A 133,929-nucleotide genomic window follows, 5' to 3' on the forward strand; every position below is an offset into this window, starting at 1 on the left:
TTTTTCCACAATACCTGACGACCATTTAATTTTTGGGCTTCCGTGGCGCAATGGTTAGCGTGTTCAGCTGCTATTCAAAATACTGGTGTTTTGAACCCTCCCGGGAGCGGTGTTGTGACGTCTCAGATGTAACGTAAAATGTCAGAGTTTTTCCACAATACCTGACGACCATTTAATTTTTGGGCTTCCGTGGCGCAATGGTTAGCGCGTTCAGCTGCTATTCAAAAGACTGGTGTTTTGAACCCTCCCGGGAGCGGTGTTGTGACGTCTCAGATGTAACGTAAAAAGTCAAGGTTTTTCCACAATACCTGACGACCATTTAATTTTTGGGCTTCCGTGGTGCAATGGTTAGCGCGTTCAGCTGCTATTCAAAAGACTGGTGGTTTGAGCCCTCCCGGGAGCGGTGTTGTGACGTCTCAGATATAACGTAAAATGTCAGAGTTTTTCCACAATACCTGACGAACATTTAATTTTTGGGCTTCCGTGGCGCAATTGTTAGAACGTTCAGCTGTTAATCGAAAGGTTGGTGGTTCGAGCCCACCCGGGAAGGGTGTTGTGGGGTCTCAGATATAGCGTAAAAAGTCGTAACTTTTCCACAATACCTGACAACCATTTAATTTCTGAGCCTCCGTGGATCAATGGTTAGCGCGTTCGGCTGTTAACGAATAGGTTGGTGGTTCGAGCCCATCCGGGAGCGGTGTTGTGACGTCTCAGATGTGAAGTAAAAAGTCAAGGTTTTTCCACAATACCTGACGACCATTTAATTTTTGGGCTTCCGTGGCGCAATGGTTAGCGCGTTCTGCTGCTACTCAAAAGTTTGGTGTTTTGAGCCCTCCGGGGAGCGGTGTTGTGACGTCTCAGATGTGAAGTAAAAAGTCAAGGGTTTTCCACAATACCTAACGACCATTTAATTTTTGGGCTTCCGTGGCGCAATGGTTAGCGCGTTCAGCTGCTTTTCAAAAGACTGGTGGTTTGAGCCCACCCGGGAGCGGTGTTGTGACGTCTCAGATATAACGTAAAATGTCAGAGTTTTTCCACAATACCTGACGAACATTTAATTTTTGGGCTTCCGTGGCGCAATGGTTAGCACGTTCAGCTGTTAATCGAAAGGTTGGTGGTTCTAACCCTACCGGGAGAGGTGTTGTGGGGTCTCAGATGTAGCGTAAAAAGTCATAACTTTTCCACAATACCTGACAACCATTTACTTTCTGAGCTTCCGTGGCTCCATGGTTAGCGCGTTCGGCTGTTAACGAATAGGTTGGTGGTTCGAGCCCATCCGGGAGCGGTGTTGTGACGTCTCAGATGTGAAGTAAAAATTCAAGGTTTTTCCACAATACCTGACGACCATTTAATTTTTGGGCTTCCGTGGCGCAATGGTTAGCGCGTTCAGCTGCTATTCAAAAGACTGGTGTTTTGAGCCCTCCCGGGAGCGGTGTTGTGACGTCTCAGGTGTAACGTAAAATGTCAGAGTTTTTCCACAATACCTGACGAACATTTAATTTTTGGGCTTCCTTGGCGCAATGGTTAGCACGTTCAGCTATTAATCGAAAGGTTGGTGGTTCAAGCACACCCGGGAGAGGTGTTGTGGGGTCTCAGATGTAGCGTAAAAAGTCATAACTTTTCCACAATACCTGACAACCATTTACTTTCTGAGCTTCCGTGGCTCCATGGTTAGCGCGTTCGGCTGTTAACGAATAGGTTGGTGGTTCGAGCCCATCCGGGAGCGGTGTTGTGACGTCTCAGATGTGAAGTAAAAAGTCAAGGTTTTTCCACAATACCTGACGACCATTTAATTTTTGGGCTTCCGTGGCGCAATGGTTAGCGCGTTCAGCTGCTATTCAAAAGACTGGTGTTTTGAGCCCTCCCGGGAGCGGTGTTGTGACGTCTCAGATGTAACGTAAAATGTCAGAGTTTTTCCACAATAAATGACGAACATTTAATTTTTGGGTTTCCCTGGCGCAATGGTTAGCACGTTCAGCTGTTAATCGAAAGGTTGGTGGTTCGAGCCCACCCGGGAGAGGTGTTGTGGGGTCTCAGATGTAGCGTAAAAAGTCATAACTTTTCCACAATACCTGACAACCATTTAATTTCTGAGCTTCCGTGACTCAATGGTTAGCACGTTCGGCTGTTAACGAATAGGTTGGTGGTTCGAGCCCATCCGGGAGCGGTGTTGTGACGTCTCAGATGTGAAGTAAAAAGTCAAGGTTTTTCCACAATACCTGACGACCATTTAATTTTTGGGCCTCCGTGGCGCAATGGTTAGCGCGTTCAGCTGCTATTCAAAATACTGGTGTTTTGAACCCTCCCGGGAGCGGTGTTGTGACGTCTCAGATGTAACGTAAAATGTCAGAGTTTTTCCACAATACCTGACGACCATTTAATTTTTGGGCTTCCGTGGCGCAATGGTTAGCGCGTTCAGCTGCTATTCAAAAGACTGGTGTTTTGAGCCCTCCCTGGAGCGGTGTTGTGACGTCTCAGATGTGAAGTAAAAAGTCAAGGTTTTTCACAATACCTGACGACCATTTAATTTTTGGGCTTCCGTGGTGCAATGGTTAGCGCGTTCAGCTGCTATTCAAAAGACTGGTGTTTTGAGCCCTCCCGGGAGCGGTGTTGTGACGTCTCAGATGTAACGTAAAATGTCAGAGTTTTTCCACAATAAATGACGAACATTTAATTTTTGGGCTTCCCTGGCGCAATGGTTAGCACGTTCAGCTGTTAATCGAAAGGTTGGTGGTTCGAGCCCACCCGGGAGAGGTGTTGTGGGGTCTCAGATGTAGCGTAAAAAGTCATAACTTTTCCACAATACCTGACAACCATTTAATTTCTGAGCTTCCGTGGCTCAATGGTTAGCACGTTCGGCTGTTAACGAATAGGTTGGTGGTTCGAGCCCATCCGGGAGCGGTGTTGTGACGTCTCAGATGTGAAGTAAAAAGTCAAGGTTTTTCCACAATACCTGACGACCATTTAATTTTTGGGCTTCCGTGGCGCAATGGTTAGCGTGTTCAGCTGCTATTCAAAATACTGGTGTTTTGAACCCTCCCGGGAGCGGTGTTGTGACGTCTCAGATGTAACGTAAAATGTCAGAGTTTTTCCACAATACCTGACGACCATTTAATTTTTGGGCTTCCGTGGCGCAATGGTTAGCGCGTTCAGCTGCTATTCAAAAGACTGGTGTTTTGAACCCTCCCGGGAGCGGTGTTGTGACGTCTCAGATGTAACGTAAAAAGTCAAGGTTTTTCCACAATACCTGACGACCATTTAATTTTTGGGCTTCCGTGGTGCAATGGTTAGCGCGTTCAGCTGCTATTCAAAAGACTGGTGGTTTGAGCCCTCCCGGGAGCGGTGTTGTGACGTCTCAGATATAACGTAAAATGTCAGAGTTTTTCCACAATACCTGACGAACATTTAATTTTTGGGCTTCCGTGGCGCAATTGTTAGAACGTTCAGCTGTTAATCGAAAGGTTGGTGGTTCGAGCCCACCCGGGAAGGGTGTTGTGGGGTCTCAGATATAGCGTAAAAAGTCGTAACTTTTCCACAATACCTGACAACCATTTAATTTCTGAGCCTCCGTGGATCAATGGTTAGCGCGTTCGGCTGTTAACGAATAGGTTGGTGGTTCGAGCCCATCCGGGAGCGGTGTTGTGACGTCTCAGATGTGAAGTAAAAAGTCAAGGTTTTTCCACAATACCTGACGACCATTTAATTTTTGGGCTTCCGTGGCGCAATGGTTAGCGCGTTCTGCTGCTACTCAAAAGTTTGGTGTTTTGAGCCCTCCGGGGAGCGGTGTTGTGACGTCTCAGATGTGAAGTAAAAAGTCAAGGGTTTTCCACAATACCTAACGACCATTTAATTTTTGGGCTTCCGTGGCGCAATGGTTAGCGCGTTCAGCTGCTTTTCAAAAGACTGGTGGTTTGAGCCCACCCGGGAGCGGTGTTGTGACGTCTCAGATATAACGTAAAATGTCAGAGTTTTTCCACAATACCTGACGAACATTTAATTTTTGGGCTTCCGTGGCGCAATGGTTAGCACGTTCAGCTGTTAATCGAAAGGTTGGTGGTTCTAACCCTACCGGGAGAGGTGTTGTGGGGTCTCAGATGTAGCGTAAAAAGTCATAACTTTTCCACAATACCTGACAACCATTTACTTTCTGAGCTTCCGTGGCTCCATGGTTAGCGCGTTCGGCTGTTAACGAATAGGTTGGTGGTTCGAGCCCATCCGGGAGCGGTGTTGTGACGTCTCAGATGTGAAGTAAAAATTCAAGGTTTTTCCACAATACCTGACGACCATTTAATTTTTGGGCTTCCGTGGCGCAATGGTTAGCGCGTTCAGCTGCTATTCAAAAGACTGGTGTTTTGAGCCCTCCCGGGAGCGGTGTTGTGACGTCTCAGGTGTAACGTAAAATGTCAGAGTTTTTCCACAATACCTGACGAACATTTAATTTTTGGGCTTCCTTGGCGCAATGATTAGCACGTTCAGCTATTAATCGAAAGGTTGGTGGTTCAAGCACACCCGGGAGAGGTGTTGTGGGGTCTCAGATGTAGCGTAAAAAGTCATAACTTTTCCACAATACCTGACAACCATTTACTTTCTGAGCTTCCGTGGCTCCATGGTTAGCGCGTTCGGCTGTTAACGAATAGGTTGGTGGTTCGAGCCCATCCGGGAGCGGTGTTGTGACGTCTCAGATGTGAAGTAAAAAGTCAAGGTTTTTCCACAATACCTGACGACCATTTAATTTTTGGGCTTCCGTGGCGCAATGGTTAGCGCGTTCAGCTGCTATTCAAAAGACTGGTGTTTTGAGCCCTCCCGGGAGCGGTGTTGTGACGTCTCAGATGTAACGTAAAATGTCAGAGTTTTTCCACAATAAATGACGAACATTTAATTTTTGGGTTTCCCTGGCGCAATGGTTAGCACGTTCAGCTGTTAATCGAAAGGTTGGTGGTTCGAGCCCACCCGGGAGAGGTGTTGTGGGGTCTCAGATGTAGCGTAAAAAGTCATAACTTTTCCACAATACCTGACAACCATTTAATTTCTGAGCTTCCGTGACTCAATGGTTAGCACGTTCGGCTGTTAACGAATAGGTTGGTGGTTCGAGCCCATCCGGGAGCGGTGTTGTGACGTCTCAGATGTGAAGTAAAAAGTCAAGGTTTTTCCACAATACCTGACGACCATTTAATTTTTGGGCTTCCGTGGCGCAATGGTTAGCGCGTTCAGCTGCTATTCAAAATACTGGTGTTTTGAACCCTCCCGGGAGCGGTGTTGTGACGTCTCAGATGTAACGTAAAATGTCAGAGTTTTTCCACAATACCTGACGACCATTTAATTTTTGGGCTTCCGTGGCGCAATGGTTAGCGCGTTCAGCTGCTATTCAAAAGACTGGTGTTTTGAGCCCTCCCTGGAGCGGTGTTGTGACGTCTCAGATGTGAAGTAAAAAGTCAAGGTTTTTCACAATACCTGACGACCATTTAATTTTTGGGCTTCCGTGGTGCAATGGTTAGCGCGTTCAGCTGCTATTCAAAAGACTGGTGTTTTGAGCCCTCCCGGGAGCGGTGTTGTGACGTCTCAGATGTAACGTAAAATGTCAGAGTTTTTCCACAATAAATGACGAACATTTAATTTTTGGGTTTCCCTGGCGCAATGGTTAGCACGTTCAGCTGTTAATCGAAAGGTTGGTGGTTCGAGCCCACCCGGGAGAGGTGTTGTGGGGTCTCAGATGTAGCGTAAAAAGTCATAACTTTTCCACAATACCTGACAACCATTTAATTTCTGAGCTTCCGTGACTCAATGGTTAGCACGTTCGGCTGTTAACGAATAGGTTGGTGGTTCGAGCCCATCCGGGAGCGGTGTTGTGACGTCTCAGATGTGAAGTAAAAAGTCAAGGTTTTTCCACAATACGTGACAACCATTTAATTTCTGAACTTCCGTGGCTCAATGGTTAGCGCGTTCGGCTGTTAACCGAAAGGTTGGTGGTTCGAGCCCACCCGGGAGAGGTTTGGTGGGGTCTCAGATGTAGCGTAAAAGTCAAAGCTTTTCCACAATACGTGACAACCATTTAATTTCTGAGCTTCCGTGGCTCAATGGTTAACGCGTTCGGCTGTCAACCAATAGGTTGGTGGTTCGAGCCCATCCGCGAGCGGTGTTGTGACGTCTCAGATGTGAAGTAAAAAGTCAAGGTTTTTCCACAATACCAGACGACCATTTAATTTTTGGGCTTCTGTGGCGCAATGGTTAGCGCGTTCAGCTGTTAATCGAAAGGTTGTTGGTTCGAGCCCAGCCGGAAGAGGTGTTGTGGGGTCTCAGATGTAGCGTACAAAGTCAAAACGTTTCCTCAATTCGTGACAACCATTTAATTTCTGAGCCTCCGTGGCTCAATGGTTAGCGCTTTCGGCTGTTAACCAAAAGGTTGGTGGTTCGAGCCCACCCGGGAGAGGTGTTGTGGGGTCTCAAATGTAATGTAGAAAGCCAAAGTTTTCCCACAATACCTGACGACCATTTAATTTTTAGGCTTCCGTGGCGCAATGGTTAGCGCGTTCGGCTGTTAACCGAAAGGTTGGTTGTTCGAGCCCACCCTGGAGAGGTGTTGTAGGGTCTCAGATGTAACGTAAAAAGTCATAACTTTTCAAAAATACCTGACAACCATTTAATTTCTGAGCTTCCGTGGCTCAATGGTTAGCGCGTTCGGCTGTTAACCAATAGGTTGGTGGTTCGAGCCCATCCGGGAGCGGTGTTGTGGGGTCTCAGATGTAGCGTAAAAAGTCAAAACTTATCCACAATACGTGACAACCATTTAATTTCTGAGCTTCCGTGGCTCAATGGTTAGCGCGTTCGGCTGTTAACCAATAGGTTCGTGGTTCGAGCCCATCCGGGAGCGGTGTTGTGACGTCTCAGATGTGAAGTAAAAAGTCAAGGTTTTTCCACAATACCTGACGACCATTTAATTTTTGGGCTTCCGTGGCGCAATGGTTAGCGCGTTCAGCTGCTATTCAAAAGACTGGTGTTTTGAGCCCTCCCGGGAGCGGTGTTGTGACGTCTCAGATGTGAAGTAAAAAGTCAAGGTTTTTCCACAATACCTGACGACCATTTAATTTTTGGGCTTCCGTGGCGCAATGGTTAGCGCGTTCAGCTGCTTTTCAAAAGACTGGTGTTTTGAACCCTCCCGGGAGCGGTGTTGTGACGTCTCAGATGTAACGTAAAATGTCAGAGTTTTTCCACAATAAATGACGAACATTTAATTTTTGGGTTTCCCTGGCGCAATGGTTAGCACGTTCAGCTGTTAATCGAAAGGTTGGTGGTTCGAGCCCACCCGGGAGAGGTGTTGTGGGGTCTCAGATGTAGCGTAAAAAGTCATAACTTTTCCACAATACCTGACAACCATTTAATTTCTGAGCTTCCGTGACTCAATGGTTAGCACGTTCGGCTGTTAACGAATAGGTTGGTGGTTCGAGCCCATCCGGGAGCGGTGTTGTGACGTCTCAGATGTGAAGTAAAAAGTCAAGGTTTTTCCACAATACCTGACGACCATTTAATTTTTGGGCTTCCGTGGCGCAATGGTTAGCGCGTTCAGCTGCTATTCAAAATACTGGTGTTTTGAACCCTCCCGGGAGCGGTGTTGTGACGTCTCAGATGTAACGTAAAATGTCAGAGTTTTTCCACAATACCTGACGACCATTTAATTTTTGGGCTTCCGTGGCGCAATGGTTAGCGCGTTCAGCTGCTATTCAAAAGACTGGTGTTTTGAGCCCTCCCTGGAGCGGTGTTGTGACGTCTCAGATGTGAAGTAAAAAGTCAAGGTTTTTCACAATACCTGACGACCATTTAATTTTTGGGCTTCCGTGGTGCAATGGTTAGCGCGTTCAGCTGCTATTCAAAAGACTGGTGTTTTGAGCCCTCCCGGGAGCGGTGTTGTGACGTCTCAGATGTAACGTAAAATGTCAGAGTTTTTCCACAATAAATGACGAACATTTAATTTTTGGGTTTCCCTGGCGCAATGGTTAGCACGTTCAGCTGTTAATCGAAAGGTTGGTGGTTCGAGCCCACCCGGGAGAGGTGTTGTGGGGTCTCAGATGTAGCGTAAAAAGTCATAACTTTTCCACAATACCTGACAACCATTTAATTTCTGAGCTTCCGTGACTCAATGGTTAGCACGTTCGGCTGTTAACGAATAGGTTGGTGGTTCGAGCCCATCCGGGAGCGGTGTTGTGACGTCTCAGATGTGAAGTAAAAAGTCAAGGTTTTTCCACAATACGTGACAACCATTTAATTTCTGAACTTCCGTGGCTCAATGGTTAGCGCGTTCGGCTGTTAACCGAAAGGTTGGTGGTTCGAGCCCACCCGGGAGAGGTTTGGTGGGGTCTCAGATGTAGCGTAAAAGTCAAAGCTTTTCCACAATACGTGACAACCATTTAATTTCTGAGCTTCCGTGGCTCAATGGTTAACGCGTTCGGCTGTCAACCAATAGGTTGGTGGTTCGAGCCCATCCGCGAGCGGTGTTGTGACGTCTCAGATGTGAAGTAAAAAGTCAAGGTTTTTCCACAATACCAGACGACCATTTAATTTTTGGGCTTCTGTGGCGCAATGGTTAGCGCGTTCAGCTGTTAATCGAAAGGTTGTTGGTTCGAGCCCAGCCGGAAGAGGTGTTGTGGGGTCTCAGATGTAGCGTACAAAGTCAAAACGTTTCCTCAATTCGTGACAACCATTTAATTTCTGAGCCTCCGTGGCTCAATGGTTAGCGCTTTCGGCTGTTAACCAAAAGGTTGGTGGTTCGAGCCCACCCGGGAGAGGTGTTGTGGGGTCTCAAATGTAATGTAGAAAGCCAAAGTTTTTCCACAATACCTGACGACCATTTAATTTTTAGGCTTCCGTGGCGCAATGGTTAGCGCGTTCGGCTGTTAACCGAAAGGTTGGTTGTTCGAGCCCACCCTGGAGAGGTGTTGTAGGGTCTCAGATGTAACGTAAAAAGTCATAACTTTTCAAAAATACCTGACAACCATTTAATTTCTGAGCTTCCGTGGCTCAATGGTTAGCGCGTTCGGCTGTTAACCAATAGGTTGGTGGTTCGAGCCCATCCGGGAGCGGTGTTGTGGGGTCTCAGATGTAGCGTAAAAAGTCAAAACTTATCCACAATACGTGACAACCATTTAATTTCTGAGCTTCCGTGGCTCAATGGTTAGCGCGTTCGGCTGTTAACCAATAGGTTCGTGGTTCGAGCCCATCCGGGAGCGGTGTTGTGACGTCTCAGATGTGAAGTAAAAAGTCAAGGTTTTTCCACAATACCTGACGACCATTTAATTTTTGGGCTTCCGTGGCGCAATGGTTAGCGCGTTCAGCTGCTATTCAAAAGACTGGTGTTTTGAGCCCTCCCGGGAGCGGTGTTGTGACGTCTCAGATGTGAAGTAAAAAGTCAAGGTTTTTCCACAATACCTGACGACCATTTAATTTTTGGGCTTCCGTGGCGCAATGGTTAGCGCGTTCAGCTGCTTTTCAAAAGACTGGTGTTTTGAACCCTCCCGGGAGCGGTGTTGTGACGTCTAAGATGTAACGTAAAATGTCAGAGTTTTTCCACAATACCTGACGAACATTTAATTTTTGGGCTTCAGTGGCGCAATGGTTAGCACGTTCAGCTGTTAATCGAAAGGTTGGTGGTTCGAACCCACCCGGGAGAGGTGTTGTGGGGTCTCCGATGTAGCGTAAAAAGTCATAACCTTTCCACAATACCTGACAACCATTTAATTTCTGAGCTTCCGTGGCTCAATGGTTAGCGCGTTCGGCTGTTAACGAATAGGTTGGTGGTTCGAGCCCATCCGGGAGCGGTGTTGTGACGTCTCAGATGTGAAGTAAAAAGTCAAGGTTTTTCCACAATACCAGACGACCATTTAATTTTTGGGCTTCCGTGGCGCAATGGTTAGCGCGTTCAGCTGCTATTCAAAAGACTGGTGGTTTGAGACCTCCCGGGAGCGGTGTTGTGACGTCTCAGATGTAACGTAAAATGTGAGAGTTTTTTCACAATACCTGACGAACATTTAATTTTTGGGCTTAAGTGGCGGTATGTTTAGCGCGTTCGGCTGTTAACCGAAAGGTTGGTGGTTCGAGCCTACCCAGGAGAGGTGTTGTAGGGTCTCAGATGTAACGTAAAAAGTCATAACTTTTCAAAAATACCTGACAACCATTTAATTTCTGAGCTTCCGTGGCTCAATGGTTAGCGCGTTCGGCTGTTAACCAATAGGTTGGTGGTTCGAGCCCATCCGGGAGCGGTGTTGTGGGGTCTCAGATGTAGCGTAAAAAGTCAAAACTTATCCACAATACGTGACAACCATTTAATTTCTGAGCTTCCGTGGCTCAATGGTTAGCGCGTTCGGCTGTTAACCAATAGGTTGGTGGTTCGAGCCCATCCGGGAGCGGTGTTGTGACGTCTCAGATGTGAAGTAAAAAGTCAAGGTTTTTCCACAATACCTGACGACCATTTAATTTTTGGCCTTCCGTGGTGCAATGGTTAGCGCGTTCAGCTGCTATTCAAAAGACTGGTGTTTTGAGCCCTCCCGGGAGCGGTGTTGTGACGTCTCAGATGTGAAGTAAAAAGTCAAGGTTTTTCCACAATACCTGACGATCATTTAATTTTTGGGCTTCCGTGGCGCAATGGTTAGCGCGTTCAGCTGCTTTTCAAAAGACTGGTTTTTTGAACCCTCCCGGGAGCGGTGTTGTGACGTCTCAGATGTAACGTAAAATGTCAGAGTTTTTCCACAATACCTGACGAACATTTAATTTTTGGGCTTCAGTGGCGCAATGGTTAGCACGTTCAGCTGTTAATCGAAAGGTTGGTGGTTCGAACCCAACCGGGAGAGGTGTCGTGGGGTCTCCGATGTAGCGTAAAAAGTCATAACTTTTCCACAATACCTGACAACCATTTAATTTCTGAGCTTCCGTGGCTCAATGGTTAGCGCGTTCGGCTGTTAACGAATAGGTTGGTGGTTCGAGCCCATCCGGGAGCGGTGTTGTTACGTCTCAGATGTGAAGTAAAAAGTCAAGGTTTTTCCACAATACCTGACGACCATTTAATTTCTGAGCTTCCGTGGCTCAATGGTTAGCGCGTTCGGCTGTTAACCAAAAGGTTGGTGGTTCGAGCCCTCCCGGGAGCGGTGTTGTGACGTCTCAGATGTAACGTAAAATGTCAGAGTTTTCCACAATACCTTACGAAAATTTAATTTTTGGGCTTCTGTGGCGCAATGGTTAGCGCGTTCAGCTGTTAATCGAAAGGTTGTTGGTTCGAGCGCAGCCGGGAGAGGTGTTGTGGGGTCTCAGATGTAGCGTAAAAAGTCAAAACGTTTCCACAATTCGTGACAACCATTTAATTTCTGAGCCTCCGTGGCTCAATGGTTAGCGCTTTCGGCTGTTAACCAAAAGGTTGGTGGTTCGAGCCCACCCGGGAGAGGTGTTGTGGGGTCTCAAATGTAATGTAGAAAGCCAAAGTTTTTCCACAATACCTGACGACCATTTAACTTTTAGGCTTCCGTGGCGCAATGGTTAGCGCGTTCGGCTGTTAACCGAAAGGTTGGTTGTTCGACCCCACCCTGGAGAGGTGTTGTAGGGTCTCAGATGTAACGTAAAAAGTCAAAACTTTTCCACAATACGTGACAACCATTTAATTTCTGAACTTCCGTGGCTCAATGGTTAGCGCGTTCGGCTGTTAACCGAAAGGTTGGTGGTTTGAGCCCACCAGGGAGAGGTGTGGTGGGGTCTCAGATGTAGCGTAAAAGTCAAAGCTTTTCCACAATACGTGACAACCATTTAATTTCTGAGCTTCCGTGGCTCAATGGTTAACGCGTTCGGCTGTCAACCAATAGGTTGGTGGTTCGAGCCCATCCGCGAGCGGTGTTGTGACGTCTCAGATGTGAAGTAAAAAGTCAAGGTTTTTCCACAATACCAGACGACCATTTAATTTTTGGGCATCCGTGGCGCAATGGGTAGCGCGTTCAGCTGCTTTTCAAAAGACTGGTGGTTTGAACCCTCCCGGGAGCGGTGTTGTGACGTCTCAGATGTAACGTAAAATGTGAGAGTTTTTCCACAATGCCTTACGAACATTTAATTTTTGGGCTTCCTTGGCGCAATGGTTAGCACGTTCAGCTGTTAATCGAAAGGTTGGTGGTTCGAGCTCACCCGGGAGAGGTGTTGTCGGGTCTCAGATGTAGCGTAAAAAGTCAAAACTTTTCCACAATACGTGACAACCATTTAATTTCTGAACTTCCGTGGCTCAATGGTTAGCGCGTTCGGCTGTTAACCGAAAGGTTGGTGGTTCGAGCCCACCCGGGAGAGGTTTGGTGGGGTCTCAGATGTAGCGTAAAAGTCAAAGCTTTTCCACAATACGTGACAACCATTTAATTTCTGAGCTTCCGTGGCTCAATGGCTAACGCGTTCGGCTGTCAACCAATAGGTTGGTGGTTCGAGCCCATCCGCGAGCGGTGTTGTGACGTCTCAGATGTGAAGTAAAAAGTCAAGGTTTTTCCACAATACCAGACGACCATTTAATTTTTGGGCATCCGTGGCGCAATGGGTAGCGCGTTCAGCTGCTTTTCAAAAGACTGGTGGTTTGAACCCTCCCGGGAGCGGTGTCGTGACGTCTCAGATGTAACGTAAAATGTGAGAGTTTTTCCACAATGCCTGACGAACATTTAATTTTTGGGCTTCCGTGGCGCAATGGTTAGCACGTTCAGCTGTTAATCGAAAGGTTGGTGGTTCGAGCTCACCCGGGAGAGGTGTTGTCGGGTCTCAGATGTAGCGTAAAAAGTCAAAACTTTTCCACAATACGTGACAACCATTTATTTTCTGAACTTCCGTGGCTCAATGGTTAGCGCGTTCGGCTGTTAACCGAAAGGTTGGTGGTTCGAGCCCACCCGGGAGAGGTTTGGTGGGGTCTCAGATGTAGCGTAAAAGTCAAAGCTTTTCCACAATACGTGACAACCATTTAATTTCTGAGCTTCCGTGGCTCAATGGTTAACGCGTTCGGCTGTCAACCAATAGGTTGGTGGTTCGAGCCCATCCGCGAGCGGTGTTGTGACGTCTCAGATGTGAAGTAAAAAGTCAAGGTTTTTCCACAATACCAGACGACCATTTAATTTTTGGGCATCCGTGGCGCAATGGGTAGCGCGTTCAGCTGCTTTTCAAAAGACTGGTGGTTTGAACCCTCCCGGGAGCGGTGTCGTGACGTCTCAGATGTAACGTAAAATGTGAGAGTTTTTCCACAATGCCTGACGAACATTTAATTTTTGGGCTTCCGTGGCGCAATGGTTAGCACGTTCAGCTGTTAACCGAAAGGTTGGTGGTTCGAGCCCACCCGGGAGAGGTGTGGTGGGGTCTCAGATGTAACGTAAAATGTGAGAGTTTTTCCACAATTCGTGACAACCATTTATTTTCTGAACTTCCGTGGCTCAATGGTTAGCGCGTTCGGCTGTTAACCGAAAGGTTGGTGGTTCGAGCCCACCCGGGAGAGGTTTGGTGGGGTCTCAGATGTAGCGTAAAAGTCAAAGCTTTTCCACAATACGTGACAACCATTTAATTTCTGAGCTTCCGTGGCTCAATGGTTAACGCGTTCGGCTGTCAACCAATAGGTTGGTGGTTCGAGCCCATCCGCGAGCGGTGTTGTGACGTCTCAGATGTGAAGTAAAAAGTCAAGGTTTTTCCACAATACCAGACGACCATTTAATTTTTGGGCATCCGTGGCGCAATGGGTAGCGCGTTCAGCTGCTTTTCAAAAGACTGGTGGTTTGAACCCTCCCGGGAGCGGTGTCGTGACGTCTCAGATGTAACGTAAAATGTGAGAGTTTTTCCACAATGCCTGACGAACATTTAATTTTTGGGCTTCCGTGGCGCAATGGTTAGCACGTTCAGCTGTTAACCGAAAGGTTGGTGGTTCGAGCCCACCCGGGAGAGGTGTGGTGGGGTCTCAGATGTAACGTAAAATGTGAGAGTTTTTCCACAATGCCTTACGAACATTTAATTTTTGGGCTTCCTTGGCGCAATGGTTAGCACGTTCAGCTGTTAATCGAAAGGTTGGTGGTTCGAGCTCACCCGGGAGAGGTGTTGTCGGGTCTCAGATGTAGCGTAAAAAGTCAAAACTTTTCCACAATACGTGACAACCATTTAATTTCTGAACTTCCGTGGCTCAATGGTTAGCGCGTTCGGCTGTTAACCGAAAGGTTGGTGGTTCGAGCCCACCCGGGAGAGGTTTGGTGGGGTCTCAGATGTAGCCTAAAAGTCAAAGCTTTTCCACAATACGTGACAACCATTTAATTTCTGAGCTTCCGTGGCTCAATGGTTAACGCGTTCGGCTGTCAACCAATAGGTTGGTGGTTCGAGCCCATCCGCGAGCGAGGTTGTGACGTCTCAGATGTGAAGTAAAAAGTCAAGGTTTTTCCACAATACCAGACGACCATTTAATTTTTGGGCATCCGTGGCGCAATGGGTAGCGCGTTCAGCTGCTTTTCAAAAGACTGGTGGTTTGAACCCTCCCGGGAGCGGTGTCGTGACGTCTCAGATGTAACGTAAAATGTGAGAGTTTTTCCACAATGCCTGACGAACATTTAATTTTTGGGCTTCCGTGGCGCAATGGTTAGCACGTTCAGCTGTTAACCGAAAGGTTGGTGGTTCGAGCCCACCCGGGAGAGGTGTGGTGGGGTCTCAGATGTAGCGTAAAAGTCAAAGCTTTTCCACAATACGTGGCAACATTTAACTTCTGAGCTTCCTTGGCTCTATGAGTAGCTCGTTCGGCTGTTAACCAAAAGGTTGGTGGTTCGAGCCTACCCAGGAGAGGTGTTGTATGGTCTCAGATGTAACGTAAAAAGTCATAACTTTTCAAAAATACCTGACAACCATTTAATTTCTGAGCTTCCGTGGCTCAATGGTTAGCGCGTTCGGCTGTTAACCAATAGGTTGGTGGTTCGCGCCCATCCGGGAGCGGTGTTGTGGGGTCTCAGATGTAGCGTAAAAAGTCAAAACTTATCCACAATACGTGACAACCATTTAATTTCTGAGCTTCCGTGGCTCAATGGTTAGCGCGTTCGGCTGTTAACCAATAGGTTCGTGGTTCGAGCCCATCCGGGAGCGGTGTTGTGACGTCTCAGATGTGAAGTAAAAAGTCAAGGTTTTTCCACAATACCTGACGACCATTTAATTTTTGGGCTTCCGTGGCGCAATGGTTAGCGCGTTAAGCTGCTATTCAAAAGACTGGTGTTTTGAGCCCTCCCGGGAGCGGTGTTGTGACGTCTCAGATGTGAAGTAAAAAGTCAAGGTTTTTCCACAATACCTGACGACCATTTAATTTTTGGGCTTCCGTGGCGCAATGGTTAGCGCGTTCAGCTGCTTTTCAAAAGACTGGTGTTTTGAACCCTCCCGGGAGCGGTGTTGTGACGTCTCAGATGTAACGTAAAATGTCAGAGTTTTTCCACAATACCTGACGAACATTTAATTTTTGGGCTTCAGTGGCGCAATGGTTAGCACGTTCAGCATTTAATCGAAAGGTTGGTGGTTCGAACCCACCCGGGAGAGGTGTTGTGGGGTCTCCGATGTAGCGTAAAAAGTCATAACCTTTCCACAATACCTGACAACCATTTAATTTCTGAGCTTCCGTGGCTCAATGGTTAGCGCGTTCGGCTGTTAACGAATAGGTTGGTGGTTCGAGCCCATCCGGGAGCGGTGTTGTGACGTCTCAGATGTGAAGTAAAAAGCCAAGGTTTTTCCACAATACCAGACGACCATTTAATTTTTGGGCTTCCGTGGCGCAATGGTTAGCGCGTTCAGCTGCTATTCAAAAGACTGGTGGTTTGAGACCTCCCGGGAGCGGTGTTGTGACGTCTCAGATGTAACGTAAAATGTGAGAGTTTTTTCACAATACCTGACGAACATTTAATTTTTGGGCTTAAGTGGCGGTATGTTTAGCGCGTTCGGCTGTTAACCGAAAGGTTGGTGGTTCGAGCCTACCCAGGAGAGGTGTGTAGGGTCTCAGATGTAACGTAAAAAGTCATAACTTTTCAAAAATACCTGACAACCATTTAATTTCTGAGCTTCCGTGGCTCAATGGTTAGCGCGTTCGGCTGTTAACCAATAGGTTGGTGGTTCGAGCCCATCCGGGAGCGGTGTTGTGGGGTCTCAGATGTAGCGTAAAAAGTCAAAACTTATCCACAATACGTGACAACCATTTAATTTCTGAGCTTCCGTGGCTCAATGGTTAGCGCGTTCGGCTGTTAACCAATAGGTTGGTGGTTCGAGCCCATCCGGGAGCGGTGTTGTGACGTCTCAGATGTGAAGTAAAAAGTCAAGGTTTTTCCACAATACCTGACGACCATTTAATTTTTGGCCTTCCGTGGCGCAATGGTTAGCGCGTTCAGCTGCTATTCAAAAGACTGGTGTTTTGAGCCCTCCCGGGAGCGGTGTTGTGACGTCTCAGATGTGAAGTAAAAAGTCAAGGTTTTTCCACAATACCTGACGATCATTTAATTTTTGGGCTTCCGTGGCGCAATGGTTAGCGCGTTCAGCTGCTTTTCAAAAGACTGGTGTTTTGAACCCTCCCGGGAGCGGTGTTGTGACGTCTCAGATGTAACGTAAAATGTCAGAGTTTTTCCACAATACCTGACGAACATTTAATTTTTGGGCTTCAGTGGCGCAATGGTTAGCACGTTCAGCTGTCAATCGAAAGGTTGGTGGTTCGAACCCACCCGGGAGAGGTGTTGTGGGGTCTCCGATGTAGCGTAAAAAGTCATAACTTTTCCACAATACCTGACAACCATTTAATTTCTGAGCTTCCGTGGCTCAATGGTTAGCGCGTTCGGCTGTTAACGAATAGGTTGGTGGTTCGAGCCCATCCGGGAGCGGTGTTGTTACGTCTCAGATGTGAAGTAAAAAGTCAAGGTTTTTCCACAATACCTGACGACCATTTAATTTTTGGGCTTCCGTGGCGCAATGGTTAGCGCGTTCAGCTGCTATTCAAAAGACTGGTGTTTTGAGCCCTCCCGGGAGCGGTGTTGTGACGTCTCAGATGTTAAGTAAAAAGTCAAGGTTTTTCCACAATACCTGACGACCATTTAATTTTTGGGCTTCCGTGGCGCAATGGTTAGCGCGTTCAGCTGCTTTTCAAAAGACTGGTGTTTTGAACCCTCCCGGGAGCGGTGTTGTGACGTCTCAGATGTAACGTAAAATGTCAGAGTTTTTCCACAATACCTGACGACCATTTAATTTTTGGGCTTCCGTGGCGCAATGGTTAGCGCGTTCAGCTGCTATTCAAAAGACTGGTGTTTTGAGCCCTCCCGGGAGCGGTGTTGTGACGTCTCAGATGTGAAGTAAAAAGTCAAGGTTTTTCCACAATACCTGACGACCATTTAATTTTTGGGCTTCCGTGGCGCAATGGTTAGCGCGTTCAGCTGCTATTCAAAAGACTGGTGTTTTGAGCCCTCCCGGGAGCGGTGTTGTGACGTCTCAGATGTGAAGTAAAAAGTCAAGGTTTTTCCACAATACCTGACGACCATTTAATTTTTGGGCTTCCGTGGCGCAATGGTTAGCGCGTTCAGCTGCTTTTCAAAAGACTGGTGTTTTGAACCCTCCCGGGAGCGGTGTTGTGACGTCTTAGATGTAACGTAAAATGCCAGAGTTTTTCCACAATACCTGACGACCATTTAATTTTTGGGCTTCCGTGGCGCAATGTCTAGCGCGTTCAGCTGCTATTCAAAAGACTGGTGTTTTGAGCCCTCCCGGGAGCGTTGTTGTGACGTCTCAGATGTGAAGTAAAAAGTCAAGGTTTTTCCACAATACCTGACGACCATTTAATTTTTGGGCTTCCGTGGCGCAATGGTTAACGCGTTCAGCTGGTTTTCAAAAGACTGGTGTTTTGAACCCTCCCGGGAGCGGTGTTGTGACGTCTCAGATGTAACGTAAAATGTCAGAGTTTTTCCACAATACCTGACGAACATTTAATTTTTGGGCTTCAGTGGCGCAATGGTTAGCACGTTCAGCTGTTAACGAATAGGTTGGTGGTTCGAGCGCACCCTGGAGAGGTGTTTTAGGGTCTCAGATGTGAAGTAAAAAGTCAAGGTTTTTCCACAATACCTGACGACCATTTAATTTTTGGGCTTCCGTGGAGCAATGGTTAGCGCGTTCAGCTGCTATTCAAAAGACTGGTGGTTTGAGCCCTCCCGGGAGCGGTGTTGTGACGTCTCAGATGTAACGTAAAATGTCTGAGTTTTTCCAATATACCTGACGAACATTTAATTTTTGGGCTTCCGTGGCGCAATGGTTAGCACGTTCAGCTGTTAATCGAAAGGTTGGTGGTTCGAGCCCACCCGAGCGAGGTGTTGTGGGGTCTCAGATGTAGCGTAAAAAGTCATAACTTTTCCACAATACCTGACAACCATTTAATTTCTGAGCTTCCGTGGCTCAATGGTTAGCACGTTCGGCTGTTAACGAATAGGTTGGTGGTTCGAGCCCATCCGGGAGCGGTGTTGTGACGTCTCAGATGTGAAGTAAAAAGTCAAGGTTTTTCCACAATACCTGACGACCATTTAATTTTTGGGCTTCCGTGGCGCAATGGTTAGCACGTTCAGCTGCTATTCAAAATTCTGGTGTTTTGAGCCCTCCCGGGAGCGGTGTTGTGACGTCTCAGATGTGAAGTAAAAAGTCAAGGTTTTTCCACAATACCTGACGACCATTTAATTTTTGGGCTTCCGTGGCGCAATGGTTAGCGCGTTCAGCTGCTTTTCAAAAGACTGGTGTTTTGAACCCTCCCGGGAGCGGTGTTGTGACGTCTCAGATGTAACGTAAAATGTCAGAGTTTTTCCACAATACCTGACGAACATTTAATTTTTGGGCTTCCGTGGCGCAATGATTAGCACGTTCAGCTTTTAATCGAAAGGTTGGTGGTTCGAGCACACCCGGGAGAGGTGTTGTGGGGTCTCAGATGTAGCGTAAAAAGTCATAACGTTTCCACAATAACTGACAACCATTTAATTTCTGAGCTTCCGTGGCTCAATGGTTAGCGCGTTCGGCTGTTAACGAATAGGTTGGTGGTTCGAGCCCATCCGGGAGCGGTGTTGTGACGTCTCAGATGTGAAGTAAATAGTCAAGGTTTTTCCACAATACCTGACGAACATTTAATTTTTGGGCTTCCGTGGCGCAATGGTTAGCGCGTTCAGCTGCTATTCAGAAGACTGGTGGTTTGAGCCCTCCCGGGAGCGGTGTCGTGACGTCTCAGATGTAACGTAAAATGTCAGAGTTTTTCCACAATACCTGACGAACATTTAATTTTTGGGCTTCCGTGGCGCAATGGTTAGCGCTTTCAGCTGTTAACCGAAAGGTTGGTGGTTCGAGCCCACCTGGGAGAGGTGTTGTGGGGTCTCAGATGTAGCGTAAAAAGTCATAACTTTTCCACAATACCTGACAACCATTTAATTTCTGAGCTTCCGTGGCTCAATGGTTAGCGCGTTCGGCTGTTAACGAATAGGTTGGTGGTTCGAGCCCATCCGGGAGGGGTGTTGTGACGTCTCAGATGTGAAGTAAATAGTCAAGGTTTATCCACAATACCTGACGAACATTTAATTTTTGGGCTTCCGTGGCGCAATGGTTAGCGCGTTCAGCTGCTATTCAGAAGACTGGTGGTTTGAGCCCTCCCGGGAGCGGTGTCGTGACGTCTCAGATGTAACGTAAAATGTCAGAGTTTTTCCACAATACCTGACGAACATTTAATTTTTGGCCTTCCGTGGCGCAATGGTTAGCGCTTTCAGCTGTTAACGAATAGGTTGGTGGTTCGAGCAAATCCGGGAGCGGTGTTGTGACGTCTCAGATGTGAAAAGTCAAGGTTTTTCCATAATACCTGACGACCATTTAATTTTTGGGCTTCCGTGGCGCAATGGTTAGCGCGTTCAGCTGCTATTCAAAAGACTGGTGTTTTGAACCCTCCCGGGAGCGGTGTTGTGACGTCTCAGATGTAACGTAAAATGTCAGAGTTTTTCCACAATACCTGACGAACATTTAATTTTTGGGCTTCCGTAGCGCAATGGTTAGCACGTTCAGCTGTTAATGGAAAGGTTGGTGGTTCGAGCCCACCCGGGTGAGGTGTTGTGGGGTCTCAGATATTGCGTAAAAAGTCATAACATTTCCACAATACCTGACAACCATTTAATTTCTGAGCTTCCGTGGCTCAATGGTTAGCACGTTCGGCTGTTAACGAATAGGTTGGTGGTTCGAGCCCATCCGGGAGCGGTGTTGTGACGTCTCAGATGTGAAGTAAAAAGTCAAGGTTTTTCTACAATACCTGACGACCATTTAATTTTTGGGCATCCGTGGCGCAATGGTTAGCGCGTTCAGCTGCTATTCAAAAGACTGGTGTTTTGAGCCCTCCCGGGAGCGGTGTTGTGACGTCTCAGATGTAACGTAAAATGTTAGAGTATTCCCACAATACCTGACTACCATTTAATTTTTGGGCTTCCGTGGCGCAATGGTTAGCGCGTTCAGCTGCTATTCAAAAGACGGGTGTTTTGAACCCTCCCGGGAGCGGTGTTGTGACGTCTCAGATGTAACGTAAAATGTCAGAGTTTTTCCACAATACCTGACGAACATTTAATTTTTGGGCTTCCGTGGCGCAATGGTTAGAACGTTCAGCTGTTAATCGAAAGGTTGGTATTTCGAGCCCACCCAGGGGAGGTGTTGTGGGGTCTCAGATGTAGCGTAAAAAGTCATAACTTTTCCACAATACCTGACAACCATTTAATTTCTGAGCTTCCGTGGCTCAATGGTTAGCGCGTTCGGCTGTTAACGAATAGGTTGGTGGTTCGAGCCCATCCGGGAGGGGTGTTGTGACGTCTCAGATGTGAAGTAAATAGTCAAGGTTTTTCCACAATACCTGACGACCATTTAATTTTTGGGCTTCCGTGGCGCAATGGTTAGCGCGTTCAGCTGCTATTCAGAAGACTGGTGGTTTTGAGCCCTCCCGGGAGCGGTGTTGTGACGTCTCAGATGTAACGTAAAATGTTAGAGTATTCCCACAATACCTGACTACCATTTAATTTTTGGGCTTCCGTGGCGCAATGGTTAGCGCGTTCAGCTGCTATTCAAAAGACGGGTGTTTTGAACCCTCCCGGGAGCGGTGTTGTGACGTCTCAGATGTAACGTAAAATGTCAGAGTTTTTCCACAATACCTGACGAACATTTAATTTTTGGGCTTCCGTGGCGCAATGGTTAGCGCTTTCAGCTGTTAACCGAAAGGTTGGTGGTTCGAGCCCACCCGGGAGAGGTGTTGTGGGGTCTCAGATGTAGCGTAAAAAGTCGTAACTTTTAAACAATACCTGACAACCATTTAATTTCTGAGCTTCCGTGGCTCAATGGTTAGCGCGTTCGGCTGTTAACGAATAGGTTGGTGGTTCGAGACCATCCGGGAGCGGTGTTGTGACGTCTCAGATGTGAAGTAAAAAGTCAAGGTTTTTCCACAATACCTGATGACCATTTAATTTTTGGGCTTCCGTGGCGCAATGGTTAGCGCGTTCTGCTGCTATTCAAAAGACTGGTGTTTTGAGCCCTCCCGGGAGTGGTGTTGTAACGTCCCAGATGTAACGTAAAATGTCAGAGTTTTTCCACAATACCTGACGAAAATTTAATTTTTGGGCTTCCGTGGCGCAATGGTTAGCACGTTCAGCTGTTAATCGAAAGGTTGGTGGTTCGAGCCCACCCGTGAGAGGTGTTGTGGGGTCTCAGATGTAGCGTAAAAAGTCATAACTTTTCCACAATACCTGACAACCATTTAATTTCTGAGCTTCCGTGGCGCAATGGTTAGCGCGTTCTGCTGCTATTCAAAAGACTGGTGTTTTAAGCCCTCCCGGGAGCGGTGTTGTGACGTCCCAGATCTAACGTAAAATGTCAGAGTTTTTCCACAATACCTGACGAAAATTTAATTTTTGGGCTTCCGTGGCGCAATGGTTAGCACGTTCAGCTGTTAATCGAAAGGTTGGTGGCTCGAGCCCACCCGGGAGAGGTGTTGTGGGTCTCAGTTGTAGCGTAAAAAGTCATAACTTTTCCACAATACCTGACAACCATTTAATTTCTGAGCTTCCGTGGCTCAATGGTTAGCGCGTTCGGCTGTTAACGAATAGGTTGGTGGTTCGAGCCCACCCTGGAGAGGTGTTGTAGGGTCTCAGATGTAACGTAAAAAGTCATAATTTTTCCACAATACCTGACGACCATTTAATCTTTGGGCTTCCGTGGCTCAATGGTTAGAGCGTTCGGCTGTTAACGAATAGGTTGCTGGTTCGAGCCCAACCGGGTGCGGTTTTGTGACGTCTCAGATGTGAAGTAAAAATTCAAGGTTTTTCCACAATACCTGACGACCATTTAATTTTTGGGCTTCCGTGGCGCAATGGTTAGCACGTTCATCTGCTATTCAAAAGACTGGTGGTTTGAGCCCTCCCAGGAGCGGTGTTGTGACGTCTCAGATGTGAAGTAAAAAGTCAAGGTTTTTCCACAATTCCTGAAGACCATTTAATTTTTGGGCTTCCGTGGCGCAATGGTTAGCGCGTTCAGCTGCTATTCAAAAGACTGGTGGTTTGAGCCCTCCCAGGAGCGGTGTTGTGACGTCTCAGATGTAACGTAAAATGTCAGAGTTTTTCCACAATACCTGACGACCATTTAAATTTTGGGCTTCCGTGGCGCAATGGTTAGCGCGTTCAGCTGCTATTCAAAAGACTGGTGTTTTGAACCCTCCCGGGAGCGGTGTTGTGACGTCTCAGATGTAACGTAAAATGTTAGAGTATTCCCACAATACCTGACTACCATTTAATTTTTGGGCTTCCGTGGCGCAATGGTTAGAACGTTCAGCTGTTAATCGAAAGGTTGGTATTTCGAGCCCACCCAGGGGAGGTGTTGTGGGGTCTCAGATGTAGCGTAAAAAGTCATAACTTTTCCACAATACCTGACAACCATTTAATTTCTGAGCTTCCGTGGCTCAATGGTTAGCGCGTTCGGCTGTTAACGAATAGGTTGGTGGTTCGAGCCCATCCGGGAGGGGTGTTGTGACGTCTCAGATGTGAAGTAAATAGTCAAGGTTTTTCCACAATACCTGACGAACATTTAATTTTTGGGCTTCCGTGGCGCAATGGTTAGCGCGTTCAGCTGCTATTCAGAAGACTGGTGGTTTGAGCCCTCCCGGGAGCGGTGTCGTGACGTCTCAGATGTAACGTAAAATGTCAGAGTTTTTCCACAATACCTGACGAACATTTAATTTTTGGGCTTCCGTGGCGCAATGGTTAGCGCTTTCAGCTGTTAACGAATAGGTTGGTGGTTCGAGCAAATCCGGGAGCGGTGTTGTGACGTCTCAGATGTGAAAAGTCAAGGTTTTTCCATAATACCTGACGACCATTTAATTTTTGGGCTTCCGTGGCGCAATGGTTAGCGCGTTCAGCTGCTATTCAAAAGACTGGTGTTTTGAACCCTCCCGGGAGCGGTGTTGTGACGTCTCAGATGTAACGTAAAATGTCAGAGTTTTTCCACAATACCTGACGAACATTTAATTTTTGGGCTTCCGTAGCGCAATGGTTAGCACGTTCAGCTGTTAATGGAAAGGTTGGTGGTTCGAGCCAACCCGGGTGAGGTGTTGTGGGGTCTCAGATATTGCGTAAAAAGTCATAACATTTCCACAATACCTGACAACCATTTAATTTCTGAGCTTCCGTGGCTCAATGGTTAGCACGTTCGGCTGTTAACGAATAGGTTGGTGGTTCGAGCCCATCCGGGAGCGGTGTTGTGACGTCTCAGATGTGAAGTAAAAAGTCAAGGTTTTTCTACAATACCTGACGACCATTTAATTTTTGGGCATCCGTGGCGCAATGGTTAGCGCGTTCAGCTGCTATTCAAAAGACTGGTGTTTTGAGCCCTCCCGGGAGCGGTGTTGTGACGTCTCAGATGTAACGTAAAATGTTAGAGTATTCCCACAATACCTGACTACCATTTAATTTTTGGGCTTCCGTGGCGCAATGGTTAGCGCGTTCAGCTGCTATTCAAAAGACGGGTGTTTTGAACCCTCCCGGGAGCGGTGTTGTGACGTCTCAGATGTAACGTAAAATGTCAGAGTTTTTCCACAATACCTGACGAACATTTAATTTTTGGGCTTCCGTGGCGCAATGGTTAGAACGTTCAGCTGTTAATCGAAAGGTTGGTATTTCGAGCCCACCCAGGGGAGGTGTTGTGGGGTCTCAGATGTAGCGTAAAAAGTCATAACTTTTCCACAATACCTGACAACCATTTAATTTCTGAGCTTCCGTGGCTCAATGGTTAGCGCGTTCGGCTGTTAACGAATAGGTTGGTGGTTCGAGCCCATCCGGGAGGGGTGTTGTGTCGTCTCAGATGTGAAGTAAATAGTCAAGGTTTTTCCACAATACCTGACGACCATTTAATTTTTGGGCTTCCGTGGCGCAATGGTTAGCGCGTTCAGCTGCTATTCAGAAGACTGGTGGTTTGAGCCCTCCCGGGAGCGGTGTTGTGACGTCTCAGATGTAACGTAAAATGTTAGAGTATTCCCACAATACCTGACTACCATTTAATTTTTGGGCTTCCGTGGCGCAATGGTTAGCGCGTTCAGCTGCTATTCAAAAGACGGGTGTTTTGAACCCTCCCGGGAGCGGTGTTGTGACGTCTCAGATGTAACGTAAAATGTCAGAGTTTTTCCACAATACCTGACGAACATTTAATTTTTGGGCTTCCGTGGTGCAATGGTTAGCGCTTTCAGCTGTTAACCGAAAGGTTGGTGGTTCGAGCCCACCCGGGAGAGGTGTTGTGGGGTCTCAGATGTAGCGTAAAAAGTCGTAACTTTTAAACAATACCTGACAACCATTTAATTTCTGAGCTTCCGTGGCTCAATGGTTAGCGCGTTCGGCTGTTAACGAATAGGTTGGTGGTTCGAGACCATCTGGGAGCGGTGTTGTGACGTCTCAGATGTGAAGTAAAAAGTCAAGGTTTTTCCACAATACCTGATGACCATTTAATTTTTGGGCTTCCGTGGCGCAATGGTTAGCGCGTTCTGCTGCTATTCAAAAGACTGGTGTTTTGAGCCCTCCCGGGAGTGGTGTTGTGACGTCCCAGATGTAACGTAAAATGTCAGAGTTTTTCCACAATACCTGACGAAAATTTAATTTTTGGGCTTCCGTGGCGCAATGGTTAGCACGTTCAGCTGTTAATCGAAAGGTTGGTGGTTCGAGCCCACCCGTGAGAGGTGTTGTGGGGTCTCAGATGTAGCGTAAAAAGTCATAACTTTTCCACAATACCTGACAACCATTTAATTTCTGAGCTTCCGTGGCGCAATGGTTAGCGCGTTCTGCTGCTATTCAAAAGACTGGTGTTTTAAGCCCTCCCGGGAGCGGTGTTGTGACGTCCCAGATGTAACGTAAAATGTCAGAGTTTTTCCACAATACCTGACGAAAATTTAATTTTTGGGCTTCCGTGGCGCAATGGTTAGCACGTTCAGCTGTTAATCGAAAGGTTGGTGGCTCGAGCCCACCCGGGAGAGGTGTTGTGGGTCTCAGTTGTAGCGTAAAAAGTCATAACTTTTCCACAATACCTGACAACCATTTAATTTCTGAGCTTCCGTGGCTCAATGGTTAGCGCGTTCGGCTGTTAACGAATAGGTTGGTGGTTCGAGCCCACCCTGGAGAGGTGTTGTAGGGTCTCAGATGTAACGTAAAAAGTCATAATTTTTCCACAATACCTGACGACCATTTAATCTTTGGGCTTCCGTGGCTCAATGGTTAGAGCGTTCGGCTGTTAACGAATAGGTTGCTGGTTCGAGCCCAACCGGGTGCGGTTTTGTGACGTCTCAGATGTGAAGTAAAAATTCAAGGTTTTTCCACAATACCTGACGACCATTTAATTTTTGGGCTTCCGTGGCGCAATGGTTAGCACGTTCATCTGCTATTCAAAAGACTGGTGGTTTGAGCCCTCCCAGGAGCGGTGTTGTGACGTCTCAGATGTGAAGTAAAAAGTCAAGGTTTTTCCACAATTCCTGAAGACCATTTAATTTTTGGGCTTCCGTGGCGCAATGGTTAGCGCGTTCAGCTGCTATTCAAAAGACTGGTGGTTTGAGCCCTCCCGGGAGCGGTGTTGTGACGTCTCAGATGTAACGTAAAATGTCAGAGTTTTTCCACAATACCTGACGACCATTTAAATTTTGGGCTTCCGTGGCGCAATGGTTAGCGCGTTCAGCTGCTATTCAAAAGACTGGTGTTTTGAACCCTCCCGGGAGCGGTGTTGTGACGTCTCAGATGTAACGTAAAATGTCAGAGTTTTTCCACAATACCTGACGAACATTTAATTTTTGGGCTTCCGTAGCGCAATGGTTAGCACGTTCAGCTGTTAATGGAAAGGTTGGTGGTTCGAGCCCACCCGGGTGAGGTGTTGTGGGGTCTCAGATATTGCGTAAAAAGTCATAACATTTCCACAATACCTGACAACCATTTAATTTCTGAGCTTCCGTGGCTCAATGGTTAGCACGTTCGGCTGTTAACGAATAGTTTGGTGGTTCGAGCCCATCCGGGAGCGGTGTTGTGACGTCTCAGATGTGAAGTAAAAAGTCAAGGTTTTTCTACAATACCTGACGACCATTTAATTTTTGGGCATCCGTGGCGCAATGGTTAGCGCGTTCAGCTGCTATTCAAAAGACTGGTGTTTTGAGCCCTCCCGGGAGCGGTGTTGTGACGTCTCAGATGTAACGTAAAATGTTAGAGTATTCCCACAATACCTGACTACCATTTAATTTTTGGGCTTCCGTGGCGCAATGGTTAGCGCGTTCAGCTGCTATTCAAAAGACTGATGTTTTGAACCCTACCGGGAGCGGTGTTGTGACGTCTCAGATGTAACGTAAAATGTCAGAGTTTTTCCACAATACCTGACGAACATTTAATTTTTGGGCTTCCGTGGCGCAATGGTTAGCACGTTCAGCTGTTAATCGAAAGGTTGGTGGTTCGAGCCCACCCGGGAGAGGTGTTGTGGGGTCTCAGATGTAGCGTAAAAAGTCGTAACTTTTCCACAATACATGAAAACCATTTAATTTCTGAGCTTCCGTGGCTCAATGGTTAGCGCGTTCGGCTGTTAACGAATAGGTTGGTGGTTCGAGCCCATCCGGGAGCGGTGTTGTGACGTCTCAGATGTGAAGTAAATAGTCAAGGTTTTTCCACAATACCTGACGACCATTTAATTTTTGGGCTTCCGTGGCGCAATGGTTAGCGCGTTCAGCTGCTATTCAAAAGACTGGTGTTTTGAACCCTCCCGGGAGCGGTGTTGTGACGTCTCAGATGTAACGTAAAATGTAAGAGTTTTTCCACAATAAATGACGAACATTTAATTTTTGGGCTTCCGTGGCGCAATGGTTAGCACGTTCAGCTATTAATCGAAAGATTGGTGGTTCGAGCCCACCCGGGAGAGGTGTTGTGGGGTCTCAGATGTAGCGTAAAAAGTCATAACTTTTCCACAATACCTGACAACCATTTAATTTCTGAGATTCCGTGGCTCAATGGTTAGCGCGTTCGGCTGTTAACGAATAGGTTGGTGGTTTGAGCCCATCCGGGAGCGGTGTTGTGACGTCTCAGATGTGAAGTAAATAGTCAAAGCGAAATTCAAAAGTTTAGGGTACCACAATGATGAATATATGGCAAAAATATTAAACTGCACTAAACATTGCAATTAGGGTAAAAAATTCAAATAAATTTTAAGCTTAATCCACTCTCACGAACCACGCTCAAATTAAGATTAAAACCTCACAAGTTTTTCGTACAGCCACAGTAGTTTCCTATTTCACTTTCAAATTAATTTAAATGATCATTAAAATATATCAAAAGCGCATACTACTTGTATTATAAACTAAATCCACACTAGATTAACAAGATAAGCCGTTAAATTAAACTCGATCAATTATAATTAATGTGAAATTAACCCAAAATACGAATGTTTTGGGTAAATTCATGGATACCTTATAATTAAACTAACAAATTATAATTAAAACTACACTTATCTTTCACCCAGCCTCCACTTTCCTGTTTAATTCTTACGATTAATTAAATTGTCATTTAAAAGCATTTTTCCCCATTTTGAAAAGAGAGCCATTGAAAAGGAGCGATATTTAAAAGTTTTGGGGCAAAATAGTGATTGTTCCGCAAGAGTCAAACAGTCACGCCTCTAAAGTTTGCAGCTAGGGAGAATTTCTTGTTCAAACTCGTTTAATAAACAGAAATAAGACTAGTAAAAGAAGATCAGCCGTTAATTTCAACTTAATAACCATATTTAACGTGAAATTAATCGAAAACAATACGTTTTTTGGGTAACTTTAGATAAATCTTAACTGAAATAATAAAATAAGATCAAACTACGCGAGTTGTTCTTTCAGCCTAAATGTTTTCCTATTTAACACTAAAATTAATTACATTATCACTATAATACATTAATGGGCTCCAAATACAAAATTTTAGGGTAAGGAATTTGTCAAAATGAAACTTTTCCATTTAAATTTTAATTAGGCCTGTGCGAGTCCAGTTTTTTAGGGTTCGAGTCGAGTCTCGAGTCCTTAAAAAAGCTCTCATAGAATCTCGAGTCGAGTCTTTTAATTGGTATCGAGTCCTCGAGTCCTTAAGTCAGCTTAAGAACTAGGTTTCAAGTCCAGTGTCGAGTCCTGATAATTTATGGCAAGTATAATAATATAATATAATTTATGGCAAGTATAATTTAGTATGACATCTCCCGTTGGCAGTATTGGGGGTTTTACATATAGGAAGCTGTTGGTCTGATCTCGACAACACTGTCCATATTTCAAATACCGTCGTTTTTAAACTTCTTTAATAAATAAAGTACAACATTATTTGCTTATCGAAATCAATGTTTTTGAATATAAGTTAAATGTAATTAACGATACTTAAGTACTTCTTTAAGCAATTAGAAATAGATCAACCCCAAATGTATGACGGTGAAGCAAAAATAAAATTATTCAAATTTTAATTACAAAAAGACTGAAGTGACAGATATTATAAAAAAACGTCTTGGTTTGGACCAAGGCCGAAAAAACAAACGATATGTGTGAGGTTTATCATTTGACTGAAGTTCAGATATTGCAATTGTTTTAGTTATTTTTATCCATTTAATCCTTAATCAATATTAAATTCAATCAAATGATTTTACTGTTAATCGATCTAGTCCCTCTAAATTAATTGAAAAAATTACATATCTACGCTTTTTCAAGAACAATTACATTTTCCGAAAACATTTTATCATGAAATTAATTATTTTGAAGGGATTTCGTGTCGTTGCTCACTAACTTGTAAGCACCTTGACGGGCATAGTTTTAATTGTTGCTGGCTTAACAAATTTTCAAGTTTGCACCAAAAAAGTTTAAATCTGTAGTAAGTTTCTGAGAAGACTGATTTTAGAGAAAATATGATAAAGAACGTTTTTTCTCAAACTAATGTCGTCTTCTTGAGACAAAGCAACAATGCTTATCCTGTGTGGTTTCGTTTAGTAGGTGGCTCTCTGTAGCACAGGAAAAATATGATATCGGCAATATCGGTATAAATATAACCAGCAGTAAGATAAGGGACTAGAATTAAAGTGCCCTAGCATTGGTAATAGAGCCTAGCACTAGTGAACAAATTTGACGATTTTATGCCGCTTCCATCACCAAGTGAAGAGTTTGGTTACCTCGTTACTTCTAGTCCCTTATCTTACTTCTGATATAACCGAAGGTAAGGGTAAAGATTACATAAAAAGAAATACTTCTCAGTACCAATGACTTGTTATATTCATTTCATGCGGAAATAATATGGGTATACACATTATTCATTAACAGTTATGCGAAGGTCACACTTTACTCCGACCCCCCTTCCTCTATTTTCCCAATATAAAAATTTTTAAAAGCACCAGTGGTTCAAGTGTATGGGTCATCTGAGCCGTCGCAACACACTCAGCCAATAATACCATATAGTTCGAAACCTTTTCACATTAGTGACTCTCCGGACTTGCCCGCCATCCTTAATAACCTAAAACTATAAAACATTCCTGTACATGAATGATTATGGTTGTGGCTTGTCACTCACTAGCGCCTGAAGGACCGATCACTCAGTGTAATTTGTGTACATTTGTAAGTGAGTAGACCATTTTAGAAATTACATACAGAGAAACTAAAACACAAGGGTGATGCCGCCATTGGGGTCTTCTCTCTCTCTCGCCTAGAAGCACCGCTATAGGCAGAGCGAATTGACTCCGTCTGGCGGTGACCCTTGGTGCGAGGGATAATACCCCAATGGTGGCCTCGCCCCTGTGTGTTTTCCGAAATGGTCTTTAAGCGTGCTAAAATGATTACGCGTAATACGTAACCGGTGTACAAGTAGCGCCAACAATGTAGAAAGGGGTGGTGACGTTTCAAATGAAGACTGAGTTATGACCAAGAAATTCTAAAGCACGGAGAGGAAAATTGCAGTGCAATGTTTTCTTCATAGAGGCGACAATAGAAATGTAGCATTTCGATTAAATTTTTACATTTTCCTTTCGAATTATGTCAAAGTTCGCTTGCTCTTTTTAGAAAGTCAATAGAATATTTCAAATATTCTATGTTGATAGCTCAACACGTACTCCCTTCAAAATAATTAATTTCATGATAAAATGTTTTCGGAAAATGTAATTGTTCTTGAAAAAGCGTAGATATGTAATTTTTTCAATTAATTTAGAGGGACTAGATCGATTAACAGTAAAATCATTTGATTGAATTTAATATTGATTAAGGATTAAATGGATAAAAATAACTAAAACAATTGCAATATCTGAAACTTCAGTCAAATGATAAACCTCACACATATCGTTTGTTTTTTCGGCCTTGGTCCAAACCAAGACGTTTTTTTATAATCCAAAGGAGATCCCAGTATCTCTTGTAGAACAAGAGTTATGAGCCCTCAAAGTTTTGTGCAAAAATCATAAGTAACATAATAAAATAAGTGAGACGATACCAAAGTTGACGAACACTTTGCTTAATATCTCGGCCCCTGTTTGTCGTAGCTCAATGTTTTTAGAATGGTTAGATGGGGGACAATTTGGACTAAAACATATCCTAAGGACATACAGAAAAATTGGACTAAAACATACTCAAAGGACATCCCCGTATCTCCAGTAGAAACAGAGTTACGAGCCTGCAAATTATAGTCTAATGCATTTCCTATGGAGGGGTTGTTTTTTTACGTTTAACTTAATTACTCGGCCCCTGTTTGTCGTAGCCCAAAGTTTTTAGTATGGTTAGATGAAGGACAATTTGGACTATAACATATCCGAAGGACATCCTCGTATCTCCAGTAGAAACAGAGTAACGAGCCTGCAAATTATAGTCTAACTCATTTCTTATGGAGGGGGCTTGTTTCTTTACGTTTTGCTTAAGTACTCGGCTCCTGTTTGTCGTAACCCAAAGTTTTTAGTATGGTTAGATGGGGGACAAGTTGGACAATACCATACTCAAAGGACATATCCGTATCTCCAGTAGAAACAGAGTTACGAGCCTGCAAAAAATAGTCTAATGCATTTCCTATGGAGGGGTTGTTTGTTTACGTTTAGCTTAATTACTCGGCCCCTGTTTGTCGTAGCTCAATGTTTTTAGTACGGTTTGATGGGGGACAAATTGGACTATAACATACTCAAAGGACATCCCCGTATCTCCAGTAGAAACAGAGTTACGAGCCTGCAAAGTATAGTCTAATGCATTTTCTATGGAGGGGTTTGTTTGTTCACGTATTGCTTAATTACTTGACCCTGTTCTTTCGATTAAAAATAATAACATATCTTTAGTGTAGCGGTTATCGCATCCGCCTCACTCCCGGAAGGCCACAGGTTCGAAACCGCGAAGTTTTTTTTTATAATTATCCGAACATTTGTGTCAAGGTCACATTATTTACATCCCCGTATCTCTGGTAGAACCAGAGTTACGAGCCTCCAGAATTTAGTCTAATGGATTTCCTATGGAGGGGTTTGTTTGTTTACGATTAGCTTAATTACTCGACTACTGTTTGTCGTAGCTCAATGTTTTTAGTATGGTTAGATGGGGGACAAATTGGACTATAACATACTCAAAGGACATCCCCGTATCTACAGTAGAAACAGAGTTACGAGCCTGCAAAGTATAGTCTAATGCATTTTCTATGGAGGGGGTTTGTTTGTTCACGTATTGCTTAATTACTTGACCCTGTTCTTTCGATTAAAAATAATAGCATATCTTTAGTGTAGCGGTTATCGCATCCGCTTCACTCCCGGAAGGCCACAGGTTCGAAACCGCGAAGTTTTTTTTTTATAATTATCCGAACATGTGTGTCAAGGTCACATTATTTACATCCCCGTATCTCTGGTAGAACCAGAGTTACCAGCCTCCAGAATTTAGACTAATGTATTTCCTATGGAGGGGTTTGTTTGTTTACGATTTGCTTAATTACTCGACTACTGTTTGTCGTAGCCCTAATTCTTAGTATGGCTAGATGGGGGACAAATTGGTCTATAATATACTCAAAGGACATCCCCGTATCTCCAGTAGAAACAGAGTTACGAGCCTGCAAAGTTTATTTTCAAAAATCAAAAGTAACCTTCTAACAATAAGTGAGACAAAAAATAAGTTGACGACGATATTGAGGTAGCCTAAAGTTTAAAGTATCCTTGTATGGGGAGCAAAGAGTACTATAACATATCCAAAGGAGATCCCAGTATCTCTTGTAGAACAAGAGTTATGAGCCTCCAAAGTTTAGTGCAAAAATCATAAGTAACATAATAAAAATAAGTGAGACGATACCAAAGTTGACGAACATTTTGCTTAATATCTCGGCCCTTGTTTGTCGTAGCTCAATGTTTTTAGTATGGTTAGATGGGGGACAATTTGGACTATAACATATCCTAAGGACATACAGAAAAATTGGACTAAAACATACTCAAAGGACATCCCCGTATCTCCAGTAGAAACAGAGTTACGAGCCTGCAAATTATAGTCTAATGCATTTCCTATGGAGGGGTTGTTTTTTTACGTTTAACTTAATTACTCGGCCCCTGTTTGTCGTAGCCCAAAGTTTTTAGTATGGTTAGATGAAGGACAATTTGGACTATAACATATCCGAAGGACATCCTCGTATCTCCAGTAGAAACAGAGTAACGAGCCTGCAAATTATAGTCTAACTCATTTCTTATGGAGGGGGCTTGTTTCTTTACGTTTTGCTTAAGTACTCGGCTCCTGTTTGTCGTAACCCAAATATTTTAATATGGTTAGATGGGGGACAAGTTGGACAATACTATACTCAAAGGACATATCCGTATCTCCAGTAGAAACAGAGTTACGAGCCTGCAAAAAATAGTCTAATGCATTTCCTATGGAGGGGTTGTTTGTTTACGTTTAGCTTAATTACTCGGCCCCTGTTTGTCGTAGCTCAATGTTTTTAGTATGGTTTGATGGGGGACAAATTGGACTATAACATATCCGAAGGACATCCTCGTATCTCCAGTAGAAACAGAGTAACGAGCCTGCAAATTATAGTCTAACTCATTTCCTATGGAGGGGGCTTGTTTCTTTACGTTTTGCTTTAGTACTCGGCTCCTGTTTGTCGTAACCCAAATATTTTAATATGGTTAGATGGGGGACAAGTTGGACAATACCATACTCAAAGGACATCCCCGTATCTCGAGTAGAAACAGAGTTACGAGCCTGCAAAAAATAGTCTAATGCATTTCCTATGGAGGGGTTGTTTGTTTACGTTTAGCTTAATTACTCGGCCCCTGTTTGTCGTAGCTCAATGTTTTTAGTATGGTTTGATGGGGGACAAATTGGACTATAACATACTCAAAGGACATCCCCGTATCTCCAGTAGAAACAGAGTTACGAGCCTGCAAATTATAGTCTAACTCATTTCCTATGGAGGGGGTTTGTTTCTTTACGTTTTGCTTAAGTAATCGGCCCCTGTTTGTCGTAGCCCAAAGTTTTTAGTATGGTTAGATGAAGGACAAGTTGGACTATAGCATATCCTAAGAACCTCCCGGTATCTCTAGTAGACACAGAGTTATGGGCCTGCAAAATATAGTCTAATGCATTTTCTATGGAGGGGTTTGTTTGTTCACGTATTGCTTAATTACTTGACCCTGTTCTTTCGATTAAAAATAATAACATATCTTTAGTGTAGCGGTTATCGCATCCGCCTCACTCCCGGAAGGCCACAGGTTCGAAACCGCGAAGTTTTTTTTTTTTGCTTGGAACATGCAAAGATCTTTATAATTATCCGAACATTTGTGTCAAGGTCACATTATTTACATCCCCGTATGTCTGGTAGAACCAGAGTTACGAGCCTCCAGAATTTAGTCTAATGTATTTCCTATGGAGGGGTTTGTTTGTTTACGATTAGCTTAATTACTCGACTACTGTTTGTCGTAGCCCTAATTCTTAGAATGGCTAGATGGGGGACAAATTGGTCTATAACATACTCAAAGGACATCCCCGTATCTCCAGTAGAAACAGAGTTACGAGCCTGCAAAGTTTATTTTCAAAAATCAAAAGTAACCTTCTAACAATAAGTGAGACAAAAAATAAGTTGACGACGATATTGAGGTAGCCTCAAGTTTAAAGTATCCTTGTATGGGGAGCAAAGAGTACTATAACATATCCAAAGGAGATCCCAGTATCTCTTGTAGAACAAGAGTTATGAGCCTCCAAAGTTTAGTGCAAAAATCATAAGTAACATAATAAAAATAAGTGAGACGATACCAAAGTTGACGAACATTTTGCTTAATATCTCGGCCCTTGTTTGTCGTAGCTCAATGTTTTTAGTATGGTTAGATGTTGGACCATTTGGACTATAACATATCCTTAGGACATACAGACAAATTGGACTAAAACATACTCAAAGGACATCCCCGTATCTCCAGTAGAAACCTCGGCCCCTGTTTGTCGTAGCTCAATGTTTTTAGTATGGTTAGATGGGGGACAAATAGGACTTGGGAATACTGCGTGCCGTTGGTTTTTCACTTTTGTTTTCTCTTTTAAATTCCACCCGATATGAAAAAAGCAAACGTATCTTCTTTTTGTTATTGTTTTATAAAGATGAAAGTTAATTAAATTCAAATTATTAACTAGCGCTCTCGGCAACGGCCAAATCACGCTGAATACACCGGTTCTCGTCCGATAACCGAAGTTAAGCAGCTTCGAGCGCAGTCAGTACTTGGGAGGTATTCCACTTAGGAACACTGCGTGCCGTTGATTTTTTCACTTTTTTTCCTCTTATAAATTTTAATAGATATGAAAAAATTAAACATGTTTTTTGGTTATTGTTTTAAAATGATGAAGGTTAATTTGTCTCACTTAATTCAAATTCGAATTATTAACAAGCACTCTCGGCAACGGCCATATCACGCTGAAAACACCGGTTTTCGTCCGATCACCGAAGTTAAGCAGCGTCGAGCGCATACAGTACTTGGGAATACTGCGTTCCGTTGGTTTTTCACTCTTGTTTCCTCTTTTAAATTCCACCCGATATGAAAGAAGCAAACATATCTTTTTTTTGTTATTGTTTTATAAAGATGAAAGTTAATTAAATTCAAATTATTAACTAGCACGCTCGGCAACGGCCATATCACGCTGAATACACCGGTTCTCGTCCGATAACCGAAGTTAAGCAGCGTCGAGCGCAGTCAGTACTTGGGAACAATGCATGCCGATGGCTTTTTCACTTTTGTTTCCTGTTAAATTCCACCAGATATGAAAAACAAACATATCTTCTTATTGTTATTTTTTATAAAGATGAAGGTTAATTAAGTTCAAATTATTAACTAGCACTCTCGGCAACGGCCATATCACGCTGAATACACCGGTTCTCGTCCGATCACCGAAGTTAAGCAGCGTCGAGCGCAGTCAGTACTTGGGAGGGCGACCACTTAGGAACACTGCGTTCCGTTAGCTTTTTCACTTTTTTTTCCTCTTTTAAATTCCAATAGATATGAAAAAAAGCAAACATATTTTCTTTTTGTTATTGTTTTAAAAAGATGAAGGTTAATTTGTCTCACTTAATTTAAATTCGAATTATTATCTAGCACTCTCGGCAACGGCCATATCACGCTGAGAACACCGGTTTTCGTCCGATCACCGAAGTTAAGCAGCGTCGAGCGCATACAGTACTTGGGAATACTGCGTTCCGTTGGTTTTTCACTTTTGTTTCCTCTTTTAAATTCCACCCGATATGAAAGAAGCAAACATATCTTTTTTTTGTTATTGTTTTATAAGGATGAAAGTTAATTAAATTCAAATTATTAACTAGCACTCTCGGCAACGGCCATATCACGCTGAATACACCGGTTCTCGTCCGATAACCGAAGTTAAGCAGCTTCGAGCGCAGTCAGTACTTGGGAGGTATTCCACTTAGGAACACTGCGTGCCGTTGATTTTTTCACTTTTTTTTCCTCTTATAAATTTTAATAGATATGAAAAAATTAAACATGTTTTTTGGTTATTGTTTTAAAATGATGAAGGTTAATTTGTCTCACTTAATTCAAATTCGAATTATTAACAAGCACTCTCGGCAACGGCCATATCACGCTGAAAACACCGGTTTTCGTCCGATCACCGAAGTTAAGCAGCGTCGAGCGCATACAGTACTTGGGAATACTGCGTTCCGTTGGTTTTTCACTCTTGTTTCCTCTTTTAAATTCCACCCGATATGAAAGAAGCAAACATATCTTTTTTTTGTTATTGTTTTATAAAGATGAAAGTTAATTAAATTCAAATTATTAACTAGCACGCTCGGCAACGGCCATATCACGCTGAATACACCGGTTCTCGTCCGATAACCGAAGTTAAGCAGCGTCGAGCGCAGTCAGTACTTGGGAACAATGCATGCCGATGGCTTTTTCACTTTTGTTTCCTCTTAAATTCCACCAGATATGAAAAAACAAACATATCTTCTTATTGTTATTTTTTATAAAGATGAAGGTTAATTAAGTTCAAATTATTAACTAGCACTCTCGGCAACGGCCATATCACGCTGAATACACCGGTTCTCGTCCGATCACCGAAGTTAAGCAGCGTCGAGCGCAGTCAGTACTTGGGAGGGCGACCACTTAGGAACACTGCGTGCCGTTAGCTTTTTCACTTTTTTTTCCTCTTTTAAATTCCAATAGATATGAAAAAAGCAAACATATTTTCTTTTTGTTATTGTTTTAAAAAGATGAAGGTTAATTTGTCTCACTTAATTTAAATTCGAATTATTATCTAGCACTCTCGGCAACGGCCATATCACGCTGAGAACACCGGTTCTCGTCCGATCGCCGACGTTAGCAGCGTCGAGCGCAGTCAGTACTTGGGAATACTGCGTGCCGTTGGCTTTTTCACTTTTGTTTCCTCTTTTAAATTCCACCCGATATGAAAAAAGCAAACATATCTTCTTTTTGTTATTGTTTTATAAAGATGAAGGTTAATTTGTCTCACTTAATTTAAATTCGAATTTTTAACTAGCACTCTCGGCAACGGCCATATCACGCTGAGAACACCGGTTGTCGTCCGAAAACCGAAGTTAAGCAGCGTCGAGCGCAGTCACTACTTGGGAGGGAGACCACTTAGGTACACTGCGTGCCGTTGGCTTTTTCACTTTTTTTTCCTCTTTTAAATTCTAATAGATTTGAAAAAAGCAAACTTATTTTCTTTTTGTTATTGTTTTAAAAAGATGATGGTTAATTTGTCTCACTTGATTTAAATTCGAATTATTACCTAGCACTCTCGGCAACGGCCATATCACGCTGAATACACCGGTTCTCGTCCGATAACCGAAGTTAAGCAGCGTCGAGCGCATAAAGTACTTGGGAATACTGCGTGCCGTTGGCTTTTTCACTTTTGTTTCCTCTTTCAAATTCCACCAAATATGAAAAAAGCAAACATATCTTCTTTTTGTTATTGTTTTATAAAGATGAAAGTTAATTAAATTCAAATTATTAACTAGCACTCTCAGCAACGGCTATATCACGCTGAATACACCGGTTGTCGTCCGAAAACCGAAGTTAAGCAGCGTCGAGCGCAGTCACTACTTGGGAGGGAGACCACTTAGGTACACTGCGTGCCGTTGGCTTTTTCACTTTTTTTTCCTCTTTTAAATTCTAATAGATTTGAAAAAAGCAAACTTATTTTCTTTTTGTTATTGTTTTAAAAAGATGATGGTTAATTTGTCTCACTTGATTTAAATTCGAATTATTACCTAGCACTCTCGGCAACGGCCATATCACGCTGAATACACCGGTTCTCGTCCGATAACCGAAGTTAAGCAGCGTCGAGCGCATAAAGTACTTGGGAATACTGCGTGCCGTTGGCTTTTTCACTTTTGTTTCCTCTTTCAAATTCCACCAAATATGAAAAAAGCAAACATATCTTCTTTTTGTTATTGTTTTATAAAGATGAAAGTTAATTAAATTAAAATTATTAACTAGCACTCTCGGCAACTGCCATATCACGCTGAATACACCGGTTCTCGTCCGATAACTGAAGTTAAGCAGCGTCGAGCGCAGTCACTACTTGGGAGGGAGACCACTTAGGAACCCTGCGTGCCGTTGGCTTTTTCACTTTTTTTTCCTCTTTTAAATTTTAATAGATATGAAAAAAGCAAACATGTTTTCATTTTGTTATTGTTTTATAAAGATGAAAGTTAATTAAATTCAAATTATTAAATAGCACTCTCGGCAACGGCCATATCACGCTGAATACACCGGTTCTCGTCCGATAACCGAAGTTAAGCAGCGTCGAGCTCAGTCAGTACTTGGGAGGGAGACCACTTAGGAACACTGCGTGCCGTTGATTTTTTCACTTTTTTTTCCTCTTATAAATTTTAATAGATATGAAAAAAGCAAACATGTTTTTTGTTATTGTTTTAAAAACATGAAGGTTAATTTGTCTCACTTAATTTAAATTCGAATTATTATCTAGCACTCTCGGCAACGGCCATATCACGCTGAGAACACCGGTTCTCGTCCGATAACCGATGTTAAGCAGCGTCGAGCGCAGTCAGTACTTGGGAGGGAGACCACTTAGGTACACTGCGTGCCGTTGGCTTTTTCACTTTTTTTTCCTCTTTTAAATTCTAATAGATTTGAAAAAAGCAAACTTATTTTCTTTTTGTTATTGTTTTAAAAAGATGATGGTTAATTTGTCTCACTTGATTTAAATTCGAATTATTACCTAGCACTCTCGGCAACGGCCATATCACGCTGAATACACCGGTTCTCGTCCGATAACCGAAGTTAAGCAGCGTCGAGCGCATAAAGTACTTGGGAATACTGCGTGCCGTTGGCTTTTTCACTTTTGTTTCCTCTTTCAAATTCCACCAAATATGAAAAAAGCAAACATATCTTCTTTTTGTTATTGTTTTATAAAGATGAAAGTTAATTAAATTAAAATTATTAACTAGCACTCTCGGCAACTGCCATATCACGCTGAATACACCGGTTCTCGTCCGATAACTGAAGTTAAGCAGCGTCGAGCGCAGTCACTACTTGGGAGGGAGACCACTTAGGAACCCTGCGTGCCGTTGGCTTTTTCACTTTTTTTTCCTCTTTTAAATTTTAATAGATATGAAAAAAGCAAACATGTTTTCATTTTGTTATTGTTTTATAAAGATGAAAGTTAATTAAATTCAAATTATTAAATAGCACTCTCGGCAACGGTCATATCACGCTGAATACACCGGTTCTCGTCCGATAACCGAAGTTAAGCAGCGTCGAGCTCAGTCAGTACTTGGGAGGGAGACCACTTAGGAACACTGCGTGCCGTTGATTTTTTCACTTTTTTTTCCTCTTATAAATTTTAATAGATATGAAAAAAGCAAACATGTTTTTTTGTTATTGTTTTAAAAAGATGAAGGTTAATTTGTCTCACTTAATTTAAATTCGAATTATTATCTAGCACTCTCGGCAACGGCCATATCACGCTGAGAACACCGGTTCTCGTCCGATAACCGATGTTAAGCAGCGTCGAGCGCAGTCAGTACTTGGGAGGGAGACCACTTAGGTACACTGCATGCCGTTGGCTTTTTCACTTTTTTTTCCTCTTTTAAATTCTAATAGATTTGAAAAAAGCAAACTTATTTTCTTTTTGTTATTGTTTTAAAAAGATGATGGTTAATTTGTCTCACTTGATTTAAATTCGAATTATTACCTAGCACTCTCGGCAACGGCCATATCACGCTGAATACACCGGTTCTCGTCCGATAACCGAAGTTAAGCAGCGTCGAGCGCATAAAGTACTTGGGAATACTGCGTGCCGTTGGCTTTTTCACTTTTGTTTCCTCTTTCAAATTCCACCAAATATGAAAAAAGCAAACATATCTTCTTTTTGTTATTGTTTTATAAAGATGAAAGTTAATTAAATTAAAATTATTAACTAGCACTCTCGGCAACTGCCATATCACGCTGAATACACCGGTTCTCGTCCGATAACTGAAGTTAAGCAGCGTCGAGCGCAGTCACTACTTGGGAGGGAGACCACTTAGGAACCCTGCGTGCCGTTGGCTTTTTCACTTTTTTTTCCTCTTTTTAATTTTAATAGATATGAAAAAAGCAAACATGTTTTCATTTTGTTATTGTTTTATAAAGATGAAAGTTAATTAAATTCAAATTATTAAATAGCACTCTCGGCAACGGCCATATCACGCTGAATACACCGGTTCTCGTCCGATAACCGAAGTTAAGCAACGTCGAGCTCAGTCAGTACTTGGGAGGGAGACCACTTAGGAACACTGCGTGCCGTTGATTTTTTCACTTTTTTTTCCTCTTATAAATTTTAATAGATATGAAAAAAGCAAACATGTTTTTTTGTTATTGTTTTAAAAAGATGAAGGTTAATTTGTCTCACTTAATTTAAATTCGAATTATTATCTAGCACTCTCGGCAACGGCCATATCACGCTGAGAACACCGGTTCTCGTCCGATAACCGATGTTAAGCAGCGTCGAGCGCAGTCAGTACTTGGGAGGGAGACCACTTAGGTACACTGCGTGCCGTTGGCTTTTTCACTTTTTTTTCCTCTTTTAAATTCTAATAGATTTGAAAAAAGCAAACTTATTTTCTTTTTGTTATTGTTTTAAAAAGATGATGGTTAATTTGTCTCACTTGATTTAAATTCGAATTATTACCTAGCACTCTCGGCAACGGCCATATCACGCTGAATACACCGGTTCTCGTCCGATAACCGAAGTTAAGCAGCGTCGAGCGCATAAAGTACTTGGGAATACTGCGTGCCGTTGGCTTTTTCACTTTTGTTTCCTCTTTCAAATTCCACCAAATATGAAAAAAGCAAACATATCTTCTTTTTGTTATTGTTTTATAAAGATGAAAGTTAATTAAATTAAAATTATTAACTAGCACTCTCGGCAACTCCATATCACGCTGAATACACCGGTTCTCGTCCGATAACTGAAGTTAAGCAGCGTCGAGCGCAGTCACTACTTGGGAGGGAGACCACTTAGGAACACTGCGTGCCGTTGGCTTTTTCACTTTCTTTTCCTCTTTTAAATTTTAATAGATATGAAAAAAGCAAACATGTTTTCATTTTGTTATTGTTTTAAAATGATGAAGGTTAATTTGTCTCACTTAATTTAAATTCGAATTATTAACTAGCACTCTTGGCAACGACCATATCACGCTGAATACAGCGGTTCTCGTCCGATCACCGAAGTTAAGCAGCGTCGAGCGCAGTCAGTACTTGGGAGGGAGACCACTTACGAACACTGCGTGCCGTTGGCTTTTTTCTTTTTTTCCTCTTTTAAATTTTAATAGATATGAAAACAGCAAACATGTTTTTTTGTTATTGTTTTAAAATGATGAAGGTTAATTTGTCTCACTTAATTTAAATTCGAATTATTAACTAGCACTCTCGGCAACGGCCATATCACGCTGAAAACACCGGTTCTCGTCCGATCACCGAAGTTAAGCAGCGTCGAGCGCATACAGTACTTGGGAATACTGCGAGCCGTTGGCTTTTTCACTTTTATTTCCTCTTTCAAATTCCACCAGATATGAAAAAAGCAAACATATCTTCTTTTTGTTATTGTTTTATAAAGATGAAAGTTAATTTAATTCAAATTATTAACTAGCACTCTCGGCAACGGCCATATCACGCTGAGAACACCGGTTCTCGTCCGATCGCCGACGTTAGCAGCGTCGAGCGCAGTCAGTTCTTGGGAATACTGCGTGCCGTTGGCTTTTTCACTTTTGTTTCCTCTTTTAAATTCCACCCGATATGAAAAAAGCAAACATATTTTCTTTTTGTTATTGTTTTATAAAGATGAAGGTTAATTTGTCTCACTTAATTTAAATTCGAATTTTTAACTAGCACTCTCGGCAACGGCCATATCACGCTGAGAACACCGGTTCTCGTCCGATCGCCGACGTTAGCAGCGTCGAGCGCAGTCAGTACTTGGGATTACTGCGTGCCGTTGGTTTTTCACTTTTGTTTCCTCTTTTAAATTCCACCCGAATTGAAAAAAGCACACATATCCTCTTTTTGTTATTGTTTTATAAAGATGAAAGTTAATTTAATTTAAATTATTAACTAGCACTATCGGCAACGGCCATATCACGCTGAATACACCGGTTCTCCTCCGATCACCGAAGTTAATCAGCGTCGAGCGCAGTCAGTACTTGGGAGGGCGACCACTTAGGAACACTGCGTGCCGTTAGCTTTTTCACTTTTTTTTTCCTCTTTTAAATTCCAATAGATATGAAAAAAGCAAACATGTTTTTTTGTTATTGTTTTAAAAAGATGAAGGTTAATTTGTCTCACTTAATTTAAATTCGAATTATTATCTAGCACTCTCGGCAACGGCCATATCACGCTGAGAACACCGGTTCTCGTCCGATCGCCGACGTTAGCAGCGTCGAGCGCAGTCAGTACTTGGGAATACTGCGTGCCGTTGGCTTTTTCACTTTTGTTTCCTCTTTTAAATTCCACCCGATATGAAAAAAGCAAACATATCTTCTTTTTGTTATTGTTTTATAAAGATGAAGGTTAATTTGTCTCACTTAATTTAAATTCGAATTTTTAACTAGCACTCTCGGCAACGGCCATATCACGCTGAATACACCGGTTCTCGTCCGATAACTGAAGTTAAGCAGCGTCGAGCGCAGTCACTACTTGGGAGGGAGACCACTTAGGAACACTGCGTGCCGTTGGCTTTTTCACTTTTTTTTCCTCTTTTAAATTTTAATACATATGAAAAAAGCAAACATGTTTTCATTTTGTTATTGTTTTAAAAAGATGAAGGTTAATTTGTCTCACTTAATTTAAATTCGAATTTTTAACTAGCACTCTCGGCAACGGCCATATCACGCTGAGAACACCGGTTCTCGTCCGATCGCCGACGTTAGCAGCGTCGAGCGCAGTCAGTACTTGGGAATACTGCGTTACGTTGGTTTTTCACTTTTGTTTCCTCTTTTAAATTCCACCCGATTTGAAAAAAGCACACATATCTTCTTTTTGTTATTGTTTTATAAAGATGAAAGTTAATTAAATTAAAATTATTAACTAGCACTCTCGGCAACGGCCATATCACGCTGAATACACCGGTTCTCGTCCGATAACTGAAGTTAAGCAGCGTCGAGCGCAGTCACTACTTGGGAGGGAGACCACTTAGGAACACTGCGTGCCGTTGGCTTTTTCACTTTTTTTTCCTCTTTTAAATTTTAATAGATATGAAAAAATCAAACATGTTTTCATTTTGTTATTGTTTTAAAATGATGAAGGTTAATTTGTCTCACTTAATTTAAATTCGAATTATTAACTAGCACTCTCGGCAACGACCATATCACGCTGAATACAGCGGTTCTCGTCCGATCACCGAAGTTAAGCAGCGTCGAGCGCAGTCAGTCTTTGGGATGGAGACAACTTAGGAACACTGCGTGCCGTTGGCTTTTTCACTTTTTTTTCCTCTTTTAAATTTTAATAGATATGAAAAAAGCAAACATATCTTCTTTTTTGTTATTGTTTTATAAAGATGAAAGTTAATTAAATTCAAATTATTAACTAGCACTCTTGGCATCGGCCATATCACGCTGAATACACCGGTTCTCGTCCGATAACCGAAGTTAAGCAGCTTCGAGCGCAGTTAGTACTTGGGAGGGAGACCACTTCGGAACACTGCGTGCCGTTGGTTTTTTCACTTTTTTTCCTCTTATAAATTTTAATAGATATGAAAAAAGCAAACATGTTTTTTTTGTTATTGTTTTAAAATGATGAAGGTTAATTTGTCTCACTTAATTTAAATTCGAATTATTAACAAGCACTCTCGGCAACGGCCATATCACGCTGAAAACACCGGTTTTCGTCCGATCACCGAAGTTAAGCAGCGTCGAGCGCATACAGTACTTGGGAATACTGCGTTCCGTTGGTTTTTCACTTTTGTTTCCTCTTTTAAATTCCACCCGATTTGAAAAAAGCACACATATCTTCTTTTTGTTATTGTTTTATAAAGATGAAAGTTAATTAAATTAAAATTATTAACTAGCACTCTTGGCATCGGCCATATCACGCTGAATACACCGGTTCTCGTCCGATAACCGAAGTTAAGCAGCGTCGAGCGCAGTAAGTACTTGGGAGGGAGACCACTTAGGAACACTGCGTGCCGTTGGGTTTTTCACTTTTTTTCCTCTTTTAAATTTTAATAGATATGAAAAAAGCAAACATGTTTTTTTTTGTTATTGTTTTAAAATTATGAAGGTTAATTTGTCTCACTTAATTTAAATTCGAATTATTAACTAGCACTCTCGGCAACGACCATATCACGCTGAAAACACCGGTTCTCGTCCGATCACCGAAGTTAAGCAGCGTCGAGCGCAGTCAGTACTTGGGAGGGAGACCACTTAGGAACACTGCGTGCCGTTGGCTTTTTCACTTTTTTTTATTCTTTTAAATTTTAATAGATATAAAAAAAGCAAACATGTGTTTTTGTTATTGTTTTAAAATGATGAAGGTTAATTTGTCTCACTTAATTTAAATTCGAATTATTAACTAGCACTCTCGGCAACGGCCATATCACGCTGAAAACACCGGTTCACGTCCATTCACCGAAGTTAAGCAGAGTCGAGCGCATACAGTACTTGGGAATACTGCGTGCCGTTGGATTTTTCACTTTTGTTTCCTCTTTCAAATTCCACAAGATATGAATAAAGCAAACATGTCTTCTTTTTTGTTATTGTTTTATAAAGATGAAAGTTAATTAAATTCAAATTATTAACTAGCACTCTCGGCAACGGCCAAATCACGCTGAATACACCGGTTCTCGTCTGATAACCGAAGTTAAGCAGCGTCGAGCGCAGTCAGTACTTGGGAAGGAGACCACTTCGGAACACTGCGTGCCGTTGATTTTTTCACTTTTTTTTCCTCTTATAAATTTTAATAGATATGAAAAAAGCAAACATGTTTTTTTTGTTATTGTTTTAAAATGATGAAGGTTAATTTGTCTCACTTAATTTAAATTCGAATTATTAACAAGCACTCTCGGCAACGGCCATATCACGCTGAATACACCGGTTCTCGTCCGATAACCGAAGTTAAGCAGCGTCGTGCGCAGTCAGTATTTGGCAGGGCGACCACTTAGGAACACTGCGTGCCGTTAGCTTTTTCACTTTTTTTTCCTCTTTTAAATTCCAATAGATATGAAAAAAGCAAACATATTTTCTTTTTCTTATTGTTTTAAAAAGATGAAGGTTAATTTGTCTCACTTAATTTAAATTCGAATTATTATCTAGCACTCTCGGCAATGGCCATATCACGCTGAGAACACCGGTTCTCGTCCGATCGCCGACGTTAGCAGCGTCGAGCGCAGTCAGTACTTGGGAATACTGCGTGCCGTTGGCTTTTTCACTTTTGTTTCCTCTTTTAAATTCCACCCGATATGAAAAAAGCAAACATATCTTCTTTTTGTTATTGTTTTATAAAGATGAAGGTTAATTTGTTTCACTTAATTTAAATTCGAATTTTTAACTAGCACTCTCGGCAACGGCCATATCACGCTGAATACACCGGTTCTCGTCCGATCACCGAAGTTAAGCAGCGTCGAGCGCAGTCAGTACTTGGGAGGGCGACCACTTAGGAACACTGCGTGCCGTTGGGTTTTTCACATTTTTTCCTCTTTTAAATTCCAATAGATATGAAAAAAGCAAACATGTTTTTTTTTGTTATTGTTTTAAAATTATGAAGGTTAATTTGTCTCACTTAATTTAAATTCGAATTATTAACTAGCACTCTCGGCAACGGCCATATCACGCTGAGAACACCGGTTCTCGTCCGATCGCCGACGTTAGCAGCGTCGAGCGCAGTCAGTACTTGGGAATACTGCGTGCCGTTGGTTTTTCACTTTTGTTTCCTCTTTTAAATTCCACCCGATTTGAAAAAAGCACACATATCTTCTTTTTGTTATTGTTTTATAAAGATGAAAGTTAATTAAATTAAAATTATTAACTAGCACTCTCGGCAACGGCCATATCACGCTGAATACACCGGTTCTCGTCCGATAACTGAAGTTAAGCAGCGTCGAGCGCAGTCACTACTTGGTAGGGAGACCACTTAGGAACACTGCGTGCCGTTGGCTTTTTCACTTTTTTTTCCTCTTTTAAATTTTAATAGATATGAAAAAGCAAACATGTTTTCATTTTGTTATTGTTTTAAAATGATGAATGTTAATTTGTCTCACTTAATTTAAATTCGAATTATTAAGTAGCACTCTCGGCAACGGCCATATCACGCTGAATACACCGGTTTTCGTCCGATCACCGAAGTTAAGCAGCGTCGAGCGCATACAGTACTTGGGAATACTGCGTTCCGTTGGTTTTTCACTTTTGTTTCCTCTTTTAAATTCCACCCGATATGAAAGAAGCAAACATATCTTCTTTTTGTTATTGTTTTATAAAGATGAAAGTTAATTAAATTCAAATTATTAACTAGCATTCTCGACAACGACCATATCACGCTGAAAACACCAGTTCTCGTCCGATAACCGAAGTTAAGCAGCGTCGAGCGCAGTCAGTACTTGGGAACACTGCATGCCGATGGCTTTTTCACTTTTGTTTCCTCTTAAATTCCACCAGATATGAAAAAAAAACATATCTTCTTATTGTTATTTTTTATAAAGATGAAGGTTAATTAAGTTCAAATTATTAACTAGCACTCTCGGCAACGGCCATATCACGCTGAATACACCGGTTCTCGTCCGATCACCGAAGTTAAGCAGCGTCGAGCGCAGTCAGTACTTGGGAGGGCGACCACTTAGGAACACTGCGTGCCGTTAGCCTTTTCACTTTTTTTTCCTCTTTTAAATTCCAATAGATATGAAAAAAGCAAACATATTTTCTTTTTGTTATTGTTTTAAAAAGATGAAGGTTAATTTGTCTCGCTTAATTTAAATTCGAATTATTATCTAGCACTCTCGGCAACGGCCATATCACGCTGAGAACACCGGTTCTCGTCCGATCGCCGACGTTAGCAGCGTCGAGCGCAGTCAGTACTTGGGAATACTGCGTGCCGTTGGCTTTTTCACTTTTGTTTCCTCTTTAAAATTCCACCCGATATGAAAAAAGCAAACATATCTTCTTTTTGTTATTGTTTTATAAAGATGAAGGTTAATTTGTCTCACTTAATTTAAATTCGAATTTTTAACTAGCACTCTCGGCAACGGCCATATCACGCTGAGAACACCGGTTCTCGTCCGATCGCCGACGTTAGCAGCGTCGAGCGCAGTCAGTACTTGGGAATACTGCGTGCCGTTGGTTTTTCACTTTTGTTTCCTCTTTTAAATTCCAACCGAATTGAAAAAAGCACACATATCTTCTTTTTGTTATTGTTTTATAAAGATGAAAGTTAATTTAATTTAAATTATTAACTAGCACTATCGGCAACGGCCATAACACGCTGAATACACCGGTTCTCGTACGATAACCAAAGTTAAGCAGCGTCGAGCGCAGTCACTACTTGGGAACACTGCATGCCGATGGCTTTTTCACTTTTGTTTCCTCTTAAATTCCACCAGATATGAAAAAACAAACATATCTTCTTATTGTTATTTTTTATAAAGATGAAGGTAAATTAAGTTCAAATTATTAACTAGCACTCTCGGCAACGGCCATATCACGCTGAATGCACCGGTTCTCGTCCGATAACTGAAGTTAAGCAGCGTCGAGCGCAGTCACTACTTGGGAGGGAGACCACTTAGGAACACTGCGTGCCGTTGGCTTTTTCACTTTTTTTTCCTCTTTTAAATTTTAATAGATATGAAAAAATCAAACATGTTTTCATTTTGTTATTGTTTTAAAATGATGAAGGTTAATTTGTCTCACTTAATTTAAATTCGAATTATTAACTAGCACTCTCGGCAACGACCATATCACGCTGAATACAGCGGTTCTCGTCCGATCACCGAAGTTAAGCAGCGTCGAGCGCAGTCAGTCTTTGGGATGGAGACAACTTAGGAACACTGCGTGCCGTTGGCTTTTTCACTTTTTTTTTCCTCTTTTAAATTTTAATAGATATGAAAAAAGCAAACATATCTTCTTTTTTGTTATTGTTTTATAAAGATGAAAGTTAAATAAATTCAAATTATTAACTAGCACTCTTGGCATCGGCCATATCACGCTGAATACACCGGTTCTCGTCCGATAACCGAAGTTAAGCAGCTTCGAGCGCAGTTAGTACTTGGGAGGGAGACCACTTCGGAACACTGCGTGCCGTTGGTTTTTTCACTTTTTTTCCTCTTATAAATTTTAATAGATATGAAAAAAGCAAACATGTTTTTTTTGTTATTGTTTTAAAATGATGAAGGTTAATTTGTCTCACTTAATTTAAATTCGAATTATTAACAAGCACTCTCGGCAACGGCCATATCACGCTGAAAACACCGGTTTTCGTCCGATCACCGAAGTTAAGCAGAGTCGAGCGCATACAGTACTTGGGAATACTGCGTGCCGTTGGATTTTTCACTTTTGTTTCCTCTTTCAAATTCCACAAGATATGAATAAAGCAAACATGTCTTCTTTTTTGTTATTGTTTTATAAAGATGAAAGTTAATTAAATTCAAATTATTAACTAGCACTCTCGGCAAGTGCCAAATCACGCTGAATACACCGGTTCTCGTCCGATAACCGAAGTTAAGCAGCGTCGAGCGCAGTCAGTACTTGGGAGGGCGACCACTTAGGAACACTGCGTGCCGTTGGGTTTTTCACTTTTTTTCCTCTTTTAAATTCCAATAGATATGAAAAAAGCAAACATGTTTTTTTTTGTTATTGTTTTAAAATTATGAAGGTTAATTTGTCTCACTTAATTTAAATTCGAATTATTAACAAGCACTCTCGGCAACGGCCATATCACGCTGAATACACCGGTTCTCGTCCGATAACCGAAGTTAAGCAGCGTCGTGCGCAGTCAGTATTTGGCAGGGCGACCACTTAGGAACACTGCGTGCCGTTAGCTTTTTCACTTTTTTTTCCTCTTTTAAATTCCAATAGATATGAAAAAAGCAAACATATTTTCTTTTTCTTATTGTTTTAAAAAGATGAAGGTTAATTTGTCTCACTTAATTTAAATTCGAATTATTATCTAGCACTCTCGGCAATGGCCATATCACGCTGAGAACACCGGTTCTCGTCCGATCGCCGACGTTAGCAGCGTCTAGCGCAGTCAGTACTTGGGAATACTGCGTGCCGTTGGCTTTTTCACTTTTGTTTCCTCTTTTAAATTCCACCCGATATGAAAAAAGCAAACATATCTTCTTTTTGTTATTGTTTTATAAAGATGAAGGTTAATTTGTTTCACTTAATTTAAATTCGAATTTTTAACTAGCACTCTCGGCAACGGCCATATCACGCTGAATACACCGGTTCTCGTCCGATCACCGAAGTTAAGCAGCGTCGAGCGCAGTCAGTACTTGGGAGGGCGACCACTTAGGAACACTGCGTGCCGTTGGGTTTTTCACTTTTTTTCCTCTTTTAAATTCCAATAGATATGAAAAAAGCAAACATGTTTTTTTTTGTTATTGTTTTAAAATTATGAAGGTTAATTTGTCTCACTTAATTTAAATTCGAATTATTAACTAGCACTCTCGGCAACGGCCATATCACGCTGAGAACACCGGTTCTCGTCCGATCGCCGACGTTAGTAGCGTCGAGCGCAGTCAGTACTTGGGAATACTGCGTGCCGTTGGTTTTTCACTTTTGTTTCCTCTTTTAAATTCCACCCGATTTGAAAAAAGCACACATATCTTCTTTTTGTTATTGTTTTATAAAGATGAAAGTTAATTAAATTAAAATTATTAACTAGCACTCTCGGCAACGGCCATATCACGCTGAATACACCGGTTCTCGTCCGATAACTGAAGTTAAGCAGCGTCGAGCGCAGTCACTACTTGGGAGGGAGACCACTTAGGAACACTGCGTGCCGTTGGCTTTTTCACTTTTTTTTCCTCTTTTAAATTTTAATAGATATGAAAAAGCAAACATGTTTTCATTTTGTTATTGTTTTAAAATGATGAAGGTTAATTTGTCTCACTTAATTTAAATTCGAATTATTAAGTAGCACTCTCGGCAACGGCCATATCACGCTGAATACACCGGTTTTCGTCCGATCACCGAAGTTAAGCAGCGTCGAGCGCATACAGTACTTGGGAATACTGCGTTCCGTTGGTTTTTCACTTTTGTTTCCTCTTTTAAATTCCACCCGATATGAAAGAAGCAAACATATCTTCTTTTTGTTATTGTTTTATAAAGATGAAAGTTAATTAAATTCAAATTATTAACTAGCATTCTCGACAACGGCCATATCACGCTGAAAACACCAGTTCTCGTCCGATAACCGAAGTTAAGCAGCGTCGAGCGCAGTCAGTACTTGGGAACACTGCATGCCGATGGCTTTTTCACTTTTGTTTCCTCTTAAATTCCACCAGATATGAAAAAAAAACATATCTTCTTATTGTTATTTTTTATAAAGATGAAGGTTAATTAAGTTCAAATTATTAACTAGCACTCTCGGCAACGGCCATATCACGCTGAATACACCGGTTCTCGTCCGATCACCGAAGTTAAGCAGCGTCGAGCGCAGTCAGTACTTGGGAGGGCGACCACTTAGGAACACTGCGTGCCGTTAGCCTTTTCACTTTTTTTTCCTCTTTTAAATTCCAATAGATATGAAAAAAGCAAACATATTTTCTTTTTGTTATTGTTTTAAAAAGATGAAGGTTAATTTGTCTCGCTTAATTTAAATTCGAATTATTATCTAGCACTCTCGGCAACGGCCATATCACGCTGAGAACACCGGTTCTCGTCCGATCGCCGACGTTAGCAGCGTCGAGCGCAGTCAGTACTTGGGAATACTGCGTGCCGTTGGCTTTTTCACTTTTGTTTCCTCTTTAAAATTCCACCCGATATGAAAAAAGCAAACATATCTTCTTTTTGTTATTGTTTTATAAAGATGAAGGTTAATTTGTCTCACTTAATTTAAATTCGAATTTTTAACTAGCACTCTCGGCAACGGCCATATCACGCTGAGAACACCGGTTCTCGTCCGATCGCCGACGTTAGCAGCGTCGAGCGCAGTCAGTACTTGGGAATACTGCGTGCCGTTGGTTTTTCACTTTTGTTTCCTCTTTTAAATTCCAACCGAATTGAAAAAAGCACACATATCTTCTTTTTGTTATTGTTTTATAAAGATGAAAGTTAATTAAATTCAAATTATTAACTAGCATTCTCGACAACGGCCATATCACGCTGAAAACACCAGTTCTCGTCCGATAACCGAAGTTAAGCAGCGTCGAGCGCAGTCAGTACTTGGGAACACTGCATGCCGATGGCTTTTTCACTTTTGTTTCCTCTTAAATTCCACCAGATATGAAAAAAAAACATATCTTCTTATTGTTATTTTTTATAAAGATGAAGGTTAATTAAGTTCAAATTATTAACTAGCACTCTCGGCAACGGCCATATCACGCTGAATACACCGGTTCTCGTCCGATCACCGAAGTTAAGCAGCGTCGAGCGCAGTCAGTACTTGGGAGGGCGACCACTTAGGAACACTGCGTGCCGTTAGCCTTTTCACTTTTTTTTCCTCTTTTAAATTCCAATAGATATGAAAAAAGCAAACATATTTTCTTTTTGTTATTGTTTTAAAAAGATGAAGGTTAATTTGTCTCGCTTAATTTAAATTCGAATTATTATCTAGCACTCTCGGCAACGGCCATATCACGCTGAGAACACCGGTTCTCGTCCGATCGCCGACGTTAGCAGCGTCGAGCGCAGTCAGTACTTGGGAATACTGCGTGCCGTTGGCTTTTTCACTTTTGTTTCCTCTTTAAAATTCCACCCGATATGAAAAAAGCAAACATATCTTCTTTTTGTTATTGTTTTATAAAGATGAAAGTTAATTAAATTCAAATTATTAACTAGCATTCTCGACAACGGCCATATCACGCTGAAAACACCAGTTCTCGTCCGATAACCGAAGTTAAGCAGCGTCGAGCGCAGTCAGTACTTGGGAACACTGCATGCCGATGGCTTTTTCACTTTTGTTTCCTCTTAAATTCCACCAGATATGAAAAAAAAACATATCTTCTTATTGTTATTTTTTATAAAGATGAAGGTTAATTAAGTTCAAATTATTAACTAGCACTCTCGGCAACGGCCATATCACGCTGAATACACCGGTTCTCGTCCGATCACCGAAGTTAAGCAGCGTCGAGCGCAGTCAGTACTTGGGAGGGCGACCACTTAGGAACACTGCGTGCCGTTAGCCTTTTCACTTTTTTTTCCTCTTTTAAATTCCAATAGATATGAAAAAAGCAAACATATTTTCTTTTTGTTATTGTTTTAAAAAGATGAAGGTTAATTTGTCTCGCTTAATTTAAATTCGAATTATTATCTAGCACTCTCGGCAACGGCCATATCACGCTGAGAACACCGGTTCTCGTCCGATCGCCGACGTTAGCAGCGTCGAGCGCAGTCAGTACTTGGGAATACTGCGTGCCGTTGGCTTTTTCACTTTTGTTTCCTCTTTAAAATTCCACCCGATATGAAAAAAGCAAACATATCTTCTTTTTGTTATTGTTTTATAAAGATGAAGGTTAATTTGTCTCACTTAATTTAAATTCGAATTTTTAACTAGCACTCTCGGCAACGGCCATATCACGCTGAGAACACCGGTTCTCGTCCGATCGCCGACGTTAGCAGCGTCGAGCGCAGTCAGTACTTGGGAATACTGCGTGCCGTTGGTTTTTCACTTTTGTTTCCTCTTTTAAATTCCAACCGAATTGAAAAAAGCACACATATCTTCTTTTTGTTATTGTTTTATAAAGATGAAAGTTAATTTAATTTAAATTATTAACTAGCACTATCGGCAACGGCCATAACACGCTGAATACACCGGTTCTCGTACGATAACCGAAGTTAAGCAGCGTCGAGCGCAGTCACTACTTGGGAACACTGCATGCCGATGGCTTTTTCACTTTTGTTTCCTCTTAAATTCCACCAGATATGAAAAAACAAACATATCTTCTTATTGTTATTTTTTATAAAGATGAAGGTAAATTAAGTTCAAATTATTAACTAGCACTCTCGGCAACGGCCATATCACGCTGAATACACCGGTTCTCGTCCGATCACCGAAGTTAAGCAGCGTCGAGCGCAGTCAGTACTTGGGAGGGCGACCACTTAGGAACACTAAGTGCCGTTAGCTTTTTCACTTTTTTTTTCCTCTTTTAAATTCCAATAGATATAAAAAAGCAAACATATTTTCTTTTTGTTATTGTTTTAAAAAGATGAAGGTTAATTTGTCTCACTTAATTTAAATTCGAATTATTATCTAGCACTCTCGGCAACGGCCATATCACGCTGAGAACACCGGTTCTCGTCCGATCGCCGACGTTAGCAGCGTCGAGCGCAGTCAGTACTTGGGAATACTGCGTGCCGTTGGTTTTTCACTTTTGTTTCCTCTTTTAAATTCCACCCGATTTGAAAAAAGCACACATATCTTCTTTTTGTTATTGTTTTATAAAGATGAAAGTTAATTAAATTAAAATTATTAACTAGCACTCTCGGCAACGGCCATATCACGCTGAATACACCGGTTCTCGTCCGATAACTGAAGTTAAGCAGCGTCGAGCGCAGTCACTACTTGGGAGGGAGACCACTTAGGAACACTGCGTGCCGTTGGTTTTTTCACTTTTTTTTCCTCTTTTAAATTTTAATAGATATGAAAAAGCAAACATGTTTTCATTTTGTTATTGTTTTAAAATGATGAAGGTTAATTTGTCTCACTTAATTTAAATTCGAATTATTAACTAGCACTCTCGGCAACGGCCATATCACGCTGAATACACCGGTTTTCGTCCGATCACCGAAGTTAAGCAGCGTCGAGCGCATACAGTACTTTGGAATACTGCGTTCCGTTGGTTTTTCACTTTTGTTTCCTCTTTTAAATTCCACCCGATATGAAAGAAGCAAACATATCTTCTTTTTGTTATTGTTTTATAAAGATGAAGGTTAATTTGTCTCACTTAATTTAAATTCGAATTTTTAACTAGCACTCTCGGCAACGGCCATATCACGCTGAGAACACCGGTTCTCGTCCGATCGCCGACGTTAGCAGCGTCGAGCGCAGTCAGTACTTGGGAGTACTGCGTGCCGTTGGTTTTTCACTTTTGTTTCCTCTTTTAAATTCGACCCGATTTGAAAAAAGCACACATATCTTCTTTTTGTTATTGTTTTATAAAGATGAAAGTTAATTAAATTCAAATTATTAACTAGCACTCTCGGCAACGGCCATATCACGCTGAATACACCGGTTCTCGTCCGATAACTGAAGTTAAGCAGCGTCGAGCGCAGTCACCACTTGGGAGGGATACCACTTAGGAACACTGCGTGCCGTTGGCTTTTTCACTTTTTTTTCCTCTTTTAAATTTTAATAGATATGAAAAAGCAAACATGTTTTCATTTTGTTATTGTTTTAAAATGATGAAGGTTAATTTGTCTCACTTAATTTAAATTCAAATTATTAACTAGCACTCTCGGCAACGGCCATATCACGCTGAATACACCGGTTCTCGTCCGATAACCGAAGTTAAGCAGCGTCGAGCGCAGTCAGTACTTGGGAACACTGCATGCCGATGGCTTTTTCACTTTTGTTACCTCTCCGAGTGACGTATGTCACGGAGAGGTTCTAATTTCGACGTGTCTGTGTGTGTGTGTGTGTGTTTGTGTGTGTGTCTGTCTGTTGTTATTGACTTACACCCCAGGGGACCGTGTTCGCAGTTTCCGAATTGAAGCAAATGTGTTCGCTATTTCCGGACCGTATTCACAGTTCCCGGAAATTTCAAAACTTGAATCTATCCACAAATCAACTGGCCACTATTACTTCATCTGACTAGTCAATTGTCTATTCTACATGAATACCAATCTGTACTTATTGGATTCAAACACCACCATTTTGTGGTCTTTGTCCATTCCACATAGACACTAGTCTGTACTTACTGGCTTCTATCTCCATCATTTTCTGGTCTTTGTTTTGGTCCATCCCACATGGACACCATTTTGTACACCTGGCATCTAACACCACCATCTTCTGGTCTTTGTTTTTGTCCATCCCACATGGACACCAGTCTGTACACCTGGCTTCTAACACCACCATCTTCTGGTCTTTGTTTTTGTCCATCCCACATGGACACCAGTCTGTACACCTGGCTTCTAACACCACCATCTTCTGGCCTTTGTTTTTGTCCATCCCACATGGACACCAGTCTGTACACCTGGCTTCTACTCCTTAAGGTTAAGACATACGCGGCGATCGGCCAGTGTTCGTGAACTAGTCGAATAGGCCTACCGGACAACTTGCGCGGACGACTTGACACGGTAAAAGGTTATAATTAGCCTGGACGCGGTTGTGGTGTCTGACGACAAGAAAGCGAACTTGGTTAACTAAACATAAACAATTTATTTAACTAATGGTAAAAACTAAGCGAAGTGCCCGGACGGCGACTACAAAACCAAATCCAATTTTGATATTAAGTTATCTAATTATATAGTACGAACAAAAAATTAATTCTAAAAATGTACACTAACAAACAAACGATAAAAAATAGGTTTACAAAATTGGTATCTTTTTTATGTAATATCATTTTTTCCGATCGGAACATTCTCCCGGCCTTGATACGTTAGTAGCAAACTTTCAGGGCTCATCTTCATGGTCGAACGGTAGAAGGCATAGCTTGACGATGGGTCGTTTGATTTCACCTTTGGTGGTCCGTAAGGTAACGACCCGAGTATAGCCGTCTTGTCCCGGAAAAATTTCGATCACTCTGGCCAAAGGCCAATTTCCGGGTGAGGTAACGTCTGATTTGACCAAGACCATGTCCCCAACTTCGATATTGCGTTGCGGTTTCATCCATTTGGGTCGTTGTTGAAGTCTAGTTACGTACTCCCGAAGCCAGCGTTTATGGACATCCTGCTTTAGCTTCTGGAGTAGCTGCCATCGGTTAAGTCGGTTCATAGGTAGGTGAGATAAGTCAGGATCCGGTATTGCTTGAAGAGATTCTCCAATTAGGAAGTGACCTGGAGTGAGAACATTAAGATCGGTGGGATCCGATGAAAGCGGAGTTAACGGTCTTGAATTTAGGCAACCCTCTATCTGTGTGACTACGGTTGAGAACTCTTCGTAGGTCAGTCTGGTGTTACCAATGACTCGATGTAGGTGGTATTTTACCGACTTGACGCCGGCCTCCCATAGTCCGCCAAAATGTGGGGCTCCGGCAGGGTTAAAATGCCATGTTATGCCCTGTGCGGAAAGATGATCTGCGACAGCTGCATTGTGTGGATTTGACTGAATCAGTTTCATAAATTCCTTTAGTTCCTTGGCGGCCCCAACGAAGGTCGTTCCACAGTCGCTATATATATCGCTAGGCTTCCCACGTCTTGAAGTGAATCGGCGCAATGCTGCCAGAAAGGCTTCGGTGGTTTGTGATGAGACAATTTCAAGATGTAGTGCCTTCGTCACGAAGCATACAAAAAGGGATAAGTAAGCCTTGTAGGATGTCTTGCTTCTCGGAGTGATTGGACGAAGATAAAAGGGTCCTGCGTAGTCAACGCCAGTTCTCGCAAATGCTCGGCAGTATTGAACTCGAGCCCTTGGTAGATCACCCATCATCTGGTTAGCGGTGGCGGCACGATATCTGGTGCAGACTGCACATTTCCGAATTTGGTGTCTTACTGCATCTCTTCCTCGAATGATCCAATACTTTAATGATAGGATGCTCTGAACCATCTGAGTACCAGCATGCAGATTTTGGGTATGGGCCTCTTGAATGACCATCTCCGTAAATTTGTGATGTCTCGGTAGCAGAATTGGACGCTTTGTGGCTGTATCGAGATCTGCGTGTTTAAGTCTTCCTCCTACACGGAGGACCCCGATGGAATCCAAGACAGGATGTAGACATAGTAGTTTGCTTCGCTTCGGCAACGGATTACTCTGGCGTAAGGACTCTATCTCTTCCGGAAACATGTAGGCTTGGACTATCTTTACTAATGTGAGCAACGCGTTCTCTAATTCCATGCTTGTCAAGGGACCAGAAAGTATTACGGCTTTGAAGTTGGGGTCTTGTCTCTTCCGGTAACTGTTCAGGCCATTATGTTTGAAACGAAGTATCCATGCTGTTATGCGTCGTAGTCGCAGAAGCGTAGAGAACCGTGTAAAGATGTCGTTATCAACAATTATTCTTGTGGTCATAATGACGATTTTTTCTTCTTCTTCGATGGCTGTGGCATTCGTCTTGGAATCCGAAATGGATGGAGTTGGCCACGGCTCCCGACTGGATAGCCATAGAGGTCCCTTCCACCAGAGTTTATGGTTTAGTAGCTCGGGCACTGATACTCCTCTGGAGGCTGCATCAGCTGGATTCTCAAGTCCGGGAACATGATGCCAGTGTGATACCGGAATTATCTCTTGAATTCTTGAAACCCGGTTTGCGACAAACGTCTTCCATCGACGTGGACAAGAGGACAGCCAACATAATACGATGGTCGAATCTGTCCAAGCTTTAACTTGATTGAAGTTCAGATTTAAGGACTCTTGAACTGTTTCCATGAGATCCGCAAGGAGCAATGCACCACAGAGCTCCATCCTCGGGATTGATATCGCTTTATTTGCCGGAGCCACTCTTGTCTTTGCTGTGAGTAATGAAATGTGGACATTTCCAGCTTGATCGACCGATCTCAGATATACCACTCCAGCGTATGCTTTCTCGGATGCATCCGAAAATCCGTGAAGTTCGAGAACGGATATCTCAGGTAAAGAATGCATCCATCGGTCTATTCGAAGATCTTGAATGTTTATAATGGAATTCTTGAAATCCGCCCATAATGTTTGAACTCCTACGGAAGTTTCGGCATCCCAATCGATTTTCTCCTTCCATACATCCTGCATCAAGATTTTCGTGCGAATAATGATGGGGGCAAGCCAACCCATGGGATCGAAGATCTTCGATATTTCGGAAAGTAGAGTCCTCTTCGTAAGAGGTAACTGACAGGGCGCAGGTTGTACTTTGAACAGGAACTGATCTTTCCTCGTATCCCAGTAAAGTCCGAGTGTCTTGACAAGAGCATCGTCATCCATCGCTAGTATGTTCTTGGAATCTTGTAACTCAGGCGGTACTTCTGTTAAACAATCAGGGTCGTTTGAGGCAAATTTACTGAGTCGGAAACCGGCACCATCGCACAGTGAGCGAATCTGGTATATAGCGATCTTGGTTTGTGTTGCGGTTTGTCCTCCGCTCATTACATCGTCCATGTAAAAATCCCTTTTGATAATCGCAGCTCCCAACGGATGTTCATGTAACCCCGTGTCGCCCAGCTCCTGCAATACTCGAGTTGCCAAGAAGGGTGCCGAGGCTGTTCCATAGGTTACAGTGTTCAATTGGAATTCTTGAACAGGAGCCTTGGGTGTCGACCGCCACAGTATGCATTGCAGATTTCGTTGTTCTGGGACTACTAGTATCTGGCGGTACATTTTCATGATGTCAGCGACAAAGGCAATACGATGTATTCTGAACCGCATGACAATGGCATATAGCGAATCTTGGACCACTGGACCCACGAGTTGCGCGTCGTTGAAGGAGAATCCAGAGGTGGTCTTAGAAGATGCATCGAAGACCACTCGGAATTTACAGGTTTGGTTCCAATCTTTCATTACATAGTGATGAGGAATATAGACTCTTGCAGACTTCTTTTGGTTCTCTGGCAAGATCTTCGACATATGTCCCAACTCTTCGTACTGTTCCATGAATCCTTCGTATAAGGCTTTCAACTCCGGGCGTGCGTCGATCTTCCTTTCAATTTGGTAGAATCTTCTCAGGGCTATCTCGCGCGAAGATCCAAGAGGAATCGTTGGCTCTTTCATTGGTATGCGTACCACGAATCTTCCGGCTGGATCTCGGTAATGGAACTTTAGAAAATCCTCCTCGCAAGCTTTTTCTTCCGGCGTCATGACTTGTGTCTTTGGCACTTGTTCAATCGCCCAAAATTGATTCAGGGTTTCTTCGAGTGTGAGAGTATGATGAAGGTGTACTCTAGGTTGGTCAATGCTCGTCGGCCCGGAAACCAGCCATCCTAGCTTGGAATTGATCGCATCCGGAGAAAAGGCATCCTTGGTTCGTTTCCCATTTAAAAGGAGTTTGAAAAATACGTCAGCACCCAACAGTACATCAATGTCGCCAGGGATGTTAAACTCGGGATCCGCCAGTCGCAGCTTCCTGAGATGAGGCCAATTGCTTGTATCATATTTTCGTAAAGGTAGCTGACATGTGATTTTCTTCAATACATAAGCGTTGACACAAAACCTTTCTGACGTTGTGTCCTCGAAGAATGGTTTGAAATGAACCTGAGTAAGTCCTCTAGCTCGACCGAGTTGCGTCGCACCTAGGCCTACTACTTCCGTCTGGACTTTCTTTCGTGCGAGGCCCAGTCTCGCCATGCACGCTTCGGAGATGCACGATACAGTCGATCCGCCATCCAATAGAGCTCGAACTTGAAGGGCTGTCTCTTGCGCAGTTTTTACTTTGATTACAGCGGTAGCTAGTATGGAATCATCCCTTGCACAGGCGGCGTCCTGGACATGAAAATTCTGCGCCTGGCTTGGTTGTTGTCTATCGGACTCTTTTGTATTGGATGGTTGACTACTTGACTCTTTGTCTGGTTTCTCAACTTCCACGTGAAGAGGGGAGTGATGCTTTTTATCGCAGGTCTTGCAGTATTTTTCCAGTGGACATTCTTTCACTCTATGTCCCGTCCGAAGGCAGTTGAAACAAAGGTTCGATTGCTGTACTAATGATCGTCTTTCGTGGACCTTCATAGCGGACAGTCTTGGGCATCGGAAATTGAAATGATTGGCGGAACAGAACGAACATTTACCATCTGAGGACGATGCTCCAGTTCTGGTGTGCAAGGTCACTGGGTTCCTTGTGACGTGAGGATTGCGACCGGATGATGATGCCGCCAAAGAGCGCGCTCTTTGTTCAATAAATTCCAGCAGATCGCTTGATTTTGGTATCTCTGTGTTCTTGAGACTAAGTTCCCATTGCTCCTTAGAGGACGGATCTAACTTCTGGGTTAGAAGGAACACCAGAACGGCATCCCATTTATTCGCTATCGGAAGAGTGTCGAGAGCTCTGGTACATTCCATCGCCGCATCCACGATCGATCGTAAGGCATTTGAGTTGCTGGTTGGTATCATGGGCAGCGAGCAGAATCGTCTCATAATGGCAAAGTAGAGTTCTCTGTTGTTTTCGAACCTCTTGGTGACCGTATCCCAAGCAATGGTGTAATTGGCATCAGAAATGGTGAGTGATTTGATTAGATTTACGGCGTTTCCGGTTAAACTTGACTTGAGATAGGTAAATTTCTGGGCATCTGATAATTCTTGATTGTTGTGGATGGCAGTGAGGTACATGTCCCGGAATGATATCCAATTATGTATTTCTCCCGCGAACGTTGGGAGGTTGATTTTAGGTAATTTGATCTCCGAATGTGACCCTACAGACAACTGACGTGTCGAGATTGGAACCATAGTGGCTAGCATAGATTTAAGTGCGCATTTCGAATTCGTATACAACGTGAATAAGTCATCCCATTTCCGTTCATGCAGGCCAGCATTTTCAGCGTCCAACGAGACCACCTTGACATGCGCATCATCGATGACTTGCCACGACTTGTCCACTTCTTCCAGAAAAAATTCCAATTGCTGTTGATTAAGAGGAGTCTTGGCATGTGTTTGAACTCTGTTGCTGATGTTCTTCAGACCCAATTCGCCTTTATTCCGTTCCGCAGTGGCTTTCTCCAGAGCGGTTACTGGCATTGTGAACGTCCGCGGTGGTGATCAACCCAACGACCAGCTTTCCACGTAATTAAGCCGACTCTGACGATCCGGCTCGACGGACCATAAATGTTCGTGAACTAGTCGAATAGGCCTACCGGACAACTTGCGCGGACGACTTGACACGGTAAAAGGTTATAATTAGCCTGGACGCGGTTGTGGTGTCTGACGACAAGAAAGCGAACTTGGTTAACTAAACATAAACAATTTATTTAACTAATGGTAAAAACTAAGCGAAGTGCCCGGACGGCGACTACAAAACCAAATCCAATTTTGATATTAAGTTATCTAATTATATAGTACGAACAAAAAATTAATTCTAAAAATGTACACTAACAAACAAACGATAAAAAATAGGTTTACAAAATTGGTATCTTTTTTATGTAATATCATTTTTTCCGATCGGAACAGCCAGGGTTACGAGAAACGTCCGTCCTCCCAATGGTGGGGCTTCCACCAAAGGTTCACGCAATTGCGCTGTTCTTATCCATAGCTGCGATTCGACACCCTTATATACTACCTATTTGATGAAGGCGAAGCAACCGGCGTATGCTTCATTTCAAACGCCAATATTAGTCAAGTCTCTCAAGAATGTTTAATTGTTCTTTTTCAAAACGATGTAACGCTCAATAAGGCGAACAACTATCGAAGAAAATATTTAATATTAATTATATTTATTATATTATTTAAGATAATCATGTCTCTCAACTCAAAATTAATACGGAAAGGGTAAAACAGCAGTCTATGTGTTTGTCTATATGTGTCCGTCCGTTGTAACACTAGTGCGCTGCGTTAGAAGTTCGTTTTGTTTTGATGTGTAAAGAAATCCTTCAGAACCTTAATATTCCCGTTTTCCATAATATAAAATGAATATGTGGAAATATTTTTCGTAATTTTGATGCATTTAGTACTTTTGTAGCTTTATAGCTCCGTTTCATTTTGATATTCCAAAGATTTTTTTAATATTATTATTTAAAATGGATGTTTATATATTACTTAAGCTATACTACATCTGTTTATAGCATAATCCTTTCTAAAGTCACAGTGAATACAAGCTCAACGCTGTTATGTTGGCCAAATGAACTTTTGTTTGTCAATAGGCCTAGTGAACCAAACAGTAAACGTTAGGGTTTTGTTTTCGTTTCTGTATGCAGAGACATTAACGGTTCAGAATGAGCCGAAAGTTAAATACACTCTTAAATAATTAGGCTTAGATTTTATAATCATGGTGGAAATCTGGGCCGCGTTCAGCAGAGCCCAGCGATGTTAGCAGTGTCCTACATAACGGGATTTTGTTTTTGAATTTTGACGTCACGGTCCTTAGCGCTGAGCTACTAGCGCGGTCTTCAAAAAAAAATAGTCGGCTTTTTGGATAACGTGACGTAAGACGCGTAGTTCTCAGCTTGGCGAAAAAACCATGGAGGAATTAATACAAATAGGTTTATGGGACTATAGCTATTTAATTGGCGTGAAACCAGTTGATCACGCGAGAATTTTAAGAGATATGTTATTTTCTAATTTTAATTATAAAAGTTGTTATCTATCTCTATAAATATGTTATCCTACAATTTTTGTTAAGCCTTGGTACCTTGCACGCTTTATTGCGCTAGCGTCATTTATAAAACGCCGATGACCGGAGAAAAGCTATGACGACAGAGCTCACCGGTAAACATTTCCAAAATCCGCTGTCTTTTTTGGTGAGCTCTGCTGAACGCAGCCCAGACCAGTGAAAGGTCTGATCGTAATCGGATAATAGCTTCGTGTTTTCATGCTTTTTATGGTACGCATTTACTTTCAGTGTGTGTAGCCACAAATAAGCTTTGGTGTTATGTAACGTTAAGTCATGTTGTTAAACTAAGAAAATCGTTGAGGTGAAACGAGAGGATAGTGTTTACATGCCAACCCTGTTGTGAATATGGCTTTGAACATAGAGGGCATACAGTTGAGGAGTAGAAAATTGGGCCTTTACAAACACGTAAAGGTAATATCCCTCCAAAGTTTTATCTCTTCATTTCCCGTTTTTCCCCATCGGATGATTTAAATGTGTACAAGTATATCATTATTGGATGTAAAATGTCGTCTGATTTACAGTAAATTTGCTATGCTTTGTATACTGCTTTAATATTTCATAAATTTTAACTTAAGAAACATTTCCATATCTGGGTAAATAAGTTTGTAAGTAGTCGTCTTGACTCGGAGAGGTAATATTTTGGTTTTCCCAACTTGTTTCCTCTTAAATTCCACCAGATATGAAAAAACAAACATATCTTCTTATTGTTATTTTTTATAAAGATGAAGGTTAATTAAGTTCAAATTATTAACTAGCACTCTCGGCAACGGCCATATCACGCTGAATACACCGGTTCTCGTCCGATCACCGAAGTTAAGCAGCGTCGAGCGCAGTCAGTACTTGGGAGGGCGACCACTTAGGAACACTGCGTGCCGTTAGCCTTTTCACTTTTTTTTTCCTCTTTTAAATTCCAATAGATATGAAATAAGCAAACATGTTTTCATTTTGTTATTGTTTTAAAATGATGAAGGTTTATTTGTCTCACTTAATTTAAATTCGAATTATTAACTAGCACTCTCGGCAACGGCCATATCACGCTGAAAACACCGGTTCACGTCCGATCACCGAAGTTAAGCAGCGTCGAGCGCATACAGTACTTGGGAATACTGCGTGCCGTTTGTTTTTTCACTTTTGTTTCCTCTTTTAAATTCCACCAGATATGAAAAAAGCAAACATATCTTCTTTTTGTTATTGTTTTATAAAGATGAAGGTTAATTAAATTCAAATTATTAACTAGCACTCTCGGCAACGGCCATATCACGCTGAATACACCGGTTCTCGTCCGATAACCGAAGTTAAGCAGCGTCGAGCGCAGTCAGTACTTGCGAGGGCGACCACTTAGGAACACTGCGTGCCGTTAGCTTTTTCACTTTTTTTCCTCTTTTAAATTCCAATAGATATGAAAAAAGCATACATATTTTCTTTTTGTTATTGTTTGAAAAAGATGAAGGTTAATTTGTCTCACTTAATTTAAATTCGAATTATTATCTAGCACTCTCGGCAACGGCCATATCACGCTGAGAAAACCGGTTCTCGTCCGATTGCCGACGTTAGCAGCGTCGAGCGCAGTCAGTACTTGGTAATACTGCGTGCCGTTTGCTTTTTCACTTTTGTTTCCTCTTTCAAATTCCACCAGATATGAAAAAAGCAAACATATCTTCTTTTTGTTATTGTTTTATAAAGATGAAAGTTAATTAAATTCAAATTATTAACTAGCACTCTCGGCAACGGCCATATCACGCTGAATACACCGATTCTCGTCCGATAACCGAAGTTAAGCAGCGTCGAACGCAGTCATTACTTGGGAGGGAGACCGCTTAGGAACACTGCGTGCCGTTGGCTTTTTCACTTTTTTTTCCTCTTTTAAATTTTAATAGATATGTAAAAAGCAAACAGGTTTTCTTTTTGTTATAGTTTTAAAATGATGAAGGTTAATTTGCCTCACTTAACTTAAATTCGAATTATTAACTAGCACTCTCGGCAACGGCCATATCACGCTGAAAACACCGGTTCACGTCCGATCACCGAAGTTAAGCAGCGTCGAGCGCATACAGTACTTGGGAATACTGCGTGCCGTTGGCTTTTTCACTTTTGTTTCCTCCTTTAAATTCCACCAGATATGAAAAAAACAAACATATCTTCTTTTTGTTATTGTTTTATAAAGATGAAGGTTAATTAAATTCAAATTATTAACTAGCACAATCGGCAACGGCCATATCACGCTGAATACACCGGTTCTCGTCCGATAACCGAAGTTAAGCAGCGTCGAGCGCAGTCAGTACTTGGGAGGGCGACCACTTAGGAACACTGCGTGCCGTTAGCATTTTCACTTTTTTTCCTCTTTTAAATTCCAATACATATGAAAAAAGCAAACATATTTTCTTTTTGTTATTGTTTAAAAAGATGAAGGTTAATTTGTCTCACTTAATTTAAATTCGAATTATTATCTAGCACTCTCGGCAACGGCCATATCACGCTGAGAACACCGGTTCTCGTACGATCGCCGACGTTAGCAGCGTCGAGCGCATACAGTACTTGGGAATACTGCGTGCCGTTGGCTTTTTCACTTTTGTTTCCTCTTTCAAATTCCACCAGATATGAAAAAAGCAAACATATCTTCTTTTTTGTTATTGTTTTATAAAGATGAAAGTTAATTAAATTCAAATTATTAACTAGCACTCTCGGCAACGGCCATATCACGCTGAATACACCGGTTCTCGTTCGATAACCGAAGTTAAGCAGCGTCGAGCGCAGTCACTACTAGGGAGGGAGACCACTTAGGAACACTGCGTGCCGTTGGCTTTTTCACTTTTTTTCCTCTTTTAAATTTTAATATATATGAAAAAAGCAAACACGTTTTCTTTTTGTTATTGTTTTAAAATGATGAAGGTTAATTTGTCTCACTTAATTTAAATTCGAATTATTAACTAGCACTCTCGGCAACGGCCATATCACGCTGAAAACACCGGTTCACGTCCGATCACCGAAGTAAAGCAGCGTCGAGCGCATACAGTACTTGGGAATACTGCGTGCCGTTTGCTTTTTCACTTTTGTTTCCTCTTTCAAATTCCACCAGATATGAAAAAAGCAAACATATCTTCTTTTTGTTATTGTTTTATAAAGAAGAAAGTTAATTAAAATCAAATTATTAACTAGCATTCTCGGCAACGGCCATATCACGCTGAATACACCGGTTCTCGTCCGATAATCGAAGTTAAGCGGCGTCGAGCGCAGTCACTACTTGGGAGGGAGACCACTTAGGAACACTGCGTGCCGTTGGCTTTTTCACTTTTTTTCCTCTTTTAAATTTTAATAGATATGTAAAAAGCAAACAGGTTTTCTTTTTGTTATTGTTTTAAAATGATGAAGGTTAATTTGTCTCACTTAATTTAAATCCGAATTATTAACTAGCACTCTCGGCAACGGCCATATCACGCTGAAAACACCGGTTCACGTCCGTTCACCGAAGTTAAGCAGCGTCGAGCGCATACAGTACTTGGGAATACTGCGTGCCGTTGGCTTTTTCACTTTTGTTTCCTCTTTCAAATTCCACCAGATATGAAAAAAGCAAACATATCTTCTTTTTGTTATTGTTTTATAAAGAGGAAAGTTAATTAAATTCAAATTATTAACTAGCATTCTCGGCAACGGCCATATCACGCTGAATACACCGGTTCTCGTCCGATAACCGAAGTTAAGCAGCGTCGAGCGCAGTCATTACTTGGGAGGGAGACCACTTAGGAACACTGCGTGCCGTTGGCTTTTTCACTTTTTTTTCCTCTTTTAAATTTTAATAGATATGTAAAAAGCAAACAGGTTTTCTTTTTGTTATTGTTTTAAAATGATGAAGGTTAATTTGTCTCACTTAATTTAAATCCGAATTATTAACTAGCACTCTCGGCAACGGCCATATCACGCTGAAAACACCGGTTCACGTCCGTTCACCGAAGTTAAGCAGCGTCGAGTGCATACAGTACTTGGGAATACTGCGTGCCGTTGGCTTTTTCACTTTTGTTTCCTCCTTTAAATTCCACCAGATATGAAAAAAGCAAACATATCTTCTTTTTGTTATTGTTTTATAAAGATGAAGGTTAATTAAATTCAAATTATTAACTAGCACTCTCGGCAACGGCCATATCACGCTGAATACACCGGTTCTCGTCCGATAACCGAAGTTAAGCAGCGTCGAGCGCAGTCACTACTTGGGAGGGAGAACACTTAGGAACACTGCGTGCCGTTGGCTTTTTCACTTTTTTTTCCTCTTTTAAATTTAAATAGATATGAAAAAAGCAAACATGTTTTCTTTTTGTTATTGTTTTAAAATGATGAAGGTTAATTTGTCTCACTTAATTTAAAATCGAATTATTAACTTGCACTCTCGGCAACGGCCATATCACGCTGAAAACACCGGTTCACGTCCGATCACCGAAGTTAAGCAGCGTCGAGCGCATACAGTACTTGGGAATACTGCGTGCCGTTTGTTTTTTCACTTTTGTTTCCTCTTTTAAATTCCACCAGATATGAAAAAAGCAAACATATCTTCTTTTTGTTATTGTTTTTTAAAGATGAAGGTTAATTAAATTCAAATTATTAACTACCACTCTCGGCAACGGCCATATCACGCTGAATACATCGGTTCTCGTCCGATAACCGAAGTTAAGCAGCGTCGAGCGCAGTCAGTACTTGGGAGGGCGACCACTTAGGAACACTGCGTGCCGTTAGCTTTTTCACTTTTTTTTCCTCTTTTAAATTCCAATAGATATGAAAAAAGCAAACATATTTTCTTTTTGTTATTGTTTGAAAAAGATGAAGGTTAATTTGTCTCACTTAATTTAAATTCGAATTATTATCTAGCACTCTCGGCAACGGCCATATCACGCTGAGAACACCGGTTCTCGTCCGATCGCCGAAGTTAGCAGCGTCGAGCGCAGTCAGTACTTGGGAATACTGCGTGCCGTTTGCTTTTTCACTTTTGTTTCCTCTTTCAAATTCCACCAGATATGAAAAAAGCAAACATATCTTCTTTTTGTTATTGTTTTATAAAGAGGAAAGTTAATTAAATTCAAATTATTAACTAGCATTCTCGGCAACGGCCATATCACGCTGAATACACCGGTTCTCGTCCGATAACCGAAGTTAAGCAGCGTCGAGCACAGTCATTACTTGGGAGGGAGACCACTTAGGAACACTGCGTGCCGTTGGCTTTTTCACTTTTTTTTCCTCTTTTAAATTTTAATAGATATGTAAAAAGCAAACAGGTTTTCTTTTTGTTATTGTTTTAAAATGATGAAGGTTAATTTGTCTCACTTAATTTAAATCCGAATTATTAACTAGCACTCTCGGCAACGGCCATATCACGCTGAAAACACCGGTTCACGTCCGTTCACCGAAGTTAAGCAGCGTCGAGCGCATACAGTACTTGGGAATACTGCGTGCCGTTGGCTTTTTCACTTTTGTTTCCTCTTTCAAATTCCACCAGATATGAAAAAAGCAAACATATCTTCTTTTTTGTTATTGTTTTATAATGATGAAAGTTAATTAAATTCAAATTATTAACTAGCACTCTCGGCAACGGCCATATCACGCTGAATACACCGGTTCTCGTTCGATAACCGAAGTTAAGCAGCGTCGAGCGCAGTCACTACTTGGGAGGGAGAACACTTAGGAACACTGCGTGCCGTTGGCTTTTTCACTTTTTTTTCCTCTTTTAAATTTTAATAGATATGAAAAAAGCAAACATGTTTTCTTTTTGTTATTGTTTTAAAATGATGAAGGTTAATTTGTCTCACTTAATTTAAATTCGAATTATTAACTTGCACTCTCGGCAACGGCCATATCACGCTGAAAACACCGGTTCACGTCCGATCACCGAAGTTAAGCAGCGTCGAGCGCATACAGTACTTGGGAATACTGCGTGCCGTTTGTTTTTTCACTTTTGTTTCCTCTTTTAAATTCCACCAGATATGAAAAAAGCAAACATATCTTCTTTTTGTTATTGTTTTTTAAAGATGAAGGTTAATTAAATTCAAATTATTAACTAGCACTCTCGGCAACGGCCATATCACGCTGAATACATCGGTTCTCGTCCGATAACCGAAGTTAAGCAGCGTCGAGCGCAGTCAGTACTTGGGAGGGCGACCACTTAGGAACACTGCGTGCCGTTAGCTTTTTCACTTTTTTTTCCTCTTTTAAATTCCAATAGATATGAAAAAAGCAAACATATTTTCTTTTTGTTATTGTTTGAAAAAGATGAAGGTTAATTTGTCTCACTTAATTTAAATTCGAATTATTATCTAGCACTCTCGGCAACGGCCATATCACGCTGAGAACACCGGTTCTCGTCCGATCGCCGAAGTTAGCAGCGTCGAGCGCAGTCAGTACTTGGGAATACTGCGTGCCGTTTGCTTTTTCACTTTTGTTTCCTCTTTCAAATTCCACCAGATATGAAAAAAGCAAACATATCTTCTTTTTGTTATTGTTTTATAAAGAGGAAAGTTAATTAAATTCAAATTATTAACTAGCATTCTCGGCAACGGCCATATCACGCTGAATACACCGGTTCTCGTCCGATAACCGAAGTTAAGCAGCGTCGAGCGCAGTCATTACTTGGGAGGGAGACCACTTAGGAACACTGCGTGCCGTTGGCTTTTTCACTTTTTTTTCCTCTTTTAAATTTTAATAGATATGTAAAAAGCAAACAGGTTTTCTTTTTGTTATTGTTTTAAAATGATGAAGGTTAATTTGTCTCACTTAATTTAAATCCGAATTATTAACTAGCACTCTCGGCAACGGCCATATCACGCTGAAAACACCGGTTCACGTCCGTTCACCGAAGTTAAGCAGCGTCGAGCGCATACAGTACTTGGGAATACTGCGTGCCGTTTGTTTTTTCACTTTTGTTTCCTCTTTTAAATTCCACCAGATATGAAAAAAGCAAACATATCTTCTTTTTGTTATTGTTTTTTAAAGATGAAGGTTAATTAAATTCAAATTATTAACTAGCATTCTCGGCAACGGCCATATCACGCTGAATACACCGGTTCTCGTCCGATAACCGAAGTTAAGCAGCGTCGAGCGCAGTCATTACTTGGGAGGGAGACCACTTAGGAACACTGCGTGCCGTTGGCTTTTTCACTTTTTTTTCCTCTTTTAAATTTTAATAGATATGAAAAAAGCAAACATGTTTTCTTTTTGTTATTGTTTTAAAATGATGAAGGTTAATTTGTCTCACTTAATTTAAATTCGAATTATTAACTTGCACTCTCGGCAACGGCCATATCACGCTGAAAACACCGGTTCACGTCCGATCACCGAAGTTAAGCAGCGTCGAGCGCATACAGTACTTGGGAATACTGCGTGCCGTTTGTTTTTTCACTTTTGTTTCCTCTTTTAAATTCCACCAGATATGAAAAAAGCAAACATATCTTCTTTTTGTTATTGTTTTTTAAAGATGAAGGTTAATTAAATTCAAATTATTAACTAGCACTCTCGGCAACGGCCATATCACGCTGAATACATCGGTTCTCGTCCGATAACCGAAGTTAAGCAGCGTCGAGCGCAGTCAGTACTTGGGAGGGCGACCACTTAGGAACACTGCGTGCCGTTAGCTTTTTCACTTTTTTTTCCTCTTTTAAATTCCAATAGATATGAAAAAAGCAAACATATTTTCTTTTTGTTATTGTTTGAAAAAGATGAAGGTTAATTTGTCTCACTTAATTTAAATTCGAATTATTATCTAGCACTCTCGGCAACGGCCATATCACGCTGAGAACACCGGTTCTCGTCCGATCGCCGAAGTTAGCAGCGTCGAGCGCAGTCAGTACTTGGGAATACTGCGTGCCGTTTGCTTTTTCACTTTTGTTTCCTCTTTCAAATTCCACCAGATATGAAAAAAGCAAACATATCTTCTTTTTGTTATTGTTTTATAAAGAGGAAAGTTAATTAAATTCAAATTATTAACTAGCATTCTCGGCAACGGCCATATCACGCTGAATACACCGGTTCTCGTCCGATAACCGAAGTTAAGCAGCGTCGAGCGCAGTCATTACTTGGGAGGGAGACCACTTAGGAACACTGCGTGCCGTTGGCTTTTTCACTTTTTTTCCTCTTTTAAATTTTAATAGATATGTAAAAAGCAAACAGGTTTTCTTTTTGTTATTGTTTTAAAATGATGAAGGTTAATTTGTCTCACTTAATTTAAATCCGAATTATTAACTAGCACTCTCGGCAACGGCCATATCACGCTGAAAACACCGGTTCACGTCCGTTCACCGAAGTTAAGCAGCGTCGCGCGCATACAGTACTTGGGAATACTGCGTGCCGTTGGCTTTTTTACTTTTGTTTCCTCTTTCAAATTCCACCAGATATGAAAAAAGCAAACATATCTTCTTTTTTGTTATTGTTTTATAATGATGAAAGTTAATTAAATTCAAATTATTAACTAGCACTCTCGGCAACGGCCATATCACGCTGAGTACACCGGTTCTCGTTCGATAACCGAAGTTAAGCAGCGTCGAGCGCAGTCACTACTTGGGAGGGAGAACACTTAGGAACACTGCGTGCCGTTGGCTTTTTCACTTTTTTTCCTCTTTTAAATTTTAATAGATATGAAAAAAGCAAACATGTTTTCTTTTTGATATTGTTTTAAAATGATGAAGGTTAATTTGTCTCACTTAATTTAAATTCGAATTATTAACTTGCACTCTCGGCAACGGCCATATCACGCTGAAAACACCGGTTCACGTCCGATCACCGAAGTTAAGCAGCGTCGAGCGCATACAGTACTTGGGAATACTGCGTGCCGTTTGTTTTTTCACTTTTGTTTCCTCTTTTAAATTCCACCAGATATGAAAAAAGCAAACATATCTTCTTTTTGTTATTGTTTTTTAAAGATGAAGGTTAATTAAATTCAAATTATTAACTAGCACTCTCGGCAACGGCCATATCACGCTGAATACATCGGTTCTCGTCCGATAACCGAAGTTAAGCAGCGTCGAGCGCAGTCAGTACTTGGGAGGGCGACCACTTAGGAACACTGCGTGCCGTTAGCTTTTTCACTTTTTTTTCCTCTTTTAAATTCCAATAGATATGAAAAAAGCAAACATATTTTCTTTTTGTTATTGTTTGAAAAAGATGAAGGTTAATTTGTCTCACTTAATTTAAATTCGAATTATTATCTAGCACTCTCGGCAACGGCCATATCACGCTGAGAACACCGGTTCTCGTCCGATCGCCGAAGTTAGCAGCGTCGAGCGCAGTCAGTACTTGGGAATACTGCGTGCCGTTTGCTTTTTCACTTTTGTTTCCTCTTTCAAATTCCACCAGATATGAAAAAAGCAAACATATCTTCTTTTTGTTATTGTTTTATAAAGAGGAAAGTTAATTAAATTCAAATTATTAACTAGCATTCTCGGCAACGGCCATATCACGCTGAATACACCGGTTCTCGTCCGATAACCGAAGTTAAGCAGCGTCGAGCGCAGTCATTACTTGGGAGGGAGACCACTTAGGAACACTGCGTGCCGTTGGCTTTTTCACTTTTTTTTCCTCTTTTAAATTTTAATAGATATGTAAAAAGCAAACAGGTTTTCTTTTTGTTATTGTTTTAAAATGATGAAGGTTAATTTGTCTCACTTAATTTAAATCCGAATTATTAACTAGCACTCTCGGCAACGGCCATATCACGCTGAAAACACCGGTTCACGTCCGTTCACCGAAGTTAAGCAGCGTCGAGCGCATACAGTACTTGGGAATACTGCGTGCCGTTGGCTTTTTCACTTTTGTTTCCTCTTTCAAATTCCACCAGATATGAAAAAAGCAAACATATCTTCTTTTTTGTTATTGTTTTATAATGATGAAAGTTAATTAAATTCAAATTATTAAGTAGCACTCTCGGCAACGGCCATATCACGCTGAGTACACCGGTTCTCGTTCGATAACCGAAGTTAAGCAGCGTCGAGCGCAGTCACTACTTGGGAGGGAGAACACTTAGGAACACTGCGTGCCGTTGGCTTTTTCACTTTTTTTTCCTCTTTTAAATTTTAATAGATATGAAAAAAGCAAACATGTTTTCTTTTTGATATTGTTTTAAAATGATGAAGGTTAATTTGTCTCACTTAATTTAAATTCGAATTATTAACTTGCACTCTCGGCAACGGCCATATCACGCTGAAAACACCGGTTCACGTCCGATCACCGAAGTTAAGCAGCGTCGAGCGCATACAGTACTTGGGAATACTGCGTGCCGTTCGTTTTTTCACTTTTGTTTCCTCTTTTAAATTCCACCAGATATGAAAAAAGCAAACATATCTTCTTTTTGTTATTGTTTTTTAAAGATGAAGGTTAATTAAATTCAAATTATTAACTAGCACTCTCGGCAACGGCCATATCACGCTGAATACATCGGTTCTCGTCCGATAACCGAAGTTAAGCAGCGTCGAGCGCAGTCAGTACTTGGGAGGGCGACCACTTAGGAACACTGCGTGCCGTTAGCTTTTTCACTTTTTTTTCCTCTTTTAAATTCCAATAGATATGAAAAAAGCAAACATATTTTCTTTTTGTTATTGTTTGAAAAAGATGAAGGTTAATTTGTCTCACTTAATTTAAATTCGAATTATTATCTAGCACTCTCGGCAACGGCCATATCACGCTGAGAACACCGGTTCTCGTCCGATCGCCGAAGTTAGCAGCGTCGAGCGCAGTCAGTACTTGGGAATACTGCGTGCCGTTTGCTTTTTCACTTTTGTTTCCTCTTTCAAATTCCACCAGATATGAAAAAAGCAAACATATCTTCTTTTTGTTATTGTTTTATAAAGAGGAAAGTTAATTAAATTCAAATTATTAACTAGCATTCTCGGCAACGGCCATATCACGCTGAATACACCGGTTCTCGTCCGATAACCGAAGTTAAGCAGCGTCGAGCGCAGTCATTACTTGGGAGGGAGACCACTTAGGAACACTGCGTGCCGTTGGCTTTTTCACTTTTTTTTCCTCTTTTAAATTTTAATAGATATGTAAAAAGCAAACAGGTTTTCTTTTTGTTATTGTTTTAAAATGATGAAGGTTAATTTGTCTCACTTAATTTAAATCCGAATTATTAACTAGCACTCTCGGCAACGGCCATATCACGCTGAAAACACCGGTTCACGTCCGTTCACCGAAGTTAAGCAGCGTCGAGCGCATACAGTACTTGGGAATACTGCGTGCCGTTGGCTTTTTCACTTTTGTTTCCTCTTTCAAATTCCACCAGATATGAAAAAAGCAAACATATCTTCTTTTTTGTTATTGTTTTATAATGATGAAAGTTAATTAAATTCAAATTATTAAGTAGCACTCTCGGCAACGGCCATATCACGCTGAGTACACCGGTTCTCGTTCGATAACCGAAGTTAAGCAGCGTCGAGCGCAGTCACTACTTGGGAGGGAGAACACTTAGGAACACTGCGTGCCGTTGGCTTTTTCACTTTTTTTTCCTCTTTTAAATTTTAATAGATATGAAAAAAGCAAACATGTTTTCTTTTTGATATTGTTTTAAAATGATGAAGGTTAATTTGTCTCACTTAATTTAAATTCGAATTATTAACTTGCACTCTCGGCAACGGCCATATCACGCTGAAAACACCGGTTCACGTCCGATCACCGAAGTTAAGCAGCGTCGAGCGCATACAGTACTTGGGAATACTGCGTGCCGTTCGTTTTTTCACTTTTGTTTCCTCTTTTAAATTCCACCAGATATGAAAAAAGCAAACATATCTTCTTTTTGTTATTGTTTTTTAAAGATGAAGGTTAATTAAATTCAAATTATTAACTAGCACTCTCGGCAACGGCCATATCACGCTGAATACATCGGTTCTCGTCCGATAACCGAAGTTAAGCAGCGTCGAGCGCAGTCAGTACTTGGGAGGGCGACCACTTAGGAACACTGCGTGCCGTTAGCTTTTTCACTTTTTTTTCCTCTTTTAAATTCCAATAGATATGAAAAAAGCAAACATATTTTCTTTTTGTTATTGTTTGAAAAAGATGAAGGTTAATTTGTCTCACTTAATTTAAATTCGAATTATTATCTAGCACTCTCGGCAACGGCCATATCACGCTGAGAACACCGGTTCTCGTCCGATCGCCGAAGTTAGCAGCGTCGAGCGCAGTCAGTACTTGGGAATACTGCGTGCCGTTTGCTTTTTCACTTTTGTTTCCTCTTTCAAATTCCACCAGATATGAAAAAAGCAAACATATCTTCTTTTTGTTATTGTTTTATAAAGAGGAAAGTTAATTAAATTCAAATTATTAACTAGCATTCTCGGCAACGGCCATATCACGCTGAATACACCGGTTCTCGTCCGATAACCGAAGTTAAGCAGCGTCGAGCGCAGTCATTACTTGGGAGGGAGACCACTTAGGAACACTGCGTGCCGTTGGCTTTTTCACTTTTTTTTCCTCTTTTAAATTTTAATAGATATGTAAAAAGCAAACAGGTTTTCTTTTTGTTATTGTTTTAAAATGATGAAGGTTAATTTGTCTCACTTAATTTAAATCCGAATTATTAACTAGCACTCTCGGCAACGGCCATATCACGCTGAAAACACCGGTTCACGTCCGTTCACCGAAGTTAAGCAGCGTCGAGCGCATACAGTACTTGGGAATACTGCGTGCCGTTGGCTTTTTCACTTTTGTTTCCTCTTTCAAATTCCACCAGATATGAAAAAAGCAAACATATCTTCTTTTTTGTTATTGTTTTATAATGATGAAAGTTAAATAAATTCAAATTATTAACTAGCACTCTCGGCAACGGCCATATCACGCTGAATACACCGGTTATCGTTCGATAACCGAAGTTAAGCAGCGTCGAGCGCAGTCACTACTTGGGAGGGAGAACACTTAGGAACACTGCGTGCCGTTGGCTTTTTCACTTTTTTTTCCTCTTTTAAATTTTAATAGATATGAAAAAAGCAAACATGTTTTCTTTTTGATATTGTTTTAAAATGATGAAGGTTAATTTGTCTCACTTAATTTAAATTCGAATTATTAACTTGCACTCTCGGCAACGGCCATATCACGCTGAAAACACCGGTTCACGTCCGATCACCGAAGTTAAGCAGCGTCGAGCGCATACAGTACTTGGGAATACTGCGTGCCGTTTGTTTTTTCACTTTTGTTTCCTCTTTTAAATTCCACCAGATATGAAAAAAGCAAACATATCTTCTTTTTGTTATTGTTTTTTAAAGATGAAGGTTAATTAAATTCAAATTATTAACTAGCACTCTCGGCAACGGCCATATCACGCTGAATACATCGGTTCTCGTCCGATAACCGAAGTTAAGCAGCGTCGAGCGCAGTCAGTACTTGGGAGGGCGACCACTTAGGAACACTGCGTGCCGTTAGCTTTTTCACTTTTTTTTCCTCTTTTAAATTCCAATAGATATGAAAAAAGCAAACATATTTTCTTTTTGTTATTGTTTGAAAAAGATGAAGGTTAATTTGTCTCACTTAATTTAAATTCGAATTATTATCTAGCACTCTCGGCAACGGCCATATCACGCTGAGAACACCGGTTCTCGTCCGATCGCCGAAGTTAGCAGCGTCGAGCGCAGTCAGTACTTGGGAATACTGCGTGCCGTTTGCTTTTTCACTTTTGTTTCCTCTTTCAAATTCCACCAGATATGAAAAAAGCAAACATATCTTCTTTTTGTTATTGTTTTATAAAGAGGAAAGTTAATTAAATTCAAATTATTAACTAGCACTCTCGGCAACGGCCATATCACGCTGAATACACCGGTTCTCGTTCGATAACCGAAGTTAAGCAGCGTCGAGCGCAGTCACTACTTGGGAGGGAGACCACTTAGGAACACTGCGTGCCGTTGGCATTTTCACTTTTTTTTCCTCTTTTAAATTTTAATAGATATGAAAAAAGCAAACATGTTTTCTTTTTGTTATTGTTTTAAAATGATGAAGGTTAATTTGTCTCACTTAATTTAAATTCGAATTATTAACTTGCACTCTCGGCAACGGCCATATCACGCTGAAAACACCGGTTCACGTCCGATCACCGAAGTTAAGCAGCGTCGAGCGCATACAGTACTTGGGAATACTGCGTGCCGTTTGTTTTTTCACTTTTGTTTCCTCTTTTAAATTCCACCAGATATGAAAAAAGCAAACATATCTTCTTTTTGTTATTGTTTTTTAAAGATGAAGGTTAATTAAATTCAAATTATTAACTAGCACTCTCGGCAACGGCCATATCACGCTGAATACATCGGTTCTCGTCCGATAACCGAAGTTAAGCAGCGTCGAGCGCAGTCAGTACTTGGGAGGGCGACCACTTAGGAACACTGCGTGCCGTTAGCTTTTTCACTTTTTTTTCCTCTTTTAAATTTTAATAGATATGTAAAAAGCAAACAGGTTTTCTTTTTGTTATTGTTTTAAAATGATGAAGGTTAATTTGTCTCACTTAATTTAAATCCGAATTATTAACTAGCACTCTCGCCAACGGCCATATCACGCTGAAAACACCGGTTCACGTCCGTTCACCGAAGTTAAGCAGCGTCGAGCGCATACAGTACTTGGGAATACTGCGTGCCGTTGGCTTTTTCACTTTTGTTTCCTCTTTCAAATTCCACCAGATATGAAAAAAGCAAACATATCTTCTTTTTTGTTATTGTTTTATAATGATGAAAGTTAATTAAATTCAAATTATTAAGTAGCACTCTCGGCAACGGCCATATCACGCTGAGTACACCGGTTCTCGTTCGATAACCGAAGTTAAGCAGCGTCGAGCGCAGTCACTACTTGGGAGGGAGAACACTTAGGAACACTGCGTGCCGTTGGCTTTTTCACTTTTTTTTCCTCTTTTAAATTTTAATAGATATGAAAAAAGCAAACATGTTTTCTTTTTGATATTGTTTTAAAATGATGAAGGTTAATTTGTCTCACTTAATTTAAATTCGAATTATTAACTTGCACTCTCGGCAACGGCCATATCACGCTGAAAACACCGGTTCACGTCCGATCACCGAAGTTAAGCAGCGTCGAGCGCATACAGTACTTGGGAATACTGCGTGCCGTTCGTTTTTTCACTTTTGTTTCCTCTTTTAAATTCCACCAGATATGAAAAAAGCAAACATATCTTCTTTTTGTTATTGTTTTTTAAAGATGAAGGTTAATTAAATTCAAATTATTAACTAGCACTCTCGGCAACGGCCATATCACGCTGAATACATCGGTTCTCGTCCGATAACCGAAGTTAAGCAGCGTCGAGCGCAGTCAGTACTTGGGAGGGCGACCACTTAGGAACACTGCGTGCCGTTAGCTTTTTCACTTTTTTTTCCTCTTTTAAATTTTAATAGATATGTAAAAAGCAAACAGGTTTTCATTTTGTTATTGTTTTAAAATGATGAAGGTTAATTTGTCTCACTTAATTTAAATCCGAATTATTAACTAGCACTCTCGGCAACGGCCATATCACGCTGAAAACACCGGTTCACGTCCGTTCACCGAAGTTAAGCAGCGTCGAGCGCATACAGTACTTGGGAATACTGCGTGCCGTTGGCTTTTTCACTTTTGTTTCCTCTTTCAAATTCCACCAGATATGAAAAAAGCAAACATATCTTCTTTTTTGTTATTGTTTTATAATGATGAAAGTTAATTAAATTCAAATTATTAAGTAGCACTCCCGGCAACGGCCATATCACGCTGAGTACACCGGTTCTCGTTCGATAACCGAAGTTAAGCAGCGTCGAGCGCAGTCACTACTTGGGAGGGAGAACACTTAGGAACACTGCGTGCCGTTGGCTTTTTCACTTTTTTTTTCTCTTTTAAATTTTAATAGATATGAAAAAAGCAAACATGTTTTCTTTTTGATATTGTTTTAAAATGATGAAGGTTAATTTGTCTCACTTAATTTAAATTCGAATTATTAACTTGCACTCTCGGCAACGGCCATATCACGCTGAAAACACCGGTTCACGTCCGATCACCGAAGTTAAGCAGCGTCGAGCGCATACAGTACTTGGGAATACTGCGTGCCGTTCGTTTTTTCACTTTTGTTTCCTCTTTTAAATTCCACCAGATATGAAAAAAGCAAACATATCTTCTTTTTGTTATTGTTTTTTAAAGATGAAGGTTAATTAAATTCAAATTATTAACTAGCACTCTCGGCAACGGCCATATCACGCTGAATACATCGGTTCTCGTCCGATAACCGAAGTTAAGCAGCGTCGAGCGCAGTCAGTACTTGGGAGGGCGACCACTTAGGAACACTGCGTGCCGTTAGCTTTTTCACTTTTTTTTCCTCTTTTAAATTCCAATAGATATGAAAAAAGCAAACATATTTTCTTTTTGTTATTGTTTTAAAAAGATGAAGGTTAATTTGTCTCACTTAATTTAAATTCGAATTATTATCTAGCACTCTCGGCAACGGCCATATCACGCTGAAAACACCGGTTCACGTCCGTTCACCGAAGTTAAGCAGCGTCGAGCGCATACAGTACTTGGGAATACTGCGTGCCGTTGGCTTTTTCACTTTTGTTTCCTCTTTCAAATTCCACCAGATATGAAAAAAGCAAACATATCTTCTTTTTTGTTATTGTTTTATAATGATGAAAGTTAATTAAATTCAAATTATTAAGTAGCACTCTCGGCAACGGCCATATCACGCTGAGTACACCGGTTCTCGTTCGATAACCGAAGTTAAGCAGCGTCGAGCGCAGTCACTACTTGGGAGGGAGAACACTTAGGAACACTGCGTGCCGTTGGCTTTTTCACTTTTTTTTCCTCTTTTAAATTTTAATAGATATGAAAAAAGCAAACATGTTTTCTTTTTGATATTGTTTTAAAATGATGAAGGTTAATTTGTCTCACTTAATTTAAATTCGAATTATTAACTTGCACTCTCGGCAACGGCCATATCACGCTGAAAACACCGGTTCACGTCCGATCACCGAAGTTAAGCAGCGTCGAGCGCATACAGTACTTGGGAATACTGCGTGCCGTTCGTTTTTTCACTTTTGTTTCCTCTTTTAAATTCCACCAGATATGAAAAAAGCAAACATATCTTCTTTTTGTTATTGTTTTTTAAAGATGAAGGTTAATTAAATTCAAATTATTAACTAGCACTCTCGGCAACGGCCATATCACGCTGAATACATCGGTTCTCGTCCGATAACCGAAGTTAAGCAGCGTCGAGCGCAGTCAGTACTTGGGAGGGCGACCACTTAGGAACACTGCGTGCCGTTAGCTTTTTCACTTTTTTTTCCTCTTTTAAATTCCAATAGATATGAAAAAAGCAAACATATTTTCTTTTTGTTATTGTTTGAAAAAGATGAAGGTTAATTTGTCTCACTTAATTTAAATTCGAATTATTATCTAGCACTCTCGGCAACGGCCATATCACGCTGAGAACACCGGTTCTCGTCCGATCGCCGAAGTTAGCAGCGTCGAGCGCAGTCAGTACTTGGGAATACTGCGTGCCGTTTGCTTTTTCACTTTTGTTTCCTCTTTCAAATTCCACCAGATATGAAAAAAGCAAACATATCTTCTTTTTGTTATTGTTTTATAAAGAGGAAAGTTAATTAAATTCAAATTATTAACTAGCATTCTCGGCAACGGCCATATCACGCTGAATACACCGGTTCTCGTCCGATAACCGAAGTTAAGCAGCGTCGAGCGCAGTCATTACTTGGGAGGGAGACCACTTAGGAACACTGCGTGCCGTTGGCTTTTTCACTTTTTTTTCCTCTTTTAAATTTTAATAGATATGTAAAAAGCAAACAGGTTTTCTTTTTGTTATTGTTTTAAAATGATGAAGGTTAATTTGTCTCACTTAATTTAAATCCGAATTATTAACTAGCACTCTCGGCAACGGCCATATCACGCTGAAAACACCGGTTCACGTCCGTTCACCGAAGTTAAGCAGCGTCGAGCGCATACAGTACTTGGGAATACTGCGTGCCGTTGGCTTTTTCACTTTTGTTTCCTCTTTCAAATTCCACCAGATATGAAAAAAGCAAACATATCTTCTTTTTTGTTATTGTTTTATAATGATGAAAGTTAAATAAATTCAAATTATTAACTAGCACTCTCGGCAACGGCCATATCACGCTGAATACACCGGTTATCGTTCGATAACCGAAGTTAAGCAGCGTCGAGCGCAGTCACTACTTGGGAGGGAGAACACTTAGGAACACTGCGTGCCGTTGGCTTTTTCACTTTTTTTTCCTCTTTTAAATTTTAATAGATATGAAAAAAGCAAACATGTTTTCTTTTTGATATTGTTTTAAAATGATGAAGGTTAATTTGTCTCACTTAATTTAAATTCGAATTATTAACTTGCACTCTCGGCAACGGCCATATCACGCTGAAAACACCGGTTCACGTCCGATCACCGAAGTTAAGCAGCGTCGAGCGCATACAGTACTTGGGAATACTGCGTGCCGTTTGTTTTTTCACTTTTGTTTCCTCTTTTAAATTCCACCAGATATGAAAAAAGCAAACATATCTTCTTTTTGTTATTGTTTTTTAAAGATGAAGGTTAATTAAATTCAAATTATTAACTAGCACTCTCGGCAACGGCCATATCACGCTGAATACATCGGTTCTCGTCCGATAACCGAAGTTAAGCAGCGTCGAGCGCAGTCAGTACTTGGGAGGGCGACCACTTAGGAACACTGCGTGCCGTTAGCTTTTTCACTTTTTTTTCCTCTTTTAAATTCCAATAGATATGAAAATAGCAAACATATTTTCTTTTTGTTATTGTTTGAAAAAGATGAAGGTTAATTTGTCTCACTTAATTTAAATTCGAATTATTATCTAGCACTCTCGGCAACGGCCATATCACGCTGAGAACACCGGTTCTCGTCCGATCGCCGAAGTTAGCAGCGTCGAGCGCAGTCAGTACTTTGGAATACTGCGTGCCGTTTGCTTTTTCACTTTTGTTTCCTCTTTCAAATTCCACCAGATATGAAAAAAGCAAACATATCTTCTTTTTGTTATTGTTTTATAAAGAGGAAAGTTAATTAAATTCAAATTATTAACTAGCATTCTCGGCAACGGCCATATCACGCTGAATACACCGGTTCTCGTCCGATAACCGAAGTTAAGCAGCGTCGAGCGCAGTCATTACTTGGGAGGGAGACCACTTAGGAACACTGCGTGCCGTTGGCTTTTTCACTTTTTTTTCCTCTTTTAAATTTTAATAGATATGTAAAAAGCAAACAGGTTTTCTTTTTGTTATTGTTTTAAAATGATGAAGGTTAATTTGTCTCACTTAATTTAAATCCGAATTATTAACTAGCACTCTCGGCAACGGCCATATCACGCTGAAAACACCGGTTCACGTCCGTTCACCGAAGTTAAGCAGCGTCGAGCGCATACAGTACTTGGGAATACTGCGTGCCGTTGGCTTTTTCACTTTTGTTTCCTCTTTCAAATTCCACCAGATATGAAAAAAGCAAACATATCTTCTTTTTTGTTATTGTTTTATAATGATGAAAGTTAATTAAATTCAAATTATTAAGTAGCACTCTCGGCAACGGCCATATCACGCTGAGTACACCGGTTCTCGTTCGATAACCGAAGTTAAGCAGCGTCGAGCGCAGTCACTACTTGGGAGGGAGAACACTTAGGAACAATGCGTGCCGTTGGCTTTTTCACTTTTTTTTCCTCTTTTAAATTTTAATAGATATGAAAAAAGCAAACATGTTTTCTTTTTGATATTGTTTTAAAATGATGAAGGTTAATTTGTCTCACTTAATTTAAATTCGAATTATTAACTTGCACTCTCGGCAACGGCCATATCACGCTGAAAACACCGGTTCACGTCCGATCACCGAAGTTAAGCAGCGTCGAGCGCATACAGTACTTGGGAATACTGCGTGCCGTTCGTTTTTTCACTTTTGTTTCCTCTTTTAAATTCCACCAGATATGAAAAAAGCAAACATATCTTCTTTTTGTTATTGTTTTTTAAAGATGAAGGTTAATTAAATTCAAATTATTAACTAGCACTCTCGGCAACGGCCATATCACGCTGAATACATCGGTTCTCGTCCGATAACCGAAGTTAAGCAGCGTCGAGCGCAGTCAGTACTTGGGAGGGCGACCACTTAGGAACACTGCGTGCCGTTAGCTTTTTCACTTTTTTTTCCTCTTTTAAATTCCAATAGATATGAAAAAAGCAAACATATTTTCTTTTTGTTATTGTTTGAAAAAGATGAAGGTTAATTTGTCTCACTTAATTTAAATTCGAATTATTATCTAGCACTCTCGGCAACGGCCATATCACGCTGAGAACACCGGTTCTCGTCCGATCGCCGAAGTTAGCAGCGTCGAGCGCAGTCAGTACTTGGGAATACTGCGTGCCGTTTGCTTTTTCACTTTTGTTTCCTCTTTCAAATTCCACCAGATATGAAAAAAGCAAACATATCTTCTTTTTGTTATTGTTTTATAAAGAGGAAAGTTAATTAAATTCAAATTATTAACTAGCATTCTCGGCAACGGCCATATAACGCTGAATACACCGGTTCTCGTCCGATAACCGAAGTTAAGCAGCGTCGAGCGCAGTCATTACTTGGGAGGGAGACCACTTAGGAACACTGCGTGCCGTTGGCTTTTTCACTTTTTTTTCCTCTTTTAAATTTTAATAGATATGTAAAAAGCAAACAGGTTTTCTTTTTGTTATTGTTTTAAAATGATGAAGGTTAATTTGTCTCACTTAATTTAAATCCGAATTATTAACTAGCACTCTCGGCAACGGCCATATCACGCTGAAAACACCGTTTCACGTCCGTTCACCGAAGTTAAGCAGCGTCGAGCGCATACAGTACTTGGGAATACTGCGTGCCGTTGGCTTTTTCACTTTTGTTTCCTCTTTCAAATTCCACCAGATATGAAAAAAGCAAACATATCTTCTTTTTTGTTATTGTTTTATAATGATGAAAGTTAATTAAATTCAAATTATTAACTAGCACTCTCGGCAACGGCCATATCACGCTGAATACACCGGTTCTCGTTCGATAACCGAAGTTAAGCAGCGTCGAGCGCAGTCACTACTTGGGAGGGAGAACACTTAGGAACACTGCGTGCCGTTGGCTTTTTCACTTTTTTTTCCTCTTTTAAATTTTAATAGATATGAAAAAAGCAAACATGTTTTCTTTTTGATATTGTTTTAAAATGATGAAGGTTAATTTGTCTCACTTAATTTAAATTCGAATTATTAACTTGCACTCTCGGCAACGGCCATATCACGCTGAAAACACCGGTTCACGTCCGATCACCGAAGTTAAGCAGCGTCGAGCGCATACAGTACTTGGGAATACTGCGTGCCGTTTGTTTTTTCACTTTTGTTTCCTCTTTTAAATTCCACCAGATATGAAAAAAGCAAACATATCTTCTTTTTGTTATTGTTTTTTAAAGATGAAGGTTAATTAAATTCAAATTATTAACTAGCACTCTCGGCAACGGCCATATCACGCTGAATACATCGGTTCTCGTCCGATAACCGAAGTTAAGCAGCGTCGAGCGCAGTCAGTACTTGGGAGGGCGACCACTTAGGAACACTGCGTGCCGTTAGCTTTTTCACTTTTTTTTCCTCTTTTAAATTCCAATAGATATGAAAAAAGCAAACATATTTTCTTTTTGTTATTGTTTGAAAAAGATGAAGGTTAATTTGTCTCACTTAATTTAAATTCGAATTATTATCTAGCACTCTCGGCAACGGCCATATCACGCTGAGAACACCGGTTCTCGTCCGATCGCCGAAGTTAGCAGCGTCGAGCGCAGTCAGTACTTGGGAATACTGCGTGCCGTTTGCTTTTTCACTTTTGTTTCCTCTTTCAAATTCCACCAGATATGAAAAAAGCAAACATATCTTCTTTTTGTTATTGTTTTATAAAGAGGAAAGTTAATTAAATTCAAATTATTAACTAGCACTCTCGGCAACGGCCATATCACGCTGAATACATCGGTTCTCGTTCGATAACCGAAGTTAAGCAGCGTCGAGCGCAGTCACTACTTGGGAGGGAGACCACTTAGGAACACTGCGTGCCGTTGGCTTTTTCACTTTTTTTTCCTCTTTTAAATTTTAATAGATATGAAAAAAGCAAACATGTTTTCTTTTTGTTATTGTTTTAAAATGATGAAGGTTAATTTGTCTCACTTAATTTAAATTCGAATTATTAACTTGCACTCTCGGCAACGGCCATATCACGCTGAAAACACCGGTTCACGTCCGATCACCGAAGTTAAGCAGCGTCGAGCGCATACAGTACTTGGGAATACTGCGTGCCGTTTGTTTTTTCACTTTTGTTTCCTCTTTTAAATTCCACCAGATATGAAAAAAGCAAACATATCTTCTTTTTGTTATTGTTTTTTAAAGATGAAGGTTAATTAAATTCAAATTATTAACTAGCACTCTCGGCAACGGCCATATCACGCTGAATACATCGGTTCTCGTCCGATAACCGAAGTTAAGCAGCGTCGAGCGCAGTCAGTACTTGGGAGGGCGACCACTTAGGAACACTGCGTGCCGTTAGCTTTTTCACTTTTTTTTCCTCTTTTAAATTCCAATAGATATGAAAAAAGCAAACATATTTTCTTTTTGTTATTGTTTGAAAAAGATGAAGGTTAATTTGTCTCACTTAATTTAAATTCGAATTACTATCCAGCACTCTCGGCAACGGCCATATCACGCTGAGAACACCGGTTCTCGTCCGATCGCCGACGTTAGCAGCGTCGAGCGCAGTCAGTACTTGGGAATACTGCGTGCCGTTTGCTTTTTCACTTTTGTTTCCTCTTTCAAATTCCACCAGATATGAAAAAAGCAAACATATCTTCTTTTTGTTATTGTTTTGTAAAGATGAAAGTTAATTAAAATCAAATTATTAACTAGCATTCTCGGCAACGGCCATATCACGCTGAATACACCGGTTCTCGTCCGATAATCGAAGTTAAGCGGCGTCGAGCGCAGTCACTACTTGGGAGGGAGACCACTTAGGAACACTGCGTGCCGTTGGCTTTTACACTTTTTTTTCCTCTTTTAAATTTTAATAGATATGAAAAAAGCAAACATGTTTTCTTTTTGTTATTGTTTTAAAATGATGAAGGTTAATTTGTCTCACTTAATTTAAATTCGAATTATTAACTAGCACTCTCGGTAACGGCCATATCACGCTGAAAACACCGGTTCACGTCCAATCACCGAAGTTAAGCAGCGTCGAGCGCATACAGTACTTGGGAATACTGCGTGCCGTTGGCTTTTTCACTTTTGTTTCCTCTTTCAAATTCCACCAGATATGAAAAAAGCAAACATATCTTTTTGTTATTGTTTTATAAAGATGAAAGTTAATTAAATTCAAATTATTAACTAGCACTCTCGGCAACGGCCATATCACGCTGAATACACCGGTTCTCGTCCGATAACCGAAGTTATGCGGCGTCGAGCGCAGTCACTACTTGGGAGAGAGACCACTTAGGAACACTGCGTGCCGTTGGCTTTTTCACTTTTTTTTCCTCTTTTAAATTTTAATAGATATGAAAAAAGCAAACATGTTTTCTTTTTGTTATTGTTTTAAAATGATGAAGGTTAATTTGTCTCACTTAATTTAAATTCGAATTATTAACTAGCACTCTCGGTAACGGCCATATCACGCTGAAAACACCGGTTCACGTAGGATCACCGAAGTTAAGCAGCGTCGAGCGCATACAGTACTTGGGAATACTGCGTGCCGTTGGCTTTTTCACTTTTGTTTCCTCCTTTAAATTCCACCAGATATGAAAAAACAAACATATCTTCTTTTTGTTATTGTTTTATAAAGATGAAGGTTAATTAAATTCAAATTATTAACTAGCACTCTCGGCAACGGCCGTATCACGCTGAATACACCGGTTCTCGTCCGATAACCGAAGTTAAGCAGCGTCGAGCGCAGTCAGTACTTGGGAGGGCGACCACTTAGGAACACTGCGTGCCGTTAGCTTTTTCACTTTTTTTTCCTCTTTTAAATTCCAATAGATATGAAAAAAGCAAACATATTTTCTGTTTGTTATTGTTTTCAAAAGATGAAGGTTAATTTGTCTCACTTAATTTAAATTCGAATTATTATCTAGCACTCTCGGCAACGGCCATATCACGCTGAGAACACCGGTTCTCGTCCGATCGCCGACGTTAGCAGCGTCGAGCGCAGTCAGTACTTGGGAATACTGCGTGCCGTTTGCTTTTTCACTTTTGTTTCCTCTTTCAAATTCCACCAGATATGAAAAAAGCAAACATATCTTCTTTTTGTTATTGTTTTATAAAGATGAAAGTTAAGTAAATTCAAATTATTAACTAGCACTCTCGGCAACGGCCATATCACTCTGAATACACCGGTTCACGTCCGATAACCGAATTTAGCAGCGTCGAGCGCAGTCACTACTTGGGAGGGAGACCACTTAGGAACACTGCGTGCCGTTGACTTTTTCACTTTTTTTTCCTCTTTTAAATTTTAATAGATATGAAAAAAGCAAACATGTTTTCTTTTTGTTATTGTTTTAAAATGATGAAGGTTAATTTGCCTCACATAATTTAAATTCGAATTATTAACTAGCACTCTCGGCAACGGCCATATCACACTGAAAACACCGATTCTCGTCCGATAACCGAAGTTAATCAGCGTCGAGCGCAGTCATTACTTGGGAGGGAGACCACTTAGGAACACTGCGTGCCGTTGGCTTTTTCACTTTTTTTTCCTCTTTTAAATTTTAATAGATATGTAAAAAGCAAACAGGTTTTCTTTTTGTTATTGTTTTAAAATGATGAAGGTTAATTTGTCTCACTTAATTTAAATTCGAATTATTAACTAGCACTCTCGCCAACGGCCATATAACGCTGAAAACACCGGTTTACGTCCGATCACCGAAGTTAAGCAGCGTCGAGCGCATACAGTACTTGGGAATACTGCGTGCCGTTCGCTTTTTCACTTTTGTTTCCTCCTTTAAATTCCACCAGATATGAAAAAAGCAAACATATCTTCTTTTTGTTATTGTTTTATAAAGATGAAGGTTAATTAAATACAAATTATTAACTAGCACTCTCGGCAACGGCCATATCACGCTGAATACACCGGTTCTCGTCCGATAACCGAAGTTAAGCGGCGTCGAGCGCAGTCACTACTTGGGAGGGAGACCACTTAGGAACACTGCGTGCCGTTGGCTTTTACACTTTTTTTTCCTCTTTTAAATTTTAATAGATATGAAAAAAGCAAACATGTTTTCTTTTTGTTATTGTTTTAAAATGATGAAGGTTAATTTGTCTCACTTAATTTAAATTCGAATTATTAACTAGCACTCTCGGTAACGGCCATATCACGCTGAAAACACCGGTTCACGTCCAATCACCGAAGTTAAGCAGCGTCGAGCGCATACAGTACTTGGGAATACTGCGTGCCGTTGGCTTTTTCACTTTTGTTTCCTCTTTCAAATTCCACCAGATATGAAAAAAGCAAACATATCTTTTTGTTATTGTTTTATAAAGATGAAAGTTAATTAAATTCAAATTATTAACTAGCACTCTCGGCAACGGCCATATCACGCTGAATACACCGGTTCTCGTCCGATAACCGAAGTTATGCGGCGTCGAGCGCAGTCACTACTTGGGAGAGAGACCACTTAGGAACACTGCGTGCCGTTGGCTTTTTCACTTTTTTTTCCTCTTTTAAATTTTAATAGATATGAAAAAAGCAAACATGTTTTCTTTTTGTTATTGTTTTAAAATGATGAAGGTTAATTTGTCTCACTTAATTTAAATTCGAATTATTAACTAGCACTCTCGGTAACGGCATATCACGCTGAAAACACCGGTTCACGTAGGATCACCGAAGTTAAGCAGCGTCGAGCGCATACAGTACTTGGGAATACTGCGTGCCGTTGGCTTTTTCACTTTTGTTTCCTCCTTTAAATTCCACCAGATATGAAAAAAGCAAACATATCTTCTTTTTGTTAATGTTTTATAAAGATGAAGGTTAATTAAATTCAAATTATTAACTAGCACTCTCGGCAACGGCCGTATCACGCTGAATACACCGGTTCTCGTCCGATAACCGAAGTTAAGCAGCGTCGAGCGCAGTCAGTACTTGGGAGGGCGACCACTTAGGAACACTGCGTGCCGTTAGCTTTTTCACTTTTTTTTCCTCTTTTAAATTCCAATAGATATGAAAAAAGCAAACATATTTTCTGTTTGTTATTGTTTTAAAAAGATGAAGGTTAATTTGTCTCACTTAATTTAAATTCGAATTATTATCTAGCACTCTCGGCAACGGCCATATCACGCTGAGAACACCGGTTCTCGTCCGATCGCCGACGTTAGCAGCGTCGAGCGCAGTCAGTACTTGGGAATACTGCGTGCCGTTTGCTTTTTCACTTTTGTTTCCTCTTTCAAATTCCACCAGATATGAAAAAAGCAAACATATCTTCTTTTTGTTATTGTTTTATAAAGATGAAAGTTAAGTAAATTCAAATTATTAACTAGCACTCTCGGCAACGGCCATATCACGCTGAATACACCGGTTCACGTCCGATAACCGAATTTAGCAGCGTCGAGCGCAGTCACTACTTGGGAGGGAGACCACTTAGGAACACTGCGTGCCGTTGACTTTTTCACTTTTTTTTCCTCTTTTAAATTTTAATAGATATGAAAAAAGCAAACATGTTTTCTTTTTGTTATTGTTTTAAAATGATGAAGGTTAATTTGCCTCACATAATTTAAATTCGAATTATTAACTAGCACTCTCGGCAACGGCCATATCACACTGAAAACACCGATTCTCGTCCGATAACCGAAGTTAATCAGCGTCGAGCGCATACAGTACTTGGGAATACTGCGTGCCGTTGGCTTTTTCACTTTTGTTTCCTCCTTTAAATTCCACCAGATATGAAAAAAGCAAACATATCTTCTTTTTGTTATTGTTTTATAAAGATGAAGGTTAATTAAATTCAAATTATTAACTAGCACTCTCGGCAACGGCCATATCACGCTGAATACACCGGTTCTCGTCCGATAACCGAAGTTAAGCAGCGTCGAGCGCAGTCAGTACTTGGGAGGGCGACCACTTAGGAACACTGCGTGCCGTTAGCTTTTTCACTTTTTTTTTCCTCTTTTAAATTCCAATAGATATGAAAAAAGCAAACATATTTTCTGTTTGTTATTGTTTTAAAAAGATGAAGGTTAATTTGTCTCACTTAATTTAAATTCGAATTATTATCTAGCACTCTCGGCAACGGCCATATCACGCTGAGAACACCGGTTCTCGTCCGATCGCCGACGTTAGCAGCGTCGAGCGCAGTCAGTACTTGGGAATACTGCGTGCCGTTTGCTTTTTCACTTTTGTTTCCTCTTTCAAATTCCACCAGATATGAAAAAAGCAAACATATCTTCTTTTTGTTATTGTTTTATAAAGATGAAAGTTAAGTAAATTCAAATTATTAACTAGCACTCTCGGCAACGGCCATATCACGCTGAATACACCGGTTCACGTCCGATAACCGAAGTTAGCAGCGTCGAGCGCAGTCACTACTTGGGAGGGAGACCACTTAGGAACACTGCGTGCCGTTGACTTTTTCACTTTTTTTTCCTCTTTTAAATTTTAATAGATATGAAAAAAGCAAACATGTTTTCTTTTTGTTATTGTTTTAAAATGATGAAGGTTAATTTGTCTCACATAATTTAAATTCGAATTATTAACTAGCACTCTCGGCAACGGCCATATCACACTGAAAACACCGATTCTCGTCCGATAACCGAAGTTAATCAGCGTCGAGCGCAGTCATTACTTGGGAGGGAGACCACTTAGGAACACTGCGTGCCGTTGGCTTTTTCACTTTTTTTTCCTCTTTTAAATTTTAATAGATATGTAAAAAGCAAACAGGTTTTCTTTTTGTTATTGTTTTAAAATGATGAAGGTTAATTTGTCTCACTTAATTTAAATTCGAATTATTAACTAGCACTCTCGCCAACGGCCATATAACGCTGAAAACACCGGTTTACGTCCGATCACCGAAGTTAAGCAGCGTCGAGCGCATACAGTACTTGGGAATACTGCGTGCCGTTCGCTTTTTCACTTTTGTTTCCTCTTTCAAATTCCACCAGATATGAAAAAAGCAAACATATCTTCTTTTTGTTATTGTTTTATAATGATGAAGGTTAATTAAATTCAAATTATTAACTAGCACTCTCGGCAACGGCCATATCACGCTGAATACACCGGTTCTCGTCCGATAACCGAAGTTAAGCAGCGTCGAGCGCAGTCACTACTAGGGAGGGAGACCACTTAGGAACACTGCGTGCCGTTGGCTTTTTCACTTTTTTTTTTCCTCTTTTAAATTTTAATAGATATGAAAAAAGCAAACATGTATTCTTTTTTTATTGTTTTAAAATGATGAAGGTTAATTTGTCTCACTTAATTTAAATTCGAATTATTAACTAGCACTCTCGGTAACGGCCATATCACGCTGAAAACACCGGTTCACGTCCGATCACCGAAGTTAAGCAGCGTCGAGCGCATACAGTACTTGGGAATACTGCGTGCCGTTGGCTTTTTCACTTTTGTTTCCTCCTTTAAATTCCACCAGATATGAAAAAAGCAAACATATCTTCTTTTTGTTATTGTTTTATAAAGATGAAGGTTAATTAAATTCAAATTATTAACTAGCACTCTCGGCAACGGCCATATCACGCTGAATACACCGGTTCTCGTCCGATAACCGAAGTTAAGCAGCGTCGAGCGCAGTCAGTACTTGGGAGGGCGACCACTTAGGAACACTGCGTGCCGTTAGCTTTTTCACTTTTTTTTTCCTCTTTTAAATTCCAATAGATATGAAAAAAGCAAACATATTTTCTGTTTGTTATTGTTTTAAAAAGATGAAGGTTAATTTGTCTCACTTAATTTAAATTCGAATTATTATCTAGCACTCTCGGCAACGGCCATATCACGCTGAGAACACCGGTTCTCGTCCGATCGCCGACGTTAGCAGCGTCGAGCGCAGTCAGTACTTGGGAATACTGCGTGCCGTTTGCTTTTTCACTTTTGTTTCCTCTTTCAAATTCCACCAGATATGAAAAAAGCAAACATATCTTCTTTTTGTTATTGTTTTATAAAGATGAAAGTTAAGTAAATTCAAATTATTAACTAGCACTCTCGGCAACGGCCATATCACGCTGAATACACCGGTTCACGTCCGATAACCGAAGTTAGCAGCGTCGAGCGCAGTCACTACTTGGGAGGGAGACCACTTAGGAACACTGCGTGCCGTTGACTTTTTCACTTTTTTTTCCTCTTTTAAATTTTAATAGATATGAAAAAAGCAAACATGTTTTCTTTTTGTTATTGTTTTAAAATGATGAAGGTTAATTTGTCTCACATAATTTAAATTCGAATTATTAACTAGCACTCTCGGCAACGGCCATATCACACTGAAAACACCGATTCTCGTCCGATAACCGAAGTTAATCAGCGTCGAGCGCAGTCATTACTTGGGAATACTGCGTGCCGTTGGCTTTTTCACTTTTGTTTCCTCCTTTAAATTCCACCAGATATGAAAAAAGCAAACATATCTTCTTTTTGTTTTTGTTTTATAAAGATGAAGGTTAATTAAATTCAAATTTTTAACTAGCACTCTCGGCAACGGCCATATCACGCTGAATACACCGGTTCACGTCCGATAACCGAAGTTAGCAGCGTCGAGCGCAGTCACTACTTGGGAGGGAGACCACTTAGGAACACTGCGTGCCGTTGACGTTTTCACTTTTTTTTCCTCTTTTAAATTTTAATAGATATGAAAAAAGCAAACATGTTTTCTTTTTGTTATTGTTTTAAAATGATGAAGGTTAATTTGCCTCACATAATTTAAATTCGAATTATTAACTAGCACTCTCGGCAACGGCCATATCACACTGAAAACATCGATTCTCGTCCGATCGCCGACGTTAGCAGCGTCGAGCGCAGTCAGTACTTGGGAATACTGCGTGCCGTTTGCTTTTTCACTTTTGTTTCCTCTTTCAAATTCCACCAGATATGAAAAAAGCAAACATATCTTCTTTTTGTTATTGTTTTATAATGATGAAGGTTAATTAAATTCAAATTATTAACTAGCACTCTCGGCAACGGCCATATCACGCTGAATACACCGGTTCTCGTCCGATAACCGAAGTTAAGCAGCGTCGAGCGCAGTCACTACTAGGGAGGGAGACCACTTAGGAACACTGCGTGCCGTTGGCTTTTTCACTTTTTTTTTCCTATTTAAATTTTAATAGATATGAAAAAAGCAAACATGTTTTCTTTTTGTTATTGTTTTAAAATGATGAAGGTTAATTTGTCTCACTTAATTTAAATTCGAATTATTAACTAGCACTCTCGGTAACGGCCATATCACGCTGAAAACACCGGTTCACGTCCGATCACCGAAGTTAAGCAGCGTCGAGCGCATACAGTACTTGGGAATACTGCGTGCCGTTGGCTTTTTCACTTTTGTTTCCTCCTTTAAATTCCACCAGATATGAAAAAAGCAAACATATCTTCTTTTTGTTATTGTTTTATAAAGATGAAGGTTAATTAAATTCAAATTATTAACTAGCACTCTCGGCAACGGCCATATCACGCTGAATACACCGGTTCTCGTCCGATAACCGAAGTTAAGCAGCGTCGAGCGCAGTCAGTACTTGGGAGGGCGACCACTTAGGAACACTGCGTGCCGTTAGCTTTTTCACTTTATTTTCCTCTTTTAAATTCCAATAGATATGAAAAAAGCAAACATATTTTCTGTTTGTTATTGTTTTAAAAAGATGAAGGTTAATTTGTCTCACTTAATTTAAATTCGAATTATTATCTAGCACTCTCGGCAACGGCCATATCACGCTGAGAACACCAGTTCTCGTCCGATCGCCGACGTTAGCAGCGTCGAGCGCAGTCAGTACTTGGGAATACTGCGTGCCGTTTGCTTTTTCACTTTTGTTTCCTCTTTCAAATTCCACCAGATATGAAAAAAGCAAACATATCTTCTTTTTGTTATTGTTTTATAAAGATGAAAGTTAAGTAAATTCAAATTATTAACTAGCACTCTCGGCAACGGCCATATCACGCTGAATACACCGGTTCACGTCCGATAACCGAAGTTAGCAGCGTCGAGCGCAGTCACTACTTGGGAGGGAGACCACTTAGGAACACTGCGTGCCGTTGACTTTTTCACTTTTTTTTCCTCTTTTAAATTTTAATAGATATGAAAAAAGCAAACATGTTTTCTTTTTGTTATTGTTTTAAAATGATGAAGGTTAATTTGTCTCACATAATTTAAATTCGAATTATTAACTAGCACTCTCGGCAACGGCCATATCACACTGAAAACACCGATTCTCGTCCGATAACCGAAGTTAATCAGCGTCGAGCGCAGTCATTACTTGGGAATACTGCGTGCCGTTGGCTTTTTCACTTTTGTTTCCTCCTTTAAATTCCACCAGATATGAAAAAAGCAAACATATCTTCTTTTTGTTATTGTTTTATAAAGATGAAGGTTAATTAAATTCAAATTATTAACTAGCACTCTCGGCAACGGCCATATCACGCTGAATACACCGGTTCACGTCCGATAACCGAAGTTAGCAGCGTCGAGCGCAGTCACTACTTGGGAGGGAGACCACTTAGGAACACTGCGTGCCGTTGACGTTTTCACTTTTTTTTCCTCTTTTAAATTTTAATAGATATGAAAAAAGCAAACATGTTTTCTTTTTGTTATTGTTTTAAAATGATGAAGGTTAATTTGCCTCACATAATTTAAATTCGAATTATTAACTAGCACTCTTGGCAACGGCCATATCACACTGAAAACACCGATTCTCGTCCGATAACCGAAGTTAATCAGCGTCGAGCGCAGTCATTACTTGGGAGGGAGACCACTTAGGAACACTGCGTGCCGTTGGCTTTTTCACTTTTTTTTCCTCTTTTAAATTTTAATAGATATGTAAAAAGCAAACAGGTTTTCTTTTTGTTATTGTTTTAAAATGATGAAGGTTAATTTGTCTCACTTAATTTAAATTCGAATTATTAACTAGCACTCTCGCCAACGGCCATATAACGCTGAAAACACCGGTTTACGTCCGATCACCGAAGTTAAGCAGCGTCGAGCGCATACAGTACTTGGGAATACTGCGTGCCGTTGGCTTTTTCACTTTTGTTTCCTCCTTTAAATTCCACCAGATATGAAAAAAGCAAACATATCTTCTTTTTGTTATTGTTTTATAAAGATGAAGGTTAATTAAATTCAAATTATTAACTAGCACTCTCGGCAACGGCCATATCACGCTGAATACACCGGTTCTCGTCCGATAACCGAAGTTAAGCAGCGTCGAGCGCAGTCAGTACTTGGGAGGGCGACCACTTAGGAACACTGCGTGCCGTTAGCTTTTTCACTTTTTTTTCCTCTTTAAAATTCCAATAGATATGAAAAAAGCAAACATATTTTCTTTTTGTTATTGTTTTAAAAAGATGAAGGTTAATTTGTCTCACTTAATTTAAATTCGAATTATTATCTAGCACTCTCGGCAACGGCCATATCACGCTGAGAACACCGGTTCTCGTCCGATCGCCGACGTTAGCAGCGTCGAGCGCAGTCAGTACTTGGGAATACTGCGTGCCGTTTGCTTTTTCACTTTTGTTTCCTCTTTCAAATTCCACCAGATATGAAAAAAGCAAACATATCTTCTTTTTGTTATTGTTTTATAATGATGAAGGTTAATTAAATTCAAATTATTAACTAGCACTCTCGGCAACGGCCATATCACGCTGAATACACCGGTTCTCGTCCGATAACCGAAGTTAAGCAGCGTCGAGCGCAGTCACTACCAGGGAGGGAGACCACTTAGGAACACTGCGTGCCGTTGGCTTTTTCACTTTTTTTTCCTCTTTTAAATTTTAATAGATATGAAAAAAGCAAACATGTTTTCTTTTTGTTATTGTTTTAAAATGATGAAGGTTAATTTGTCTCACTTAATTTAAATCCGAATTATTAACTAGCACTCTCGGCAACGGCCATATCACGCTAAAAACACCGGTTCAAGTCCGATCACCGAAGTTAAGCAGCGTCGAGCGCATACAGTATTTGGGAATACTGCGTTCCGTTTGTTTTTTCACTTTTGTTTCCTCTTTCAAATTCCACCAGATATGAAAAAAGCAAACATATCTTTTTGTTATTGTTTTATAAAGATGAAAGTTAATTAAATTCAAATTATTAACTAGCACTCTCGGCAACGGCCATATCACGCTGAATACACCGGTTCTCGTCCGATAACCGAAGTTATGCGGCGTCGAGCGCAGTCACTACTTGGGAGAGAGACCACTTAGGAACACTGCGTGCCGTTGGCTTTTTCACTTTTTTTTCCTCTTTTAAATTTTAATAGATATGAAAAAAGCAAACATGTTTTCTTTTTGTTATTGTTTTAAAATGATGAAGGTTAATTTGTCTCGCTTAATTTAAATTCGAATTATTAACTAGCACTCTCGGTAACGGCCATATCACGCTGAAAACACCGGTTCACGTCCGTTCACCGAAGTTAAGCAGCGTCGAGCGCATACAGTACTTGGGAATACTGCGTGCCGTTGGCTTTTTCACTTTTGTTTCCTCCTTTAAATTCCACCAGATATGAAAAAAGCAAACATATCTTCTTTTTGTTATTGTTTTATAAAGATGAAGGTTAATTAAATTCAAATTATTTACTAGCACTCTCGGCTACGGCCATATCACGCTGAATACACCGGTTCTCGTCCGATAACCGAAGTTAAGCAGCGTCGAGCGCAGTCAGTACTTGGGAGGGCGACCACTTAGGAACACTGCGTGCCGTTAGCTTTTTCACTTTTTTTTTTCCTCTTTTAAATTCCAATAGATATGAAAAAAGCAAACATATTTTCTGTTTGTTATTGTTTTAAAAAGATGAAGGTTAATTTGTCTCACTTAATTTAAATTCGAATTATTATCTAGCACTCCCGGCAACGGCCATATCACGCTGAGAACACCGGTTCTCGTCCGATCGCCGACGTTAGCAGCGTCGAGCGCAGTCAGTACTTGGGAATACTGCGTGCCGTTTGCTTTTTCACTTTTGTTTCCTCTTTCAAATTCCACCAGATATGAAAAAAGCAAACATATCTTCTTTTTGTTATTGTTTTATAAAGATGAAAGTTAAGTAAATTCAAATTATTAACTAGCACTCTCGGCAACGGCCATATCACGCTGAATACACCGGTTCACGTCCGATAACCGAAGTTAGCAGCGTCGAGCGCAGTCACTACTTGGGAGGGAGACCACTTAGGAACACTGCGTGCCGTTGACTTTTTCACTTTTTTTTCCTCTTTTAAATTTTAATAGATATGAAAAAAGCAAACATGTTTTCTTTTTGTTATTGTTTTAAAATGATGAAGGTTAATTTGTCTCACATAATTTAAATTCGAATTATTAACTAGCACTCTCGGCAACGGCCATATCACACTGAAAACACCGATTCTCGTCCGATAACCGAAGTTAATCAGCGTCGAGCGCAGTCATTACTTGGGAATACTGCGTGCCGTTGGCTTTTTCACTTTTGTTTCCTCCTTTAAATTCCACCAGATATGAAAAAAGCAAACATGTTTTCTTTTTGTTATTGTTTTAAAATGATGAAGGTTAATTTGTCTCACATAATTTAAATTCGAATTATTATCTAGCACTCCCGGCAACGGCCATATCACACTGAAAACACCGGTTCACGTCCGATCACCGAAGTAAAGCAGCGTCGAGCGCATACAGTACTTGGGAATACTGCGTGCCGTTGGCTTTTCCACTTTTGTTTCCTCTTTAAATTCCACCAGATATGAAAAAAGCAAACATATCTTCTTTTTGTTATTGTTTTATAATGATGAAGGTTAATTAAATTCAAATTATTAACTAGCACTCTCGGCAACGGCCATATCACGCTGAATACACCGGTTCTCGTCCGATAACCGAAGTTAAGCAGCGTCGAGCGCAGTCACTACTAGGGAGGGAGACCACTTAGGAACACTGCGTGCCGTTGGCTTTTTCACTTTTTTTTTCCTCTTTTAAATTTTAATAGATATGAAAAAAGCAAGTATGTTTTCTTTTTGTTATTGATTTAAAATGATGAAGGTTTATTTGTCTCACTTAATTTAAATTCGAATTATTAACTAGCACTCTCGGCAACGGCCATATCACGCTAAAAACACCGGTTCACGTCCGATCACCGAAGTTAAGCAATACGTGAACAAACAAACCCCTCCATAGAAAATGCATTAAACTATACTTTGCAGGCTCGTAACTCTGTTTCTACTGGAGATACGGGGATGTCCTTTGAGTATGTTATAGTCCAATTTGTCCCCCATCTAATCATACTAAAAACATTGAGCTACAACAAACAGGGGCCGAGTAATTAAGCTAAACGTAAACAAACAACCCGTCCATAGGAAATGCATAAGACTATACTTTGCAGGCCCATAACTCTGTGTCTACTAGAGATACGGGGATGTCCTTAGGATATGTTATAGTCCAAATTGTCCCTCATCTAACCATTTTAAAAACATTGAGCTACGACAAACAGGGGCCGAGATATTAAGCAAAATGTTCGTCAACTTTGGTATCGTCTCACTTATTGTTATTATGTTACTTATGATTTTTGCACTAAATTTTGGAGGCTCATAACTCTTGTTCTACAAGAGATACTGGGATCTCCTTTGGATATGTTATAGTACTCTTCGCTAACCATACAAGGATACTTTAAACTTGAGGCTACCTTAATATCGTCGTCAACTTATTTTTTGTCTCACTTATTGTTAGAAGGTTACTTTTGATTTTTGAAAGTAAACTTTGCAGGCTCGTAACTCTGTTTTTACTGGAGATACGGGGATGTCCTTTGAGTATGTTATAGACCAATTTGTCCCCCATCTAGCCATACTAAGAATTAGGGCTACGACAAACAGTAGTCGAGTAATTAAGCTAATCGTAAACAAACAAACCCCTCCATAGGAAATACATTAGACTAAATTCTGGAGGCTCGTAACTCTGGTTCTACCAGAGATACGGGGATGTAAATAATGTGACCTTGACACAAATGTTCGGATAATTATAAAGGTCTTTGCATGTTCCAACCTGTGGCCTTCCGGGAGTGAGGCGGATGCGATAACCGCTACACTAAAGATATGTTATTATTTTTAATCGAAAGAACAGGGTCAAGTAATTAAGCAATACGTGAACAAACAAACCCCTCCATAGAAAATGCATTAGACTAAATTCTGGAGGCTCGTAACTCTGGTTCTACCAGAGATACGGGGATGTAAATAATGTGACCTTGACACAAATGTTCGGATAATTATAAAGGTCTTTGCATGTTCGAACCTGTGGCCTTCCGGGAAACAACCCGTCCATAGGAAATGCATTAGACTATACTTTGCAGGCCCATAACTCTGTGTCTACTAGAGATACGGGGATGTCCTTAGGATATGTTATAGTCCAAATTGTCCCCCTTCTAACCATACTAAAAACTTTGGGTTACGACGAACAGGGACCGAGTACTTAAGCAAAACGTAAAGAAACAAACCCCCTCCATAGGGGTTTGTTTGTTTACGATTAGCTTAATTACTCAACTACGAGCCTGCAAAGTATAGTCTAATGCATTTCCTATGGAGGGGGTTTGTTTCGTAACGTTTTGCTTAAGTACTCGGCCCCTGTTTGTCGTAGCCCAAAGTTTTTAGTATGGTTAGATGGGGGACAATTTGGACTATAAAATATCCTAAGGACATCCCCGTATCTCTAGTAGACACAGAGTTATGGGCCTGCAAAGTATAGTCTTATGCATTTCCTATGGAGGGGTTGTTTGTTTACGTTTAGCCTAATTACTCGGACCCTGTTTGTCGTAGCCCAAAGTTTTTAGTATGCATAGATGGGGGACAAATTGGACTAAAACATACTCAAAGGACATCTCCGTATCTCCAGTAGAAACAGAGTTACGAGCCTGCAAAGTTTATTTTCAAAACTCAAAAGTAACCTTCTAACAATAAGTGAGACAAAAAGTAAGTTGACGACGATATTGCGGTAGCCTCAAGTTTAAAGTATCCTTGTATGGGGATCAAAGAGTACTATAACATATCCAAAGGAGATCCCAGTATCTCTTGTAGAACAAGAGTTATGAGCCTCCAAAGTTTAGTGCAAAAATCATAAGTAACATAATAAAAATAAGTGAGACGATACCAAAGTTGACGAACATTTTGCTTAATATCTCGGCCCCTGTTTGTCGTAGCTCAATGTTTTTAGTATGGTTAGATGGGGGACAATTTGGACTATAACATTTCCTAAGGACATCCCCGTATCTCTAGTAGACACAGAGTTACGAGCCTGCAAAGTATAGTCTAATGCATTTTCTATGGAGGGGTTTGTTTGTTCACGTATTGCTTAATTACTTGACCCTGTTCTTTCGATTAAAAATAATAACATATCTTTAGTGTAGCGGTTATCGCATCCGCCTCACTCCCGGAAGGCCACAGGTTCGAAACCGCGAAGTTTTTTTTATAATTATCCGAACATATGTGTCAAGGTCACATTATTTACATCCCCGTATCTCTAGTAGACACAGAGTTATGGGCCTGCAAAGTATAGTCTAATGCATTTCCTATGGAGGGGTTGTTTTTTTACGTTTAACTTATTAACTCGGCCCCTGTTTGTCGTAGCCCAAAGTTTTTAGTATGGTTAGATGGGGGACAATTTGGACTATAACATATCCGAAGGACATCCTCGTATCTCCAGTAGAAACAGAGTAACGAGCCTGCAAATTATAGTCTAACTCATTTCCTATGGAGGGGGCTTGTTTCTTTACGTTTTGCCTAAGTACTCGGCTCCTGTTTGTCGTAACCCAAATATTTTAATATGGTTAGATGGGGGACACGTTGGACAATACCATACTCAAAGGACATCCCCGTATCTCGAGTAGAAACAGAGTTACGAGCCTGCAAAAAATAGTCTAATGCATTTCCTATGGAGGGGTTGTTTGTTTACGTTTAGCTTAATTACTCGGCCCCTGTTTGTCGTAGCTCAATGTTTTTAGTATGGCAAACGTTTGACCGAATTCAGCTTAATTCCCTATAAAACACTCATTAAAAGTGATTTCATCTCGATTGAACAATAAACAAAAATGTACCTCGATTTTTAATAATATTTTCAAAATCGACGTTTCTCGGCCAGAGAAACACATTTTGAGTTTTTCTTCACTATTTTCAAATATAACCACTGAAACCATTATTTTTGTACTTTTTGCTTTAATTCAAGCAAATGTAACGATATTCATTCAAAAAACTGTTAAAATTAAATTTTCAATAAGAAATCGTTGTGACGAATTTTGTATCTTGAAGAAAAAAAACATGCGATTTTTTCGGTACCTTTTTTAATGCATTTTTTTCTGGACAAACGTTTGACCGAATTCAGCTTAATTCCCTATAAAACACTCATTAAAAGTGATTTCATCTCGATTGAACAATAAACAAAAATGTACCTCGATTTTTAATAATATTTTCAAAATCGACGTTTCTCGGCCAGAGAAACACATTTTGAGTTTTTCTTCACTATTTTCAAATATAACCACTGAAACCATTATTTTTGTACTTTTTGCTTTAATTCAAGCAAATGTAACGATATTCATTCAAAAAACTGTTAAAATTAAATTTTCAATAAGAAATCGTTGTGACGAATTTTGTATCTTGAAGAAAAAAAACATGCGATTTTTTCGGTACCTTTTTGAATGCATTTTTTTCTGGACAAACGTTTGACCGAATTCAGCTTAATTCCCTATAAAACACTCATTAAAAGCGATTTCATCTCGATTGAACAATAAACAAAAATGTACCTCGATTTTTAATAATATTTTCAAAATCGACGTTTCTCGGCCAGAGAAACACATTTTGAGTTTTTCTTCACTATTTTCAAATATAACCACTGAAACCATTATTTTTGTACTTTTTGCTTTAATTTAAGCAAATGTAACGATATTCATTCAAAAAACTGTTAAAATTAAATTTTCAATAAGAAATCGTTGTGACGAATTTTGTATCTTGAAGAAAAAAAACATGCGATTTTTTCGGTACCTTTTTGAATGCATCTTTTTCTGGACATATATTTGACCGAATTCAGCTTAATTCCCTATAAAACACTCATTAAAAGTGATTTCATCTCGATTGAACGATAAATAAAAATGTACCTCGATTTTTAATAATATTCTCAAAATCGACGTTTCTCGGCCAGAGAAACGCATTTTGAGTATTTCTTCACTATTTTCAAATATAACCACTGAAACCATTATTTTTGTACTTTTTGCTTTAATTCAAGCAAATATATCGATATTCATTTAAAAAACTGTTAAAATTCAATTTTCAATAAGAAATCGTACTCCCAGATTTTGTATCTTGAAGAAAAAAAACATGCGATTTTTTCGGTACTTTTTAGAATGCATTTTTTTCTGGACAAATATTTGACCGAATTCAGCTTAATTCCCTATAAAACACTCACTAAAAGTGATTTCATCTCGATTGAACAATAAATAAAAATGTACCTCGATTTTTAATAATATTTTCAAAATCGACGTTTCTCGGCCAGAGAAACACATTTTGAGTATTTCTTCACTATTTTCAAATATAACCTCTGAAACCATTATTTTTGTACTTTTTGTTTTACTTCAAGCAAATGTAACGATATTCATACAAAAAGCTGTTAAAATTCAATGTTCAATAAAAAATCGTAGTCACGGATTTTGTATCTAGAAGAAAAAAAATGCGATTTTTTCGGTAGACTTTTGAATGCATTTTTTTCTGGACAAATTTTTGACCGAATTCAGCTTAATTCTCTATAAAACACTCATTAAAAGTGATTTCATCTCGATTGAACAATAAACAAAAATGTACCTCGATTTTTAATAATATTTTCAAAATCGACGTTTCTCGGCCAGAGAAACACATTTTGAGTTTTTCTTCACTATTTTCAAATATAACCACTGAAACCATTATTTTTGTACTTTTTGCTTTAATTCAAGCAAATGTAACGGTATTCATTCAAAAAACTGTTAAAATTAAATTTTCAATAAGAAATCGTTGTGACGAATTTTGTATCTTGAAGAAAAAAAATGCGATTTTTTCGGTAGACTTTTGAATGCATTTTTTTCTGGACAAATTTTTGACCGAATTCAGCTTAATTCCCTATAAAACACTCATTTAAAGTGATTTCATCTCGATTGAACAATAAATAAAAATGTACCTCGATTTTTAATAATATTCTCAAAATCGACGTTTCTCGGCCAGAGAAACACATTTTGAGTATTTCTTCACTATTTTCAAATATAACCTCTGAAACCATTATTTTTGTACTTTTTGTTTTAATTCAAGCAAATGTAACGATATTCATACAAAAAGCTGTTAAAATTCAATGTTCAATAAGAAATCGTAGTCACGGATTTTGTATCTAGAAGAAAAAAAATGCGATTTTTTCGGTAGACTTTTGAATGCATTTTTTTCTGGACAAATTTTTGACCGAATTCAGCTTAATTCCCTATAAAACACTCATTAAAAGTGATTTCATCTCGATTGAACAATAAATAAGAATGTACATCGATTTTTAATAATATTTTCAAAATCGACGTTTCTCGGCCAGAGAAACACATTTTGAGTTTTTCTTCACTATTTTCAAATATAACCACTGAAACCATTATTTTTGTACTTTTTGCTTTAATTCAAGCAAATGTAACGATATTCATTCAAAAAACTGTTAAAATTAAATTTTCAATAAGAAATCGTTGTGACGAATTTTGTATCTTGAAGAAAAAAAACATGCGATTTTTTCGGTACCTTTTTGAATGCATTTTTTTCTGGACATATATTTGACCGAATTCAGCTTAATTCCCTATAAAACACTCATTAAAAGTGATTTCATCTCGATTGAACAATAAATAAAAATGTACCTCGATTTTTAATAATATTCTCAAAATCGATGTTTCTCGGCCAGAGAAACACATTTTGAGTATTTCTTCGAGAAACGTCGATTTTGAAAATATTATTAAAAATCGAGGTACATTTTTATTTATTGTTCAATCGAGATGAAATCACTTTTAGTGAGTGTTTTATAGGGAATTTAGCTGAATTCGGTCAAATATTTGTCCAGAAAAAAATGCATTCTAAAAAGTACCGAAAAAATCGCATGTTTTTTTCTTCAAGATTCAAAATCTGTGGGTACGATTTCTTATTGAAAATTGAATTTTAACAGTTTTTTGAATGAATATCGTTATATTTGCTTGAATTAAAGCAAAAAGTACAAAAATAATGGTTTCAGTGGTTATATTTGAAAATAGTGAAGAAATACTCAAAATGTGTTTCTCTGGCCGAGAAACGTCGATTTTGAGAATATTATTAAAAATCGAGGTACATTTTTATTTATTGTTCAATCGAGATGAAATCACTTTAAATGAGTGTTTTATAGGGAATTAAGCTGAATTCGGTCAAATATATGTCCAGAAAAAAATGCATTCAAAAAGGTACCGAAAAAATCGCATGTTTTTTTTCTTCAAGATACAAAATTCGTCACAACGATTTCTTATTGAAAATTAAATTTTAACAGTTTTTTGAATGAATATCGTTACATTTGCTTGAATTAAAGCAAAAAGTACAAAAATAATGGTTTCAGTGGTTATATTTGAAAATAGTGAAGAAAAACTCAAAATGTGTTTCTCTGGCCGAGAAACGTCGATTTTGAAAATATTATTAAAAATTGAGGTACATTTTTGTTTATTGTTCAATCGAGATGAAATCACTTTTAATGAGTGTTTTATAGGGAATTAACCTGAATTCGGTCAAACGTTTGTCCAGAAAAAAATGCATTCAAAAAGGTACCGAAAAAATCGCATGTTTTTTTTCTTCAAGATACAAAATTCGTCACAACGATTTCTTATTGAAAATTTAATTTTAACAGTTTTTTGAATGAATATCGTTACATTTGCTTGAATTAAAGCAAAAAGTACAAAAATAATGGTTTCAGTGGTTATATTTGAAAATAGTGAAGAAAAACTCAAAATGTGTTTCTCTGGCCGAGAAACGTCGATTTTGAAAATATTATTAAAAATCGAGGTACATTTTTGTTTATTGTTCAATCGAGATGAAATCACTTTTAATGAGTGTTTTATAGGGAATTAAGCTGAATTCGGTCAAACGTTTGTCCAGAAAAAAATGCCTTAAAAAAGTACCGAAAAAATCGCATGTTTTTTTTCTTCGACATACAAAATTCGTCACAACGATTTCTTATTGAAAATTGAATTTTAACAGTTTTTTGAATGAATATCGTTATATTTGCTTGAATTAAAGCAAAAAGTACAAAAATAATGGTTTCAGTGGTTATATTTGAAAATAGTGAATAAATACTCAAAATGTGTTTCTCTGGCCGAGAAACGTCGATTTTGAGAATATTATTAAAAATCGAGGTACATTTTTATTTATTGTTCAATCGAGATGAAATCACTTTTAATGAGTGTTTTATAGGGAATTAAGCTGAATTCGGTCAAATATATGTCCAGAAAAAAATGCATTCAAAAAGGTACCGAAAAAATCGCATGTTTTTTTTCTTCAAGATACAAAATTCGTCACAACGATTTCTTATTGAAAATTTAATTTTAACAGTTTTTTGAATGAATATCGTTACATTTGCTTGAATTAAAGCAAAAAGTACAAAAATAATGGTTTCAGTGGTTATATTTGAAAATAGTGAAGAAAAACTCAAAATGTGTTTCTCTGGCCGAGAAACGTCGATTTTGAAAATATTATTAAAAATCGAGGTACATTTTTGTTTATTGTTCAATCGAGATGAAATCACTTTTAATGAGTGTTTTATAGGGAATTAAGCTGAATTCGGTCAAACGTTTGTCCAGAAAAAAATGCATTAAAAAAGTACCGAAAAAATCGCATGTTTTTTTTCTTCGACATACAAAATTCGTCACAACGATTTCTTATTGAAAATTGAATTTTAACAGCTTTTTGAATGAATATCGTTATATTTGCTTGAATTAAAGCAAAAAGTACAAAAATAATGGTTTCAGTGGTTATATTTGAAAATAGTGAAGAAATACTCAAAATGTGTTTCTCTGGCCGAGAAACGTCGATTTTGAAAATATTATTAAAAATCGATGTACATTCTTATTTATTGTTCAATCGAGATGAAATCACTTTTAATGAGTGTTTTATAGGGAATTAAGCTGAATTCGGTCAAACGTTTGTCCAGAAAAAAATGCATTCAAAAAGGTACCGAAAAAATCGCATGTTTTTTTTCTTCAAGATACAAAATCCGTCACAACGATTTCTTATTGAAAATTTAATTTTAACAGTTTTTTGAATGAATATCGTTACATTTGCTTGAATTAAAGCAAAAAGTACAAAAATAATGGTTTCAGTGGTTATATTTGAAAATAGTGAAGAAAAACTCAAAATGTGTTTCTCTGGCCGAGAAACGTCGATTTTGAAAATATTATTAAAAATCGAGGTACATTTTTGTTTATTGTTCAATCGAGATGAAATCACTTTTAATGAGTGTTTTATAGGGAATTAAGCTGAATTCGGTCAAATATATGTCCAGAAAAAAATGCATTCAAAAAGGTACCGAAAAAATCGCATGTTTTTTTTCTTCAAGATACAAAATTCGTCACAACGATTTCTTATTGAAAATTGAATTTTAACAGTTTTTTGAATGAATATCGTTATATTTGCTTGAATTAAAGCAAAAAGTACAAAAATAATGGTTTCAGTGGTTATATTTGAAAATAGTGAAGAAATACTCAAAATGTGTTTCTCTGGCCGAGAAACGTCGATTTTGAAAATATTATTAAAAATCGATGTACATTCTTATTTATTGTTCAATCGAGATGAAATCACTTTTAATGAGTGTTTTATAGGGAATTAAGCTGAATTCGGTCAAAAATTTGTCCAGAAAAAAATGCATTCAAAAGTCTACCGAAAAAATCGCATTTTTTTTCTTCTAGATACAAAATCCGTGACTACGATTTCTTATTGAACATTGAATTTTAACAGCTTTTTGTATGAATATCGTTACATTTGCTTGAATTAAAACAAAAAGTACAAAAATAATGGTTTCAGAGGTTATATTTGAAAATAGTGAAGAAATACTCAAAATGTGTTTTTCTGGCCGAGAAACGTCGATTTTGAAAATATTATTAAAAATCGAGGTACATTTTTATTTATTGTTCAATCGAGATGAAATCACTTTTAGTGAGTGTTTTATAGGGAATTAAGCTGAATTCGGTCAAATATTTGTCCAGAAAAAAATGCATTCTAAAAAGTACCGAAAAAATCGCATGTTTTTTTCTTCAAGATTCAAAATCTGTGAGTACGATTTCTTATTGAAAATTGAATTTTAACAGTTTTTTGAATGAATATCGTTATATTTGCTTGAATTAAAGCAAAAAGTACAAAAATAATGGTTTCAGTGGTTATATTTGAAAATAGTGAAGAAATACTCAAAATGTGTTTCTCTGGCCGAGAAACGTCGATTTTGAGAATATTATTAAAAATCGAGGTACATTTTTATTTATTGTTCAATCGAGATGAAATCACTTTTAATGAGTGTTTTATAGGGAATTAAGCTGAATTCGGTCAAATATATGTCCAGAAAAAAATGCATTCAAAAAGGTACCGAAAAAATCGCATGTTTTTTTTCTTCAAGATACAAAATTCGTCACAACGATTTCTTATTGAAAATTTAATTTTAACAGTTTTTTGAATGAATATCGTTACATTTGCTTGAATTAAAGCAAAAAGTACAAAAATAATGGTTTCAGTGGTTATATTTGAAAATAGTGAAGAAAAACTCAAAATGTGTTTCTCTGGCCGAGAAACGTCGATTTTGAAAATATTATTAAAAATCGAGGTACATTTTTGTTTATTGTTCAATCGAGATGAAATCACTTTTAATGAGTGTTTTATAGGGAATTAAGCTGAATTCGGTCAAACGTTTGTCCAGAAAAAAATGCATTAAAAAAGTACCGAAAAAATCGCATGTTTTTTTTCTTCGACATACAAAATTCGTCACAACGATTTCTTATTGAAAATTGAATTTTAACAGCTTTTTGAATGAATATCGTTATATTTGCTTGAATTAAAGCAAAAAGTACAAAAATAATGGTTTCAGTGGTTATATTTGAAAATAGTGAAGAAATACTCAAAATGTGTTTCTCTGGCCGAGAAACGTCGATTTTGAAAATATTATTAAAAATCGATGTACATTCTTATTTATTGTTCAATCGAGATGAAATCACTTTTAATGAGTGTTTTATAGGGAATTAAGCTGAATTCGGTCAAACGTTTGTCCAGAAAAAAATGCATTCAAAAAGGTACCGAAAAAATCGCATGTTTTTTTTCTTCAAGATACAAAATCCGTCACAACGATTTCTTATTGAAAATTTAATTTTAACAGTTTTTTGAATGAATATCGTTACATTTGCTTGAATTAAAGCAAAAAGTACAAAAATAATGGTTTCAGTGGTTATATTTGAAAATAGTGAAGAAAAACTCAAAATGTGTTTCTCTGGCCGAGAAACGTCGATTTTGAAAATATTATTAAAAATCGAGGTACATTTTTGTTTATTGTTCAATCGAGATGAAATCACTTTTAATGAGTGTTTTATAGGGAATTAAGCTGAATTCGGTCAAATATATGTCCAGAAAAAAATGCATTCAAAAAGGTACCGAAAAAATCGCATGTTTTTTTTCTTCAAGATACAAAATTCGTCACAACGATTTCTTATTGAAAATTGAATTTTAACAGTTTTTTGAATGAATATCGTTATATTTGCTTGAATTAAAGCAAAAAGTACAAAAATAATGGTTTCAGTGGTTATATTTGAAAATAGTGAAGAAATACTCAAAATGTGTTTCTCTGGCCGAGAAACGTCGATTTTGAAAATATTATTAAAAATCGATGTACATTCTTATTTATTGTTCAATCGAGATGAAATCACTTTTAATGAGTGTTTTATAGGGAATTAAGCTGAATTCGGTCAAAAATTTGTCCAGAAAAAAATGCATTCAAAAGTCTACCGAAAAAATCGCATTTTTTTTCTTCTAGATACAAAATCCGTGACTACGATTTCTTATTGAACATTGAATTTTAACAGCTTTTTGTATGAATATCGTTACATTTGCTTGAATTAAAACAAAAAGTACAAAAATAATGGTTTCAGAGGTTATATTTGAAAATAGTGAAGAAATACTCAAAATGTGTTTTTCTGGCCGAGAAACGTCGATTTTGAAAATATTATTAAAAATCGAGGTACATTTTTATTTATTGTTCAATCGAGATGAAATCACTTTTAGTGAGTGTTTTATAGGGAATTAAGCTGAATTCGGTCAAATATTTGTCCAGAAAAAAATGCATTCTAAAAAGTACCGAAAAAATCGCATGTTTTTTTCTTCAAGATTCAAAATCTGTGAGTACGATTTCTTATTGAAAATTGAATTTTAACAGTTTTTTGAATGAATATCGTTATATTTGCTTGAATTAAAGCAAAAAGTACAAAAATAATGGTTTCAGTGGTTATATTTGAAAATAGTGAAGAAATACTCAAAATGTGTTTCTCTGGCCGAGAAACGTCGATTTTGAGAATATTATTAAAAATCGAGGTACATTTTTATTTATTGTTCAATCGAGATGAAATCACTTTTAATGAGTGTTTTATAGGGAATTAAGCTGAATTCGGTCAAATATATGTCCAGAAAAAAATGCATTCAAAAAGGTACCGAAAAAATCGCATGTTTTTTTTCTTCAAGATACAAAATTCGTCACAACGATTTCTTATTGAAAATTTAATTTTAACAGTTTTTTGAATGAATATCGTTACATTTGCTTGAATTAAAGCAAAAAGTACAAAAATAATGGTTTCAGTGGTTATATTTGAAAATAGTGAAGAAAAACTCAAAATGTGTTTCTCTGGCCGAGAAACGTCGATTTTGAAAATATTATTAAAAATCGAGGTACATTTTTGTTTATTGTTTAATCGAGATGAAATCACTTTTAATGAGTGTTTTATAGGGAATTAAGCTGAATTCGGTCAAACGTTTGTCCAGAAAAAAATGCATTAAAAAAGTACCGAAAAAATCGCATGTTTTTTTTCTTCGACATACAAAATTCGTCACAACGATTTCTTATTGAAAATTGAATTTTAACAGTTTTTTGAATGAATATCGTTATATTTGCTTGAATTAAAGCAAAAAGTACAAAAATAATGGTTTCAGTGGTTATATTTGAAAATAGTGAAGAAATACTCAAAATGTGTTTCTCTGGCCGAGAAACGTCGATTTTGAAAATATTATTAAAAATCGATGTACATTCTTATTTATTGTTCAATCGAGATGAAATCACTTTTAATGAGTGTTTTATAGGGAATTAAGCTGAATTCGGTCAAAAATTTGTCCAGAAAAAAATGCATTCAAAAGTCTACCGAAAAAATCGCATTTTTTTTCTTCTAGATACAAAATCCGTGACTACGATTTCTTATTGAACATTGAATTTTAACAGCTTTTTGTATGAATATCGTTACATTTGCTTGAATTAAAACAAAAAGTACAAAAATAATGGTTTCAGAGGTTATATTTGAAAATAGTGAAGAAATACTCAAAATGTGTTTCTCTGGCCGAGAAACGTCGATTTTGAAAATATTATTAAAAATCGAGGTACATTTTTATTTATTGTTCAATCGAGATGAAATCACTTTTAGTGAGTGTTTTATAGGGAATTAAGCTGAATTCGGTCAAATATTTGTCCAGAAAAAAATGCATTCTAAAAAGTACCGAAAAAATCGCATGTTTTTTTCTTCAAGATTCAAAATCTGTGAGTACGATTTCTTATTGAAAATTGAATTTTAACAGTTTTTTGAATGAATATCGTTATATTTGCTTGAATTAAAGCAAAAAGTACAAAAATAATGGTTTCAGTGGTTATATTTGAAAATAGTGAAGAAATACTCAAAATGTGTTTCTCTGGCCGAGAAACGTCGATTTTGAAAATATTATTAAAAATCGATGTACATTCTTATTTATTGTTCAATCGAGATGAAATCACTTTTAATGAGTGTTTTATAGGGAATTAAGCTGAATTCGGTCAAACGTTTGTCCAGAAAAAAATGCATTCAAAAAGGTACCGAAAAAATCGCATGTTTTTTTTCTTCAAGATACAAAATCCGTCACAACGATTTCTTATTGAAAATTTAATTTTAACAGTTTTTTGAATGAATATCGTTACATTTGCTTGAATTAAAGCAAAAAGTACAAAAATAATGGTTTCAGTGGTTATATTTGAAAATAGTGAAGAAAAACTCAAAATGTGTTTCTCTGGCCGAGAAACGTCGATTTTGAAAATATTATTAAAAATCGAGGTACATTTTTGTTTATTGTTCAATCGAGATGAAATCACTTTTAATGAGTGTTTTATAGGGAATTAAGCTGAATTCGGTCAAATATATGTCCAGAAAAAAATGCATTCAAAAAGGTACCGAAAAAATCGCATGTTTTTTTTCTTCAAGATACAAAATTCGTCACAACGATTTCTTATTGAAAATTGAATTTTAACAGTTTTTTGAATGAATATCGTTATATTTGCTTGAATTAAAGCAAAAAGTACAAAAATAATGGTTTCAGTGGTTATATTTGAAAATAGTGAAGAAATACTCAAAATGTGTTTCTCTGGCCGAGAAACGTCGATTTTGAAAATATTATTAAAAATCGATGTACATTCTTATTTATTGTTCAATCGAGATGAAATCACTTTTAATGAGTGTTTTATAGGGAATTAAGCTGAATTCGGTCAAAAATTTGTCCAGAAAAAAATGCATTCAAAAGTCTACCGAAAAAATCGCATTTTTTTTCTTCTAGATACAAAATCCGTGACTACGATTTCTTATTGAACATTGAATTTTAACAGCTTTTTGTATGAATATCGTTACATTTGCTTGAATTAAAACAAAAAGTACAAAAATAATGGTTTCAGAGGTTATATTTGAAAATAGTGAAGAAATACTCAAAATGTGTTTCTCTGGCCGAGAAACGTCGATTTTGAAAATATTATTAAAAATCGAGGTACATTTTTATTTATTGTTCAATCGAGATGAAATCACTTTTAGTGAGTGTTTTATAGGGAATTAAGCTGAATTCGGTCAAATATTTGTCCAGAAAAAAATGCATTCTAAAAAGTACCGAAAAAATCGCATGTTTTTTTCTTCAAGATTCAAAATCTGTGAGTACGATTTCTTATTGAAAATTGAATTTTAACAGTTTTTTGAATGAATATCGTTATATTTGCTTGAATTAAAGCAAAAAGTACAAAAATAATGGTTTCAGTGGTTATATTTGAAAATAGTGAAGAAATACTCAAAATGTGTTTCTCTGGCCGAGAAACGTCGATTTTGAGAATATTATTAAAAATCGAGGTACATTTTTATTTATTGTTCAATCGAGATGAAATCACTTTTAATGAGTGTTTTATAGGGAATTAAGCTGAATTCGGTCAAATATATGTCCAGAAAAAAATGCATTCAAAAAGGTACCGAAAAAATCGCATGTTTTTTTTCTTCAAGATACAAAATTCGTCACAACGATTTCTTATTGAAAATTTAATTTTAACAGTTTTTTGAATGAATATCGTTACATTTGCTTGAATTAAAGCAAAAAGTACAAAAATAATGGTTTCAGTGGTTATATTTGAAAATAGTGAAGAAAAACTCAAAATGTGTTTCTCTGGCCGAGAAACGTCGATTTTGAAAATATTATTAAAAATCGATGTACATTCTTATTTATTGTTCAATCGAGATGAAATCACTTTTAATGAGTGTTTTATAGGGAATTAAGCTGAATTCGGTCAAACGTTTGTCCAGAAAAAAATGCATTCAAAAAGGTACCGAAAAAATCGCATGTTTTTTTTCCTCAAGATACAAAATCCGTCACAACGATTTCTTATTGAAAATTTAATTTTAACAGTTTTTTGAATGAATATCGTTACATTTGCTTGAATTAAAGCAAAAAGTACAAAAATAATGGTTTCAGTGGTTATATTTGAAAATAGTGAAGAAAAACTCAAAATGTGTTTCTCTGGCCGAGAAACGTCGATTTTGAAAATATTATTAAAAATCGAGGTACATTTTTGTTTATTGTTCAATCGAGATGAAATCACTTTTAATGAGTGTTTTATAGGGAATTAAGCTGAATTCGGTCAAATATATGTCCAGAAAAAAATGCATTCAAAAAGGTACCGAAAAAATCGCATGTTTTTTTTCTTCAAGATACAAAATTCGTCACAACGATTTCTTATTGAAAATTTAATTTTAACAGTTTTTTGAATGAATATCGTTACATTTGCTTGAATTAAAGCAAAAAGTACAAAAATAATGGTTTCAGTGGTTTTATTTGAAAATAGTGAAGAAAAACTCAAAATGTGTTTCTCTGGCCGAGAAACGTCGATTTTGAAAATATTATTAAAAATCGAGGTACATTTTTGTTTATTGTTCAATCGAGATGAAATCACTTTTAATGAGTGTTTTATAGGGAATTAAGCTGAATTCGGTCAAACGTTTGTCCAGAAAAAAATGCATTCAAAAAGGTACCGAAAAAATCGCATGTTTTTTTTCCTCAAGATACAAAATCCGTCACAACGATTTCTTATTGAAAATTTAATTTTAACAGTTTTTTGAATGAATATCGTTACATTTGCTTGAATTAAAGCAAAAAGTACAAAAATAATGGTTTCAGTGGTTATATTTGAAAATAGTGAAGAAAAACTCAAAATGTGTTTCTCTGGCCGAGAAACGTCGATTTTGAAAATATTATTAAAAATCGAGGTACATTTTTGTTTATTGTTCAATCGAGATGAAATCACTTTTAATGAGTGTTTTATAGGGAATTAAGCTGAATTCGGTCAAATATATGTCCAGAAAAAAATGCATTCAAAAAGGTACCGAAAAAATCGCATGTTTTTTTTCTTCAAGATACAAAATTCGTCACAACGATTTCTTATTGAAAATTTAATTTTAACAGTTTTTTGAATGAATATCGTTACATTTGCTTGAATTAAAGCAAAAAGTACAAAAATAATGGTTTCAGTGGTTTTATTTGAAAATAGTGAAGAAAAACTCAAAATGTGTTTCTCTGGCCGAGAAACGTCGATTTTGAAAATATTATTAAAAATCGAGGTACATTTTTGTTTATTGTTCAATCGAGATGAAATCACTTTTAATGAGTGTTTTATAGGGAATTAAGCTGAATTCGGTCAAACGTTTGTCCAGAAAAAAATGCATTAAAAAAGTACCGAAAAAATCGCATGTTTTTTTTCTTCGACATACAAAATTCGTCACAACGATTTCTTATTGAAAATTGAATTTTAACAGTTTTTTGAATGAATATCGTTATATTTGCTTGAATTAAAGCAAAAAGTACAAAAATAATGGTTTCAGTGGTTATATTTGAAAATAGTGAAGAAATACTCAAAATGTGTTTCTCTGGCCGAGAAACGTCGATTTTGAAAATATTATTAAAAATCGATGTACATTCTTATTTATTGTTCAATCGAGATGAAATCACTTTTAATGAGTGTTTTATAGGGAATTAAGCTGAATTCGGTCAAACGTTTGTCCAGAAAAAAATGCATTCAAAAAGGTACCGAAAAAATCGCATGTTTTTTTTCTTCAAGATACAAAATCCGTCACAACGATTTCTTATTGAAAATTTAATTTTAACAGTTTTTTGAATGAATATCGTTACATTTGCTTGAATTAAAGCAAAAAGTACAAAAATAATGGTTTCAGTGGTTATATTTGAAAATAGTGAAGAAAAACTCAAAATGTGTTTCTCTGGCCGAGAAACGTCGATTTTGAAAATATTATTAAAAATCGAGGTACATTTTTGTTTATTGTTCAATCGAGATGAAATCACTTTTAATGAGTGTTTTATAGGGAATTAAGCTGAATTCGGTCAAATATATGTCCAGAAAAAAATGCATTCAAAAAGGTACCGAAAAAATCGCATGTTTTTTTTCTTCAAGATACAAAATTCGTCACAACGATTTCTTATTGAAAATTGAATTTTAACAGTTTTTTGAATGAATATCGTTATATTTGCTTGAATTAAAGCAAAAAGTACAAAAATAATGGTTTCAGTGGTTATATTTGAAAATAGTGAAGAAATACTCAAAATGTGTTTCTCTGGCCGAGAAACGTCGATTTTGAAAATATTATTAAAAATCGATGTACATTCTTATTTATTGTTCAATCGAGATGAAATCACTTTTAATGAGTGTTTTATAGGGAATTAAGCTGAATTCGGTCAAAAATTTGTCCAGAAAAAAATGCATTCAAAAGTCTACCGAAAAAATCGCATTTTTTTTCTTCTAGATACAAAATCCGTGACTACGATTTCTTATTGAACATTGAATTTTAACAGCTTTTTGTATGAATATCGTTACATTTGCTTGAATTAAAACAAAAAGTACAAAAATAATGGTTTCAGAGGTTATATTTGAAAATAGTGAAGAAATACTCAAAATGTGTTTCTCTGGCCGAGAAACGTCGATTTTGAAAATATTATTAAAAATCGAGGTACATTTTTATTTATTGTTCAATCGAGATGAAATCACTTTTAGTGAGTGTTTTATAGGGAATTAAGCTGAATTCGGTCAAATATTTGTCCAGAAAAAAATGCATTCTAAAAAGTACCGAAAAAATCGCATGTTTTTTTCTTCAAGATTCAAAATCTGTGAGTACGATTTCTTATTGAAAATTGAATTTTAACAGTTTTTTGAATGAATATCGTTATATTTGCTTGAATTAAAGCAAAAAGTACAAAAATAATGGTTTCAGTGGTTATATTTGAAAATAGTGAAGAAATACTCAAAATGTGTTTCTCTGGCCGAGAAACGTCGATTTTGAGAATATTATTAAAAATCGAGGTACATTTTTATTTATTGTTCAATCGAGATGAAATCACTTTTAATGAGTGTTTTATAGGGAATTAAGCTGAATTCGGTCAAATATATGTCCAGAAAAAAATGCATTCAAAAAGGTACCGAAAAAATCGCATGTTTTTTTTCTTCAAGATACAAAATTCGTCACAACGATTTCTTATTGAAAATTTAATTTTAACAGTTTTTTGAATGAATATCGTTACATTTGCTTGAATTAAAGCAAAAAGTACAAAAATAATGGTTTCAGTGGTTATATTTGAAAATAGTGAAGAAAAACTCAAAATGTGTTTCTCTGGCCGAGAAACGTCGATTTTGAAAATATTATTAAAAATCGATGTACATTCTTATTTATTGTTCAATCGAGATGAAATCACTTTTAATGAGTGTTTTATAGGGAATTAAGCTGAATTCGGTCAAACGTTTGTCCAGAAAAAAATGCATTCAAAAAGGTACCGAAAAAATCGCATGTTTTTTTTCCTCAAGATACAAAATCCGTCACAACGATTTCTTATTGAAAATTTAATTTTAACAGTTTTTTGAATGAATATCGTTACATTTGCTTGAATTAAAGCAAAAAGTACAAAAATAATGGTTTCAGTGGTTATATTTGAAAATAGTGAAGAAAAACTCAAAATGTGTTTCTCTGGCCGAGAAACGTCGATTTTGAAAATATTATTAAAAATCGAGGTACATTTTTGTTTATTGTTCAATCGAGATGAAATCACTTTTAATGAGTGTTTTATAGGGAATTAAGCTGAATTCGGTCAAATATATGTCCAGAAAAAAATGCATTCAAAAAGGTACCGAAAAAATCGCATGTTTTTTTTCTTCAAGATACAAAATTCGTCACAACGATTTCTTATTGAAAATTTAATTTTAACAGTTTTTTGAATGAATATCGTTACATTTGCTTGAATTAAAGCAAAAAGTACAAAAATAATGGTTTCAGTGGTTATATTTGAAAATAGTGAAGAAAAACTCAAAATGTGTTTCTCTGGCCGAGAAACGTCGATTTTGAAAATATTATTAAAAATCGAGGTACATTTTTGTTTATTGTTCAATCGAGATGAAATCACTTTTAATGAGTGTTTTATAGGGAATTAAGCTGAATTCGGTCAAATATATGTCCAGAAAAAAATGCATTCAAAAAGGTACCGAAAAAATCGCATGTTTTTTTTCTTCAAGATACAAAATTCGTCACAACGATTTCTTATTGAAAATTTAATTTTAACAGTTTTTTGAATGAATATCGTTACATTTGCTTGAATTAAAGCAAAAAGTACAAAAATAATGGTTTCAGTGGTTTTATTTGAAAATAGTGAAGAAAAACTCAAAATGTGTTTCTCTGGCCGAGAAACGTCGATTTTGAAAATATTATTAAAAATCGAGGTACATTTTTGTTTATTGTTCAATCGAGATGAAATCACTTTTAATGAGTGTTTTATAGGGAATTAAGCTGAATTCGGTCAAACGTTTGTCCAGAAAAAAATGCATTAAAAAAGTACCGAAAAAATCGCATGTTTTTTTTCTTCGACATACAAAATTCGTCACAACGATTTCTTATTGAAAATTGAATTTTAACAGTTTTTTGAATGAATATCGTTATATTTGCTTGAATTAAAGCAAAAAGTACAAAAATAATGGTTTCAGTGGTTATATTTGAAAATAGTGAAGAAATACTCAAAATGTGTTTCTCTGGCCGAGAAACGTCGATTTTGAAAATATTATTAAAAATCGATGTACATTCTTATTTATTGTTCAATCGAGATGAAATCACTTTTAATGAGTGTTTTATAGGGAATTAAGCTGAATTCGGTCAAAAATTTGTCCAGAAAAAAATGCATTCAAAAGTCTACCGAAAAAATCGCATTTTTTTTCTTCTAGATACAAAATCCGTGACTACGATTTCTTATTGAACATTGAATTTTAACAGCTTTTTGTATGAATATCGTTACATTTGCTTGAATTAAAACAAAAAGTACAAAAATAATGGTTTCAGAGGTTATATTTGAAAATAGTGAAAAAATACTCAAAATGTGTTTCTCTGGCCGAGAAACGTCGATTTTGAAAATATTATTAAAAATCGAGGTACATTTTTATTTATTGTTCAATCGAGATGAAATCACTTTTAGTGAGTGTTTTATAGGAAATTAAGCTGAATTCGGTCAAATATTTGTCCAGAAAAAAATGCATTCTAAAAAGTACCGAAAAAATCGCATGTTTTTTTCTTCAAGATTCAAAATCTGTGAGTACGATTTCTTATTGAAAATTGAATTTTAACAGTTTTTTGAATGAATATCGTTATATTTGCTTGAATTAAAGCAAAAAGTACAAAAATAATGGTTTCAGTGGTTATATTTGAAAATAGTGAAGAAATACTCAAAATGTGTTTCTCTGGCCGAGAAACGTCGATTTTGAGAATATTATTAAAAATCGAGGTACATTTTTATTTATTGTTCAATCGAGATGAAATCACTTTAAATGAGTGTTTTATAGGGAATTAAGCTGAATTCGGTCAAATATATGTCCAGAAAAAAATGCATTCAAAAAGGTACCGAAAAAATCGCATGTTTTTTTTCTTCAAGATACAAAATTGGTCACAACGATTTCTTATTGAAAATTTAATTTTAACAGTTTTTTGAATGAATATCGTTACATTTGCTTGAATTAAAGCAAAATGTACAAAAATAATGGTTTCAGTGGTTATATTTGAAAATAGTGAAGAAAAACTCAAAATGTGTTTCTCTGGCCGAGAAACGTCGATTTTGAAAATATTATTAAAAATTGAGGTACATTTTTGTTTATTGTTCAATCGAGATGAAATCACTTTTAATGAGTGTTTTATAGGGAATTAAGCTGAATTCGGTCAAACGTTTGTCCAGAAAAAAATGCATTAAAAAAGTACCGAAAAAATCGCATGTTTTTTTTCTTCGACATACAAAATTCGTCACAACGATTTCTTATTGAAAATTGAATTTTAACAGTTTTTTGAATGAATATCGTTATATTTGCTTGAATTAAAGCAAAAAGTACAAAAATAATGGTTTCAGTGGTTATATTTGAAAATAGTGAAGAAATACTCAAAATGTGTTTCTCTGGCCGAGAAACGTCGATTTTGAAAATATTATTAAAAATCGATGTACATTCTTATTTATTGTTCAATCGAGATGAAATCACTTTTAATGAGTGTTTTATAGGGAATTAAGCTGAATTCGGTCAAACGTTTGTCCAGAAAAAAATGCATTCAAAAAGGTACCGAAAAAATCGCATGTTTTTTTTCCTCAAGATACAAAATCCGTCACAACGATTTCTTATTGAAAATTTAATTTTAACAGTTTTTTGAATGAATATCGTTACATTTGCTTGAATTAAAGCAAAAAGTACAAAAATAATGGTTTCAGTGGTTATATTTGAAAATAGTGAAGAAAAACTCAAAATGTGTTTCTCTGGCCGAGAAACGTCGATTTTGAAAATATTATTAAAAATCGAGGTACATTTTTGTTTATTGTTCAATCGAGATGAAATCACTTTTAATGAGTGTTTTATAGGGAATTAAGCTGAATTCGGTCAAATATATGTCCAGAAAAAAATGCATTCAAAAAGGTACCGAAAAAATCGCATGTTTTTTTTCTTCAAGATACAAAATTCGTCACAACGATTTCTTATTGAAAATTTAATTTTAACAGTTTTTTGAATGAATATCGTTACATTTGCTTGAATTAAAGCAAAAAGTACAAAAATAATGGTTTCAGTGGTTTTATTTGAAAATAGTGAAGAAAAACTCAAAATGTGTTTCTCTGGCCGAGAAACGTCGATTTTGAAAATATTATTAAAAATCGAGGTACATTTTTGTTTATTGTTCAATCGAGATGAAATCACTTTTAATGAGTGTTTTATAGGGAATTAAGCTGAATTCGGTCAAATATATATGTAACGTAAAATTAAATGGTCTTCAGGTATTGTGGAAAAACCTTGACTTTTTACGTCACATCTGAGACGTCACAACACCGCTCCCGGATGGGCTCGAACCACCAACCTATCGGTTAACAGCCGAACGCGCTAACCATTGAGCCACGGAAGCTCCGAAATTAAATGGTTGTCACTTATTTTGTAAAAACCTTGACTTTTTACGTCACAGCTGAGACCTCACAACACCGCTCCCGGATGGGCTCGAACCACCAACCTTTAGGTTAACAGCCGAACGCGCTAACCATTGAGCCACGGAAGCCCAAAAATTAAATGCTCGTCAGGTATTGTGTAAAAACCTTGACTTTTTGCGTCACATCTGAGACCTCACAACACCGCTCCCGGATGGGCTCGAACAACCAACCTATTGGTTAACAGCCGAACGCGCTAACCATTGCGCCACGGAAGCCCAAAAATTAAACGTTCGTCAGGTATTGTGAAAAAACCTTGACTTTTTACGTTACATCTGAGACCTCACAACACCGCTCCCGGATGGGCTCGAACCACCAACCTATTGGTTAACAGCCGAACGTGCTAACCATTGAGCCACGGAAGCTCAGAAATTAAATGGTTGTCAGGTATTGTGGATAAGTTATGACTTTTTACGTTACATCTGAGACCCTACAACACCTCTTCCGGTTGGGCTCGAACCACCAACCTTTCGGTTAACAGCCGAACGCGCTAACCATTGCGCCAAGGAAGCCCAAAAATTTAATGGTCGTCAGGTATTGTGGCAAAACTTTGGCTTTCTACGTTACATTTGAGATCCCACACCACCGCTCCCGGGTGGGATCGAACCACCAACCTATTGGTTAACAGCCGAACGCGCTAACCATTGAGCCACGGAAGCTCAGAAATTAATTGATTGTCACGTATTGTGGATAAGTTTTGACTTTTTACGCTACATCTGAGACCCACAACACCTCTTCCGGGTGGGCTTGAACCACCAGCCTTTCGATTAACAGTTGAACGCGCTAATAATTGCGCCAAGGAAGCCCAAAAATTAAATGTTCGTCAGGTATCGTGGAAAAACTCTGGCATTTTACGTTACATCTGAGACGTCACAACACCGCTCCCGGATGGGCTCGAACCACCAACCTTTAGGTTAACAGCCGAACACGCTAACCATTGAGCCACGGAAGCCCAAAAATTAAATGCTCGTCAGGTATTGTGTAAAAACCTTGACTTTTTGCGTCACATCTGAGACCTCACAACACCGCTCCCGGATGGGCTCGAACAACCAACCTATTGGTTAACAGCCGAACGCGCTAACCATTGCGCCACGGAAGCCCAAAAGTTAAATGATCGTCAGGTATTGTGTAAAAACCATGACTTTTTACGTCACTTCTGAGACCTCACAACACCGCTCCCGGATGGGCTCGAACAACCAACCTATTGGTTAACAGCCGAACGCGCTAACCATTGCGCCACGGAAGCCCAAAAATTAAACGTTCGTCAGGTATTGTGAAAAAACCTTGACTTTTTACGTTACATCTGAGACCTCACAACACCGCTCCCGGATGGGCTCGAACCACCAACCTATTGGTTAACAGCCGAACGTGCTAACCATTGAGCCACGGAAGCTCAGAAATTAAATGGTTGTCAGGTATTGTGGATAAGTTATGACTTTTTACGTTACATCTGAGACCCTACAACACCTCTTCCGGTTGGGCTCGAACCACCAACCTTTCGGTTAACAGCCGAACGCGCTAACCATTGCGCCAAGGAAGCCCAAAAATTTAATGGTCGTCAGGTATTGTGGCAAAACTTTGGCTTTCTACGTTACATTTGAGATCCCACACCACCGCTCCCGGGTGGGATCGAACCACCAACCTATTGGTTAACAGCCGAACGCGCTAACCATTGAGCCACGGAAGCTCAGAAATTAATTGATTGTCACGTATTGTGGATAAGTTTTGACTTTTTACGCTACATCTGAGACCCACAACACCTCTTCCGGGTGGGCTTGAACCACCAGCCTTTCGATTAACAGTTGAACGCGCTAATAATTGCGCCAAGGAAGCCCAAAAATTAAATGTTCGTCAGGTATCGTGGAAAAACTCTGGCATTTTACGTTACATCTGAGACGTCACAACACCGCTCCCGGATGGGCTCGAACCACCAACCTTTAGGTTAACAGCCGAACACGCTAACCATTGAGCCACGGAAGCCCAAAAATTAAATGCTCGTCAGGTATTGTGTAAAAACCTTGACTTTTTGCGTCACATCTGAGACCTCACAACACCGCTCCCGGATGGGCTCGAACAACCAACCTATTGGTTAACAGCCGAACGCGCTAACCATTGCGCCACGGAAGCCCAAAAGTTAAATGATCGTCAGGTATTGTGTAAAAACCATGACTTTTTACGTCACTTCTGAGACCTCACAACACCGCTCCCGGATGGGCTCGAACAACCAACCTATTGGTTAACAGCCGAACGCGCTAACCATTGCGCCACGGAAGCCCAAAAATTAAATGTTCGTCAGGTATTGTGGAAAAACTCTGACATTTTACGTTACATCTGAGACCTCACAACACCGCTCCAAGATGGGCTCGAACCACCAACCTATTGGTTAACAGCCGAACGCGCTAACCATTGAGCCACGGAAGCCCAAAAATTAAATGCTCGTCAGGTATTGTTTAAAAACCTTGGCTTTTTTACGTCACATCTGAGACCTCACAACACCTCTCCCGGGTGGGCTCGAACCTTCAACCTTTCGATTAACAGCTGAACGCGCTAATCATTGCGCCACGGAAGCCCAAAAATTAAATGTTTGTCAGGTGTTGTGGAAAAAACCTTGACTTTTTACGTTACATCTGAGACCTCACAACACCGCTCCCGGATGGGCTCGAACCACCAACCTATTGGTTAACAGCCCAACGCGCTAACCATTGCGCCACGGAAGCCCAAAAATTAAATGGTCTTCAGGTATTGTGGAAAAACCTTGACTTTTTACGTCACATCTGAGACGTCACAACACCGCTCCCGGATGGGCTCGAACCACCAACCTATCGGTTAACAGCCGAACGCCCTAACCATTGAGCCACGGAAGCTCTGAAATTAAATGGTTGTCACTTATTGTGGAAAAGTTTTGACTTTTTACGCTACATCTGAGACCCCACAACACCTCTCTCGGGTGGGCTCGAACCTTCAACCTTTCGATTAACAGCTGAACGCGCTAATCATTGCGCCACGGAAGCCCAAAAATTAAATGTTCGTCAGGTATTGTGGAAAAACTCTGACATTTTACGTTACATCTGAGACATCACAACACCGCTCCCGTATGGGCTCGAACCACCAACCTATTGGTTAAGAGCCGAACGCGCTAACCATTGCGCCACGGAAGCCCCCAAATTAAATGGTCTTCAGGTATTGTGGAAAAACCTTGACTTTTTACGTCACATCTGAGACGTCACAACACCGCTCCCGGATGGGCTCGAACCACCAACCTATCGGTTAACAGCCGAACGCGCTAACCATTGAGCCACGGAAGCTCTGAAATTAAATGGTTGTCACTTATTTTGTAAAAACCTTGACTTTTTACGTCACATCTGAGACCTCACAACACCGCTCCCGGATGGGCTCGAACCACCAACCTTTAGGTTAACAGCCGAACGCGCTAACCATTGAGCCACGGAAGCCCAAAAATTAAATGCTCGTCAGGTATTGTGTAAAAACCTTGACTTTTTGCGTCACATCTGAGACCTCACAACACCGCTCCCGGATGGGCTCGAACAACCAACCTATTGGTTAACAGCCGAACGCGCTAACCATTGCGCCACGGAAGCCCAAAAATTAAATGTTCGTCAGGTATTGTGAAAAAACTCTGACATTTTACGTTACATCTGAGACCTCACAACACCGCTCCCGGATGGGCTCGAACCACCAACCTATTGGTTAACAGCCGAACGCGCTAACCATTGAGCCACGGAAGCTCAGAAATTAAATGGTTGTCAGGTATTGTGGATAAGTTATGACTTATTACGTTACATCTGAGACCCTACAACACCTCTCTCGGTTGGGCTCGAACCACCAACCTTTCGGTTAACAGCCGAACGCGCTAACCATTGCACCAAGGAAGCCCAAAAAATAAATGGTCGTCAGGTATTGTGGAAAAACTTTGGCTTTCTACGTTACATTTGAGATCCCACAACACCGCTCCCGGGTGGGTCGAACCACCACCCTATTGGTTAAAAGCTGAACGCGCTAACCATTGCGCCACGGAAGCCCAAAAATTAAATGCTCGTCAGGTATTGTGTAAAAACCTTGGCTTTTTACGTCACATCTGAGACCTCACAACACCGCTCCCGGATGGGCTCGAACCACCAACCTATTGGTTAACAGCCGAACGCGCTAACCATTCAGCCACGGAAGCTCAGAAAATAAATGGTTGTCACGTATTGTGGAAAAGTTTTGACTTTTTTCGCTACATCTGAGACCCCACAACACCTCTCCCGGTTGGGCACGAACCACCAACTTTTCGGTTAACAGCCGAACGCGCTAACCATTGCGCCACGGAAGCCCAAAAGTTAATGCTCGTCAGGTATTATGTAAAAACCTTGACATTTTACGTTACATCTGAGACCTCACAACACCGCTCCCGGATGGGCTCGAACCACCAACCTATTGGTTAACAGCCGAACGCGCTAACCATTGAGCCACGAAAGCTCAGAAATTAAATGGTTGTCAGGTATTGTGGATAAGTTATGACTTATTACGTTACTTCTGAGACCCTACAACACCTCTCCCGGTTGGGCTCGAACCACCAACCTTTCGGTTAACAGCCGAACGCGCTAACCATTGCGCCAAGGAAGCCCAAAAATTAAATGTTCGTCAGGTATTGTGGAAAAACCTTGACTTTTTACGTCACATCTGAGACCTCACAACACCGCTCCCGGATGGGCTCGAACCAACAACCTATTGGTTAACAGCCGAACACAATACGTGACAACCATTTAATTTCTGAGCTTCCGTGGCTGAATGGTTAGCGCGTTCGGCTGTTAACCAATAGGTTGGTGGTTCGAGCCCATCCGGGAGCGGTTTTGTGAGGTCTCAGATGTGACGTAAAAAGTCAAGGTTTTTACACAATACCTGACGAGCATTTAATTTTTGGGCTTCCGTGGCGCAATGGTTAGCGCGTTCAGCTTTTAACCAATAGGGTGGTGGTTCGACCCACCCGGGAGCGGTGTTGTGGAATCTCAAATGTAACGTAGAAAGCCAAAGTTTTTCCACAATACCTGACGACCATTTATTTTTTGGGCTTCCTTGGCGCAATGGTTAGCGCGTTCGGCTGTTAACCGAAAGGTTGGTGGTTCGAGCCCAACCAAGAGAAATGTGTTGTAGGGTCTCAGATGTAACGTAATAAGTCATAACTTATCCACAATTCCTGACAACCATTGAATTTCTGAGCTTCCGTGGCTCAATGGTTAGCGCGTTCGGCTGTTAACCAATAGGTTGGTGGTTCGAGCAGATCAGGGAGCGGTGATGTGAGGTCTCAGATGTAACGTAAAATGTCAGAGTTTTTCCACAATACCTGACGAACATTTAATTTTTGGGCTTCCTTGGCGCAATTATTAGCGCGTTCAACTGTTAATCGAAAGGCTGGTGGTTCAAGCCCACCCGGAAGAGGTGTTGTGGGGTCTCAGATGTAGCGTAAAAAGTCAAAACTTTTCCATAATACGTGACAACCATTTAATTTCTGAGCTTCCGTGGCACAATGGTTAGCGCGTTCAGCAGTTAACAAATAGGTTAGTGGTTCGAGCCCACCCGGGAGCGGCGTTGTGGGATCTCAAACGTAACGTAGAAAGCCAAAGTTTTTCCACAATACCTGACGACCATTTAATATTTGGGCTTCCGTGGCGCAATGGTTAGCGCGTTCGGCTGTTAACCAATAGGTTGGTTGTTCGAGCCCATCCGGGAGCGCTGTTGTGAGGTCTCAGATGTGACGCAAAAAGTCAAGGTTTTTACACAATACCTGACGAGCATTTAATTTTTGGGCTTCCGTGGCTCAATGGTTAGCGCGTTCGGCTGTTAACCTAAAGGTTGGTGGTTCGAGCCCATCCGGGAGCGGTGTTGTGACGTCTCAGATGTAACGAAAAATGTCAGAGTTTTTCCACAATACCTGACGAACATTTAATTTTTGGGCTTCCTTGGCGCAATTATTAGCGCGTTCAACTGTTAATCGAAAGGCTGGTGGTTCAAGCCCACCCGGAAGAGGTGTTGTGGGGTCTCAGATGTAGCGTAAAAAGTCAAAACTTATCCACAATACAACGCGCTAACCATAGCGCCAAGGAAGCCCAAAAATTTAATGGTCGTCAGGTATTGTGGCAAAACTTTGGCTTTCTACGTTACATTTGAGATCCCACACCATCGCTCCCGGGTGGGCTCGAACCACCAACCTATTGGTTAACAGCCGAACGCGCTAACCATTGAGCCACGGAAGCTCAGAAATTAAATGGTTGTCACGTATTGTGGATAAGTTTTGACTTTTTACGCTACATCTGAGACCCCACAACACCTCTTCCGGGTGCGCTTGAACCACCAACCTTTCGGTTAACAGCTGAACGCGCTGACCATTGCGCCACGGAAGCCCAAAAATTAAATGGTCGTCAGGTATTGTGGAAAAATTTTGGCTTTCAACGTTACATTTGAGATCCCAAAACACCGCTCCCGGGTGGGCTCGAACCACCAACCTATTGGTTAACAGCCGAACGCGCTAACCATTGCGCCACGGAAGCCCAAAATTTAACTGGTCGTCAGGTGTTGTGGAAAAAACCTTGACATTTTACGTCACATCTGAGACGTCACAGTATTGTGGAAAAACTTTGGCTTTCTACGTTACATTTGAGATCCCACACCACCGCTCCCGGGTGGGCTCGAACCACCAACCTATTGCTTAACAGCCGAACGCGCTAACCATTGAGCCACGGAAGCTCAGAAATTAAATGGTTGTCACGTATTGTGGATAAGTTTTGACTTTTTACGCTACATCTGAGACCCCACAACACCTCCTCCGGGTGCGCTTGAACCACCAGCCTTTCGATTAACAGTTGAACGCGCTAATAATTGCGCCACGGAAGCCCAAAAATTAAATGTTCGTCAGGTATTGTGGAAAAACTCTGACATTTTACGTTACATCTGAGACGTCACAACACCGTTCCCGGATGGGCTCGAACCACCAACCTTTCGGTTAACAGCTGAACGCGCTGACCATTGCGCCACGGAAGCCCAAAAGTTAAATGTTCGTCAGGTATTGTGGAAAAACTCTGACATTTTACGTTACATATGAGACCTCACAACACCGCTCCCGGATGGGCTCGAACCACCAACCTATTGGTTAACAGCCGAACGCGCTAAACATTGCGCCACGGAAGCCCAAAATTTAAATGGTCGTCAGGTGTTGTGGAAAAAACCTTGACTTTTTACGTCACATCTGACACGTCACAACAACGCTCCCGGATGGGCTCGAACCACACACCTATTGGTTAACAGCCGAACGCGCTAACCTTTGAGCCACGGAAGCTCAGAAATTAAAAGGTTGTCAGGTATTGTAGATAAGTTATGACTTTTTACGTTACATCTGAGACCCTACAACACCTCTTCCGGTTGGGCTCGAACCACCAATCTTTCGGTTAACAGCCGAACGCACTAACAATTGCGCCAAGGAAGCCCAAAAATTTAATGGTCGTCAGGTATTGTGGAAAAACTTTGGCTTTCTACGTTACATTTGAGATCCCACACCACCGCTCCCGGGTGGGCTCGAACCACCAACCTATTGGTTAACAGCCGAACGCGCTAACCATTGAGCCACGGAAGCTCAGAAATTAAATGGTTGTCACGTATTGTGGATAAGTTTTGACTTTTTACGCTACATCTGAGACCCCACAACACCACTTCCGGGTGGGCTTGAACCATTAGCCTTTCGATTAACAGTTGAACGCGCTAATAATTGCGCCAAGGAAGCCCAAAAATAAAAGGTTCGTCAGGTATTGTGGAAAAACTCTGACATTTTACGTTACATCTGAGACGTCACAACACCGCTCCCGGATGGGCTGGAACCACCAACCTTTAGGTTAACAGCCGAACGCGCTAACCGTTGAGCCACGGAAGCCCAAAAATTAAATGCTCGTCAGGTATTGTGTAAAAACCTTGACTTTTTACGTCACATCTGAGACCTCACAACACCGCTCCCGGATGGGCTCGAACCACCAACCTTTCGGTTAACAGCCGAATGCGCTAACCATTGAGCCACGGAAGCTCAGAAATTAAATGGTTGTCACGTATTGTGGATAAGTTTTGACTTTTTACGCTACATCTGAGACCCCACAACACCTCTTCCGGGTGGGCTTGAACCACCAGCCTTTCGATTAACAGTTGAACGCGCTAATAATTGCACCAAGGAAGCCCAAAAATTAAATGTTCGTCAGGTATTGTGGAAAAACTCTGACATTTTACGTTACATCTGAGACGTCACAACACCGCTCCCGGATGGGCTCGAACCACCAACCTTTAGGTTAACAGCCGAACGCGCTAACCATTGAGCAACGGAAGCCCAAAAATTAAATGCTCGTCAGGTATTGTGTAAAAACCTTGACTTTTTGCGTCACAATTGAGACCTCACAACACCGCTCCCGGATGGGCTCGAACAACCAACCTATTTGTTAACAGCCGAACGCGCTAACCATTGCGCCACGGAAGCCCAAAAGTTAAATGCTCGTCAGGTATTGTGTAAAAACCTTGACTTTTTACGTCACATCTGAGACCTCACAACACCGCTCCCGGATGGGCTCGAACAACCAACCTATTGGTTAAAAGCTGAACGCGCTACTCATTGCGCCACGGAAGCCCAAAAATAAAATGCTCGTCAGGTATTGTGTAAAAACCTTGGCTTTTTACGTCACATCTGAGACCTCACAACACCGCTCCCGGATGGGCTCGAACCACCAACCTATTGGTTAACAGCCGAACGCGCTAACCATTCAGCCACGGAAGCTCAGAAATTAAATGGTTGTCACGTATTGTGGAAAAGTTTTGACTTTTTTCGCTACATCTGAGACCCCACAACACCTCTCCCGGTTGGGCTCGAACCACCAACCTTTCGGTTAACAGCCAAACGCGCTAACCATTGCGCCACGGAAGCCCAAAAGTTAAATGCTCGTCAGGTATTGTGTAAAAACCTTGACTTTTTACGTCACATCTGAGACCTCACAACACCGCTCCCGGATGGGTTCGAACAACCAACCTATTGGTTGACAGCCGAACGCGCTAACCATTGCGCCACGGAAGCCCAAAAATTAAATGTTCGTCAGGTATTGTGGAAAAACTCTGACATTTTACGTTACATCTGAGACCTCACAACACCGCTCCCGGATGGGCTCGAACCACCAACCTTTCGGTTAACAGTCGAACGCGCTAACCATTGAGCCACGGAAGCTCAGAAATTAAATGGTTGTCAGGTATTGTGGATAAGTTATGACTTATTACGTTACATCTGAGACCCTACAACACCTCTCCCGGTTGGGCTCGAACCACCAACCTTTCGGTTAACAGCCGAACGCGCTAACCATTGCGCCACGGAAGCCCAAAAATTTAATGGTCGTCAGGTATTGTGGCAAAACTTTGGCTTTCTACGTTACATTTGAGATCCCACACCACCGCTCCCGGGTGGGCTCGAACCACCAACCTATTGGTTAACAGCCGAACGCGCTAACTATTGAGCCACGGAAGCTCAGAAATTAAATGGTTGTCACGTATTGTGGATAAGTTTTGACTTTTTACGCTACATCTGAGACCCCACAACACCTCTTCCGGGTGCGCTTGAACCACCAGCCTTTCGACTAACAGTTGAACGCGCTAATAATTGCGCCACGGAAGCCCAAAAATTAAATGTTCGTCAGGTATTGTGGAAAAACTCTGACATTTTACGTTACATCTGAGCCGTCACAACACCGCTCCCGGATGGGCTCGAACCACCAACCTTTCGGTTAACAGCTGAACGCGCTGACCATTGCGCCACGGAAGCCCAAAAATTAAATGGTCGTCAGGTATTGTGGAAAAATTTTGGCTTTCAACGTTACATTTGAGATCCCACAACACCGCTCCCGGGTGGGCTTGAACTACCAACCTTTCGGTTAACAGCCGAACGCGCTAACTATTGCGCCACGAAAGCCAAAAAGTTAAATGCTCGTCAGGTATTGTGTAAAAACCTTGACTTTTTGCGTCACATCTGAGACCTCACAACACCGCTCCCGGATGGGCTCGAACCACCAACCTATTGGTTAACAGCCGAACGCGCTAACCATTGAGCCACGGAAGCTCAGAAATTAAATGGTTGTCAGGTATTGTGGAAAAACTTTGGCTTTCTACGTTACATCTGAGACGTCACAACACCGCTCCCGGATGGGCTCGAACCACCAACCTTTAGGTTAATAGCCGAACGCGCTAACCATTGAGCCACGGAAGCCCAAAAATTAAATGCTCGTCAGGTATTGTGTAAAAACCTTGACTTTTTGCGTCACATCTGAGACCTCACAACACCGCTCCCGGATGGGCTCGAACAACCAACCTATTGGTTAACAGCCGAACGCGCTAACCATTGCGCCACGGAAGCCCAAAAGTTAAATGCTCGTCAGGTATTGTGTAAAAACCTTGACTTTTTACGTCACATCTGAGACCTCACAACACCGCTCCCGGATGGGCTCGAGCCACACACCTATTGGTTAACAGCCGAACGCGCTAACCTTTGAGCCACGGAAGCTCAGAAATTAAATGGTTGTCAGGTATTGTGGATAAGTTTTGACTTTTTACGCTACATCTGAGACCCCACAACACCTCTTCCGGGTGGAGTGTAACCACCAGCCTTTCGATTAACAGTTTAACGCGCTAATAATTGCGCCAAGGAAGCCCAAAGATTAAATGTTCGTCAGGTATTGTGGAAAAACTCTGACATTTTACGTTACATCTGAGACGTCACAACACCGCTCCCGGATGGGCTCGAACCACCAGCCTTTAGGTTAACAGCCGAACGCGCTAACCATTGAGCCACGGAAGCCCAAAAATTAAATGCTCGTCAGGTATTGTGTATAAACCTTGACTTTTTGCGTCACATCTGAGACCTCACAACACCGCTCCCGGATGGGCTCGAACAACCAACCTATTGGTTAACAGCCGAACGCGCTAACCATTGCGCCACGGAAGCCCAAAAGTTAAATGCTCGTCAGGTATTGTGTAAAAACCTTGACTTTTTACGTCACATCTGAGACCTCACAACACCGCTCTCGGATGGGCTCGAGCCACACACCTATTGGTTAACAGCCGAACGCGCTAACCTTTGAGCCACGGAAGCTCAGAAATTAAATGGTTGTCAGGTATTGTGGATAAGTTATGACTTTTTACGTTACATCTGAGACCCTACAACACCTCTTCCGGTTGCGCTCGAACCACCAACCTTTCGGTTAACAGCCGAACGCGCTAACCATTGCGCCACGGAAGCCCAAAAATTAAATGGTTGTCAGGTATTGTGGATAAGTTATGACTTATTACGTTACATCTGAGACCCTACAACACCTCTCTCGGTTGGGCTCGAACCACCAACCTTTCGGTTAACAGCCGAACGCGCTAACCATTGCGCCAAGGAAGCCCAAAAAATAAATGGTCGTCAGGTATTGTGGAAAAACTTTGGCTTTCTACGTTACATTTGAGACCCCACAACACCGCTCCCGGGTGGGCTCGAACCACCACCCTATTGGTTAAAAGCTGAACGCGCTAACCATTGCGCCACGGAAGCCCAAAAATTAAATGCTCGTCAGGTATTGTGTAAAAACTCTGACATTTTACGTTACATCTGAGACCTCACAACACCGCTCCCGGATGGGCTCGAACCACCAACCTATTGGTTAACAGCCGAACGCGCTAACCATTGCGCCACGGAAGCCCAAAAATTAAATGGTCGTCAGGTATTGTGGAAAAATTTTGGCTTTCAACGTTACATTTGAGATCCCAAAACACCGCTCCCGGGTGGGCTCGAACCACCAACCTATTTGTTAACAGCCGAATTCGCTAACCATTGAGCCACGGAAGCTCAGAATTTAAATGGTCGTCAGGTGTTGTGGAAAAAACCTTAACTTTTTACGTCACATCTGAGACGTCACAACACCGCTCCCGGATGGGCTCGAACCACACACCTATTGGTTACCAGCCGAACGCGCTAACCTTTGAGCCAAGGAAGCTCAGAAACTAAATGGTTGTCAGGTATTGTAGATAAGTTATGACTTTTTACGTTACATCTGAGACCCTACAACACCTCTTCCGGTTGGGCTCGAACCACCAACCTTTCGGTTAACAGCCGAACGCACTAACAATTGCGCCAAGGAAGCCCAAAAATTTAATGGTCGTCAGGTATTGTGGAAAAACTTTGGCTTTCTACGTTACATTTGAGATCCCACACCACCGCTCTTGGGTGGGCTCGAACCACCAACCTATTGGTTAACAGCCGAACGCGCTAACCATTGAGCCAAGGAAGCCCAAAAATTTAATGGTCGTCAGGTATTGTGGAAAAACTTTGGCTTTCTACGTTACATTTGAGATCCCACACCACCGCTCTTGGGTGGGCTCGAACCACCAACCTATTGGTTAACAGCCGAACGCGCTAACCATTGAGCCACGGAAGCTCAGAAATTAAATGGTTGTCACGTATTGTGGATAAGTTTTGACTTTTTACGCTACATCTGAGACCCCACAACACCTCTTCCGGGTGGGCTTGAACCATTAGCCTTTCGATTAACAGTTGAACGCGCTAATAATTGCGCCAAGGAAGCCCAAAGATTAAATGTTCGTCAGGTATTGTGGAAAAACTCTGACATTTTACGTTACATCTGAGACGTCACAACACCGCTCCCGGATGGACTCGAACCACCAGCCTTTAGGTTAACAGCCGAACGCGCTAACCATTGAGCCACGGAAGCCCAAAAATTAAATGCTCGTCAGGTATTGTGTAAAAACCTTGACTTTTTGCGTCACATCTGAGACCTCACAACACCGCTCCCGGATGGGCTCGAACAACCAACCTATTGGTTAACAGCCGAACGCGCTAACCATTGCGCCACGGAAGCCCAAAAGTTAAATGCTCGTCAGGTATTGTGTAAAAACCTTGACTTTTTACGTCACATCTGAGACCTCACAACACCGCTCTCGGATGGGCTCGAGCCACACACCTATTGGTTAACAGCCGAACGCGCTAACCTTTGAGCCACGGAAGCTCAGAAATTAAATGGTTGTCAGGTATTGTGGATAAGTTTTGACTTTTTACGTTACATCTGAGACCCTACAACACCTCTTCCGGTTGCGCTCGAACCACCAACCTTTCGGTTAACAGCCGAACGCGCTAACCATTGCGCCACGGAAGCCCAAAAATTAAATGGTTGTCAGGTATTGTGGATAAGTTATGACTTATTACGTTACATCTGAGACCCTACAACACCTCTCTCGGTTGGGCTCGAACCACCAACCTTTCGGTTAACAGCCGAACGCGCTAACCATTGCGCCAAGGAAGCCCAAAAAATAAATGGTCGTCAGGTATTGTGGAAAAACTTTGGCTTTCTACGTTACATTTGAGACCCCACAACACCGCTCCCGGGTGGGCTCGAACCACCACCCTATTGGTTAAAAGCTGAACGCGCTAACCATTGCGCCACGGAAGCCCAAAAATTAAATGCTCGTCAGGTATTGTGTAAAAACTCTGACATTTTACGTTACATCTGAGACCTCACAACACCGCTCCCGGATGGGCTCGAACCACCAACCTATTGGTTAACAGCCGAACGCGCTAACCATTGCGCCACGGAAGCCCAAAAATTAAATGGTCGTCAGGTATTGTGGAAAAATTTTGGCTTTCAACGTTACATTTGAGATCCCAAAACACCGCTCCCGGGTGGGCTCGAACCACCAACCTATTTGTTAACAGCCGAATTCGCTAACCATTGAGCC

General features: G+C 39.8%; 1 protein-coding gene, 10 non-coding genes and 125 pseudogenes across 11 annotated transcripts; 134 read left to right on the plus strand and 2 right to left on the minus strand.

Annotated features, from left to right (window-relative positions):
- The first annotated feature begins 35,126 nt into the window (after positions 1-35,126).
- LOC149670770 (5S ribosomal RNA) lies at positions 35,127-35,245 on the plus strand (annotated as a pseudogene).
- A 577-nt stretch (positions 35,246-35,822) lies between these two features.
- Positions 35,823-35,941, plus strand: LOC149670771 (5S ribosomal RNA; annotated as a pseudogene).
- A 362-nt stretch (positions 35,942-36,303) lies between these two features.
- Positions 36,304-36,422, plus strand: LOC149670772 (5S ribosomal RNA; annotated as a pseudogene).
- A 579-nt stretch (positions 36,423-37,001) lies between these two features.
- LOC149670773 (5S ribosomal RNA) lies at positions 37,002-37,120 on the plus strand. Its single transcript, XR_016367256.1, has one exon. It is a non-coding gene; the product is annotated as a 5S ribosomal RNA (ribosomal RNA).
- A 376-nt stretch (positions 37,121-37,496) lies between these two features.
- LOC149670774 (5S ribosomal RNA) lies at positions 37,497-37,615 on the plus strand (annotated as a pseudogene).
- A 137-nt stretch (positions 37,616-37,752) lies between these two features.
- LOC149670775 (5S ribosomal RNA) lies at positions 37,753-37,855 on the plus strand (annotated as a pseudogene).
- A 122-nt stretch (positions 37,856-37,977) lies between these two features.
- Positions 37,978-38,096, plus strand: LOC149670776 (5S ribosomal RNA; annotated as a pseudogene).
- Positions 38,097-38,233: 137 nt separating this feature from the next.
- Positions 38,234-38,336, plus strand: LOC149670777 (5S ribosomal RNA; annotated as a pseudogene).
- A 122-nt stretch (positions 38,337-38,458) lies between these two features.
- Positions 38,459-38,577, plus strand: LOC149670778 (5S ribosomal RNA; annotated as a pseudogene).
- A 122-nt stretch (positions 38,578-38,699) lies between these two features.
- Positions 38,700-38,818, plus strand: LOC149670779 (5S ribosomal RNA; annotated as a pseudogene).
- Positions 38,819-38,951: 133 nt separating this feature from the next.
- Positions 38,952-39,070, plus strand: LOC149670780 (5S ribosomal RNA; annotated as a pseudogene).
- Positions 39,071-39,207: 137 nt separating this feature from the next.
- LOC149670781 (5S ribosomal RNA) lies at positions 39,208-39,310 on the plus strand (annotated as a pseudogene).
- Positions 39,311-39,432: 122 nt separating this feature from the next.
- Positions 39,433-39,551, plus strand: LOC149670782 (5S ribosomal RNA; annotated as a pseudogene).
- Positions 39,552-39,673: 122 nt separating this feature from the next.
- On the plus strand, positions 39,674-39,792 carry LOC149670783 (5S ribosomal RNA; annotated as a pseudogene).
- Positions 39,793-39,926: 134 nt separating this feature from the next.
- On the plus strand, positions 39,927-40,045 carry LOC149670784 (5S ribosomal RNA; annotated as a pseudogene).
- Positions 40,046-40,182: 137 nt separating this feature from the next.
- LOC149670785 (5S ribosomal RNA) lies at positions 40,183-40,285 on the plus strand (annotated as a pseudogene).
- A 122-nt stretch (positions 40,286-40,407) lies between these two features.
- On the plus strand, positions 40,408-40,526 carry LOC149670786 (5S ribosomal RNA; annotated as a pseudogene).
- A 122-nt stretch (positions 40,527-40,648) lies between these two features.
- LOC149670787 (5S ribosomal RNA) lies at positions 40,649-40,767 on the plus strand (annotated as a pseudogene).
- A 134-nt stretch (positions 40,768-40,901) lies between these two features.
- LOC149670788 (5S ribosomal RNA) lies at positions 40,902-41,020 on the plus strand (annotated as a pseudogene).
- A 137-nt stretch (positions 41,021-41,157) lies between these two features.
- On the plus strand, positions 41,158-41,260 carry LOC149670789 (5S ribosomal RNA; annotated as a pseudogene).
- Positions 41,261-41,637: 377 nt separating this feature from the next.
- Positions 41,638-41,756, plus strand: LOC149670790 (5S ribosomal RNA; annotated as a pseudogene).
- A 132-nt stretch (positions 41,757-41,888) lies between these two features.
- On the plus strand, positions 41,889-41,991 carry LOC149670791 (5S ribosomal RNA; annotated as a pseudogene).
- Positions 41,992-42,575: 584 nt separating this feature from the next.
- LOC149670792 (5S ribosomal RNA) lies at positions 42,576-42,694 on the plus strand (annotated as a pseudogene).
- Positions 42,695-43,068: 374 nt separating this feature from the next.
- Positions 43,069-43,187, plus strand: LOC149670793 (5S ribosomal RNA; annotated as a pseudogene).
- Positions 43,188-43,547: 360 nt separating this feature from the next.
- On the plus strand, positions 43,548-43,666 carry LOC149670794 (5S ribosomal RNA; annotated as a pseudogene).
- A 137-nt stretch (positions 43,667-43,803) lies between these two features.
- On the plus strand, positions 43,804-43,922 carry LOC149670795 (5S ribosomal RNA; annotated as a pseudogene).
- A 123-nt stretch (positions 43,923-44,045) lies between these two features.
- Positions 44,046-44,164, plus strand: LOC149670796 (5S ribosomal RNA; annotated as a pseudogene).
- Positions 44,165-44,522: 358 nt separating this feature from the next.
- LOC149670797 (5S ribosomal RNA) lies at positions 44,523-44,641 on the plus strand (annotated as a pseudogene).
- Positions 44,642-44,776: 135 nt separating this feature from the next.
- LOC149670798 (5S ribosomal RNA) lies at positions 44,777-44,895 on the plus strand. Its single transcript, XR_016367737.1, has one exon. It is a non-coding gene; the product is annotated as a 5S ribosomal RNA (ribosomal RNA).
- A 360-nt stretch (positions 44,896-45,255) lies between these two features.
- LOC149670799 (5S ribosomal RNA) lies at positions 45,256-45,374 on the plus strand (annotated as a pseudogene).
- Positions 45,375-45,509: 135 nt separating this feature from the next.
- On the plus strand, positions 45,510-45,628 carry LOC149670800 (5S ribosomal RNA; annotated as a pseudogene).
- A 376-nt stretch (positions 45,629-46,004) lies between these two features.
- LOC149670801 (5S ribosomal RNA) lies at positions 46,005-46,123 on the plus strand. The gene has a single exon (XR_016367767.1). It is a non-coding gene; the product is annotated as a 5S ribosomal RNA (ribosomal RNA).
- A 358-nt stretch (positions 46,124-46,481) lies between these two features.
- LOC149670802 (5S ribosomal RNA) lies at positions 46,482-46,600 on the plus strand (annotated as a pseudogene).
- Positions 46,601-47,180: 580 nt separating this feature from the next.
- Positions 47,181-47,299, plus strand: LOC149670803 (5S ribosomal RNA). The gene has a single exon (XR_016367233.1). It is a non-coding gene; the product is annotated as a 5S ribosomal RNA (ribosomal RNA).
- An 820-nt stretch (positions 47,300-48,119) lies between these two features.
- Positions 48,120-48,238, plus strand: LOC149670804 (5S ribosomal RNA; annotated as a pseudogene).
- A 137-nt stretch (positions 48,239-48,375) lies between these two features.
- LOC149670805 (5S ribosomal RNA) lies at positions 48,376-48,494 on the plus strand (annotated as a pseudogene).
- A 124-nt stretch (positions 48,495-48,618) lies between these two features.
- Positions 48,619-48,737, plus strand: LOC149670806 (5S ribosomal RNA; annotated as a pseudogene).
- Positions 48,738-49,097: 360 nt separating this feature from the next.
- LOC149670807 (5S ribosomal RNA) lies at positions 49,098-49,216 on the plus strand (annotated as a pseudogene).
- A 135-nt stretch (positions 49,217-49,351) lies between these two features.
- On the plus strand, positions 49,352-49,470 carry LOC149670808 (5S ribosomal RNA; annotated as a pseudogene).
- Positions 49,471-49,846: 376 nt separating this feature from the next.
- On the plus strand, positions 49,847-49,965 carry LOC149670809 (5S ribosomal RNA). The gene has a single exon (XR_016367769.1). It is a non-coding gene; the product is annotated as a 5S ribosomal RNA (ribosomal RNA).
- A 358-nt stretch (positions 49,966-50,323) lies between these two features.
- Positions 50,324-50,442, plus strand: LOC149670810 (5S ribosomal RNA; annotated as a pseudogene).
- A 580-nt stretch (positions 50,443-51,022) lies between these two features.
- On the plus strand, positions 51,023-51,141 carry LOC149670811 (5S ribosomal RNA). Its single transcript, XR_016367234.1, has one exon. It is a non-coding gene; the product is annotated as a 5S ribosomal RNA (ribosomal RNA).
- Positions 51,142-51,960: 819 nt separating this feature from the next.
- LOC149670812 (5S ribosomal RNA) lies at positions 51,961-52,079 on the plus strand. Its single transcript, XR_016367235.1, has one exon. It is a non-coding gene; the product is annotated as a 5S ribosomal RNA (ribosomal RNA).
- Positions 52,080-52,660: 581 nt separating this feature from the next.
- On the plus strand, positions 52,661-52,779 carry LOC149670813 (5S ribosomal RNA). Its single transcript, XR_016367236.1, has one exon. It is a non-coding gene; the product is annotated as a 5S ribosomal RNA (ribosomal RNA).
- Positions 52,780-53,599: 820 nt separating this feature from the next.
- Positions 53,600-53,718, plus strand: LOC149670814 (5S ribosomal RNA; annotated as a pseudogene).
- Positions 53,719-54,078: 360 nt separating this feature from the next.
- Positions 54,079-54,197, plus strand: LOC149670815 (5S ribosomal RNA; annotated as a pseudogene).
- Positions 54,198-54,795: 598 nt separating this feature from the next.
- LOC149670816 (5S ribosomal RNA) lies at positions 54,796-54,914 on the plus strand (annotated as a pseudogene).
- A 1,291-nt stretch (positions 54,915-56,205) lies between these two features.
- On the minus strand, positions 56,206-61,380 carry LOC149670817 (uncharacterized). Its single transcript, XM_089840467.1, has one exon. It carries the CDS (start codon positions 61,378-61,380, stop codon positions 56,206-56,208), a length of 5,175 nt encoding a protein of 1,724 aa, XP_089696593.1.
- A 2,350-nt stretch (positions 61,381-63,730) lies between these two features.
- LOC149670818 (5S ribosomal RNA) lies at positions 63,731-63,849 on the plus strand. The gene has a single exon (XR_016367237.1). It is a non-coding gene; the product is annotated as a 5S ribosomal RNA (ribosomal RNA).
- A 363-nt stretch (positions 63,850-64,212) lies between these two features.
- Positions 64,213-64,331, plus strand: LOC149670819 (5S ribosomal RNA; annotated as a pseudogene).
- A 360-nt stretch (positions 64,332-64,691) lies between these two features.
- On the plus strand, positions 64,692-64,810 carry LOC149670820 (5S ribosomal RNA; annotated as a pseudogene).
- A 137-nt stretch (positions 64,811-64,947) lies between these two features.
- LOC149670821 (5S ribosomal RNA) lies at positions 64,948-65,050 on the plus strand (annotated as a pseudogene).
- Positions 65,051-65,172: 122 nt separating this feature from the next.
- LOC149670822 (5S ribosomal RNA) lies at positions 65,173-65,291 on the plus strand (annotated as a pseudogene).
- A 360-nt stretch (positions 65,292-65,651) lies between these two features.
- On the plus strand, positions 65,652-65,770 carry LOC149670823 (5S ribosomal RNA; annotated as a pseudogene).
- A 361-nt stretch (positions 65,771-66,131) lies between these two features.
- LOC149670824 (5S ribosomal RNA) lies at positions 66,132-66,250 on the plus strand (annotated as a pseudogene).
- A 136-nt stretch (positions 66,251-66,386) lies between these two features.
- On the plus strand, positions 66,387-66,489 carry LOC149670825 (5S ribosomal RNA; annotated as a pseudogene).
- Positions 66,490-66,611: 122 nt separating this feature from the next.
- On the plus strand, positions 66,612-66,730 carry LOC149670826 (5S ribosomal RNA; annotated as a pseudogene).
- Positions 66,731-67,092: 362 nt separating this feature from the next.
- On the plus strand, positions 67,093-67,211 carry LOC149670827 (5S ribosomal RNA; annotated as a pseudogene).
- Positions 67,212-67,573: 362 nt separating this feature from the next.
- LOC149670828 (5S ribosomal RNA) lies at positions 67,574-67,692 on the plus strand (annotated as a pseudogene).
- Positions 67,693-68,053: 361 nt separating this feature from the next.
- Positions 68,054-68,172, plus strand: LOC149670829 (5S ribosomal RNA; annotated as a pseudogene).
- A 137-nt stretch (positions 68,173-68,309) lies between these two features.
- On the plus strand, positions 68,310-68,412 carry LOC149670830 (5S ribosomal RNA; annotated as a pseudogene).
- Positions 68,413-68,535: 123 nt separating this feature from the next.
- On the plus strand, positions 68,536-68,654 carry LOC149670831 (5S ribosomal RNA; annotated as a pseudogene).
- Positions 68,655-69,016: 362 nt separating this feature from the next.
- Positions 69,017-69,135, plus strand: LOC149670832 (5S ribosomal RNA; annotated as a pseudogene).
- Positions 69,136-69,496: 361 nt separating this feature from the next.
- Positions 69,497-69,615, plus strand: LOC149670833 (5S ribosomal RNA; annotated as a pseudogene).
- A 362-nt stretch (positions 69,616-69,977) lies between these two features.
- On the plus strand, positions 69,978-70,096 carry LOC149670834 (5S ribosomal RNA; annotated as a pseudogene).
- A 362-nt stretch (positions 70,097-70,458) lies between these two features.
- LOC149670835 (5S ribosomal RNA) lies at positions 70,459-70,577 on the plus strand (annotated as a pseudogene).
- A 361-nt stretch (positions 70,578-70,938) lies between these two features.
- Positions 70,939-71,057, plus strand: LOC149670836 (5S ribosomal RNA; annotated as a pseudogene).
- A 362-nt stretch (positions 71,058-71,419) lies between these two features.
- Positions 71,420-71,538, plus strand: LOC149670837 (5S ribosomal RNA; annotated as a pseudogene).
- A 361-nt stretch (positions 71,539-71,899) lies between these two features.
- Positions 71,900-72,018, plus strand: LOC149670838 (5S ribosomal RNA; annotated as a pseudogene).
- A 361-nt stretch (positions 72,019-72,379) lies between these two features.
- LOC149670839 (5S ribosomal RNA) lies at positions 72,380-72,498 on the plus strand (annotated as a pseudogene).
- A 137-nt stretch (positions 72,499-72,635) lies between these two features.
- Positions 72,636-72,738, plus strand: LOC149670840 (5S ribosomal RNA; annotated as a pseudogene).
- Positions 72,739-72,861: 123 nt separating this feature from the next.
- Positions 72,862-72,980, plus strand: LOC149670841 (5S ribosomal RNA; annotated as a pseudogene).
- A 362-nt stretch (positions 72,981-73,342) lies between these two features.
- LOC149670842 (5S ribosomal RNA) lies at positions 73,343-73,461 on the plus strand (annotated as a pseudogene).
- A 361-nt stretch (positions 73,462-73,822) lies between these two features.
- Positions 73,823-73,941, plus strand: LOC149670843 (5S ribosomal RNA; annotated as a pseudogene).
- Positions 73,942-74,078: 137 nt separating this feature from the next.
- Positions 74,079-74,181, plus strand: LOC149670844 (5S ribosomal RNA; annotated as a pseudogene).
- Positions 74,182-74,304: 123 nt separating this feature from the next.
- LOC149670845 (5S ribosomal RNA) lies at positions 74,305-74,423 on the plus strand (annotated as a pseudogene).
- A 362-nt stretch (positions 74,424-74,785) lies between these two features.
- On the plus strand, positions 74,786-74,904 carry LOC149670846 (5S ribosomal RNA; annotated as a pseudogene).
- Positions 74,905-75,265: 361 nt separating this feature from the next.
- Positions 75,266-75,384, plus strand: LOC149670847 (5S ribosomal RNA; annotated as a pseudogene).
- A 137-nt stretch (positions 75,385-75,521) lies between these two features.
- Positions 75,522-75,624, plus strand: LOC149670848 (5S ribosomal RNA; annotated as a pseudogene).
- Positions 75,625-75,747: 123 nt separating this feature from the next.
- On the plus strand, positions 75,748-75,866 carry LOC149670849 (5S ribosomal RNA; annotated as a pseudogene).
- A 362-nt stretch (positions 75,867-76,228) lies between these two features.
- On the plus strand, positions 76,229-76,347 carry LOC149670850 (5S ribosomal RNA; annotated as a pseudogene).
- A 361-nt stretch (positions 76,348-76,708) lies between these two features.
- Positions 76,709-76,827, plus strand: LOC149670851 (5S ribosomal RNA; annotated as a pseudogene).
- A 362-nt stretch (positions 76,828-77,189) lies between these two features.
- On the plus strand, positions 77,190-77,308 carry LOC149670852 (5S ribosomal RNA; annotated as a pseudogene).
- A 137-nt stretch (positions 77,309-77,445) lies between these two features.
- Positions 77,446-77,548, plus strand: LOC149670853 (5S ribosomal RNA; annotated as a pseudogene).
- A 123-nt stretch (positions 77,549-77,671) lies between these two features.
- LOC149670854 (5S ribosomal RNA) lies at positions 77,672-77,790 on the plus strand (annotated as a pseudogene).
- Positions 77,791-78,152: 362 nt separating this feature from the next.
- Positions 78,153-78,271, plus strand: LOC149670855 (5S ribosomal RNA; annotated as a pseudogene).
- Positions 78,272-78,408: 137 nt separating this feature from the next.
- LOC149670856 (5S ribosomal RNA) lies at positions 78,409-78,511 on the plus strand (annotated as a pseudogene).
- Positions 78,512-78,634: 123 nt separating this feature from the next.
- LOC149670857 (5S ribosomal RNA) lies at positions 78,635-78,753 on the plus strand (annotated as a pseudogene).
- Positions 78,754-79,115: 362 nt separating this feature from the next.
- LOC149670858 (5S ribosomal RNA) lies at positions 79,116-79,234 on the plus strand (annotated as a pseudogene).
- A 137-nt stretch (positions 79,235-79,371) lies between these two features.
- On the plus strand, positions 79,372-79,474 carry LOC149670859 (5S ribosomal RNA; annotated as a pseudogene).
- Positions 79,475-79,597: 123 nt separating this feature from the next.
- On the plus strand, positions 79,598-79,716 carry LOC149670860 (5S ribosomal RNA; annotated as a pseudogene).
- A 362-nt stretch (positions 79,717-80,078) lies between these two features.
- On the plus strand, positions 80,079-80,197 carry LOC149670861 (5S ribosomal RNA; annotated as a pseudogene).
- A 361-nt stretch (positions 80,198-80,558) lies between these two features.
- On the plus strand, positions 80,559-80,677 carry LOC149670862 (5S ribosomal RNA; annotated as a pseudogene).
- A 137-nt stretch (positions 80,678-80,814) lies between these two features.
- On the plus strand, positions 80,815-80,917 carry LOC149670863 (5S ribosomal RNA; annotated as a pseudogene).
- A 123-nt stretch (positions 80,918-81,040) lies between these two features.
- Positions 81,041-81,159, plus strand: LOC149670864 (5S ribosomal RNA; annotated as a pseudogene).
- A 362-nt stretch (positions 81,160-81,521) lies between these two features.
- Positions 81,522-81,640, plus strand: LOC149670865 (5S ribosomal RNA; annotated as a pseudogene).
- A 361-nt stretch (positions 81,641-82,001) lies between these two features.
- On the plus strand, positions 82,002-82,120 carry LOC149670866 (5S ribosomal RNA; annotated as a pseudogene).
- A 137-nt stretch (positions 82,121-82,257) lies between these two features.
- LOC149670867 (5S ribosomal RNA) lies at positions 82,258-82,360 on the plus strand (annotated as a pseudogene).
- A 123-nt stretch (positions 82,361-82,483) lies between these two features.
- On the plus strand, positions 82,484-82,602 carry LOC149670868 (5S ribosomal RNA; annotated as a pseudogene).
- Positions 82,603-82,964: 362 nt separating this feature from the next.
- Positions 82,965-83,083, plus strand: LOC149670869 (5S ribosomal RNA; annotated as a pseudogene).
- A 361-nt stretch (positions 83,084-83,444) lies between these two features.
- On the plus strand, positions 83,445-83,563 carry LOC149670870 (5S ribosomal RNA; annotated as a pseudogene).
- Positions 83,564-83,926: 363 nt separating this feature from the next.
- Positions 83,927-84,045, plus strand: LOC149670871 (5S ribosomal RNA; annotated as a pseudogene).
- Positions 84,046-84,407: 362 nt separating this feature from the next.
- LOC149670872 (5S ribosomal RNA) lies at positions 84,408-84,526 on the plus strand (annotated as a pseudogene).
- Positions 84,527-84,887: 361 nt separating this feature from the next.
- LOC149670873 (5S ribosomal RNA) lies at positions 84,888-85,006 on the plus strand (annotated as a pseudogene).
- Positions 85,007-85,368: 362 nt separating this feature from the next.
- On the plus strand, positions 85,369-85,487 carry LOC149670874 (5S ribosomal RNA; annotated as a pseudogene).
- Positions 85,488-85,848: 361 nt separating this feature from the next.
- Positions 85,849-85,967, plus strand: LOC149670875 (5S ribosomal RNA; annotated as a pseudogene).
- A 359-nt stretch (positions 85,968-86,326) lies between these two features.
- LOC149670876 (5S ribosomal RNA) lies at positions 86,327-86,445 on the plus strand (annotated as a pseudogene).
- A 361-nt stretch (positions 86,446-86,806) lies between these two features.
- On the plus strand, positions 86,807-86,925 carry LOC149670877 (5S ribosomal RNA; annotated as a pseudogene).
- Positions 86,926-87,541: 616 nt separating this feature from the next.
- On the plus strand, positions 87,542-87,660 carry LOC149670878 (5S ribosomal RNA; annotated as a pseudogene).
- Positions 87,661-88,022: 362 nt separating this feature from the next.
- Positions 88,023-88,141, plus strand: LOC149670879 (5S ribosomal RNA; annotated as a pseudogene).
- Positions 88,142-88,500: 359 nt separating this feature from the next.
- On the plus strand, positions 88,501-88,619 carry LOC149670880 (5S ribosomal RNA; annotated as a pseudogene).
- Positions 88,620-88,980: 361 nt separating this feature from the next.
- Positions 88,981-89,099, plus strand: LOC149670881 (5S ribosomal RNA; annotated as a pseudogene).
- A 361-nt stretch (positions 89,100-89,460) lies between these two features.
- On the plus strand, positions 89,461-89,578 carry LOC149670882 (5S ribosomal RNA; annotated as a pseudogene).
- A 362-nt stretch (positions 89,579-89,940) lies between these two features.
- On the plus strand, positions 89,941-90,059 carry LOC149670883 (5S ribosomal RNA; annotated as a pseudogene).
- A 362-nt stretch (positions 90,060-90,421) lies between these two features.
- LOC149670884 (5S ribosomal RNA) lies at positions 90,422-90,539 on the plus strand (annotated as a pseudogene).
- A 137-nt stretch (positions 90,540-90,676) lies between these two features.
- On the plus strand, positions 90,677-90,795 carry LOC149670885 (5S ribosomal RNA; annotated as a pseudogene).
- Positions 90,796-91,157: 362 nt separating this feature from the next.
- Positions 91,158-91,276, plus strand: LOC149670886 (5S ribosomal RNA; annotated as a pseudogene).
- A 138-nt stretch (positions 91,277-91,414) lies between these two features.
- Positions 91,415-91,517, plus strand: LOC149670887 (5S ribosomal RNA; annotated as a pseudogene).
- Positions 91,518-91,639: 122 nt separating this feature from the next.
- Positions 91,640-91,758, plus strand: LOC149670888 (5S ribosomal RNA; annotated as a pseudogene).
- A 362-nt stretch (positions 91,759-92,120) lies between these two features.
- On the plus strand, positions 92,121-92,238 carry LOC149670889 (5S ribosomal RNA; annotated as a pseudogene).
- A 362-nt stretch (positions 92,239-92,600) lies between these two features.
- Positions 92,601-92,718, plus strand: LOC149670890 (5S ribosomal RNA; annotated as a pseudogene).
- Positions 92,719-93,079: 361 nt separating this feature from the next.
- LOC149670891 (5S ribosomal RNA) lies at positions 93,080-93,198 on the plus strand (annotated as a pseudogene).
- A 137-nt stretch (positions 93,199-93,335) lies between these two features.
- Positions 93,336-93,438, plus strand: LOC149670892 (5S ribosomal RNA; annotated as a pseudogene).
- Positions 93,439-93,560: 122 nt separating this feature from the next.
- LOC149670893 (5S ribosomal RNA) lies at positions 93,561-93,679 on the plus strand (annotated as a pseudogene).
- Positions 93,680-94,040: 361 nt separating this feature from the next.
- LOC149670894 (5S ribosomal RNA) lies at positions 94,041-94,158 on the plus strand (annotated as a pseudogene).
- Positions 94,159-94,520: 362 nt separating this feature from the next.
- LOC149670895 (5S ribosomal RNA) lies at positions 94,521-94,638 on the plus strand (annotated as a pseudogene).
- A 137-nt stretch (positions 94,639-94,775) lies between these two features.
- On the plus strand, positions 94,776-94,894 carry LOC149670896 (5S ribosomal RNA; annotated as a pseudogene).
- Positions 94,895-95,031: 137 nt separating this feature from the next.
- LOC149670897 (5S ribosomal RNA) lies at positions 95,032-95,134 on the plus strand (annotated as a pseudogene).
- A 122-nt stretch (positions 95,135-95,256) lies between these two features.
- LOC149670898 (5S ribosomal RNA) lies at positions 95,257-95,375 on the plus strand (annotated as a pseudogene).
- A 361-nt stretch (positions 95,376-95,736) lies between these two features.
- On the plus strand, positions 95,737-95,855 carry LOC149670899 (5S ribosomal RNA; annotated as a pseudogene).
- Positions 95,856-96,214: 359 nt separating this feature from the next.
- Positions 96,215-96,333, plus strand: LOC149670900 (5S ribosomal RNA; annotated as a pseudogene).
- A 137-nt stretch (positions 96,334-96,470) lies between these two features.
- On the plus strand, positions 96,471-96,573 carry LOC149670901 (5S ribosomal RNA; annotated as a pseudogene).
- Positions 96,574-96,696: 123 nt separating this feature from the next.
- LOC149670902 (5S ribosomal RNA) lies at positions 96,697-96,814 on the plus strand (annotated as a pseudogene).
- Positions 96,815-97,177: 363 nt separating this feature from the next.
- LOC149670903 (5S ribosomal RNA) lies at positions 97,178-97,295 on the plus strand (annotated as a pseudogene).
- Positions 97,296-97,896: 601 nt separating this feature from the next.
- On the plus strand, positions 97,897-98,015 carry LOC149670904 (5S ribosomal RNA; annotated as a pseudogene).
- A 32,320-nt stretch (positions 98,016-130,335) lies between these two features.
- On the minus strand, positions 130,336-130,408 carry TRNAN-AUU (transfer RNA asparagine (anticodon AUU)). Its single transcript has one exon. It is a non-coding gene; the product is annotated as a tRNA-Asn (tRNA).
- Between the last annotated feature and the right edge of the window lie 3,521 nt (positions 130,409-133,929).

This window comes from Phalangium opilio, unplaced genomic scaffold, assembly GCF_054372755.1.
Source record: "Phalangium opilio isolate 3A_F unplaced genomic scaffold, DU_Popi_V2 ptg000054l_1, whole genome shotgun sequence".
Lineage (NCBI taxonomy): Eukaryota > Metazoa > Arthropoda > Arachnida > Opiliones > Phalangiidae > Phalangium > Phalangium opilio.

Coding starts and splice junctions, on each gene's coding strand:
- LOC149670817 (XM_089840467.1), bottom strand. CDS start 61,380: ATGCCAGTAACCGCTCTGGAGAAAGCCACTGCGGAACGGAATAAAGGC.